Source organism: Mixophyes fleayi, chromosome 7 (genome assembly GCF_038048845.1).
Source record: "Mixophyes fleayi isolate aMixFle1 chromosome 7, aMixFle1.hap1, whole genome shotgun sequence".
Lineage (NCBI taxonomy): Eukaryota > Metazoa > Chordata > Amphibia > Anura > Limnodynastidae > Mixophyes > Mixophyes fleayi.
In genome coordinates, this window is record NC_134408.1 from 5,911,220 (window position 1) to 6,055,398 (window position 144,179).

General features: G+C 38.4%; 3 protein-coding genes across 3 annotated transcripts; 1 reads left to right on the forward strand and 2 right to left on the reverse strand.

Annotated features, from left to right (window-relative positions):
* Nucleotides 1-2,536: 2,536 nt before the first annotated feature.
* Nucleotides 2,537-32,251, reverse strand: LOC142098424 (transmembrane protease serine 9-like). Its single transcript, XM_075181271.1, has 9 exons — nucleotides 32,040-32,251; nucleotides 26,522-26,726; nucleotides 22,969-23,240; nucleotides 21,264-21,433; nucleotides 20,296-20,605; nucleotides 9,291-9,495; nucleotides 7,599-7,870; nucleotides 6,027-6,196; nucleotides 2,537-2,809 (listed from the first exon to the last, which is right to left on the reverse strand). Exons 1-9 carry the CDS (start codon nucleotides 32,074-32,076, stop codon nucleotides 2,537-2,539), a joined length of 1,914 nt encoding a protein of 637 aa, XP_075037372.1. The 5' UTR covers nucleotides 32,077-32,251.
* A 7,049-nt stretch (nucleotides 32,252-39,300) lies between these two features.
* On the reverse strand, nucleotides 39,301-91,547 carry LOC142098425 (transmembrane protease serine 9-like). Its single transcript, XM_075181273.1, has 9 exons — nucleotides 91,430-91,547; nucleotides 77,353-77,563; nucleotides 75,268-75,539; nucleotides 72,592-72,761; nucleotides 70,944-71,175; nucleotides 50,371-50,557; nucleotides 46,403-46,674; nucleotides 42,352-42,521; nucleotides 39,301-39,625 (listed from the first exon to the last, which is right to left on the reverse strand). Exons 1-9 carry the CDS (start codon nucleotides 91,473-91,475, stop codon nucleotides 39,392-39,394), a joined length of 1,794 nt encoding a protein of 597 aa, XP_075037374.1. The 5' UTR covers nucleotides 91,476-91,547; the 3' UTR covers nucleotides 39,301-39,391.
* A 28,310-nt stretch (nucleotides 91,548-119,857) lies between these two features.
* On the forward strand, nucleotides 119,858-136,505 carry LOC142097185 (serine protease 27-like). Its single transcript, XM_075178823.1, has 5 exons — nucleotides 119,858-120,001; nucleotides 128,616-128,826; nucleotides 131,678-131,949; nucleotides 133,938-134,107; nucleotides 134,901-136,505. Exons 1-5 carry the CDS (start codon nucleotides 119,956-119,958, stop codon nucleotides 135,132-135,134), a joined length of 933 nt encoding a protein of 310 aa, XP_075034924.1. The 5' UTR covers nucleotides 119,858-119,955; the 3' UTR covers nucleotides 135,135-136,505.
* The last annotated feature ends 7,674 nt before the right edge of the window (nucleotides 136,506-144,179 follow it).

The window sequence follows — 144,179 nt, forward strand, 5'->3', positions numbered from 1 at the left end:
AATAAATAAAGTAGCACCATCCAAATGACAAGTCCTTGGTTTCTACATTTACATAAAGTCCTATTGTTGAAATTTCTACCAAATAGAATTGTACCAATAAAAATATTTTATTAAATATGAGCTAATCAGACCGGGGTCACCGTCTTCTGGGGTAGACGGCAGCACTTTGATTTTGTGCCCCTTTTCTCCACATTTTGTGCATTCAGTTAACAAAATGATTTGTGAATCCACAAAATGAATGGAGTCACCTGTAAAAATAATTTTTTTTCATACAGTTGATTTTGTGTAGTTGACAACAGTTTAAAGCATATTCCAGAGACACATTACTGCTGAGCTGGGGCATCTCTGCAGGTGACACATGATGCTGTCTTGGCGGACCTTGGAACAGAGCAGCCATCATGTCATGTTTGCTGAAATGTCCCTGAACCAACAAATATTATATTTTAAACCCAGACAATAAGAATTGCAACTATCTTGCAGAATGGGGGCAATTTTATGGCACACTCGATCAATACTAAAACACAGGAACATTTTCTGGAACAAACCTTTAAAACCTGGGACTATAACTGAAAATTAGTCACAGTTTGCAAATATATTGTTCTGCAGCTTTTCACCACTAGAGGGAGCCCAGAACTCACACTTAGGGGTATATTTACTAAACTGCGGGTTTGAAATAGTGGAGATGTTGCCTATAGCAACAAATCAGATTCTAGCTGTTATTTTGTAGAATGCACTAAATAAATAAAAGCTAGAATCTGATTGGTTGCTATAGGCAACATCTCTACTTTTTCAATCCCGCAGTTTAGTAAATATACCCCTTAGAAGCACTATGGATTGGCAGCATGTTGGTCACCCACACTGGTAGTCAAGAGGACAAGAGGCAGCTTGTCCTGGAGAGTTCTAGTATTGAGATCTGACCATCTCTGCTGTATCTTTTTGTCACCTAAGGAGCAATAATCATATTCTCATTAACTCAGGTATAGCTTGCAGCAGTCCTGATCTTCAGTAGTCAGAGAAACATGGAAGGTTATGTCCTCTCAGGTAGAGTCTGTGGCAGGTCAGCTGGGGTTTAGGGCGTGGTGTCATTTGCCTTTATAATCCAACAAGTCATGCTCGTACTCGCACTAACAGATCCGCCTGCAAGTCCCTGGTTCCAGACAATTACACAGCAATCCAGGAACTCCCTGTAACTAACTTCAGCTTTCCAGTTACAATAAGACATTTGCAAATGTTCAAAATTTCCACACGTCACCATGAGAGGAACCACTGAGGACCGTCCAAGTTCTACTTATTGTGCATTAGTCCTCCCGACACGTACTGTAATAAGCCTTACAGCAACTGACCAGGAGACAGCTTCTCATTATAGCATTGTCCAAATTGTTCACAACCAAACAAGTCCTTCTTCATATATTTCTATGGAAGAAGACTGTTGTACACCGTGATGTTAGAAAGACTCTGGTCATCAAACATAAGTAGTTATCAGTCATCAAAACACCCACCAACCTCACCCTTAGTAGATAAGGGGCCTGATACATTAAGGCACACAGTAAATGTAAAGGGCGGTTGTTTTAAAACACACGTAAATCGGTTACACATATGACCGACTTCAACAAGGAGCGGATGTGAAGATACATGCGGTGATGGATTCGGGTGTAGGTCTGCTGTACTCTACTATACAAGACAGTGCAGGATATGTCCTATACCTATGTGGGATATAAATTCTCAAAAGAACGCACATTAAAAAAACTATTCAACTAATGTCACCTGTTAATATAATAGGCATTAATGACCACAAAAATGTTCTCACATAAAATATATTAGAATGTTATTAATGTCTTCAAATATATCTGAGAATTGCAGTATCCCACTGTGAGTTGTACATGTGGATCAGGACAGGGCTGACAAACTTTATCCCCGGGGAGGGCAGACTCGACTCAGCTGCCTATTAGGAATATTTTAAAGGGAAAAAAAATGCAGGTGGCCCAGTGACTCAGGCCAAGGTAGTCCAGCATGGAACAGGCCCGGTGGACATATTCCCCCCTGCCCCCCTGCCTAGCCGGCCCCCGATGTGGCTTGTTATTCTTGTAGGTCATACAATGCTATTGAGGTCTGAGGGATTGTACTCACAGTCATTGCTCAGGTGTAAGCAGCTGGCTCCCTCTTGTGCCCCTGCAATCAGTTTTTCCACGCTGACTTCATAGATTCACGGTTGGCTTAGTGGTTAGCACTTTTCCATCCCAGCACTGGGGTCATGAATTCAATTCCCAACCAAGGCTTATCTGTGTGAAGTTTGTATGTTCTCCCCGTGTTTGCGTGGATTTCCTCCAGGTGCTCCGGTTTCCTCCCATACTCCAAAAACATACTGGTTGGTTAATTGGCTGCTAATAAATTGACCTTAGTCTCTCTCAGTCTCTGAGTGTGTATGTTAGGGAATTTAGACTGTAAGCTCCAATGAGGCAGGGACTGATGTGAGTGAGTTCTCTGTACAGCGCTGCGGAATTAGTGGGGCTATATAAATAAATGGTGTTGATGATAATTAGCAGCAAGAGGCAGAGAACACAGACATAGGTCTGTCCATGAGTGTGCTGTACAGAGCCAAACAGGCCACAAGGAACAGCACTGAGGCAGAGAGACTGGGGGAGGAGGAGCCAAGACTCGTTCTGTAATAGTTGATAAACGCAACATAGGCAGGAACATAGGTATAAACTCCAGGCCGGTTCGGAAGGGCGCAGTCTTCACCCCAGCTCACAATGCCAACTTGGTACCAGAATCCATTCATTTTACACACAAGAGGCCCCCCAGAGTCTCCCTGCAAGACACAGAAACTTCCAATCAGTGTGCAAAGTACAAATACATACAGTCAGTAAGATCAGTGGCCGATCCTCCACACTCTCCTCAGTTACAGGCATATTAAGGTTTTTAAGAAAAAAAATAAAATCTACAATCAGATGTTGTCTTTTTCCAGGTGTTGTGGAACTACAAGTTACAGCATAGAGGCCGGTTGGCTATTTTAATTCCATAACATCTGAAAAGACACCATTTACCGCTATCTAAAGTATGCTGGGACTTGTAGTGTTTGTCGTCACTGTGGGCCTCAATTAGAGTTATGGGCAAAGAAAACAACGCGGCAGGTTTGCACCTTGACCTGTGGCATTGCAGGGGGGTCAAATGTAAAATGTGCCGACAGCATTATAATTTGGAGGAGGATGTGTCCTATCTCAACCTTAAATCACAGTGTGAAAGTAAAGCTGTCCTGTGTTTGTGTGCGTCATGCGAAAGCAGCCAGCATTGTGTTATTGCATGAAAAGAGCATGCAACTTGTTAGCAGTTCCACACGTATGTAGATCCCGGCGTATCAGAAGATGCCTAAAGAGTACCTGACGTTCGTAGACACACATATCGGACTGCAGTATATGCGCATTGCAGTACAATAACTTCCCATCAGAACACATAAGAAATGTTTATTTGATCATGAAATAAAATTAAAAATGTTAACAGTATATTAAATATTTTTTTTTCAAATATAATCCATTTTTTGTACATTATTTACATAAATAAAGATCTCTTCAATGCGAGCAGTGCATACAAGGCATTTTCATAGTATATCTTAGTTGCATACGGCTGTTCTGTGCCAACTACGGGCTTATTTTTAAATCAAAGACAACGATTTGTTGGTCATCACTGTCACCCTTCGTTTACACCTGCCCTGTAGCGGGTGTAGAGATACAGCTGAAAACAAGGGCACTTACGAGAAACACAGGACTTGGATTGGCTGCATCTGCGTCAAAACGCTCTATGCACATGGCCTACGTTAGTTCCCACCTACCCTCCCCTGTTCCTCCTCGCAAGTCGCGGGGAGTTGCGTCACTTGCGTGCGTATATGAACTACCTGCAATTGCGCTGATTGGCGTAAGTTTGGTTTCATGCGCAGTGTGGTATCACACAGGATACGCTACGCAAATAGACGGATGTGCAAACATTAATCACGCGCACAAAGGATGTATTTATCAAGGGTGGTCAGCGGTAAGATTTACTCTGGCTATAGCTTTCCCATGCAAAGCTCCGCTGGCTCTGTGAGATTTTATCAATAAATTGCGGTAATAAGAGATTTTAAAAAAGTTAAAAAAATCTTCATAATCATCGCTTGTTAATGAATAGGTCTTATCCATTCCACCATCTTTGATTGGATTAAAAAATGGTGGAATGGATAATATCTTGGTTGCAGGATAGAAAACAGAGTTATAATAAATGGAGTGCATTCACAGGAGGGAAAGGTTACCAGTGGAGTACCCCAAAGATCTGTACTTGGACCAGTGCTTTTCAATATCTTTATTGGATACATTGCAAATAGTATTGAAGGGAAGTATGCCTTTTTGCAGATGAAACAAAGATATGCAACAGGATAGACACACCAGGAGGGGTAAAACAAATGATCGATGATCTAGTTAGACTAGAGGAATGGTCAAGAGAGTGGCAACTACAGTTTAATGCCAAAAAATGCAAAATCATGCACTTGGGTCTCAAAAACCCTAAGGCTAAATATAGTATTAATGGCATTATAATGGAAACTACTGAGGAGGAAAGGGATTTAGGAGTCACTATTTCAGGTAACTTAAAGGCAGGTAAGCAATGCAAAAAAGCAAAGAGGAAGGCAAGTCAGATGCTTGGTTGTATAGGGAGAGGAATCAGTAGCAGAAAGAAGTAATAATACCACTGTATAGGTCATTGGTACGGCCTCATCTAGAATACTGTGTTCAGTTCTGGAGGCCATATCTCCAGAAGGATATAAATACATTAGAGACTGTACAAAGAAGGGCAACTAAAATGGTGCATGGCCTACAGCACAAAACTTACCTGGAAACAGGGCCATCTTAACAACATTATGAGCCCCGGGCAAAGCAGTGCACCGGGGCCCCTATACATATATATATATATATATATATATATATATATATATAGATATAGATATAGATGTATAGAGATACAGATATAAATATATAGAGATAGAGATAGATGTACTTGCTCAGTGACCCTTGAAGGTTTTTTTTTGCAGGTTTTTTCTTTTGCAGGATTATTTATTCTCAGAGCCCTGCCTATGGGGCCCCCTTGCCCGTGGGGCCCCCAGGCACCTGCCCATCGTGCCCAATGGAAAAGATGGCCCTGCCTGGAAAGACTAAAAGATCTTAATATGTATAGTTTTGAGCAGAGAAGGGAACGGGGGGATATGATAGAAAGTATCATATATATCAAGGGTTATAACAAGGTACAGGAGGGAAATATTCTACAAAGGAAGAGAAGTATTAGAACACGGGGACATGTACTGACACTGGAGGGAAGTAGGTTCAGAGGAAATTTGAGGAAAAACTACTTCACAGAAAGGGTAGTGGATACGTGGAATAGCCTCCCATCAGAGGTGGTAGAGGATAATACAGTAGAGCAGTTTGTAAATGCTTGGGATATACATAAGAATATCCTTATAAAGAGTGGATCAAATAAGGTTTAAGGTTGCCATAGGTTAATAAAACAATGGGCAGACTAGATGGGCCAAGCGGTTCTTATCTGAAGTCAAATTCTATGTTTCTTTGTTTCTATGTTTAATAGGTCCCTAAGGCTGTGTAGGGTATATATCTTTGAAATAATCTCACCACATTACATTGGTCACAATGAGAAAAAATGGGTGTCTCCTGCAATTATGTTCACTTGTGAATGTAAAAACATTTTAATGTGTCAACTCAACGGCTGCACGATGGTTTAAACACGTCGCAGTGATCAGCAAGTTTCAACATAGTAAAACACAGCAGCCACTGCCTTGTTCTGTTGTAGGGAGAGATCAGACTACTTTAAACGGATTTAATAGAACTAAATTTAATATGAACTTATTTTCCGACCAGAACGCAACTGTAAGCCATTTCATCATTATTTGGGGCACAAGGATATATATTTAGCCAAAATAAAAAATAAAATAAAAAATATACATAGTATTTAAAAACATATAAGTCCTCTGTAGGGCAAACCTCTGTACGCACCTGGCAAGCATCTTTTCTTCCGTCTTGATACCCGGCACATATTTGGCCCTTCTGGATAATGGGTACAGAGGCGCCGACGTCTGACCCTACGTGGAACATCTGGTCACATGCCTCCCTGCTGATAAGTGGCAGCATCAGTTGCTGAAGGGTCCTGGGGTACGATAAACTCTCTACAGAGACACAAGTGAGATCAGTGACCGTAGGAACACACAGAACGGCAGCACACGGCTCAACAACCAATATCAACAACCAATATTAAAATGTGCCCCAAGTAAATAAAAGCTTTGTTTCAAAAGGATAAAATATAAAAAAAAATGATATTTCAGAGAGCACTTTGTACCACTGTAATAGGAAGTCAAACCGTCTCATAGACAAGAGCACACACTGGCTATGAATGGAGTCTGGCAGGCACTGGCCTCATGCCCAGCACATGTCCTTTGGGATTGTGCTATTTGATTAATGTCATAGTTTAACATGCATTTAAGCACAATGTAAATACAGATAATACGGGATTAAAGCAAATTCAGTGTGTAAATATTTAAGGTGCTTTAATGAAATGATTACTGTGCGCAGAATATTTCAGATCTAGACAATACACCGTAACAGCATCTGGTTCATGTCTAATTGTAGCTGGAAATTAAAATTCCAGTTATTCTGCAGAGTATACAGTGATTCGCAGATACTTCAGTTATAGGGGAGAATATATTCTTTACTGTATATTATAATAATATTAGGAGTCATCTTAGCGTTCTATGACCATGTAAAGGAACACGCCATTTATAATTATAGAAATGATGGAACTCCAAGTTATTCTTATAATAATTAGTAGGGGTTCATTGTTTCTCTTTGGGAGAAATCTCATTAAGTGGTACGACAGTCACCCAGTTATTTAGATATACCCATCAAACCTGCCCTATAACAATTATAGTCTTTCTCTTCTAAAATCCTCCCACTCACACCTCCAAGACTTCTCCAGAGGTGCGTCTCATTTATGGAGCTCTCAAATTCACTCGATAACTCTTTACCAACTTTCCACCCTTTAGATGTTCCATTAAAACCCACCTACTCCCCCATATCAGTATTATTCTCAACCTCACCCCACTACTTATCTTACACCTCATCTGTGGGACCACTTGAGGGTGGGCCATCTTTGGAAAAGTAGAAGTCACTAGTCCTACATATTTCTCTCAGGCTCTCTTCCTTCTAGAGTGCAAGATCTTACAACTAGGACCTTCTCAGCTATTGTCAGGTTGTACAGTCATAATGGAGAGATAAAGCCAGCTCTATCTGTGTAGCAGTTGTACGGTACTAGAGAATATGTCAGACTACTTATAACTAAGCAAGTAAACTTCAATAAGACCACAAGTATGTGATGCACTCTGCAGAAAGATTACTTACAGTTCACCAATTATATCAATCAGACTAGGAATTTTTTCCAGCAGACATAAGTCGATGGGTTGAACATGATCATATTAATATGCAATGAAACATGAAAAGTCCATGGGCTAATACTTATGGATTGAGTGTTCAAGCATAGAAAAATAAAGAACTGCCTCCGGATTAGAATTTTACCTCCATATTGCGTATATCCCCATCCAGTAATCCAGCAACTCATGCCTGGTGGGAAGACCATCGATGCTGGTGGGATGCACACAGGGAGAATGAACTGGCTGTAGGTGACAGGACGTGAGAGTCGTATCAGAGCGATGTCTTCACCGGTTCCGGGACTAGTGTACTGCGGGCTAATGACTATTTTGTCCACTCTTGCTGTAACCTCACTAGAACTAGACATATCCAGCTGGTACGCCCCCAGTTTAATGATGTACGATTTGGGTAATGTTGAGCTGAAAGATGAACACACACCATAAAACTTGTAACACATACTCGATAGGACTAATAAACAGACCCTTTTGGAAAAAAAATAATTTACCAACAATTCTAGAGCTTTTATTCTAGTCCCACTAAGCAGGAATGTCTTTCTTTAGGGAAGAAAATGACAACTGGACTGTTACCCAGACAGAACACCAACTTCACCCTCAGGAACCCTGTCAGCCCAGACTCATTCATTTATCTATTGTTAGAGTTATCTTTACACTAATGTGCTTGGCTGTCATGGGAAAGTACATGTATGCACTGCAAATAATACCGTATCCTCCACATAATAAATCTAGAAATAAAATGTGTTTATCTGTCCGTAGCCATGGAGCGGTCCTTCTGGGTGGTGGTCTCCGTTGCACAGGTGCAGGGGTCCGACTATGGTTGTTGAGGGGAGAATATAGCCTGGAGAGATGGAAGATAGGTTGTTCCAGGCCTGAGCTGCTCTGGGGCGCGAGAAAGGATGGCGCAAGTTGTGTGATACACAGTTGTGGAGCAGTAATAATCCTCTTGCGCATTCCTTTCTTGCACACCCAGTAACTGTTCAACAGCCTATTCCATCCCCGTTCTCCCATCCTCCATCTACAGATCCAGGTTGTCTGTCCTCATTAACCATTGACATTCCCATTAAACCAAAGCCACCACCCATACCATGCGCTCCTTGGCTACAGACAGCTATGTATCATCTATGGATCGCATTTTCCTGTATCGGGATCTCAACATTTCCAATTGCAGCCTCTGTTATATTTTACAGGGGAAGTAAAATCATAAACTCCCCAACTGGTAATAAGCTTAATTGCAAGTTTTTGTTATATTATTATAATAAGTGACTTCAGCTGACAACTGTCCTATTGCAGCCTTTATTGAAATGACGACGCTGCGGTGCTCTGCGGAACGGTTACCACCAAGAGCAGCAGAGAAAATGATACATTGTACAAAAATTGATACCATGTTTCCAAATCAGCTTTCTGTCTATTAAGGGAACAATGCATCAGTATATATTTAATATCCCTTATTACTGCTCCAGTGAGACAGGGACAAGAAAACATTGTAACAACTTCAGTTACAGGTAACATTTCTCCTTGTGTGCTTATGGTGTGGGCAGGATTAGGGTTTATTGACCTGAAAAGTAAATCTGAAATAGATGAAACTGTAACCAGAAATTGGGCATTGTAGTAATGTATGTTTCCTATGACACCCACAGTGCCAGAAATAATCTAACTATGCTCCCTCTCCAATCATTATTATTTTATTACACTTTAATCTGAGATAGCTCTTGTATATAGACACTATAGATATTCTACATCGGATCTCCAGATTACATGACACACGTCCACCACCATCTACATCTACTACTGATTGGCCTAGAGAGCCGGAGAAAACACTCACTATTCAAAGCAATGTGCAGCGCTCAACACCCACTGGTTGGAGATCAGAGACCCTCCACACGAATGTCGTCCATTGTACCATATGCTGACCTGCCAGGGCCATACTCCTTCCGCTGCATTTGTACCCCCCACTATCCGGGTGGAGACCGACGGTGAGCCACAAGCTGGGGGTTCCGGCTGGTCAGGGATTACTGCTGGTGGGTAAACTGGGAACAAGACAACAGATAAATGTGCTATTGTGTAACATCCCCACATTATCATGTTACGCATGGCACGCCTGGAAGACTGGCACAGATTAGGCACCATATATTGTGCACATTGTTCATAGGATGCACCAGGGATGTTAGTGATCACAGATGTTCATCACCATATAGATCAAGCCTGGCCAACCTGTGGGTCTCCAGGTTTTGCGAAAGTCCCAGCATAACCTGCCAGTTATCGGCTGGTGGTCTACTGGCAAAGCATGCTGGGGCTTGTAGTTTCACAGAATCTGGAGACCCACAGGTTGGCCAGGCCTCATATAGATATAGGAGGCTACAGATAAAGTGCTTTTTATGTTAATATCCTTATAATGTATCAGGGTAGTAGGCAGATTCCATTGCAACAAACATGTCATTCACTCTTGCAGAAGAACCACAGTGATGCAGGCTATAGGCCTTATAGAGGTAATCTGTAGCGGTATGGATAAGAAAAATATAGGGATTCTAATATAAATAAAATATGTAAAAATGTCTCTCTAATTTCCCTCTAATACTTTCCAATATTGTCCTTATAAAAGCACAAGTTTTTGTTAATGCCACATACGTCTGCCCTGCAGGCTGATTCAGTGTTTAGCATTTTCTTATCTTCAAAACTCCTACGCTGAGATTTTCCTCTAATCTCCCATGTATTAAGCTTAATGTTCCCAGGTTTCTCCCTAGCCCCCAGCTGCTTTCCCCCAGGTACCACATGTATGTCAGTCCCTTCATGTCTACTCATGTATATTGTTTGAGTATCTGTGAAAATCCCTTTACACAGCTTCACTCTGTTGCTCTCACCGATACTAACACTGCTAATGCGTATGTATGGTTTATCCTGTAGATTGTAAGCTCTGTGGGCAAGCACAGTTGCGAAACTCAGTTTTATCCTTTTTTTCCAGTGCTGTAGATATTGTTGCTATCGGAGGTTATTGTGTATTTTCCAAGCCACAACTTTTTATCTTATGATCCTTCCACTAAGTGATGGGCAGGGAATTTTTCACACCACAGACCTGCAGAGCTTACAATCTAATTTCAATGGGTGAAAGACAGTAACTGTGAGTTGAGGAAGACTTTGTAAAAATAGTCTAGTTGTGAAATGAGTATGAGATTGAATTAGGATTCAGCTCTGTCTCATGAATTGCAGAGAGATTTCCTTGGAGGAACTAAACTGTAGTTTAAATGTAGGTAATTGCCAATGGGACTTGTAGTTCTACAGTGGAAGGTGACACTCAGGTTGTCCAAATCTGCTATAGTCAAGAGACACAAACGCATGAATGTGCCTTAAAGCATCTCACAAAAGTTGACATTTTGTCTATGATGGAAGTCCTGAGACCATCAGTCACTTACCAGACAGGAGTAGAATAAGCAGAAGACAACCCATGATCCTCATTACTTCTTGTTACTGGTTACTTTGTAGTAGCAGCTCTGTGTGTGCGGAGAATAAAATCCTGAGTGCTTCTGGCTTCACTGTCTCAGCTGAAATAGTTTTGTCAGTGATTTGGTTGACACATTGACCGAGCGGAGGTCTTGCATCCAGGAATGTGGATGGACCTGTTCTTGGATCCTTGAGGGATGGAAGTTTTGTCTGTTTCATCTTCTACACATTACAAGCAGATATTTACAAACAATAGCCAAGCACGTGGCCACAGACAGAATAGGAAAGGTGCTAAGTATTACCCTGGAAAACATCACATAAACATCAGCGGAGAACTCCCTCCATTGTTCTACTTCTCAGTGGACAGCATTAGTCATTTGGAAGGAAAATGACGAGAGACGTAGAAATGGCAGAGGATTCGCTCCTAACTACTTAATTATAAAATCTCTGATAGATCATAACTGTAATTATCCAGCACTTAGTCTGTGCTTTCCCATAATAATTATATGTTCACCAAAGAAAACTGTCATTTCTTGCCAATATACTCACAGAAATCTAAAATACAATGTTCCTGATAAGAAACATTCCAGCTACGTGAATGAACACACACACACATACATTATATATATTCAACCACAACATTAAAACCACTGACAAGTGATGTGAATAACATTGATTATCTCATAACATTTGCACCTGTCAACGGGTGGGATATATTAGGCATCAAGTGAACAGTCAGTTATTGATGTTGATGTGTTTGAAGCTGGAAAGGTGGACAACTATATGAGCGACTTTGACAAGGGCCAAATTGTGATGACTATACGACTTGGTCAGAGCAGTTCTGGAGCTCACATGCCCATTGTTGGTGCTTTAAGCAGTGCTAGCCGGGCTAGCTTTGGCCCCCCACACGCATCAATGAACCTTGGGCAGCCATGCACCTGTTGCTGGTTCACCGGTTGTCCTTCCAGTATCACCCCACAATAATGTGGGGTGTTACTGGTATGCAGTTATAAGTACCTAACAAAAGTGGTCTAAGGAAGGACAACCAGTGAACCAGCAACAGGTTCATGGGTGCCCAAGACTCGTTGATGCTTGTGGAAAGCCAAGGCTAGCTCGTCTGGTCCAATCCCACAGAAGAGCTACTGTAGCACAATTTGCTGAAGGAGTTAATGCTGTCTATGATAGATAGGTGTCAGAACACACAGTGCATCACAGATGGTTGCGTATGGGGCTGACCACTGCCTAAAGCACCAACAATGGGCACATGAGCTCCAGAACTGGACCATGGTTGAATGGAAGAAGGAGGCCTGGTCTGATAAATCATGTTTTCTTTTACATCATGTGGACAGCTGGGTGTGTGTGTGCCTCATTTACCTGTGGAAGAGACCAGGATGCACTATAGGAAGAAGGCAAGCTGGCAGAGGCAGTGTGATGCTCTGGACTATGTTCTGCTTGTAAACTTTGAGTCCTGGCATTCATGCAGATTATACTTTGACACGTACCACCTACCTTAACATTATTGTAGACCATATACACCCCTTCATGGTAACGGTATTCCCTGATGGCAGTGGTCTCTTTCTGCAGGAATGGTTTGAGGAACATGACAAAGAGTTCAAGGTGTTGACTTGGCCTCCAAATTCGCCAGATCTCAATCCGATCGAGCATCTGTGGGATGTGCTGGAACAAGTCTGAGCCATGGAGGAAATAATTACTGCTACTTGGTAATAATGTCATACATTCAGACATGTCAAAATATAGCTAGATCTTTGGTTTAAATCCCTTTCATCTCCAACTTGAGACAGTGCTGCTTTTAAACAGTCGGCTTTTCCATGCTGTCCACTTTAAAGTGCCCCATTTCTCTGTGTAAGGCTATGAGACTAGTAAAATGTGTGCACACTTCTTATACCTCTCATCAGGACACTATAAAATAGCTTAGATAAGAGCGCAATTGGTTTCATGGTTTGGGGCCTTACATAGTGAAGAAATACTCTGTGAGGAGTGCTGGTACACAAGGTAATGAGAAGAGGAATGTCATACACAGAGACATGATCACTGAGTGCTCCTTACTGCAGTCACTGTGAGGAGCGCTGCTACACAAGGTAATGAAGGGAATGCTATACATACAGACATGATCACCAAGTGCTACCTCCTACAGTCACTGCGAGGAGCACTGCTACAATAAGATGTACACCTTTCATCCCCCGGATTTACTCTGGTAGGGGTCTGGTGAGGTGGAGTTTTAGATAGAAGTAACAATATAGGAGCAAGGAAGAGAGTATGTTCAGTTCTTACTGTATGCACAGAACCTCAATGTAGGGATTGCAGCATTCATGCCCAGAAACCAATAACATACTATGTTTTTCCCTCTCTCTGCTTCACTGTAACCTGGGACCTAATGTATGTTGTATTACTTATAGCTGCTGAATATATCAACCTAAAACCTCAACCAGGAAGAACTGTTGATATGGAGCCATATGTTCTGTTTCCTGTCTTGGTAGTGGTGTCCCCTGTGATCTAGTGAAGACAGGAAGTGGGGGTAGTCTCCAGCTGTCTACATCGCTCTGCTGAACATGCACAAACAGGAAGTTCGGCTCTCAGCGGGTTCTTCCAGTGATAGTTGAACTGTAAAGACGCATATAACTGGAGCTGCATGTGTATATGTATCATGTGTTACAACAAGTTCTGAAAAAAATACTACAAATTGGTTAAGTCTAAAAGATTCTTGTGGATTATCATCTACCACCAACGCCGCTGACAAATATTACATATAACAGAACAAGTGCCCTGAGATTAGGCTTCTGCCAATAACAAAATAATTGTTTCTCTATTCTAGAGCACTCTCTACATATTTTCTAAACCAATTAATTTGCAGTTCACAAGAGATCTATCTAGAATTTACTAGAGCTACTCTAGAATTATGCAGTTTATTGCTCTGGTCACCCCACCCCCTATCAGATACATAGTCTCATCCATGTGTCTGTCTGTCTTCCCCTCCCTTTAGATTGTTCGCTCCTTTGAGCAGGGCTCTCCTACCTCCTGTTTCCATCACTGTTAACTGCGCTCTCCAGCTACTCAGCTCACCTCCTCTCAGTCCCTCTGCCCTCTGTCTCCTCTCTCTTCTCTCCGCTCCCCTCAGTGACTCTCAACCTGTCATCCGTGCCCACCCTCTTGGGCTATAGTTACCTGCCTATACTCACTTTTCCCCTCCCTCCCTCTCTTTCATGCTGTGCCTGAGCCCCCAGAGTTATAGTGCTTACTGTTACTTGTACTGTGCTGTTTCACCTTGTACTGTGCCATTGTTTGTCCTTGTATGGCGCTACGGATACTTTGTGGCACCCTATAAATAAAAATAAAAATAATAATAATAATAAATATCAGCTGAAAAGATGGTGACTCTGTACACGACATAGAGATCTATGGACGCTGCTGGTCCTGAGTGCATACACACTGCAGGGTTGGAACAACACTGTTCCTTTGTTGAATGAGATTTTTAGTTCAGTTTAAAAATCAAATGAAATGATAACATGTGCTTTGGAACGATAATTGTCCATCGCTGGAGTGTGCACACTGATGCAATATCGGGGGTGAACGCTCTTTTATCGTGTGATTGACCCAATAATCGCCTGAAAACCCTGTAATGTGTACCTAGCCTAACAGTAAAATTCAACTAATCCCCTTCCCAGTATAACACATCAATATAACACGATATGTATACAGGGCCGGATTAACCCGAGGTCTAACTGGGCTATAGCCCAGGGGCCTCGGGCATCCAGGGGGCCCTTCAAACTCCTCAGCAGCATTATTGATCGGTCGGGGGCGGGGGCGCCCCCGGCCCGATCGATGCTGCTGAGTACGGTCAGTGCAGTCCTCCGTCCCGGCGCGCTGTAGTCTGCTTACTGAGGATATCTCGCGAGAGTTCATGAACTCTCGCGAGATCTCCTCAGTAAGGAGCTTACAGCGCGCCGGGACGGAGGACTGCACTGACAGGTAAGTGCTTGGGGGGGTCCTCGCGGGGGGTGGGGGGCGGCGGACGGCTCACATTGGGGGCCTCGCGGGGAATGGAGGGCCCCTTAGCCCAGGGGCCTCCATTCCCTTAATCCGGCCCTGTATGTATATAACATACATTAATACACAACCCTTATCTATGAAACTCCTATTTTCCTATAGATTGTAAGCTTCTGAGTTACGCCATCTTACCTGTCTGTTTATACCCAGTCATGTTTTATTACTGTGTATGGTTCCAACATTAAAACAGTGCAAAGTATGCTGGCACTATATAAAATATTATTATTATTAATAATAATAATAATAATAATAATAATAAATAGTAATGATGAACAGTATTTCTTCTTTTTTCTCACATATATAATAAAGTCATGCAACAATTGTAATATTATAGTATCAATTAATGTTACTCAAGTAATTTAATTAACTGAAATTACAGATGAGGCTAATTACCCCATTGAGCAAACCTTGTTTTTAAATAACTGGATCAAAGAACAATACATATTAAACAATGGATATAGTAGGACATCGTTCCATGGTTCAGTGACTAACATAGGAATTGTGTTGTCACATGTGGAACCAGTGCAGGAATCACATTCTCTGCTGCATCTTTCATGGAAAGGGCTAAAAACACAAACACCAATATACACAGGAGTAAATACCTGTCCTGTACTCACCTGAGGGATGTCACATAGGAGTAAATACCTGTCCTGTACTCACCTGAGGGATGTCACATAGGAGAAAATACCTGTCCTGCACTCACCTGAGGGATGTCACATAGGAGAAAATACCTGTCCTGCACTCACCTGAGGGATGTCACACAGGGGTAAATACCTGTCCTGCACTCATCTGGGGGATATCACACAGTTGTTAATACATGTCCTGCAGTCACCTGGGTGATGTCACACAGGGGTAAATATCTGTCCTGCACTCACCTGAGGGATGTCACAAAGGGGTAAATATCTGTCCTGCACTCACCTAGGTGATGTCACATGGGGAAAATACCTGTCTACTTTCACTTTGGAAATATCCCACAGGAGGTGGGATGATGGGAGGCCAGAGAGAGCAGGCTTCAGTAGTTCAGATAAGAGATGACAAGTGAGTGGATGAGGGTCTTGGTTTCGTCCATGGTACAAAAGGGTCTGATCCTGGAGACATTTTAAAGGTGGAAGCGACATGATTGGCAGAAGAATTGAATGTGGGGATTGAAAGAGAGGAAGAAATCAAGGATAACTCTGAGACAGCAGACTTGTGAAACAGATGAAAAAGTAATGTCAACGGATATAGAGATGGGGGAGGTGAGGAGACTCTGGAGGGAGGGAACACAATGAGTTCAATTTTAGACATATTAAGTTTAAGGAGGTAACAGGGACATTCAGTAAGAAAGAGCAGGAAGACAGATGGAGATGTGAGAGAGGAGGAGAGGTAGATCTGGGTGCTATCAGCATAGAGATGGTATTGGAGGCCGGAAGAACTGATGAGATCGCTAAAGGAGGAAGTGGACATATAGAAGAGGACCTTGGGGGGGGGGGGTGCTGACAGATAGAGGAAGTGGAAAGGGAAGTGCAATCAAAGGTTAGAGACAGAGAAGGAGCAGTAAAAATGTAGGAGGACAGCCAGCAGAGATGAGTATTTTGCAGACTAATGGAGTGTAGTTTTTTTTTAAAAGGAAAGGTGGTCCACAGAGTTAAAGGCAGGGGTAATGACCAGGAGGATGAGTAAAGAGAAATGACCATTAGAATTGGCAGTGAGAAGGTAATTAGTGATGCTGGTGAAGGCAGTTTCTATGCGGTTGAGGTGATTGCCTTTGGTCAAGGAGGGAGTTGGAGGACAGAAAGGTGATGAAGCATTATATACAATCCGCTCAAGAGGAGGAGAGAGATAAGTTGGCAGTTTATGAGATAGTCAGGCTCTAGGGTGGGTTTTTTGAGGATGTGAGAGATGGGGGCACGCTTGAGCAAAGAGGGAAGGTGTCTGATGAGAGGGACAGGTTAAAGATTTAGGAAAGAAGGAACCTGGTATTAGAAGAGAGTGAAGGAATCAGGAGATTATAGGGTTAAGGGGGCAGGATAAGGCAAGTAGAAAAGAAAAATTATCTGACGTCATCCCTAAAGACTGGGGAGAAGGAGGACAGGGTGGGCAAGCATGGAGAGTGAGGAAGGGGGGGAACTGGAGGGGAACGATGGGGTAGAGTGAGAGAAGTTTGATTGGAATGTCCTGATGGATGGAATAAATTTTTGGTGTAAAGTGGATTGTGAGATCTATGGCAGAGCTCAGAGAAGGGAATTGAAGGTAGTGAAGAGATGATGGGGTTTAAAGGAGTGTAAGGAAATGAGAGATGTGAAATAATATTGTTTGGAGTGAGATAATTCAGAGCTACAGAAAGAGAGAATGTCCATGTGAGAGTGCGATTTCCTTCACTGCCATTCAGTGGTATGAGAGCATTTTTGGCGTTATCTGATGTGTTTGTAATGCCAGAGTTGTGATGTCGACCTACGAAGGCTAGTTGTGACAGCTGAGGTGACAGTCCAGGGCAGACTTGAGAGTGTTGTTGTACCGGGAGACAGCCAGGTTAGGACAGGAAATTATGGAAATTGGGGAGATAATTACATGAAATATATAGAAAAATAGGAATTTAGGGATAGAGATATGCTAAAAAATAGGGACATTCCCAGAGATGACTCCTTCAAAATCTGTCACTGTCCCTTGGACAGATGATGGATTATGTCACTACTGACACATATTGCAGGAGTCCAGAATATAATACTCTACCCTTTACTGTACTTTTTACTTTGAACTAATAGTAGAGGTTAGGCCATGAAGCTTTGCTCATTTCTCTGGCGGGATTTGGCCTTAAGGGTTCTGCGCAGAATGTTCCCAATCACTTTTGTTATGCACATATTTTTAACGAACTTTCAGTATAGCTTTGGTCATCTCTAAGTAGATCTCATCCAGTTAATACATTACATTCTTCATTGAGCAATTGATAGGCTGCATGCTCATGGATACTGGCTCAGCCCACAAAATCACTGCCTCCACACTGTGTAGGGCACAGGTACACTTTAAGGCACAGCTGTGCTATTTTACAATCAGTCGCATATAGTGTTATTCATCACGTGTCCTAAATAAATGCACATAGTGTCACAAGTAAATATCTACTCTTGTTATTCTAAATTCTTTATTTGAAATTCCATAATTACACCTCACTGGCATCAACACAATGGGAATAAAATATATGGATATAGTCATAATCTAATTAAATATATGAAACAATAGATAGCGGGTGGAGCTGCTCACATTGCTGCAAACCCATTGTCTGTGTGTATCAATATAAAATATTTGTCAGCTGAAATTATTATATGAAACATAAATTAAAATTAAGCAAGTATTTAGGTTACAAAAAAAAGAAGTAAAGTAAAGAAATGGATGGGCATACCCGCCAACATAGAGCGTGCCCTAATCTACTGAAACCATATTCTTATCCATCCAAACCACGCACCCATTGGGGCACACTCTCACAACATTAGGGTGCAGAAAACCTGAGACTATCCTGGAAAAAAACGGTTAGAGAGCAACTTTTGCCCTTAATAAATGGCCCCTGTTGACTTTATTAGTATGTGTGCCTCTATGATAATCAGCTTTGTCATGGGGTAAAATGAAGTCAGATGTTTTAATTATAAAGTTTGGAGCCATGTGGGAATTTGAGGGACCCTTCAGTAAGAACCCGTCAATGAAGCAACTAACAGGTAGCGAAACGCGCTAGATTGTTTTACACTGTGGAATACCACTGCAATAGTTATAGCTACTTTATTTATTTAACTATTTTATTACTTCTTTATATTTTCTCTCTTTCTATGTTGCATTGATATCTATTTCTCACTTACAAAATTCACCTACAGTTTACTTAAACTATCTTACCACAATTTACATTTTAACATTAATATATTTGATTATTTTCTATGTATTCATTTGTATATCTCCCCTGTTTTTCCTCAATTACTATTTAGCACTAATTCTACTTATCTACATGGTTGGATAGCAATAATATAGAACAGAGCCAATTTAATTAAGTGATTAAATTAGTTTAAATGATTTTATTAATATGATATATTTTATTTTGTCATTTTCATTATTCTCATTTACCATGTTTACTTCCATTACTTTAATGTTTACTATTACCTCTTAAGCGACTTGGCTGAAAGCGGCAATGGACGGACCCGCCTGTCATTTATGTAATGTAATTACTGTTTTAGGGATTAGGGGTGTTAGGGATATTAGGGTTAGAAGTTAGGTTTAACCCTAATCCTAAGCCTAACCCTAACCCTAACCCCTAAAATAATACTTACATTACATAAATGACAGACGGGTCCATCCAACGCCGCTTTAAGGCAAGTCGCGGTTGCTGATTACGTCATTTTATCCAGCCGGCAAGACAGGGAGTCACCATCATCATCATTTATATATATAGCACCACTGATTCCGCAGCGCTGTACAGAGAACTCATTCACATCAGTACCTGCCTTATTGGAGCTTACAGTCTAAATTCCCTAATATACAGACAGAGAGAGAGAAAGAGAGAAAGATGTGAAGTCATCTGCATTCCAGTGAGTAGGTTTTTTCACAGGTCGGTGTACTATTCATTCGGAATCCTCGTGTCATTCTGTTCTGTGCCGGGGTAGTCAGTACCGTGAAACTGACTACCACCGTTCCCTTCTCTGCTCCAAACTATACATATTAAGATCTTTTAGTCTTTCCGGGTAAGTTTTATGCTGTAGGCCATGCACCATTTTAGTTGCCCTTCTTTGTACAATTTCTAATACATTTATATCCTTCTGGAGATATGACCTCTAGTACTGAACACAGTATTCTAGATGAGGCCATACCAATGACCTATACAGTGGCATTATTACTTCTTTCTTTCTGCTACTGATTCCTCTCCCTATACAACCAAGCATCTGACTTGCATTGGTGCTGATTGAGAATTAGGTGCAAGTTTGCTCCAGATACAGAATTGCAGCAAAGCAAAACCTGTTGCACTACAATAATACCAACTTTTCCTTGCATGCAAGACAAATAGTGAACGCTCTTACATGCTGCACATACATACTGGACAGTTCTGTCTTAACTCTGCATTTCAGATTTCTGTTAGGCCGCATTCCCCTCACATTTTATCATCCGCCCGTGATGTACAAAATGTTTTTCCAGGTGCAAACTTTGCACCAGTAGCTGGTACTTGCTCCTAACTCTTCATCAGCTGTATAGTGATAATAGAGATAACTACATATGTTTTAGAAGGATTTGCTTTAAAAATTAACTGTCACCAACTAGGACAGTACTGTTCTAGGCCTTTCTTCTGGCTGAGATGACATTTATGAATTATAAAATACTCAGTAAAAAAGTGGCTAAAACCAGAGTCCACTGATGACATGAAACGTTGATATTTCCACTATTCTCAGAGGTTCTTGTAGTACTGAAGTCATTACTGAGGTCACCTCCACATTTCTGAGTTGGTTGAGGAATATTTGTCACATCGAGGAACGTCACTTCCACAAACTTGCTGATCCACGAATCATAGGCTGTCACCAGGGTGTACACCCCAGGGCGGTAAGGAACAGCACACCCATATCCCCAGCTCACAATGCCAGCTTGGTACCAGACATCCTGCACTTTACATACCAGCGGTCCCCCGGAGTCTCCCTAAAAGTAGCAAAACATTGTCCATTATATTTATTTATCTATCTATCTATCTATCTATCTAATATCTATCTATCTATCTATTATGACTGCGTGAGGAAAACAGGTTCCATATTCTGGGGTAGATTATAGTGAACAGCAGCAATGCAATCACAAAAGTCCATTGTTTTCGGTACAACTGGCCTCAGCCAGTTTTATTAAATAGAAAAGCGAAGAATATTTCAAAAATAAACACCTTGCCTGTCCGGCACTAATAAAACATTCAGGCAAGTCCTCTCTCCTGTGCAGGACCTTGTGTCCCACACACATACAAGGCATAGAGGTAATTGCTCACCACTAGCAGAGTCCTCAGGAGACATCCAACCTCCTCCCCAGGTCTGAGAGAGACTGACTGAGCTGCCTTGTAGAATTTTACCTGCACCACTCAGGTGCAGCTCCTGATTTCCAGCTTTCAATCAGGCCTCCAGCCCTCCAAGAAGCAGCATACACAAATACACTTCGGGTTTCAATTCACACAAGGCAGAAAGCCTAGGATATATTCCTCTGCCATTCAGAATAAATCCAGTTACTCACTATCTATCTATCTATCTATCTATCTATCTATCTCCTATCTGTCTGTCTATCTATCTATCTATCTCTTTATAAGAAATGTGACACCCACCTGGCAGGAATCCTTTTGTCCATTTCTGTAACCAGAACATATCTTATCCTCTTGGACAATGACCCCGCTAGCACTTTCTGCAGACTGAACATGATACATCTGGTCACATGTTTTATTGTCAATTAGTGGGGTCATCACCTTCTGTAGGGTCCCGTCATTAGGCAGTGTTCCTGGTGGTAAATAAAGACAACTAGAAGAATCAAGTGAGGTCTCACAGTTTGACCTTTATTCCATTTTTGCATACCCCTTTCCTCCCTCCAACATGGTGCTACCATATGACAATGAGATGACTGGACGCTACTAAAGTCTAATGTCTCCAAGGTTCTTTATGACACAAACATCATCAGCTTGCAATGTATTGTCTTACTTTACAAGTCTAATTTTTTAAAAAACATGATGTGTTGCCATGGAAATTAATTTTCTCTCACTGTATCATTTATTGGGTGGGAAACTTTTTTTGGCTACAATAATGTCGACAACACTTGGAGAATGTTGTATGTCTATTATATAGTAGGTCTCTATTTCCTCCCTGTCGCTTTGTAAGTGTTGTCAGCATTATTGTTGTCTAAATACCTACTAGTACGGCATTTATTGACCAAGACACAATTACGACTGAACACATGACTATCATTTGTTTTAATATACCGGGTGGTCCATAAGTGTGGAAACACCCTTTTAACATGAAAATGAGTAAGCAAATATTTATCCAGTGTCTACACATATGATCTGGGTATGATGGAAAAACTTTTTAGGGTATGTGGCCACTATGGCGGCCATCTTGAAGTCTGACTTCTTGATTAATATTTCCTTCCTCATTTCCATATTAAAAGGGTGTTTCCACACTTATGGACCCCCCTAAACATTAATTATTTTTTTTTACTCTTATTTACATTTGTGTTTTGACATTTTCTCCACATAAAACAATATTGGTCATCTCTCTATTGCATGATAATCTGTCTAGTGTGTGTAAATAAGACCATTTTTTTTATTATTCATTTTGTATTGATGTCGTTGCAGAGCGTTCTAGAATGATAGTGTATGCTGGAAGTAGTAGTTCCACAATAGCCGAGCAACCACAGGCTGCACAAGCCAAGGGGCGCTTATGAAGGATGGCAAATAATTAACAACAAAATGTTACAAACAAGAGGGGAGTCAAATAATGATAGACAATAGGGGGTTAAGAGTTAGGCAAAGACTGGGTGATTGACAAAATGGAGACAAACAAAAGGTGGACATAAAACAGAACCTAAAGTACAGGAAGAGGTGCTGAGAAGAGATGATAAGGAACTAAGAACAAGGGCAGACAAGACACAAGGTGGCAGGTGAGTATTATTAAGGGCAGGAAGGTGGCTGTGGTGAAAAATGAGGTGGCCCCAGCCTAAATTTGGCACCCGGCCCATTGACTTTGTTACACTGCTGACTACTGGAATTTCTTCTCATTCTGACTCCTCCCTCTGATTTGCATATAATGTTATTGGAACTATATACGGGCAACCAATATAAAAGAAAGGCCAGACAGAATTAAATATTTTTCTAAATAATTATAGGTGCTTCTATCTACAATAATGAAATATATTGGTTAATATATTTTTGAAACTGACTATAATCACATGTGTCCTGGGGCGGATGTGTGAACATTATTTTGCTAGGAATCTTAAGCATAAGCAAAGGTCAGCCAGAGATAAAAGTAAACTGACAGACTTACCCTGGTAGGACGTCTTACCCCAGCCGGTAACCCAGCATTCCATGCCACAGGGGAAGGTGACCGAGGTTGATAGCAGACAGATTGGCAGGATGTATTGTGTGTAAGTGACAGGACTGGAGAGTTTCACCAGGGCAATGTCTCCTATGCTTCCTGTCCCCACAAACTCCTGGTTAATTACGAGAGTTTGTACGTCAACGACAATTCTGTGAGGATTCATCACGTTCAGCTGATATAAACCCAGACAAACTTTGTAATCCTCTTCTACGACTGACCTGCGGAATGGAAACACCACAAGTTATTAATAAAACAACATCTGTTGGTATAGACAGCGCACCATAAACATTGTCAGTACACACAACTAACAGTGGGTCAACAGTTGGTAATTAAAGAACTTCTTACCTTATAAGAGTCACAATTTTTTAGTATAATACCAATTTTCAGTGACTGAAAAGGTGCCTTCTACTTTAAAGTGGTGCAGTGTAGCCTTGCCCAAAATGATCATGGTTATGGGTGCATCAGGGTGGGATTAGGATTGATCGGGGGCATGGGTTGAATTGTTTCAGTAACCTAATAATCACCCTTTCTGGAAAAGATAGCATCAATTAGTTGTAGCAAAGCTTTTGCTTTCTCAAGCCCCTAAGAAGTCCACTCATTGTCCGCCCGATGTCTTCATGTTGGACTAGAGTCTCCATTTCCCCAGCAGGCATGAACCTTAATATCACCAATAAAGTGGGAAAAACCTGCGTCTATTTCAGCTGTTGGAAATAAACTTTGATTTATGCATAGTCTATGCCAAGAACACATCAGTGTCTAAAGATAAATATGTTTGTTTAATGCTTCTTAAATACAATGTGTGTTTGCTTCAAAATATGAGGATATATCGTTGGCACAACTTCTGAATCAGTAAAAAGGCTTTAATATGCTCAGGTATTACTAAATGCATCCATCTACATACGGATTAGTGTTAGACATGACATCTGCATTTAGGTAATGTATTTCAGTGTGGTAATTATGTCTATTAGATTGCAACAGATTTCAGCTGAAGTGAGTAAGGAGGTTAATTCACACATTGCAGTCTTTACCAGAACATTGGTTTATTGAACACAGGATACAAGTTTGTATTTGCAGTAAATGGTATTGAGAAACATGATAAATGAGATAAGTAATCTCGTCCGTGCAGTACCGCAGCACTTATACGCAGCAAGGAAGAAGCACATACACAATATACACTATAGGCAGACCGCATCGCGCATGCGCATGCGGATGGAGCAGAGCAAATGGAGACAGCACAAGGCGTTATCTGTATTTCTCCACAGTAATTACTATCGGCAATGGTGCATAGCTGCCAAGATGTAAATGCCCAACGACGGATGCTTAATATAGCCAATAAAAAAGTCACAATGTTTTATGTTTTCATAAATATGCACAAATCCTTCCCAAACTCTGGATTCAAATGAGCATAAATCACAGATTACTATATATTTCTACATCACAAACTGATGTGTTATTGGCACCATAATAGATGTGGCATCTGCCCACTCTTATGGTTCATCTGAAGCAGCCTTGGAGATATGGTGGAAGGTTCCCAGTTGTAGTTGCTACTGAAATGGAATTGATATCCTGACCTCTTTGAGGTTTATTAAACATAGAGTATAGTAATATAATTTTTAATATTGAGGGGAATCAACACATGATAGGTCGCCAGAGAGTCTTTATTAGTCCATACTATGTGCAATTTATTCCCAACTATCTCCAGAACACTGCACACAATTGCTTGTTCCCTCAATCAGCGATAGCATCCACCACTTACGAGTCAACTGTCGCAAGAGAGGTGTTACAATTTGTAACCACTACAAAGACATTAGCTCCAATTATTTGTGTCTGCACCGGCCTATTTATGTGATGTTAATTTATTGTACAGAACACAATGTAGCGATCTCCTATGACAGTTTCATCAAGCATGTTCATTGTGCACTCTGATTATACACTGGCCCCACCTATCTCTAGTTTAGTAACTTGGATTGTAATTTGTATCATAGGTGAGACTGAATAAGTCGTGTGACTGTAATAGACTCACTATTGTTTATAATAAAGAAACACTATGTAATCTGTTAAATGGGGGCAATGATAATTAAAATAGTTAACTCAGATGTTCTTCAAATCCTCTGTGTCACAGTAATAATAATACTACAGTAACTGATGATCAGAGGTAATGTGTTTGTAATACAGGTACCTGTATGAGATTGTGAAAATATGTAAATAGTATTTTCCAGTGTTAAGTATTGTTTTTTGGTGAGTACACCAAGGATCAAATGAATGTGTTTATAGTTTAGGCTTTTGTAGTATGGGATGGAGATACTGAGGAATGAAGCAAAGTATATAAAGTTCAGACTGTGTCAGAATGGTAAAGATGGATTCCCAATTGTAAAGTGCTATGGAATTTGCTGGCGCTATATAAATAAATGTTGATGATGATGATGATGATTCTTTGTTATAATGGTGAGTGGTATTTTGGAATGGAAAATACTGAGGTGACTTTGTGGTTAGCACTTCTGTCTCACAGCACTGGCGTTATCAGTTTGATTCTAGACCATGGCCTTATCTATGTGGAGTTTGTACATTCTCCCCGTGTTTGCGTGGATTTGATCCAGGTGCTCCGATTTCCTCCCTGTGTGTTAGGGAATTTAGACTGTAAGCTCTGTGAAAGACAAATATTCTCTGTACAGCGCTGTGGAATTGGTGGCACTATATAAATAAATGATGATGATGACAGATACACCTATAACAAATTAGTATATACAATATGTATTTAGTGCGTTGTAGTGTTGCTTGATTTTGATGTCATAATTAAAGAAGAATTCCACCCAAAATAAAGAAGTATTTTCGGGTGAAATTCAGCTAGTTAACATTAATATTTACTGATCTTTAGCCTGATGTTGCGCTGATATGATGGATGCCTGACAGGGTCTCCCTAAAGCTCCAGTCCAGTTCTGCAGTCTTCTCTCCAAGTCAAACAAGCATTGTTGTTATTGATTCTCCTCTTGCGTGAACGTCCAATGAATATCAATGTCAAAATCATGGCAGAGGGGCAATGACAAAAAGGTCTGTACCAGTAGGAGAGAAAATCATAGCACTGGATCTTTAGTGCAAGATAATACCAGATTACATTAATGATGGGGTTCTGGGCAAGTCTGCCCAGATCTAACAGATAGGAAAGTGACAGTGCGGCCAATAGAATCTGATTGGTCTGCATGGTCACTTCCCTCCTAGGCTTCACATGCAGCCTAGTGAAGGCCTCAAGATGCAGTTTTGCCAGGGCTCAAGATTATTCTTAGTGGCCCCACATGTCATAAAACCACAGCACTTACTTTACATGTGAACATCTAAAAGTTTATTATCATGATCATTTTATAATAAAAGGGCAAGTTGAGCTAGAGGGTGAAGATTCAGAGTCTAGAGGGCGAAGATTCAGTATAAAAACCAGTGAAGATATTACAAACAGAACAGCTCGTTCATTGTAACCTTTGTCCTGAGAGAGAGAAGATTTACTCACTTTTCAAAGCAGTGTGCTGCGCTCAATACCCATTGTGGGGAGATCAGGGACCCCCCACAAATATGGGAACCCTGATACTGCAGACTGACCTGCCAGGGCCATTCCCCGTCTACAGCATCGGTACCCCCAACTATCCTGTTGGAGGCGGTCGGGGAGCCGCAGATTGGAGCCTCTGCCTTGGGGACGATGGACAGAATACGATGAACTGCAGGAAAGTGAGAAAAGAATATTAAATTGATAGTTTAATCCTCCATAAAGAAATGCTTAATAATAACATACAATATGCGGAATTTGATGGCGCTATATAAATAAATGTTGATGATGATGATGATGAATATGTGTGTCAATCATGACATCTCTAATTACTCTACATAATCATGACATTTCTAATTACTCTCCATAATCATGACATCTCTAATTAAATTAATATCAATTATTATGTAGGACCAAGCATGAATTAGTAATTGAGATTGTTGTGATAGTTTGGTAGTGTGTGGTGTGGAAAATGTACCAGACAATGTAACAATGTTCTACATACTAACTTCTTGCCTGGTCAACAAGTGATTCATTAACTGAATTTACATCATTGTTACTCTTCCACCCTCAATTGTACACACAGAGGTCACAGGTCACTAACAGATGACTCTAAAGGGATATAGGTGAGGAAGGCAAGAGAAAAGGTGGAGACAACAAAGATTGTGTGACTTATCATCACCTGTGTCTTACAGGACAAGCAAAACCATATATTTATAGGTAAAGGTAAATGATCTATCTCGCCACAATAAGGAAATGGAGGGGCTGGAGGTAAGAGGGGCAATCAGCGGGGGTAGTGGAGATGAGTGGAGCAGACATAGGGACTGTGTTACAGTTAAATATACATATGCATTGTTTCCGTTTAAGTGAAGATACATCTGCACCATTGCGTATTCAAATCCTTATTTTAACATTAACATCAAATCTAAAACTTGCACCCGGTTTATGTAGGTGGAAAATTGATATCTCGTGGATAATGTATTTCAACAGCCGTATAACTCGAAATAAGATGCATATGGAAGGTACATGTTCAACATGTGTCTGTATGCCCTGACTGCACATTAACGCTCCTGATCATCCTCTTCAAGCGTAAGGGCAACACATGTATGGACGGAGACAGCGATCCACAGCAGCCTCATCATTCATCATCAGATTCATCATCATCTCATCTCAAGCAGCTTTATTAACGGTGAGAGGGTATATGAGATAGTATATGAGGGAGCCTGCACCCCTACACCCCTTTCCCTGCCCTTATATTCTTCAAGGGTCTTATGCTGGTATTATATCAGCTCATGTGTAGCTGGGGGTGGCTGCTAGTGAGTGTTTCATTGCTCATTATTCCCCATTGTTCTAACATGCAGGCCTAGAATGTGCCCTATAAGCAGTTTATGTACAGTCTCCAGGAGTGGGCACAGAGAAGATAAATGTATATGTGTTGACATAATAACAAACAATAAACTTTGTGGCTTTCACTTGAAGAACACCCTGTCCCCTGTAAGTTGGTCCCTTTTTTGGTTTGGGCTTGTTTTTCACTTACCGGTTGCTTATTTTTCATTTCAGATTTGGCAACACTGTGAGCTTCACTTCCCTTGTTACATGAGATTCTCATGTAACAAGGGAAGTGAAGCTCACTTGCTGGCTGTTTGTCTACCTGGGAGAACACACATGGCCGAGCTGCTGAAATGGGATGGCGGTGTGTATAAAGGGCCTGGAGAGGCCATTTATATTAGAACCTGGCTAGCAGAAAAAATAAATGGAAGATGGTTGCTGTGTGGTTCTGTGTCTGTGTGGTTCTGGGTTGGTTTAATGTTGTAATGGAGTTTTGTTAGATTATTTGAATGGAATTGTCTTAGTTCAGATAAAATGGAGTTAGTGAAGTTTTGGTCATGTAAGCATTTGTGTTTGTTGCAAAGGTTAGTTGGAATAGATGTCTTTTGTGTAAAATAGATATTTGTGGTGGAATTACAAGCATATCACTAGAGGTTCAAGAACTGGACTATGTTCATTGGTAGTCAATTAGGCTATTACAAGCACGTGTTTTACATGTGCTTGTAACTTCTAAAAAAGCAAGTCGGCCATTTTAAATATTGTGAGCTATTTCAGTTCTTGGAAAAGGCTAATGGAAATTGCAAATGCTGTGTAATAGAAGTGTATGGAAATAGTTTGTTTAATGCAGTTTAGTGTAAATTTATAGTAAGTGTATGGAAATGGTTGTACATTGTTTGTTCGATAGAATGGTTGTGTTGGAAAAGTATTTAATGGTAAAGTGAAGAAACTGTGTAGATGGTATTGGAAAGTCTGCTATGCTGCTGTGGAAAAGTATGGCGGAAATTAGGATTTAGATGCATAGTTAGTGATTGGATTGTTCAGGAAGTGGTCAGATTGTTCAATAAAACGTTTGTTAGACTGTTGGTTTAAAGGGTAGTTTGTAACTCTGAAACTCTGAAATAATGTGGTTTATTGCTGGAAATGTTGATTTTGTTAATATGGCAGCAAGGTGAAATACCATGTGTTTAGAGCATGCTGAGTTCAGATATTAGAAGAAATGGATCTAGAAGCTCCATGCTTGTAAAATGGCTGCCATCTAGAAACTCTCATGTGAAAGGAATGTGGATAGTGAATAATGGCTGTTGGGCTTTGACTAAGATAATGGAAATGAAGTGATAGAGGGATAAATGTGGTAGAGTATGTGAGAACATTTGGAAGGTTATAATGTATGCTTGAGTATGTGTCTCTCTGTTCCCCACAAGTCCCCCCTTTCCTCCCCCTACACACACACAATGCATTCACACACTGGGAACAATAGGCAAAGCTTGACTCACACACATACACTTACACGGACACAATGACTTGTATATTTATATAACAGGCAGTAAATGTAATGTATTGCACCAAAATCTATACTTTGTGTAAAATATTGTTATGCTGTTTACTGTTTTATAATATATACATAAGGTTTACAATTAGAAGGTTAATAATACAACACATTTTAAATGAAACTATATTACGTGCGTAGTTTTACTTGAAGATATGAGCATAAGCTATTATATGAATATTGGTCCTGTGGATTTTAGGGGAAATAATAATTATATTCATCAGGTTAAATCAGAAGTACCTTTGCCAGGAGTTGGTTGCATAATTAAAGGTATTAAATGGTCATCCATACATTTGCCAGATTATTAAGGAGATGAAAACCCCATAATCACCCTAGAAATCCTTTTACATAAATACAGGGCAAGTAGTCCACATGCTCAGTATGTGAATTATACATCAGGATGCTTCTTTACATCACACAAATTCACTTATGTGCGAATCTAAGTCAGGTCCAATGGGTCTATCCACTAATGATTTAAGCAGTTAGGTGGAGAAGATGGGATATGCTACCTTCATGTATTAAACTCCTGCTTTACTGTAGTATGCCAACTTATGAGCTTTTTACCTTTTTGTTTGCTTTGTTGTTTTACTGTATTTGATCCCAGTTGCTTATGCTGTGTAGTATGCTGGTGCCATGTAAATAAATGTTAATAAATAGATAATAAATAACATGGAAAGGAGAAAAAATTATACCTAAAATCACCACCCAAACAAATTGCTAAAGCATTGGGCATACTATTAATCTGTATAGCATATAATATATAATATAATATTATTTGGGGACTTATATCGCCACCTCCTGGCTAAAATCTAAAAATCTGCTACAGTGAATCTCCCATTTGTCTCTCATTTAACTCTTTTCTCCCTGGAGTTTGCAACAAAGTTAAGTCTGAGACTTATTATCCCTGCCCCACTCCCTCCTTACAGGCAAACTGCTTCAGATGACAAAATGGCTGCCTCTGTTGTGAGTAGGTGATGGTCCACTTTAATGAGACTATATGCCCTGTGGATCATGCGCCTATTTCCCAGAAACTGTGCATGGCAGTGATAAAATGCCGTTCATTGCAGTTCAGGCTAATTCACTTTGAGACGACAGACAGAATTTGGTGATGGGAAGTGTTTGTTACAGCATCTGAATAGCGCAGTTCTCTCTGCAGTCATTTGGATGAAACAGGTTTTTACTTTGCCGGAGAAGAAAGTTAAATAATCAGTCAGCGCTGGAAGTTGTGCTCCTGTGTTCTCAGGGTCCTCAGGGCATTTCAGCTGCACAATAGGACATGAAACGTGACCTTGTACGTGTCAGAAATCACTACTGTCCCTGGAGCTATGTTTCTTGCTTGGCTTAGTGGTGTACACAGTGCAATACAAAGCGTTGCTGAGACAGCTAAAGATAAATATTTGCCGCTTGAAATAAAGGCCCCATACTGCTAGGTGTTATATAAAACATATCAAACAAACAGCACAAGGGAGACAAACAATTCTAATCTGACAACAGTGAGTCAGTGCGGTAATATGCTGGGGCGTAGAAGTGACATTGGGGTCTATTTACTAACGGGCCATAAGCCGTATCTCCGGAGAAATGGCCACATTTTATTTTCTAGGGTTAACGCTGGTGAAAGCACTGATTGATAAATAGACCCGATTGTGCGCTATGAAAAGCCACCTTCAATCTGAAATGATTGTGGTGTCTACCTATATAAATACGCATGAAATTGTCTATATATAAATATTCTGGAACATGTAAGTCCAGCTCTTTGTATATGTTAAAAGCCACAGACAACATGTATGGTGGACCTGCCCTCGTATAGTTCCTTTCTGGCTCCTCATCATTATCATCATCATTTATTTATATAGCGCCAACATATTCCGTAGCACTTTACAATTGGGGACAAACATAGTAAACTAATAAACAAACTGAGTAAAACAGACAAAGAGGTGAGAAGGCTGCTCGCAAGCTTACAATCTATGGGACTCATGGTCCTTGTACTTATAAATTCCATGGCAGAACAACAGGTTGATATGGACCCTTGATCATTTCTTCTCTCTCACCCCATACCTTCTGAATCCCTAATAGTCAAACATTGGAAAGACCCTAAACCTCCCTCAGGAATTACAGAATTACATTGGGCATGTCGCAATCATGGAGAGTATTACATACTATCTTCATGACAAACCCCATCAATTCAACAAGGTCTGGGCCCCATGGCTCTTGCAAGCAAGCCGTAGCTGCCTATCCATTTCAGTTCCCCCTTCCGCAATTGGAACATAGTGTTTGGGCCGCCCCCGGGCTGCGTGCGGTGCATGGTGAGTAAGAATCTTGTCTTTGCTAATGTTTAATTTTTAATTATATGGGACATTCTGTCCCCAGACATGTTACACATATTGTTCTTAGCAATATTCCTGATTCTGTTATTGTCTTTCCACCCCCCCCACCCCTCATCTCCGATCCTTTACCCCTTCCCGGCTTCCCATTGATATAATACATAAAACTTAGAGGAAATACCTTGTACATTCATATTTCTTATTGAGTACTATGCAATCTGTATTTTTTCTGTTTCCTCTTTAAATAAAGATTTTTTTTTTTTTAAAAACCCACAGACATTGTACTTACCGGCATCCAGTATGATCAGTACAGCTACTAGCCCCATTCCCGAGGGTATTATTACTTGCACTGGTTCTCTGCTCTGTATCTCTGTATATCTTATTTCTGTTCTGCTCCTTCCTTCCTCAGAATAATGTGTTTGATTCTCAGCTTCAGGCTTCTCTCCTTATCATTTCTATAGGAGATCAGCCCGCCCTAAAATGCCTGAACACCTGACCCAATTCTGTGTATTTTCAGCAACACAATGGTGGTAGAAGACCAAAATAGCCTTTAACCCTTTAAACATTCTGCAAATTTCTATCATAAAATAGGTTTGCTTACGAGTTTTATAGCTGGCCCTCGTAATACGAGGTTGTGGGGGTTGATCTAAGTCACTTATTACATGTCTCTGTTACTTGTATATATTCAGTCTGTGTAGGTTGTATGCCAAGTGTTTGTGTGTGTTTCTTCTAAGTGCGTGTTTGTAATAAGTGTGTAGAGTTTAGTATTGTTATAGTTAAACATCAGGGGAGGAGGAGGCAGTGGTGAGATATACTGCCATAGGATCAAAAATCCAACCCTGTTCTGTCAGTTCCTCTTACCTTCTACCTAGTGCACCTGTAGCTTTGTGTATAGCTTGGACACTCCCTACTGAACAATGTGCTATCCATGCTTCCTAACAATGCTTTATCACAATGTTCTTACGTTTCATTTTTATAAGTCGAAAAAACCTAAATGGCACTAAAGTGCTTCAGGCTCAAGAGGAGCACCTTTCACCCTTGCAAAATTACAATACGATTATCAAATTAATCCCAAAAGAGGAGACACCATGTTGCAGCTTCCAATATCAGACGTGGGAATCCCCATCGTATAACAAATAAACAATAACAATAGTAAGAACAAACTCTAATGACCTCGTAGTTGATTCAAGCAAAATAACTCACTGTCACGGAGGAAAAAGCACAATAATAATCACCTTAAAAGTATGTTAATAAAATAATAATATATTAAAATAATATAACATAGACCATTGGATACAGAACACTCTGATACGGCAAATATTTAGTGTTCTCAGAATCCGTGTTGAAAAGGAGCACTCCTCTTACTAGCTCAGAGTTTCACAATTATGAAGAACATTAACATTGCACTATTCAAATATAAACTTCTATATGCAATACGTTTACATCCAACACAACAACATTAGGAACATAACATAAAGGTCTCAGATTTAATACAAGATCTTATTTAAGTTGTCAATGGATAGATATCTGTATATCCGGAGTAGGACAGCACTCACGGTATGTAATAGAAGTCTGTTGTCCTGGATAAAATAAATATCAAAAGTCTTTAGCCACACAAAGATGGTAATATTATATGGATTTTTTCCAAGAAGTAACCGGATCCACATATTAGAGTCCCTATATGCAATAGCGTTAGCAGCTGATAAGGTAAAAAAGCTTCCAGACACGAGTGTAAATCAGTCCACCTCAAACAAATATTAAATTCAGGAGCAGTCTTGGCTGGGGGGTAGGGGAGCATCTGCCCCCGGGCTGGTCCCATAGTGGACTAGCTTGGGCTGAGTCACTGGGGAACCTGCATTTTTAATCTTCTAAAATAGGCTACTTAATCGAATCTTCTCCTCCGGGGCCAAAATTTCCCAGCCCTCCCCTGATTACCATAATTTAGGTACTGGACTATAAATGTTACATTCTCATGGGCAACATCCAAAACACAGATTAGACCTTACAGAATTATTATGTGATTATACTGTACTGCGTAGAGGGCTCCTGGATCCTCCATCCTGGTCTATCTCAAACAGAAGTTATTCCATTCATTGGAGTTATTCTCATCTCCTTCACATCCCATTCCTGGGTGGGGGAGGAAAATAACCAAAATATTCTGAAAATTACTATCGTAAAAATGGTTTATGAATTTTATTGCTGGTCCTTTGTAATATGAGGATGTGGAGGCTGATCCAAGTCACTTATCACATGTCCTTTGTGCGTTCACCTGGTGTGGTGACAGCTACAAGTAGCTCCAACATCAAGTAGCATTACTCCTCTTGCCACCCATGGATCAGTCTACAGATCAGGAGCATCCCAGAACCAGTACTGGCAGTAGTAGTAGATTTTTTAACCTCTATTAGTAAAAAACGATCTTGCAGTAAAAAAGTGTAATAAAGCATGCTCACAATCCTAATACTGTTTGTAAATCTCAAAGAAAACATCAGCTCTTGATTAGTGGAAGATAATTAAGGGAAAAGTTCCTGATGAATGTGGTGATTTGTCAAAAAAATAAAAATAGCTAACATTCCATATACCACCCCCAGTGGCAAGACAAGGCTCAGATCATGTCCACTTTTTGCTTGTAGGGATCCTGTTGCTGCTGTTACACATGCTAGAAATCTATTGCAAAAGTGAGTGCCCAACCTAGTCATGTATCTCACTTAAGTTCCCATACATCATCTTCTCCTTCAGAGAGTAGGTCTGTCACCTCCAAGACAGCCCCATCAGTGCATGAAAACAACACTGAGGCTGAAGAACAAACTAGGCACTCACAGAATCCTGAGGAGAGTCTAAGAGTATCCGTGAGTGCTATATGTGAGTCTGACATTTCAGAATCTGACACTGTAGTCATAGAAACTTTTCAAATTTTTTAACCATTTGGAAATGTGAAGATGAGTAGCAGTAATGATGATGATTTAGACATAGAAATTTAGGACGCTACTTTGGAACTTGCTAATGTGCAGGAATTGTCATGTCAGGGACAAAGACTAAGAAAAGCACCTCTTGTGTTTGGATTTTTTTTTTCCCAATGAAGAAAAAATTTGTTAAGGTATCTGTCTCCTTTGTGATGCTACAATTAGATGTTGATCAACTGGGCTCCTCCTACCTGTCACGTCATTTGCAGTGAATTCAAGCAGTTTATCAAAAGGTGGAAAATTGGGTATAGTAACAAGCAGTCCAGCATCAGCTATCAGCAGAATTAATAAACACCTCATACAGTCTTCACCGTCAAGACCTTCATCATCATCCTCCTAATTATTAGCATGTAGTCCAGCATCCATTTTCATATTCCAACTGACTCCCCTAATACAATCCATGATTCCCAAGAGGCATCCTTACATGCTACAACTGCTGATACTGCTGCTGGGCAAGATACTTCTATACAGACGAGGACCAAGATGAGAAAGCATAGTCTTAAACAACAATTGTCTGTGAAGCAAGCGTTTGCAATAGGAACCTAGGATAACAGCCAGTATCCTGTTGAACCACGGATCATTAAGTCCATGACTGCTATGTTAGCATTGGATGGGTGTCCAATTTCTGCCATCAATGCAGCAGGTTTTAGCAAATTAGTTGAGGTCATGTGTCCACGCACCCAAATTCCAACTTTATTCCTTTTCTCCCAAACAGTAATTCACCAACTGTACCAGGAGGTTAAACAAAAAGAAATTTAGTCCATTGTAACCACTTAACTACAGATATGTGGACAAGCGATACTGATCAAACAAAAAGCTACATGACCATAACAGCCCACTGGGTAGGTGTATCCCCATCTGCAGAAGTGAACCGGTAGTGTTATTATCATCCTCCGAAGTCGAAGTCGTATAATTGGATGAACGAAAGTATATTGGTTAATATTGTTTTGCCGTGCGATTGCGATCAGTATGCCACGTAAAACGTGGCATAGCGCGATCACGCTGTAAAATACGCACGCACACACTCGCACTCTAACATTTAGTTATTTATATATTTCATATTCATATTGGTTTCGTTCTACAGAGATTTATGAGCAGATAGTATTTAGTTTATTATTAGTTTATATATTATGATTATATGTACACTTTAGTGTTATTTGAGCTTCAGGTTACATGAACTGTGTCATGTTTAGTATCATTTTAATCCCCTATTCATCAGCCGTTGTCCGATTCATTCGCCGAAGAGATCGCACATTGCATACTCTAGTTATTGATGTTAGGGAATTAATGATCAGAGTGATACCAACTGTAAAATGTTAATAGACTAGTTGAAACTGGAGTCTTGGCGGAAAGTCAGAGCACAACCCCTGGAGAGATGACCCCCACCTTTGGATATTTTGGTTTGGACTGGCCTATGGCCTGCAGCACACTGGATCTTCCTGATACCTGGACCAATAGAAGCAAGCCACACCATCTGCATTGTTTTCACTGTCACACTGGGTGTATATAATACAGCTCTAGCTGGTATTAGCCCAGTCTTCTCTTACCACAGTATTCTGGAGTGAAGTACTGTAAGCTGGTACCAGTGGAGCGCAGCTTAGTGAGCGCATGCGGGTGCGGTATGTATGTAACTTTTTGGTATTGGCTGTACTGTATTATAATTATGTATTGAACTGCTAAATTTTGCATCTGCTAAAATAAATTACTTTGTGCTTTGGAAACACAACAAAATCGCTTAGACAATGCTTTTTTGAAAACGATAGAATTACTTTATAATCGTCTTTTCAGCCAAGTTGTGCTTGCACACAATTCCAGGTCATTCACAGGAAAGCTATTCTCTGTATCACTGGTTTCACGGAGAAACAAACCGGAGTCAACCTATTGGGAAAACTCAGAAATGTCATAGCAAAATTGCTCACCCCGCTAGGACTCTGCTCAACATTCCTCATTGCCGATAATAGAGCAAACATCGTGTGTGCATTATGACTGGTGAATTTCAACAAATACCATACTTTGCACACAAAATAATTTTGGTGGGCAGTATTTCTTAAAAATGAGAGGTCAGTGCTGGAGATGCTATCTATGGTCCATAAAATTTCTGGGCATTTTCGACATTCAGCGACTGTATGTAGAACATTGCAGTGGCTGCAACGGCTGTCATCTGCCATGACACCAACTGAAGCAAGAGGTAGTAACAAGATGGAATTCCACACTTTATATGCTTCAGTGACTACAGAAACAGCAACAAGACATCAAGACCTACACATCTAACCATGAGATAGGGAGAGGGGGAACATATTGCCTTACTACAGCACATTGGAGAATCCTTACTGATTTATGCAAGCTACTCAATGCATTTGAAATTGTAACAAATGAAGTGAGTTCAAACTGAAGTTAATCAAACTACTGGAAAATAAACTGGAGAAGCTGAATGATAAGATGAAAATAAGCGATTCTGCTAAGTAGGTCTTGTAGATCAAGTTCTTTATTCGATTCACCGGGACCCAAGGGTTTCAGCATCTTGAAATTGGATTACTACAGTTTGACAACCATGCGTGATCCTAGGTTTAAAACATATGTAATGTCTTTCTTTCCAACTGGCACAAGTCTTCAGAGATGCAAACAACTCCTTGTGAGGAAGCTGTCAGCTGAAGTAGCACATGACACATCTGCTCCTCCAATAAAAAACTTACCTATTCTAAGAGTCACACTGATTATGAGTCAACTCAGCACACCAATGTGAAAGGTTATTATGACATCTACTCAGCCTTAAAAGAAATGTCAAAATATATTGCCACCTCTACCCTGTCTCAATCTGATACACCTTGTAATAGTAGAATGTGGAGAATTGCTTTAATGATAATGTTGAAATTAGCATATCAGACAGTCCCAGTGAATTCTGAGAGGAAAAAAAATTACTATTTGGAGCCCAGTGTACAAACTTGCTATGGTGTACTTAATGTGCCCAACATCCAGTGTGTACTCGGAAAGAGGGTTTAGCAAAGATGGGAACATTGTGAGTGATTGTTGGAGGAGACTACTTTCCAAAAATGTAGAAAAACAGGGTTTAATAAAAATTTACTTTAAATCATATGAAGAATACCATTGTTGCCACCAATTACAAACATAATCAGTAACGCTAGAATCCACTGGAGATGAACTAATATTGCATGATGATGATCTTGATATCAGTGATGAGGATGATGATGAGTGTGATGACATTATCAATAAAGAGGATGATGACCGTTGTTAGCCTAATGCCCAGTAGTAAATTGTTAAAATCCCTATCTATTCTTCAGTTCACCAACCAACAACCAAAATATTCTCTTGCGTGGGGACCCAAACAAATCAAGCACTTCAGCCATAAAAGTGGCAGTCCCTGTCACTGAAGTGCTTGGTATGTTAAACTATGGTCTATCATCTTGTGTAAAAGGTCTTCTGAGCTCTGATTACTGCTTCTTTATTTTTCAATGAGGCATGCTGTCTAACGTTAAAAATATTGTGTCTGTGGTTTTTCTCCCACCATTTTTCTTCAGGGTACAACCCACCTTTGTCTATCTACTTGTCTAAATGTCTACTGAGCCCCTGCCAGTCTGCTGAGCTTTGATTATTGACACTTTACTTTCAATAAGGCATGCTGTCTAACGTTAAAAATATTGTGTCCATAGTCTTCATTTTACCATATTTCTTCTAGATGTAGTCCATTTTCATCTATCTACTTGTCTAAATGTTTTACAACGCTGCTGTCTATCTAATGAGCTTTGATTACTGACTCTTTACTTTCCATGAGGCATGCTGTCCGTGGTCTTTATCTCACCATATTTCCTCTGGATGCAGTCCACCTTCATCTGTCTGCTTGGCTAAATGTCTTACGATGTTACTGTCGTCTAAGGAGCTTTGATTACTGCCTCTTTACTCCCCATAACACATGCTGTCTAATGTTGAAAATATTGTGTCCATGATCTTTCTCCCACAAGTTCACTTTTGGGTCAGGTGCACCTTTGTCTATTTTCTTTTCTACAATGACCATCCTATCGGTCATTGCTCTGCCACTATTTTCCACACAAAACTTGGTTGTTCAGAATTTCTTAAAAGATGAGAGGCCGGTGCAGGAGATGATGTCAGTGGCACATAAAATAACTATCATTACTAATATTACAGTAGCTGAAAAATAACTGACCTGACACGCCACCAACTGAGGCAAGACGTGGTAACGAGGTTGAACTCCAGTTTTATGCTTCAGTGATGTTCTCAAACCATTTCGGTTGTGGAGCGAGCCTACTCTGGGATATTCTCTCTTCTAAAATGATCATCCTATCAGCCAGTGCTCTTTTACTTTGTTCTTTGTCTTGGTCCTTTACTTTATTAAACTGCCATCCTGTCCGCCACTGCTCTACCACTATGTTTCCTAGGAATTGTATCTTATATGTATTTTTGCTGCTGTGTTGCCACTAAGTTTAGCCAGCTCGCTGAAGCCTTGGGCCAAAATTGGTGACAATTTTGACAGCTGTTAAAAGATCGTTACAAAATATAAATGACTGTAGATTAATGTTAATGCCATAAATACTAACAAAAACAGCTGAAATCATATGATTTAAACCTTTTTTTCACAACTTTTAATAAAATCCAGATCCAAAACCAAAAACAAAGCCAAAACATGAAGATGGATCCTCATCATGGATCAACTGTGCAGTAGTAAACAGGTCACCAGGAGCAGCACTGATGCAGTGGAAACAGATACTAGGGACTCAACATTATTCGATGCTCCATAGGAGCTGATCCAGTCAATGTAATCGGGAACATCGGTATAAACTCCGGGCCGGTTAACCAAGGCGCAGTCATGACCCCAGCTCACAATGCCAGCTTGATACCAGACATCCTGAATTTTACAGACCAGGGGGCCTCCAGAGTCTCCCTGCAAATACAATGAAAATCACCAGCTATTTACATGTTCTGAGGAACAGACTTAGAAATGATCTCACAATTCTAAATTTGTTGGCATTACTGTCTTTAAAACACATATAACAGCCATGAAAAGTTACTTGCAATCATCAAAGAAGTTGTTTTGGACTTGCTGAATAGAGAAATGACCTCAAAACCTCAAGGTCTGGAAACATCCTGATGTATTCATCAATGTTTGATACTGAAACATTTATAGATGAGATAACGCAGCACCTTACTGTAAATGGTAAGGATATTACAGGTCACTGAGGAGTCCTCTGACTATATAAAGCCATTGACCAAGTGTTTTTGTACAGGTCTAAGAAATCAAAGTTGACTTCTAACATTCATATTATTTTACAGGCTGGAGAAATAAAGGACACTAATTAAAGAGCAGATTGTTACTGGTCATCTGCTAGCTGTATGAAAGGAAAGGACGGCTGGGACAGATTATCCAAAATGCAGAGGTAACGGAGCTGAACAGACTCAAAACTTGATACACACCGAAATGTGTGGACTAAAGAGTACTGAGAACCCTGGAAGGAAGAAGTATTTTCTCACATTCACCGATAATCAATATACACTGTTTTCTACCTGCTTCACAACAAGAATGAAGTACTAGAGAAACTCAAAGAAAAACTTGCTTAAGTAACCAACAAATTTGGCAGAATGCCAAAGATTCTACTTACAGGTAGTGGGCCTGAATACACAAAATATCACAAGAAGTTCAGTCTGAGAAGCAAGGTCAATCAGTACAGCACGTTGTATAAAATGCAGATATAAGTTATCAAAAAAGGAAGTAATTTCACTCATACATTAGAAGAGCCAGAAGATGGAAGAAGAACATTCCAGCCAAATGGCTCGAACATCACCACAATTAAAGCCGGGCGAGGAGATACAAGGAATGCCTATCCATAAATAGCAAAAATGGGATAAGGCTGCTAACATAGAGAGAGAATTTAACAATTCGCTCCAGAACCAGCAACTCACCAAGTTGCCACCAAGGAAGTGTGGGATTGGATTCAAATGGGTTATTAAGACCAAGGCCTAGATTTACTAAGCTGCGTGTTTGAAAAAGTGGGGATGTTGCCTATAGCAACCAATCAGATTCTAGCTTTCATTTATTTAGTGCTGTCTACAAAATGACAGCTAGAATCTGATTGGTTGCTATAGGCAACATCCCCTCTTTTTCAAACCCGCAGCTTGGTAAATCTAGCCCTGAGTGTGTCTCTGAAGGCAAAGTTCAAAGACTTAAGGCAATGGTGAAGGTTATGATGCCATTTTGCTCCAGCAGCTTTATAAAAAAAAATACATTCAGGCTCTGATGGTCAGGAGAACGGTGAGGCACATGAAAATGTGACCTCATGACATAAAAACATCATCTTTAAAACACATAGGGGCAGATGCATCCTTACTACTATGCCAGATGGCATAGAGTATCTTGTGGGAAATCACTCTGCTCATGAAATTGAGAGCGTGCACCCATGATGATATGTCTGGTTAGGCCACTTACGCCAGCCCGCGCCTGGTGAGGTGGGATGGGGTAGGATGGGGGCATTCTAATGTGCAGTCACTGCAATAAACCATTTTTAATGGATGCAGATCATGATAAAGAGACGAATACGCCTGAAAGAGTCGTATTATTTGTTGGTGGTTCTGTGCAGGTGCAAATTGTTACTGATGATGAGGGCACAAGCAAACCGCTTGTGATTGGCTGCTTGTGTTTTCACGGTTGATGCTTATTGTTGCTTCCTTCATTGCTTGGGCATTTATTATAATTTTGGGTGCATGTTTAAGGAAATTGTTTTGTTTTAGTACACAAGACCAGGAGTTGTTACTGCTCTATCAGAGAGGTTTTCTAAAGTTCTGTTGATGCCTAATAGCATGTGAGCTTGGTGCACATAAGACAAACATGGCAACAAGTGGGATGTAAGTGTCTGTGACGTACGCTTGGTGTAAACCATGTGCCTATGCTTCTGGCTCCGGCCGGCACAGATCTTAAGATGTGTACAGCTCAACATATGGGAGCAAAGATGCTATTTTTACATGCTGCTCTTATGAACGTAGATTATGGTAAATTTGCAACTCTGAACCAGACCCATAAGACTGTGTCATCTATGATGACGTTTTCTGTGAACCTTCACATAGTATAAAAGTATATTTTATATTTATAAACATCCTAACATTGACCTATATTACAAGCTGACTATTTATCCTACACACCTTTGAAATCCAATTTGTAGTAAAATATATTTGGGAATTATTTGAAAACTGGTGAATGGGAACGAAATGCTGAGACTCATAGAAACCAGATTTCATTGTTTTCATATCAGTGTTTAGAGAATGAACTGAATTTGTTCCTATAGGTTATCACATATTTTCCCTGTACGGCTGTTCTCATAGACATCCATGCTGTAATTCTGTTTTACTCTACGTAGATCATGTTCAGCTCACTGACAGAGTAGTAGGTGCCTGGAAGTACAGACCAGCAGATGCTGTAGGGAAACCAACAGTTATACTGTGGAATGACCAGAGGATTAGTCATTAGTGTGTACATGGGCAGCTGCTATTTATCTGGAGGCAACATTCTATGTTTCGGTGACATGGCCACTGTTGTGGTTCCCGGCCATACTGCACTCCTCTGATTAGTGAGTGTATTATCAGGGACAGGTCTTATCAGTGTAGATATGATTGATGTACCTGGCAGGAGTCCTGCTGTCCAGCCTGGTACCCGGCACAGATCTGGTCACTAGGGATGATTTCAACACTGGACTCAATGTCGGAGTCGATGTGGTACATCTCGTCACATTCTGCTGTGCTGATAATAGGCACAATCACCTGCTGCAGGGTCCCCGGGGGCGGTAGACTCACTGCGGGAAGACAGTCATAAATAGACTAAACCATAGGTCAACATTGGGACGCTCCCATAAACAAAACATATAATAAAATATAGTAATATTACCAGAGTCATGCCAAGTGAGGGTCTTTTCTTACATAAACCCAGAAATACCATTAACATACCAATATTTTTCATTTCTCTACCACTTTCTACTATCACATTTTCATATAGATATCATATATATGTATAATATAGCGCTACTGAATATGCTGGCACTATGGAAATAAATATTGTTAATAACAAAAATAAAATATATATAACATAGTCCAGAGGTTCCCAAACTGTGCGCTCCCTGGGGTGCCGCGGCGCTGTCACAGGGATGCCGCGATCACCCTAGCAAGAAAAAGAAGAGAAAAAAAAAACACAAAAAAAAAATTACCAATCATCCAGCGCCGGATCCTTCTCCTCACTAATTGCCGGGTGTAACGTCATCATGTCCGTCAGCCTCAGTGAGGGCAGCAGCAGAGAGGACGTTAAGAAAGAAGGTAAGTAAAGGAGACTGAAGGGGGACAGAGAGAGACGCTGAAGGAGGGGGACAGAGAGAGACGGCGAAGAATGGGACACAGAGTGTGAGATGGCGAAGAAGGGGACAGAGTAATATGGTGAAGGGGCGCAGGGATATGATGAAGGGGCACAATGTGATGGTGAAGGGGCCTAAATACATCTTACTTCATTTTGACCCAACTACCTAAAAAACGGGACTACCCGGTAATTATTTTGGCTTAGGGGTGCCTTGGAAAGATTATGGTGACCCTAAGGGTGCCTCAAACTGAGAAAGTTTGGGAACCACTGACATAGTCTATAGATTTTCTTGTTAGTCAAAATACACAGTCATTAACCCACATAAACTGGGACAATGGATACTAACTAATTCACACTTTTCCTGCATTTTTCAAGCACTTTCAATGTATTGTAAACTATTGCACTGGTATTGCACATTAATGCAAAATAAATAGGACACATTCTAAAACTTTAAACACTGCAATAAAACTTTAGAACACAATAGGGTCTATTTGCTATGCGACGGTTCCGCAGAACCACCGGTTTCCGGCGCTTTGAAGTCATTTTTTTTAAACGACAATTTATTAACATCAAAACCTGATGGGCTTTGTCTTTAATAAAAGTGGCATTTTAAAAAATTACATCAAAGCACCTGGAATTGGCGGTTCTATGGAAACATCACATAGTAAATATGATTAATGATTCAAGTCCAAAAGCAACTAGCCTGCTAAAAAAGAAGATGGAACTTGAGCATAGTTCAATAAAAAGTCACATTTCATTAAAGAAACAATTTTAACATAAATCCTAGAAACAACTCATAATAATATAATATAATGAGTTATAGAAATTAGACTTGACTCAGCTGCAATGCACTGGAACACCCTCACTGTACATTGCTTATGTTAGTCTGTCCTTTCCGTCCCCCGTTTTGACACTAAAGGTTGTAGGCAGTTGTAGACAGTCGTAATTGTACTTTGCATTTCGGACATTAATTGCATGAAATTGCATTGATTGGTGTTATTTCACGGAAGGTAAGCTATACAAATGGATCTACGTCTGAACATGAATCAGGCCCAATGGTGGGAATTAGCCCTTAAGAAAATTATTTACCCTAGTTACTTAGTAGCTAAAAAGCACCGGTAGTAATCTATATCCCAACGCTTGGTATACTGACACCGACTATACATGCAAAAAAAACAAACAAACATTTAAATAACAACATAATTAAAATGTACACTTTTCTTTACACCGACAGCGGACATTACCGAAACCATTGCTAGGCGACTGCTGTTAAATGCGAAGATGCCGGAGCTTCATTCTGACGTCACCGAAAACGGCAACATCTACATTCAAAGCTTTATGTAAATTTTAGGGGTTAGGGGTTAGGGGTTAGGGCTTAGGGGTCGGGATTTAGGGGTTAGGACTAGGGTTAGGGTGCGCCGAACTTACGCAACTTAAGTGATGTCAGAATGAATCGCCGGCATCCACCATCTTCGCATTTAACAACAGTCGCATAGCAGTAGTTTCGGTAATGCCCACCGTCAGTGTAAAGGTAAGTGTACATTTTAATTATGTCGTTATTTAACTGTCCGTTTTTTGTTGTTGGTGTACTGGGTGTCGGTATCCCAAGCCTCAGGATATCGCACCCAACCCAAAAGCACATTAAAAGTGGATAGATGTGAACAAGCCCTAAATTTAATGATTTCACCATTATCACTTGTTTTTTTTATTGCTTTGTTATTTCACTAATTACTAGTAATTCAGTGCACAATTAAATACCCCCTTAATATGCTACCACCTGCCAATATGCAAATATGTCTGGAGCTCCATTGCATAGTCGCAAATATGTCTGATAGAGGAAGAAATCTCTTGTCCTGTAATGGACAGTTGTTAATGACCAATGCAGTGGAAATCTTTTGTCATCTAACGGACAACTGTTGATGCACAATACAGATATCTCTTGTCATGTAATGGACAGTTGTTATGAACAATTCAGCGGCTTGAGGATATAAAAGGATCTAGGTCTCTAACCCCTCCTATATACCTTGACAAAGGCTCCAAGAAAGCCGAAACGCTTTGGTTGACGGGAGGGATTATACTTCGGATACTGACGTCAGACGCCGATAGCTGGGATTCCTTTTAAGCCCTTTTCTCTCCTACGGAGCGGGCTTTGCTGGAGTGCTACCCGGGACACGTCTTGCTATTGTATTACATCTACCAGGCTCGTTTTAGAGAGAAGGACGGTAAGGGTCCAGCCATTCCTGGCGTAACCGGATTCTTATGTTTGGAGTTATTTCTACGCTATTTGCTGTTTTATGTGGGAATAAATTGTGTTAAAGATTTTACACTATGGAGTCTTTCTCCTTTTTCTCTTTTTATCGCGGTGGAGTGAATTTCCTGTTGGATTGAGGATTCAATATAAAGAGCTTACTACATGTTTTGATCTGTATTTTCTCTAGTAAGTACACACCCCTGTGGGGTAAGAGAATTATCCACGAGGTGTTTGTTGTATTCTTAACCAGTGCACGGGCATCATAAAGGGATATTATCCTTCATCATATTGATTCTACAGATCGCAATATGTTTGTTTGTTTTCTGTTTTCTTCTATGTACATCCATGGGCCATTTGTGAATGGAGAGGCTACACCATAGAAGATCCTGTTTATAATTTTGGAATTCAGAATTTTGGAATTCAGGATTTTGGACGGAACTTTTGTGTGGACTTTAATGGGACTATATTTAATCTACCATTAATGTTTTCTTGGTAACATTAATGTTTTCTTGGTGCTTGAATTAGTGATTAGACCTTTGCTGTATTTATTTTTGTTTTTGTTTTTGTTTTATATAGGGATTCATATTTGAGGTATTTTTTATTTATTGTTTATTTTTTCTTTTTCTTTTCCTTTTTCCCTACATATATTGGCGCTTGTCAGCAAATTTTCGATGTTGTTTTTTGATTAAGATTAGTAGGTACAGGTATGACCTATTTTAATTTGCCATAAGCTGCCTTTGATCACTGTTGCGCCAGTGACTTTAGTATTATTATAGTTTGTCTTTAGTAATTCTGTTTTATTGGTATTTGATGAGGCGCTGCTTTATAGTAAGAGGCCATTGAAAGCTTCATTGAAATTTCATGTGAATTGTATTTAACAGTATAACACGTGTTTTGCAGAGCTGAGGAGTTCCAGCAATAGAACCTTCCAGCTCTACTTTGGTGCCACATACCTCGGCCAAATGCAGAATGAGGAGATTCTGAGGAACAGTACTACACAAATTTGCTCACCTCCACTAAATTGCCACTGAAGTACATGCATGGAAGGTAAATCTCACTGCTAATATGTGTATTCTTACCTCCATTTCCAGTATTTCCCCATCCAGTTACCCAACAAATCATCCCAGATGGGAAGGTCGTAGATGCTGGAGGCAGACACACGGGTAGAATGAACTCAGTATAGGTGATCGGGTTGGATAGTTGTACCAGAGCGATGTCCCCGCTGGATCCCTCATTGATGTACAGGGAGTTCACTATTATACTCTGCACGCTGGACATATTCTGGTTAGAACTAGTGATCTGCAGCTGATACTCGCCCAGAACAATGATGTAGTCTGACGGATTTGTAGACCTAAATGACAAAGCCAAATAATTTTTTTAAAAGTTCAGGATGCATTTACTCAAAGCTCTGTGGTGAGTTATTTCTAAAAAAAAAGTGAAAAATCAGAGCTTGCAAAATGTTATCAGTAAATCAGAAAACATTCATAAAATACATCACAAGATCTCTCTTTTGGTCGTAAACTAAGGAATGTTTTTATTTTAAGCATAAGAAGAGTGTTGTCACAAGTCATACATCTTAGCAGTATTGTCATGACACAATTATTATTATTTAAAAAAAAATATATATATATATATATTTATATATATATATATAAATAATAATAATAATAATAATCTATAATATAAATGTCTAGTGGCGTGTGTTAGTCTGTCTGTGTGTGTGTGGAAAAAATAAAACCAAGCTGCAGCGCCACCTGCTGGGCGGAGTTATACACTGACCTACTAAATTCTTAGTGTGTGTGGAAAAAAAAATTCAGAAATGGCTGAAATTTGGTATACTAAGATGTTTTTAATTTGTTAATTTAATTTGTTAATTGTTAAAAGTGTTTATAAAGATTTAAAAAAAATATATATATATTTCTTGAAGGAGAAGTGACAGTTGGGAGTGGTTGGTGGTTGCCGGGGGTGACAGTGGGGAGTGATTGGTGGTTGCCGGGGGTGACAGTGGGGAGTGGTTGGTGGTTGCCGGGGGTGACAGTGGGGAGTGGTTGGTGGTTGCCGGGGGTGACAGTGGGGAGTGGTTGGTGGTTGAGGCCTGGGCTATATCCCAAATGCATGACAAGAACCTTTTTAACACCTTAAGTAGCTTGATTTGACTAGAATGCATGAGTATAATGCACGGGTTAACTGACCTACTAAATTCTTGGGGGCATATTCAATTAGCTTTTGGATTTGTGGTAACGCGCGTTGCCGCGAAAAGTGCGCGTTCTTGCGGGTATTACGGTACCGCATTAATGCGGATTTTCGTTTGCAACCCTATGGGCTGCGAATGAAAATCCACGTTATTGTGGTACCGTGTATTACGTTTCGCGGCTGTTCCGGCGCGTTACCGCAAATCCAAAAGCTAATTGAATATGCCCCAAAGTGTGTATGGGAAAAAAAACCTCAAAAAGGGCTGAAATTTGGTATACTGACATTATTGACGAGTTGAGGGGTCAAACTCATTTTCGTGAGGTAATTTTACCTCATGAACACACATGTGTACAGTGGCGGATCCAGGGGGGTGCGATCGGGGCAATCCCCCCCCCCCCCTTAGCAGGGGTTTGCTGCCGACGGCTGCACAGTATGTGCAGGTCCGTTTGGCAGTGACAGTGTGCTGCTGTGTTTTAAACACAATCAGAGCAGCCAGGCAGCACAATGTCCCTGCCTGTCACTGCCGAGCGGACCTGCACATACTGTGCAGCCCCCGGCAGCCTCAGAAGTCGGAAAGGGGGCGGGGCCTAAATTGCCCCGCCCTAACATCCCCCCGGGGAACAAACATTTTCTAGAATGCATGAGTATCATGCACGGTTAACTTGTGGTGGTAAGCAAGGCATGGGAGTATTTGGTAATTATTTTGGCTTTAGGGGTGCCTTCAAAAAATTATGGAGATTCTAAGGGTGCCTCGAACAGAGAAAGTTTGGGATCCACTGCTCTAAGCCACCACAGTGCACCGATTACTTGCTTACTATCTGTGTAGATATTTACTCTTTCACCTTGCGACAGCTCACACGTTTTCTGAGTGCTTCGAACACAGCTCAGTGACTGCGTAGATTTATTTACTCTTTATTTTTATTTTTTTAGCATCTCAACACTTATTAATACAACACTCATACATATGTACTCTAATAAGAGGTTTACAAGTAGCTTCCCTTGAATCAGGCAAATACCATTTAATTGCCTACACTCCATTACTGAGCACGCTAGAGCTATTTAAGGCACGATACGGCACACAACTGGATGTACAGTTTTGTGTGAGATATGTGCACAGTCTAGAAAAGTTTGTTAGTTATGTGTAACAGGATTTTGATACAGAACGGATGTGGGGACAAAGGTCTGTTCAAAGTCAAAGATGACACCTAGGCAGAGAGCTTGATGACTGGGGTGTATTACTATGTTGTCAAGAGAAATAGAGATGTCAGGAAGAAGCTTCTGTTGACTGATAGAAGGATAATTAGCTCAGTTTTTGAAAAATTGAATTTGAGTTGACAAAAGGACATCCAAGACGAAATTTCAGAACGACTATAAATAATGTGGGCCAATACAGATGGTGAAAGATCCGGTAAAGATAGATAATGTTGAGCATTATCCTCTTAGAGGTGATACTGGCATTCAGCAGCGTTTATGACAATCCATACATACATCACAATTCATAGCCACTCCCTTATGATGACATCATACACATGTGTTGCCTCACGTTACATTTTGTTATCATATTATGTAAATGTGACTGTATAGCCACACCCCCTGTGACATCACCATTGTCCTCAATACATTGATATCCCATTCTATCAGATTAGCAGCAATTACTTAACGAATCTCAGCGCTATGTTTCACTAAGCTTTCTCTCCTGCAATTTCCTTATATTTCTGTCTGTGTACTAATAAAGACCATTTCTAACAATTCTCATATAATGCAGGAAAACAATCATAAATCTTCAATGGTTTAATAAATATACAGCTGCTTTCTCCGTAGCTGCATTCCACAGACGCATCTACGCAGATGGTCCAAAATGCATTTGAAATTTATTTTCGACACTTTTTAAAACTTTCCTACTGTATCTTCACCTTGTTATACATTTAGCTGTGGAATTTACACTTTTTGTTGCTTTATTATACCCCAACCACACCATCATCAGAGCACTTGGTGTTTGAGGCATAAACGGTAGGACCTGCACACAATGAGGTACCATTGACACTGGGATGCAGGGTTAAATGTTTTGATCAACATATGATCCAATACCTTATATTTTAATTTTGCTAGATACACACAGATATGCAGTGGTAAGGAGAGGCAATGACAAAAAAATGTCTTCTTGTTTTTTTACACAGCTCTATTTCTTATCTATAAGTTCCATAAAATGCAAAACCACATCCATGAAATGACAAAATAAAGTGGAACTTGAAGATTGTATCATTGGAACTTCTGTTTAACCAGTTGTATCTCAATTTATGTAAAATTTATTTGACATTATTATATCTTTAGCTATGGACAGTGTCTTGGCAATAGGTGTTCCAGAGATTACACTTCTGACTAGGACCAGAGTGTGACCTCTATATGTACCAGGACCTACTGGACCTAAAGCACTAGGTACATGTATGGTCCAGGTGCCAGGGACACAGCCAACATCAGCAGGAACCATAGGTTTGTCTCATTCATGGTACTCTATTAGGACATATATATAACCAGTAGGAATGTCTCTATGTGTAGAAAGAGTCATTTATATTGAATATATAATGTTGTATTTTCCACAACTGGGTATTATTAAATATATCTAGATGTCACTGATTCCTATCCATCAGTGACAGTGTATATATAATAAATTGTGTTATTTTTCACATAGGCACCTACTGTACCTAATAATGATAGTGTAATGTCCAATGTACACTGTATATAGTACAATATAGTATAGCACAGCTTGGGGATTGGCTCTGAGGGTGCATTAGTATCAATCAGAAATCAATGTTTCTGGTCATGGATCCCTGTACACACCCAGAGAGCAACTTACATTCCAAAGCAGTGAGCAGCTGTCAGTATCCATTGGTCAGAGATCAGGGACCCACCACAAATATGGGAACCTTGGTACTGCAGACTGGCCTGCCATGGCCATGCTCCGTCAGTAGCATCCGTCCCGCCAACTATCCGACTGGTGATCACTGGAGTTCCACAGACTGGTTGGGCCGCAGTTGGATATACTGAAAAAGATTAAAGGAACTCAATTATTGAAATGGAGGAGGCCATGGGATCGAATTTGACCCGGGCACTATCTGTGTGGATTCTGAAGGGAATTTTTTTCTGGGTGTTCCGGGTACCAACAACATACTGGCAGATAAACTGTCTGCTAACAAAGTGGACCTTAGAATGTGGTTTTGTGCTAGAGAATTTAAACTGTAAGCCCTATGCAAATAAATAATCATAATAATAATAATTATAATAATAATATTAATGTCACTTACTAATTCTATCTCTTCATATTTCTTGTCTTGGTCTAACAGTACACAGGTAAATATTGAAATAAAGACAAATATTGAAAATGATATATTAATTATGCCAAGTTTATGTTTGGTGCATCTGTATACTACATTTTTTGGATTTCATATGATTTTACTATGCAGGATGCACAAGGGAGTAAATGTATCAAACTTCTAAAAAGATAAAGTGGAGGCGTTGCCCATGACAACCAAACAGATTGTAGCTATCATTTCTATAATATACTAGACAAATGATAGCTTGAACCTGATTGGTTGCTATGATACATTTAACTCAATATTTATTTTATGGAGCACACTGGATGGAGTAGTGGCGCAGTGTAGAAAGTCACGTCAAAGTGGAATCTCCAACCATTTACAACAACTCCTTTCATTAAATCAAAAATCTTATGCTTTCCTATTAAAATACTGTTCAGTTTAGCATCATTTATTGCTTATATGAATCGTGAGAGTGAGGGGATATCTGGACCCTCTTATTTACAGGTAACTCTTTTGCGTGTATGAAGCTTATTTAACATTGGGAAAAGTGCACCTAGAACAACTGCATCTCCAATGAAGCATCCCTCCCATTAACATTATTGGATGATGCCTGACTCCCACCATCTTATAACTGGTGCAAATAAAACCCCACTCCACTCTACAATAGGCACTGCTACATACTCAAAGTCATGTCTATATACCAAAGGGGCAACTAATGTGACGTAAATATAATAGTTCCCTTTCAAGATCATTTTAAGAGTCAAGCAGACTCGATGATACAGAGTTTTATAGAGTTAGTCTATCCAGTGGATCTTTTGAAAAAAGCTGTTAGGGAAGTTGATCTAAGGGATAGGTTGGAATTACCAGCAAGGATAAACAACAAAAGATAACCTCCTTTTCTGGCACATCAGATACAATTCTCCAAAATTAATATGTGTTAACATAATTTTAAAAATATCAGAAAAAATATTGAATTCTAGTGCAAGATACCGTTCTAAAGACTGTACTACCACAGAAACCTTTTGGAAAAATAGGAACGTGAAAAAATTTGGTTGCACCAAGTTTCTTTGGTACCAAAAAGAATGATGTTATGTTACAAAAATACAACAAGAGGGTAAAGATGTAAATTGGTTTCCGGTGAGGTACGTTTGTTGCTATAAATGTGGCAAGCACCCATGTTTGATATGCAAATATATTAAAAATCGAATAACTAAAGTGAAAAAAAAAAATATGTTAAGAGCTTTATAAATTGTGATACTGGTTATGCAATATATATGCTGTCATGTGGATGCAATAAACAATATATGTGCAGGACAATGAGACCACTAAAAAGAAGATTCACAGAACATAGGAGGAATATTCTCAATAAATCGCAAACTCATAGTGTTCCTAAACATTTGAGCCCTTTCATAATAGTGACCTTAGCACTTTGATTATTGTGGAATAAAACAAGTTAAACAAACTTCAAGAGGGGGTTATAGATATAAAAGATTATGTATTCAGGAAGCCTTTAGATTTATCAAATGAGCACTCTTTATCCCGATGAGCTGAAAGAAAACATAGATCTAAACAGTATATTATGACAACTGGAATAGATATAAGTGTGGACGAGGTTCACAATGTGATTTCATTTATAACTGATAATATAATTTTTATTTGTTCTTTATTCCCCGGATTTCCCATTCCTTATATCCGCATACATATTTATACATTTATGTCATTGGTTGCATGGAGCTCGTTCAGAAAGACGCACGTGAATGTGTATATGTGGACGCATAGTTCTCCAATTATATTTATGTTTATTATTATTACTGGATTTTAGATTGACAGTGTATATGGAGAGCAAATATCATCAACAAAATTTGGAGGAAGACTTAGTTTTCACTAGTAAGCGACTGTCAAATGGAACTTCCTTTGTTTGGACTGGATTGAGTATTATAGTAACATCAGATATGTTATCGGGGTCTTAGAGTTGGCCAGTTGGAAGGAGGTCCTGTCATCCTTCTGCCTCCATCGGATATCTGCAGAGTCGTTCTGAAGGTAAGTCTGTCAATATTCATGTCGTTTTTTACATTAAACCGTTGCTTTCTTGCAGTTGTTGTCGCTTTTGGATTTTTCGTAGCCGCGGAAGCGATTACCACCGCATGCACCAAAGCTAATTTCCACACTCTGATATTCATAAATAGGTCCACTGATTTGTACTGTACTGCCTATCATAAATGGCCCTGTCCAGCTAAGCTTGCAATTAAATATGTAAAAGGATGTAAGAGAGCTTCAGTGATTTGGCCAAAACAATATGGATAATAGTAAAATCCCCATGAAGCCCTTTAGAGTGTGAATGGTCATTTGAAATGTTGGGGCCACTGAGAAAAAATTAACTATAGGGGCCCAGTGTATTCCCATAGTTAATCCAGCATATTACAATTTTATGGATGACAGTCCCTATTGTAAATACAGAATGGACTTAATATCCGAAGTGCCAAGTTGTCAGTCAGTGCAGCTGCACCTCCTGCATTTCACCTCTCTCATACAAGGCATCATTGTTTTACAACAAGTGTATTTAACCTCTGAGCCACTTCCTTCTCACATTGATTGTAACCAAACCCATTTCAAACAGTGATACTTTTACCTATATTTCATATTATAAATATATATACATTTTTCAAATAACAGCTGTCATAATTCTAGCATAATCAGGAATATTAGGAAAGTGCTATATTAATGTGGTCATGATTACGAGTATGAAATTAATTGGCTTAGATAACATGGCTTCCAGAAAATCACTGAGTGTCAGCAAACAAGTGGTTAATGTATTGTGACATCTGCTTCAGAAACTTGTTCTCTGTCAGCTGGGTTTGACTATTTATTTGTGTCACCGATGTCCCGTCATCCCCATGGGAACAATATGTGTCTGTAGCTCAGTATAAAGTTGGGCCACTGAGAAAATAAATATACTAGGCATATACTATGGTGCGTGGTTGTTCTATATAGACACAGGGAAATGGTTGAGAAGACTGGATATTTGGGGGAAAATCATGGCAATCCTCTCGTTCATGCCAACTGGGTCTTTTCAGACAGGTAGCCAGTGGCAGCCAAGAAAAGCCATCCCAATAGTGTTGGGTGCTCACAAGATGTTGTGGGACCATTTAATCCCCATAAAGAAAACATTTGGATGACTTACAACTGCTGGTATTTCACCCAAAACTGCTGTTTAAAATGATGCAATACATGATTATTTTTGCATATGTCTTGATAGATATTGAATGTTATTTACAATGCTAGAAACATTTTTGTGATATTATATACCCATTTCACTCTAACACCAATTGTACAGAACGGAGAGTTTATGGTGCCTAAGGGGTGTAAAGTTACCTCCTTATTATGGGAGGAACTGGGCGGATCAGGATGTCGTTTGCTGAATGCAGGTCTACAGGCAAAATATGTTTTATGTTGAGAGATAGATACTTAATTTCAAGGGGAGGAAAATGTGCATTTAGGATGTGTGGCTGGTACAACTTTCCTCAGATGAAAGTGGGACTTATTGCATAAATGTATTTATATTATTGGCATAGTGTGTCTATTGTATATCATTATAAATGCAGAAAACATATTACGTTACTGATATTTCTGAGACAGGATACATACAGAGTGTTTGTATAACTTTGTGCCTTAAGATATTGCTTGTTAATGAGGTATGTGGTCTGAGTCCAAGGATACATCACCTGGACAACAATTTGATTGAATACTAACCAAAGAGTCTTCCTGTATGTGTGTTATAGTTAGTAGTGGAAACTGACCCAATGATGAACCATCAGTCATTTGGGAATCACAGATTACTGTAAATTGTGTTTAAATTCTAATTTTAGATTTTAGCCCATTATTCTCTGAGTCGAGAGCTATTTTCTGATGCTAAGCATTAACATGTAATATTACAGCGTTAAAAACTCTTCTGTTTGCAAGAGGATAGGTCTGTCCTCGTGACTAGCCAGGGGAGAAATTAATTGCACAGGAGGAGAAAGTTCAAAGACACACATAAAATACCTCCCCCATTCACTCCTGTGGAAACATAAGAAAGTGTGCAAGTCTTTCATATATTGAAAATATCTGATCCCATTGTGGGAAAAATTCATATTTTCCCAGTCTTTCCTGAGCACCACTACAAATCTAAGTACACTGGTAAAAGTTTATAAAAATAGAAAGGCAAAATGTCTGTGGGGATGATGATTTATGTAAAACCCAGATGGATGTCTCTTCCTTTTTAGAAACACCAGGGGCCTGATTCATTAGTGATCCTATCTTCTGTTTTTTGCTTATCTCAAGCAAATCCACTCTGTGCATGCTCAGGAAAGGGAGATAAGAAGCAAAATCCACTGCGTAAGTGAAAAAAATTTTCAGTTAAGATGAAAATCCATCTTAACTTCACTCTTATCTCACCATTTCTTCTTAAAAATAAGCATCTTAACTTTTGCACAAGATAAGATCACTAATGAATCAGGCCCCAGAAGTGTTTTTATGCTCCCACGTTCCGCTCATGTTCCACGTATGTTCTTAGAAAACCAAAACAAAAGAGTTTATACACAGGTTTTTTAAGTGAACGTTGGAACCATTTCCCCACTAATTAAACAATAGTCTGGGTGTAGCCTTAGTTTGTAAAATTTGAGCATCATAATGTAATATTGTTATTAGGAAACATCTCTGAAACTATTTAAACATTCCCATCCAGTGAGTCCTTACAGCCTGGAAATCTAATGATCACATTCAACATAATTCATATTTCACAGAAGTCTAGAAAACAATATATATATCATTTTTATTATTATTTTTTTATTTTTTTTTAAACAGGGCATTTTTGCAGTACTTTTTTTTTTTTTTTGGAGTTTGTTTGTTACTTTAATTAACATGAATTCCATGTCACTCAATTATATATGAGAGGGTACTGCTGGGATCATTGCTAGACTCATACTACTAGTTGGGGGAAAAACTGTTGAAAGTGCGGTAAAGGTTCTGTATAAGGCAAATGTAGAACATAACGGTGGAGATGTTATAAAGAGTGTGACATATAATGAAATTAAGACATTTTAATAAATTTCTGGAGCAGTTAGTTCACCAGGTGATAAGTAACACAGACATTGTATACAGCTAGTAGTGTATGACATAAAGAACACACATTGCCAGGTTCCTCCTATGTACAATATATAAACCACTTACCAGACACCAGTAGAAAGCTCAGGAAATAACAAACGTCCTTCATCATTTCTCAGATTATTCCTGACACTGAGCTCTCACTTCTGCCTTGTTATAAGGAGTAATCCCTTTGGTGTGTGACTCAGGTCTCTCAGTAACGTGATGTATGTGTCCTGTCACTCATTGACTTACTGCTGTGTTTTACCCAACACTCCACAATCTCATCATAAAATGTGGTCAAACCTGTCTTGGGCTCAGGGGAGTATTCTTGTTCTTATTAATCCCATAGGAAGACTTACATATAATAGACAGTCACATGGTCACATACAGGTCCCACCTCATGACGTTATTCAGAAACTAGTGATAAGAAGAATTTTATACAACTTTCTGTTTATAGTTCTTGAAATGCATAAATAACATCTACCTTGTATCTTTGTTCTGTAACCGTGACATAGTGCAAAGAATACAGTAAAATGATTTAATCACTTCAAGACTGCAGAAGTTTGATAGACTCAATTTGCTATTTTCCATGGGTCCACACAAGTGGGGCAGCACGGTGGCAGCACGGTAGCACTTCTGCCACACAGCACTGGGGTCATGAGTTCAATTCCCGACCATGGCCTTATCTGTGTGGAGTTTGTATGTTTTCCCCGTGTTTGCATGGGTTTCCTCCAGGTGCTCCAGTTTCCTCCCACACTCCAAAAACATACTAGTAGGTTAATTGGCTGCTATCAAATTGACCCTACTCTCTCTCTCTATGTCTGTCTGTCTGTGTCTGTTAGCTCCAGTGGGGCAGGGACTGATGTACAGCGCTGCGGAATAAGTGGCGCTATATAAATAAATGGTGATGATGATTATCATGTTTTTTCACAGGACAGAACTAGCTTCCTGTTGGTGGCACATTAAAATAAACCTAGATATTTAGTCTCTTTCTATAGTTAGTTTAAAATCATTATTATTATTAACTAGCCCTGTCAGATATTCCAAACATATTACACAAAATCTATCACATTTATAAGGCCTGCGATCTGTGTATATTGTCTATATAAGTGTATATTTTAGTTCTCCCCCATTCTGATTTGATATGTCACCTCTGGTTACACCCACGTGCTCAGATTCTTAGTTTGTGATAACGGTGATGTGCCCTCGGGATTAGGAAGACAAAATTGCAGACTAGCATAATTTGGGGTCCTGTCATTTCTCAAGATGTGTTCACCATCCCAACACATGATCTTAATAGACTAATTCTTACTCCAGAAGTGTCACAGCTGCTGGAATTGGCAGGGGGATAAGTTCAGATCAGCATCCCTGACACTATACCAATTAAACACAACATAGATATATCAGTCAGTGAGGCCGCCATGATGAAGTCCAAACTGGTAATATAGCAGAGGTAGATTAGCACAAATTTCCACGGAGTTAGAAATTGGCATCCTTGCCGTGATGTAGACTTGAATTAAAAAAACTAGCAATATGACACTTTACATATAAGCAAACAGAGGACAAACATAGACTATGTTTATTATCCCCTAGAAGATGAAGCATGTTACCCCAGACTAGAGGACAATTCTGATATATTTCAAGCACCTTCTATGAGCCTATAAATTGATTGAGCAACTTCCACCTCTGTATTTGACTGAGAGGTGTGTTGGTGTCAGTAGCTGATCAGGAGTGCTGGTGCTGTATTGCCATTTGGAGGCTTCTAGGGTACTTCTTGGTAAGTAAGCTCTCAATTTAAAAACACATATATGCATAGCCCAAATATGTGGGACTCTCACTGTTTAGAGTTAGGACCACTCTATTAGCAAAAGCGCCGTAGAGTAGCGGGTGGCTTAACATACATTTGCAAATGTGTGCAACTGAGACTTTTGCATTTTTATGTACAAGTAGAAATGGCAGCTTCATTGCTGGCTATAGCAGTGTGCTGGGGGATTTTACTTTGTGTTTGTTTCTTTCAGGATAATCCCACCTTCCATGCACCTGCTATGAGCCTATAAATTGATTGAGCAACTTCCACTTCTGTAATGTATTTCTGATATCTTGGAAACTAACTATCCACAAATGTAGTAGTCCATTCATGGGTAAGGATTATGAAGCTGACTTTACCCCGGTTATCCAGATAAAATAACTGTTTTGTTATTATTATATACATGTATTTCTTATTGACTTATAAATATCATTTCATTTTACTACACAATATTGCCCTTTACACCTTCAGCTATCGTTCTGGCTGCTGACCTTTAAGGGGCTCTGTATGGATTATATTCATACAAAGAGAAGGATGTCAAGAATTACAGATTAATCTATAGTTACGGCTAGCAGCTACTGTCATAAGCTTGCAGAACTAGTGATAGAGGTCTTCGCCTATAGCAGCTGCCTTTCCCGTAGAGCTTGTCGCGCTCATAGGCATTCAGATGCCCCCAGGTCTTAACTCTAGCATAGTGTATGCTTATGGGCAATACGGTACCTAGGAAATATGAGGCGGGAGTAAGGATGGCAGTGGATAGTCAAAGGCAGGCGAGGTCAGGGGTCTGTAGCAAATAGAGTTGTCAAAAAACAGGCAAAGGGTCAGGGCTGGCAGCAAGCAAAAGTAACCAAATAGCAAGCCAGCAGTCAGGGAACTCAGGTTACAATCATAATCCAGCACAAGCCAAGGGTCAGTAACAGGAAATCAATTAGGAGCCAGCAGACAATACAAAGCAGGTCAAAAATGCTATTACCGGCAGGAAGGCTAAGCCCTTCCTGCTTTATATACTGCACAGGACCAATCAGAGAAGGGCAACCTATGAAGGTGTAATCAGTCTCAATAGAACAAAGACTGTGTATGGAAAGCTCTCAGACTGCCGGGTGCGACTTGAGAGCAGAGAGATCGTCCCAGCATATGTCTAGGTGACCGGGGTGATCTGACCGGAAGTGAAGTCCCAGCTGTCAAACAGCTGGATCCGATCAGAGAGAGAAGCCGAGCAGTCGCGAATAGCGTAGCTGTTCGTGACATCTATTTACATTTCTATCTGCTGCGCAACCACTTACTACAATGAAGAACCTTTCCGTCACATTCTGACCTTTTACATTACAGAACTATTTCTGCTGCATTGTTTTTTAAACATATGAATCAGGCAAAGAGTAAAATGTAACTACTACCGTTAATTCATCATGAAACCTGATATAATTCTATGGCTCCCTATTTAACTTATGATCAAGGATGATGAAAGTTATAAATATCTCAGAGACCACTGCACTCTCTTTATAAAATGGCAATAAGGTTTAAGAGATCAACTGATTTGTCTGGAATCTCATGAGACATAAAATAAAACAAGTCCATACTCTTAAAGAAAAATTAATCTCTTTTGAGGGATAGAAGCCAACAGCAAAGGCTGATTAAACCTTTATAAGAAGAGTGTTTAGAGACATAGGTGGATAATATTTAAAGATTACACGATTATGGTTTCGTCTAAATGATGAAACTGTTAGTTTGTACAACTTTTAACCAACATGTTTGTCTTTCTGGTCATGAATTCGGACAGCTCTGCATGGATTGGGATGAAACCAACGCAAGGTGGTCCAGTTGGATCCTGCCCAAGTTTTAGGAGGTTTTGTTTCCCAGTCGGAACTCCCATTGGTGTATGCTGTGAAGAACTTTGACCTGGGGAGCCTGTTCTGGACCTTCCACTGGATGGATTTAAACAAAAGCTTCACAGACTGGTAATATTGGATCTAAGAAGACATACCAGGAGGGTTCTGGTCCCAATTGGAACTCCTGTTGGTGAACGCTGGGAGCCTATTATGAGCCTTCCACTGGATGGTTTTTGGTTTGTTTGTCTGTCCGGTTAAGCATTTGGACACCGCTGCACCGATTGGGATGAAAACAACGCAAGGTGGTCGAGTTTTATACTGGCCAGGTTTTAGGAGGTTTTGGGTCCCAGTCAGATCTCCCGTTGGTGTAAGCTGGGAAGAACTTTAACCTGTGGAGCCTGTTCTGAGCCTTCCATTGGATGAATTTGGATGAAAACTTCACAGACTGGTAACATTGGATCCCAGAAGACATACTTGGAGGATGTGGTCCCGGTCAGATTTCCCATTGGTGTACGCTGGCCAGAACTTTGACCCAGTGAGCCTGTTCTGGGCCTTCCTGTGGATGGATTTGGATAACATTTAATATAAAAAAACCGAAAATGACAGTGGGCAACCACCTCATGGGTGTTTTTACAATATGGGAATTTCAGATAATTTGATGAAGAACTGGGTCAAGTTTATTAGCTCTCGTGTACATGGAGCAAAAAGTGTAATCATATCAGAAGGTAATGATAATACATTTGCAAACTGTCCCAAAAAAAATCATAGTAGCAATGTAACAGGAAAGGAGATATGTCACTCAGTATGGAAAATAAAAAAATAATGTATGAAGTTAAAATCGCAAGAAATAAAGTATCACAAAAAGTGGTAAATTGAATTAGTGTTATGCACTTTATCTAATAAAAGCAGAAAATGCAAAATTGCTATTGAAATGGAGGACATAAACATTTCTTAATGAAGTTGTACACATTTAGAAAAATGGAACGGAATAAAGAATAAAATAACATGTAAAACAGAGTATATCACTAGAGCACACTCCACCTGCGTAACGGCTTTTCCTCATAAAGATAAAAGTGTAGACAGTTCTCTTAGGTGAAGAATTAATAAATTGATGAGAGTCAGCTTAGAATTAAACATTAATCTTTGACCATGCAAATAGAATTGGAAAATAAAAATGAAAATAAAAATAGCATCCACAAATTTGTCTAGAAAAACATTATCCAAATGACTGTAGCAATAAATGTAGCGAAAGAAGGGAATGGAAAAAGCAGCACTAACCCCGCTTATACTCTTTGGGACTGAGTCATTAAGGAGAGCAAAGCATAAAAAAGGAATAACTTTGCACGTGTGCAAAACCATGTTGCATTGGAAGGGAGGTAAATTTAAAATGTGGGGACAGATTTATAGTTGGGGTAGGGCACGTCCTAGATCAACTTTAAATTTCAGTGTAGAAATAAAGCTATCAAGTATGTGTGTGCTAGATGAAAAAGCAGCCAGCATTTAACTTATGTGCAAAATAATAAACTAATTTGCACCCCTTGCATTGTAACATGGTTTGCCCCAGGGGAACATTTACTCCTTTGTTTGCCTTACTTTCCTTAATGACTCAGGCCCTTTGTGTATACAATCCACGTGGAGTGCACCCCATATCCCCAATGGTTATGGTGTTGCTGGCGCCAAGATTCTGGAGCTAGTCTAGTCCTTGGTGAGGTGCAACTACTGTAGTAGCACCGTTATTCTGAGCAGCAAGCGTTTGCGATGTGGTGTCAGCTGTAAACTTGTCCCTATGTGTGAGAATAGCGGTGAATATCCATCGGTTCTGCATGGTAAGTGGGTGATAATTCTGTGAGATTAATGCCTTTAGAATATTGATACCTACATGTTTCACCTTTCCTAATTGTGGCTTCTTCAGCCTTAAGGGAATGATTGGATAATGGAAACAGCTGGTGGATAAGCAAGTAGTACTTAGTGATCTTTAATTACACCTGTGAGTAAAGGTGTGAACAGATGCTAGTGATTCAAAGAGTCTTTAGTGCTTTAGAAGACCTAAGAAATACAAAAATCCTAAAGTTAAAGTTTACCTGAGATAATGTAACAAACAATATAAAAGCAAAATAAAATGAAACAAATAGTTTTATTTTTCATTTTATTTTTAAGTAAAACTATAGAAAAGTGATGAAAATAAAGATAACTCTATACCAAATTAAATGAAAAACAGTGCAAAATATACAGGAAAGGCAAACAAAACCTAAAATAAATAAAGGAAAAAGAAAAGAAAATTTAAACAAATAAGTATAAAGTAGAAAGTAATGAAAGTGAAAAATAAATCAGAATAGAACAATTGGGAGGGAGAATACAGATAAGGATAATTTGATGCTTATAGGTTATAATGAGAAATGAAACACTGATAAAATAATATTAAGGATAGTAGGAACAATATATATGGAGAGTCACTAAATAAAGGAAAACAAAAAGGAGTTATCATGTTGGTTCTTAATATTATGTGGATGTTCTGCTAGTCTTATACTAAGGTTTCTCACTGTTTGTCCGCAATATTGATGCCCACATGGGCACTCGAAGAAATAGATCACCCACCAGCAGTGTCTCAAGAGATTCTTTCATTCATATTGCAGATCTTCCTGTATTATTGGATTTGTAGTTTGTAATCGGTTTGGTCATGGTTTGCTTTTATATACACCTGTTGCAGAAGTAAAAGCCCTTTGTACCTTCCCCTATCTAGGTATCCTTACTCTCTGTTAAAAACGATAGATCTTGCGATCTTGTGTAAAATAAATGCTAAACCTCATCAAAAATACAGATATAACAAAAGATAGAGATACCAGAGGGCGCTATAAATAATAATATGATCAATACAGAACACACCAAAAACGGAAAAAAATAATGCTTATAGCAACTTTTGCAGATTATGTGGATCAGCAGACAAACACAGCTGGGTTCACATGGACGCAGTTCGTACCCTAGATAACCCTATGCTCCTGCTGTTTCCGTCCTTCCCGCTGTTCTTTTTCCAATACTCCGCTTGGTCAATCTGTGCTCCGTCAAAGAGAACCCAAGTTCCGTCTGTTTCCAGACGGAACTTGGGTTCTCCTTCTCTATTTTTTTGTCCTTTTAAGTTTATTTAGTATCTAGTTATCTTTATTTTCATGACATTTCTATAAATATCATTTTTTTTGTTTTATTTTATTTCATTTTGTTTTTCATTTCATTTCTATTCTTTTTGCTTCATTTTTTTCTTTTTCCTTTGTTTCTTTATCTCACTTGAAACTTTCAGCTTAGGACATGTATATTTGAAAGGTCTTCTATAGTGCTAATCATGTTATGAATCCCTAACCTCTCTTTACACCTTTACTCACAGGTGTAATTAAAGATCACTAAGTATTAATTGCCTAATGACCATTGTCCACCAGGTGTTTCCATTATCTAATCATTACCTAAAGGCTATTCAGCTATTTAAAGAGCTTTTCTGGGATAAATATCTATACACTGAACCTTTCCTCGAAGAAGCCCTAAAGCACACAATTAGGACAGGTGAAATGCGTTTACAGCTGACACTGCAGAGCAAACGCGGTGCTATTACATTAGTTGCACCTCACCAAGGACTAGACCAGCGGTGGAATCATGGTGCCACCAACACCATAGCCACTGGGGATACGGAGCGCACTTCACGTGGATTGGGTACACAAAGAGTATATTCTGGGTGAGAGCGACTTTTCCCTTTTCTTTTTCTCACTACATTTATAGACACAGACATTTGGATAATGCTTTTCTGGAAAAAAATGTGGATACTATTTTTACTTTCACTTTTATTTTCTAATTCTTTTCTTCTGCACAAATTTTCTTTGCTATTTACAAGGTCCAATATTATTGTTTTCTTCTAGACAGATTCTCATCAACTTATTAATTCTTCACCTAAAGGAATTGTCTACATTTGTTAGGACTTTTGCATATGGAACACATTGAACTTTATTAGAACTATATTGAGTTAGGAGACTAAGATATCAGTGAGATTATCTTTATGAGAAAAGTCTTTGCCAGGTGGCGTGTATCCCTGCTATTAATATACTCTGCTTTACATGTCATTTTGCTCTGTTCTCGGTTCTGATTGTATAATTTGAGTACAACTTTATTAAGAAATGTTTATGAAGTCCATTTGAAGAGCAATTCTATGTTTTCTGTTTTTTGCTACATAAAATGTATGACTTTAATACAATGTATCAGTTTTTGAGATACATTTCTTGGGATGTTACCTTAATACACTTATTTTCTTTACATACTGAGTGACATCTCTTTTTTCCTGTTACTTTGCGCCTTTGGTTATTTTTGGACAGTTTGCATGTTACTGGGATGAATTTGGGAACTCTCCCTCCACTTACCATATTGGCAGCATCTTTCCTCTTCTTTAGCAGGGCAGCGCAGTTAGTTAGTATCTCTTTTACTTTGGATAATACATTTGCACATATGTTTTATAAGGAATAATCTTGGCACCCTTATGCAGAGCGGTGTTTAACTTGACATTTACTCTGATTGGATAGCTATTAATTATGAGAACTTCTATTCAAAGAATGAGCCGCCTTAACCATAAAATGTTACAATCAGGTCCTATCTCTGAGGATTAGAGAGACACTAATTCTCTTATAAATGTTTTTAAATAATCACTAGTACATGACAGTACAGCCTTACATAAGCACATTCCAAGGAGCATGAAAAAAAATAAACAATTTCAGCTTTTGCAAAACCTACTTCATAAAAAACAGAATAATACTTGTACATTAATGGCTGCTGGACTCCATTTTGCAATGCAGATTGATTATGCAAACAATTCTCTTACTGGCTGTTCTGATCCTGTTCAAAAACAAATTCCTTATAATTATAGACTCAGAGTCAGAAATGTGATGCAAACATTAATCTGTTTATTAAGGTGAAAACACAGTAAAGATAGTAAAATAAAGAGAGACCAGCTCAGGCTTGATAAATCAATGGACTTCCGGGTATAACAAAATAGCAGGCAAATGATAATGAAAATACCACAGGTAATTTAGCTGAAGCCAGATGATAATAATATCCAGGAGTCCTCAGGAATTATAAGTTAGTGTGTGTCCAGGCATGAGACAGACATCAGCTAGGTGTCCAAGAGATAAGGTACAGGTGAGTAGCAGGAACTGGCTAAAATAAGGATTTCTATGGAAACAACAAATATCAAGGCAGGTAGTCCAGGGACAAACAAACATTAGCAGGATCAGGAACATCAGTGACCAGCAGGGAAGACTGGGAGAAGCAGGCATATATGTGAGGCCATCAGGTATGGGCAATTAACTAGCTGTGCCAGTTAACCTCTGTTAGTGGGAAAAGACAAAACAGCGGCACCTCTGTTGTTCCACAGGTACTGCAGGGTAACCTAACAGAGTCCAAAATAATCCCAGAGGCAGATCACTAACACTGGCTATGACTTATAATTCTGTATTAATTTCAGGCTGTAACAGTACAAATGCTGAGAAGTCTCAGTCAGGGGAATGTTTTGTCAGAGAGCGAACATCTGTCCCAAAAGTGTTCTCAAAAATAGACTAGAGATAATTGCCTTTTTAGAAATCAAGTCACATTCCACTGCTTGCAGCTTACTTTGTGCTGCCCATTCTTTAGCGGTTTGTATGCTCATTTGTGCTAATTAAGTCATGTGTTTGCTTGGAGAAAGTTATTCTAATCTCTCTACTGTGATACCATAACCAGCCACCAGATCATGACTAAGTCAATACCAAGACTAAAATAAATGTTATAACGTTGTTGCTTTTTTCTTGGATAAAAAGACTTTTCTTTCATAGTCTATTGGAATAACTATCTTTTATTTACAAGTCCATTATATGGGAACAAATAGGGAAAATTGGGTTATAAAATACATATTTCAAAGATTTAGATCAGAGGTGTCCAAACTCAGTCCTCGTGGGCTACCAACAGGTCATGTTTTCAGGATTTCTGTCTGTAGAAACAGGTGAGATAATTACTGACCCAGGCAAATAGGTTAACTCATCTGTGTATCAGTAAAGAGATCTTGAAAACATGAACTGCTGATAGCCAATGAGGAGTGAGTTTGGACACCTCCGATTTAGATGTTATTTTTAATTATTTCTATCATTTATCTAGTACATTTTATAGACTGTACTAGATAAATGATGGCTAGAATCTGGTTACTATGAGCAGCGCCTCAACTTTTCCTTTTTAGAGGTTTTTGCAACTCTAAACCGCATGGTTTATAACACAAAATTTCCCTAATCCTATATTGATGTGCTCATAGCAATCCTTTCTGGTCCAAACATTGAGTTTTGTTTTATTTCACAGGCACATAGATCAGTATTTGGACATCGCTGTGTGTTTAGCGAATAAATGAGATGCATATGGTATAGATTGGAAGTGTTCTGTATAAAAGTAAGACTACTGGGGCATTGTTATTGAAATAACCATTTTATTCCCATCTGAATAAAAACTTCCACTGCTTAACAAATTCTTAGCTGGGAACATTATAAATGCATTATGGCTTTAATAATCTAAACTAACTTGACCCCAAGATCTTGAACATTGCCGTGAAGAACATGAAATCTACATAGCAACTTGACTCATCATCGCCAACAAGTGGAACATAAGTAAATTACAGTGTTCGACAGTGTTGCCTGTTACCAGAGACTAATTCATTGGAAAGAAATGGTAGCTATAGTCAGAAAATAAGTTTCTATATATGGGTGTTGTTAATTACTAGATGTGACCTCATTCCACACAATTAAGTAAATTAGGCTATCAGAACTTCTAACTACATTTTGACCAGTTCATTGTATGGATTTTTCCCCAAGCTTTCAACTCTCTTTTACTATTATATGTATTTTTATGCTATTTTCTTTATCTTCTTTTTTAATTTTATATATAGTTTTTATATTACAGTTACATATTATAAAATTATGTCCAAAGTGAAGCATTACTTTACACACCATTTTCCCTGAGCCTCTACCCCACACACACCCCTAACCAAAAAGATCACCTCGACCCATGCAGACACCGGATCAACACACCACACATTCACATACATGCATTAGCTGATGAGTAATGAATCATTAAACTAACCATAGTTATTATTAGTCTCCACCATGACTCCCCACGTACCCTTCTGTCCGGCCACCATTTCTAAACGTCAGTTTCCATCCCGACTTACCCAGTCACTCATTGCAAGCTGTACACAGACACCCCACTTCCCCACTACATTTTTTGCAAATATATAGGGGCGTCCCCTATAGAGGTAGTCTACATTCCCTATTGAGGTATCCTAGGCAGTAAGGACATGCTTTCACAGATATATTTCTAGGATCTAGGAATATGAAATTCAGTAATATACACTCTCTCTTCCACTCTCATCACATCCTCCCACTCTCGGTTACAGGACATTTTTTGGGCTGCACCCACTTTGTAGAATTCCCACCCTCGCACAGTAAGACTTTCCTCTAGTCTTCAAGCGTTCACTGAAAACCCACCTCTTCAGACAAGGTTATGATATTCCTCAACCACCATCTTAATTTCCCTAGATTACCCTATTACCACCCTCTACACAGCTAACACAAGAAAACAACCCTCTGACCAACATTGCTGTGTGACTGATCACACAGCACACTCAATGCTATTACCTTTGCGTTCTAGCTGGTCCTTTGTGCAATATGATGTAGCACATGCCCTTGTGTTTCTAACTCCCATTGTCCTATAGATTGTAAGCTTGCGAGCAGGGTTCTCTTACCTCTCTGTCTGTATGTATTACCCAGTATTGTCTTATCAATGTTTGTTCCCAATTGTAAAGCGCTACGGAATTTGCTGGCGCTATATAAATAAATGATGATGACGATGATATTGTAGTGATAATATCTCCATTGGCAGACAGATTCTTATTATTAGGAAATAATTTATGTATGTATTTATTTATTACCAGCACTTTTTGTAGAGCTTTACAATTGGACACAGATAACCCCATGGGCAGCCATATGTTACACAGTGATAATCACCATTGCTTATAGACAAATCCCATTGCAATCATATGTTGTCTAAAGATACATCCCATTTCCAGTCCTATAGTGCACATAGATGAATCCTAACTGCTATAGTAGCGAGAGTTACAACTTGGGGAAGGGAGGGGTGGTGATTGCCTCCTCTATCAACAGGAAAAGTTAGAGGCAGAGCTAAACTATACATAAAAATGTAACATTTGCATCAAATCAGTTATACACACACGCGCACACATGTGCAGACACGCACAGACACGCAGAAACACACACACACACAGATAAACACACACACATACACACACACTTCTCTTCTGCCTCACAGCGCTGTGATCATGAGTTCGATTCCCGACCATGGCCTTATCTGTGTGGAGTTTGTATGTTCTCACCGTGTTTGCGTGGGTTTCCTCCAAGTGCTCTGGTTTCTTCCCACACTCCAAAAACATACTAGTAGGTTAATTGGCTGCTATCAAATTGACCCTAGTCTCTCTCTCTCTCTCTCTGTATGTTAGGGAATTTAGACTGTAAGCTACAATTGGGCAGAGACTGATGTGAGTGAGTTCTCTGTACGGTGCTTCGGAATTAGTGGCGCTATATATATGATGATGATGATACTAACTTGTTGCTATATATCTGATACTGGGCAGATTGTATTGCTTACATAGTACTGAGATGAAGGGTGACAGCATTCCATATTTGATTGTGGATCGGTTTAAACATTTAAAATATGACTGTAATTAAGGAAAGCTATTGCCTTGCACTTTTTACCCACATTTTATGTTTATATAGAACTTTTATTTGATCAGCAAAGACAAATGTTTCTAGTCTAACAGGTTCCCTGTAATGGATTTCCTGGTGTTTCGGTGCATTGTGAGACATAGTTACAAGTCATGCTAAGACTACATGTTTCAGTAGATTACATGTGCTCATAGCAATCCTTTCTGGTCCGAACATTGCGTTTTGTTTTATATCACACGCACATAGATCAGTATATAAAAAAAGGGGCTTAAGTAAGGTAAATTTGATATCAAAGCACTTGCAGGATGGAGCACAAATCACAGTGAGATGTTAGAGTCCAGTTATACATACTAGTAAATGAATAGTGTTTGAAATTCCCCAGTGCCCTATAGCCAAATGCAGCTTAATTTCCCCTTGAACAACTATACACCAGTTGTGAGAAAAACATATAACAAAAAAAAAGTGATTTAAGCACTTCTGGTGACTCCCCCGACACCAGTGTAGTAGCACCTTATTAAAAAATAAACACTTAATTTATCAATCTTGATGTGTCTTATTTCTTCTTATTTTATTATTTCACATTTAAAAATCAGTGAAGACATGTAAAAAATTATGCATTGAAATAGTGTAATACCATCTTGGAAAAAAATATATTCATATGTGTAATAAATAAATCAATAAAATAAAGTCCATATGTAAATGATCTTCAACTTTATACTCCAGAAAGTGAGATATGGCTCCGCAATGGTATCCGCCTCACCAGAAGCAGAATGTAATCAGGCCTTACTCATAGATCTTAAGTCTATTTGATGTAAAGAACTTCATATGGAACACAACTTTTTTATACGTATTCATAAGGAAAAAAGTGGAAAGAAAAAGAATCTGGTGTATTATGTTCTTAAAAGGGGAATTTTATTATTCATACTAATATATAGTGTGTGTATATATATATATATATATATATATATTATATATAGTTATATTAATATAACGCACTCACAATAAACAGCATACGCGAACATGTCAAAAATCTAATAACAGTTGTTTAGAATACTTATACCAGAGTATGGAAATAATCAAGTGGCAAACAAAGGTTCTTGCATCATCGCTGGGGTGAATGGATGCTAGATGATTACACCAAATCCAAGATGTAAATTCTGGTCAGAGTAGTGACACCTCTTTCATTTCTGACGCGTTTCAACATAGAAAGTCTTTTTCAAGGTGGATGAATTGTGGTGTCTGTGACTCTATTTTATAGTTCCGTCAGTCACCTGTTGATACGTGTATTCATTTCTAGCGATCCGTTCTCTTGGTGAGATTTTGATCTGTGCAAATCACTGAATGAGAGACCTGTGGCGCCGTATGTGGAAGGCTTGACAATTTAAGTATTTATTTTTTAATAAGACGCTACTGCAGTGGTTTCAGGGCTCACCGGACAAGTAGACAATACCAAATTGTGATTACTGCTGACTATGCACTTTCTCAAAATCTAAAAACAAGTTACTTTTATCCCCTCTTTCAGAAATACATCCATTTATTCATAATACATTTTTTATTGAAGGTTATCTCCCAAATGGTCAAAAAGTTAATGTACAAGAGAGAAAATCATAGTATGAAGTGAAGGAAGCTCCCTGAGTTATTAAGGTCAAGTGATCCGATGGCCTGTTCTAGGGATTCCAGAGATTGTCAGTTTAAGGTTATTATAAGGCTGTTTCATAATATTTGGGAACAGTCCATGACTTTCAAATGTCCCTGATGAGTCCCAATACTGGGTCTGATATGGGTGGTTTAGATCAAGCTGAAGGTTATACATGTTACAGTTAGAGGTAGACTTGTTTAGTAACTTAAGAACATAATTTTCTCTGGACTGTTGGGTACAACTTCCGTGCCAGGTGCCTGAGCAGGACAATTGAGATCTTTAATACTTCAGACCATGGATGTGATCATGACATGGCACCAATCATTAAGATCCCAGCAGAATAATCTCTGTATTCTATGAGTTTAACCTTTATCAGTGCTCTATCCACTCATCAGACAGATTAAAATCAAAGAATTACACTGTCTAAGTCTTTGGCCACCTTCACTTTTTCTATCAGTTGAAATGCCATCATTATTAATTTATCATCATCTTTTCTCTATATAGTGCCAGCAAATTCAATAGTGCTTTACAATTGGGAAAAAGTGCAGTAATAAAACAATACTGGGTAATACATACAGCTGGAGAGGTAAGAAAACCCTGCCCGCAAGCTTACAATCTATTGGACAAGGCTAATTCTGGGTTATTTGCTATTCATTATCTATATTCCTCTTCAATTCCCAACCTTCGGAGTTTTTCATCCTGTCTATGCAGATGAACCCACTGGTATTATCTACAAATCTCTCACCATCTATGTTGGTCCATGTTAAAGGCCCATATGACCTTGGATGTCCTCTTCCCACTTCAAACCCAATTTTTCAAAATATGAGCTATTAACCTTTCCAACAACAATAATTGTTTTATTTCTGTGTTTGCTGCCAATGATAAAGTGTCATTAATATGTTAATGGTAATAATAATAATAATCATCATGGATCAGCTGTGCAGTAGTAAACATGTCACTAGGAGAATCACTGATGCAGTGAAAACAGATACTGAGGACGGAACACTCCTCATTGCTCCATAGGAGCCGATCCAGTTATAGTAATCGGGAACATCTGTATAAACTCCGGGCCGGTTGGCCAAGGCGCAGTCATCACCCCAGCTCACAATGCCAGCTTGATACCAGACGTCCTGAATATTACAGACCAGGGGGCCTCCAGAGTCTCCCTGCAAGATACAATGATAATCACCAGCTATTTACATGTTCTGAGGAACAGACATAATAATTATCTTGCAATGCTAAATTAATTGACTTTACTGTGTTTAAAAACATATTACAGCCATTCATCAAAGAAGTTGTTACAATTTGCTGAATAGAGAGATTATCTCAGAACCTCAAGGTTTGCACACATCCTGAAGAATTCATCAATGTTTGATACTGAAACATTAATAGATGAGATAATGCAGCACCTTACTGTATATTATAAGAAAATTAGATGAAATTGTAACATCATGACATAAAAACATTGGGCTTGATTCCTTATGGAAAGTAAAGCAATAAAAGGATTACATTTTATCCAGGACAATCCATGTTACAATGCAAGGGCTGCAAAATAGTTTATTTTTTTGCACATAAGTTAAATACTGGTTATTTTTCATGTACCACATAAATACTTGAAAGCTAAAATGTAATGTTGATCTAGGACATGTCTTACACCAACTATAAATCTTCCATCACATTATAAATTTACCTCCCCCCAATGCAAAGCTGCAAGTTTCTCCTTTACATTTGCTTTACTTTCCATAATGAATAAGGCCCATCATCTTCAAAACACATAGAGTCAGATGCATTGTTATTACTATGACAGTTTTCATACCGTATCTATGCTAATGCCCAGAAATTGAGCTACATGAAAAAACAGTCAGTACTTAACTTATGTGCAAAATAAAAATTAATTTGCACCCCTTGCATTGTAACATGGTTTTGTCCAGGAGACTACTTACTCAATTCTTTTACTTAACTTTCCTTAATGAATCAGGCCCAGTGTCATTTACTTATAAGTTCACAACACAACTCTAGATAACCTTCACATTCTATAAAAGTACATTTTATATTTATACACATCATCACAGTGACCTATATTACAAATTAGCCTTATATTCTACACACCTTTGAAGTCCAAATTTTAGTAAAATAAATTTGGGAAGTATTTGAAAATTTATGAACGGGAATGAAAGGCCGAGACTCATAGAATCCAGATATGATTCTTTTTGTATTAGCGTTTAGAAAATGCACTGAATTTGTTCCTATACTTTATAACATATTTTCCCTGTACGGCTTTTTTTATAAACATTCATGCTGTAATTCTGTTTTACTCTATGTAGATCGTGCTCAGCTCACTGACAGAGTAGTAGGTGCCTGGAAGTACAGACCAGAAGATGCTGTAGGGAAACCAACAGTTATACTGTGGAATGACCAGAGGATTAGTCATTAGTGTGTACATGGGCAGCTGCTATTTATCTGGAGGCAACATTCTACATTTCGGTGACATGGCCACTGTTGTGGTTCCCGGCCATACTGTACTCCTCTGATTAGTGAGTGTTTTACCAGGGATTTTACCTGGGTAGATATAAATGACGTACCTGGCAGGAGTCCTTCTTTCCAGCCTGGTACCCGGCACAGATCTGGTCACTAGGGATGATTGTATCACTGGCTTTAATGGGGGAGTTGACGTGGTACATCTTGTCACAGTCTGTTGTGCTGATAATTGGCACCATCACCTGCTGCAGGGTCCCCGGGGGCCGCAGACTAACTGCGGGAAGACAGTCATAAAAGGACTAAACTGCAGGTCAACATTGGGACACTCCCATAAACAAAACATATCATAAGACAGGGCCATCTTAACAACATTATGGGCCCCCGGGCAAAGCAGTGCACCGGGGCCCCTAGATATAGATATAGATATATAGATGTATACAGATACAGATATAGATATAGATAGATAGAGATAGATAGATGTACTTGCTCAGTGACCCTTGAAGGTTTTTTTTGCAGGTTTTTTTCTTTTGCAGGATTATTTATTCTCATTAAGAGCCGGGCCTATGGGGCCCCCTTGCCCGTGGGGCCCCCGGGCAGCTGCCCATCAAGCCCAATGGAAAAGATGGCCCTGTCATAAGATACAGTAATATTACAATAGTCTATTATCAGTGTCACGCCAAGTGGGGGTCTTTTCTCACATAGACCCAGAACTCCCGATCCCATACCAATATTTTTCAGTTTCCTACCACTTTACACCCCACATTTTCATATAGAAATCATATATATGTATAATATAGTGCTAGAGTGTTTGCTAGTTCAATATAAAAAAATGATAAAATTAATAATAATAATAATAATAAAGTATGATATGTAAAAATCATGTCCTAACATAAGTCTAGAGACTTCTTTGTAGAATACACAGTTCAAGGGGTCGTTCACCCACATGTACTGGGACAATGGATACAAATGTATTTTCCAAGCACTTTTAACGTGTACTTGTAAACTATTATACTGGTAGGGTGCATTAATGCAGAATAAATAGTCCACATTATAAAACTTTAAAATTTTAGAATACAATGGGCGTGATTCAAGTCCAAACGCACCTTGTGTGCTAAAATAAACCATGGAACTTGTGTGTAGCTCCGATTGTATTCAATTCAAATGAATCTCAAGCTGTGTTTTGATTTGAATCTGGGTGTAAGTACACTCTGGCTAAACAGTACTTGCTGTATGTAGACACACACAACAGACTACAGTATACATTCATATGTATACTAAAAGGTAACATCGCATTAAAGAAAATATTGTAATATAAAATATAATAACAACTCTAAACAATGTATTCATTTCTAGAAACCCAGGACTTAAATAGGCTGTATCTGCATCGGGGCACCATTGGAACGTACTCACTATACATTGCCTACACCCATAAGTGTCATTTGCGTTCAGACTTGAATTGCATTCAGTTGCTTTCATTGAGCACGCTCAGAGTTATTTCATGCAAGGTCCACTGAGCAAATGGACCTACGTCTGAACGTGAATAGGCCCAATGGTGGGATTTAGTCCCTAAGAAAATTATTCACCCTAGTTACTTAGTGACTAAAAAGCACATTAATAGTGGATAGATGTGAACGAGCCCTAAATAGAAGGGGTTCCACACCTGGTGGCCACAAATAATAATGTCACTTTTTTATGTTTTTTTTTATATTGTTTATATTTTTTTATTGTTTATATTGTTTTGAGTTTTCACTTTATCTTTTCAGCATCTTTTGGACACTATAGACTAGTACCTCAGTGCACAATTAATGTGCTACCACCTGCCACTATGAATTAACATAGTCAGATCAAATTGTATATTATATATCTGCATATCAGGCTCGCAAATTGATTACTAAGAAATGTTTACTTCCTTATTTAGTTTTTTGATCTGTTTTTCTGCTACTTCTGTATAATGTTGTAGCTTGTAAAGGAAAGAGAGGACATTCAGCAGATATCCAGAACCATGAATAGAGGGTAGACCTCAGTTTTTGTATATTACCCTACTTGTACACACTATAATATTATAGTCATACCATATACGCAAGAGAGAATAGTTTTTTTTTACATTGCTATTAACAAATATGAAATTCCTGTTCTCCCTTTTCAAATGTAAGGAATCTCAATTCAATAATACACAAAAAACTATATCCACATATTTTTGGTACTCATGAGCAGTACAGAAATGTGTTTCTTCTGTATCCTTCTGTGCCGGAGACCATTATTATGTTAGATATTATGTTCACAGCTAAATTTGGACAGTTGGAAGCTAGTTACCATACATACAATATGCCCCTTACTGGTATAGTATATTAAATACAATTTTATATAATAAACTATCCTACTTCCATGGATGTACATCAAAACTGGGTATCATAACTTAGTAACCTTAGGTGGACATAGAAAACTATATTGGTACTAATGCTATAAGATATCACCTGTCACTAGTTTAAGTATGTAGAAAACTCTTTAGTTATTCTATTTTATTGGTATTTGATGAGGCGCTGCTTTATAGTAAGAGGCCATTGAAAGCTTCATTGAAATTTCATGTGAATTGTATTTAACAGTATAACACGCGTTTCGCTGAGGTGAAGATTTCCAGAAATAGAACCTTCCAACTCTACTTTTGTGCCACATACCTTGGTCAAATGCAGAATGAGAAGATTTTGAGGAACAGTACTACAAAAATCTGCTCATGCATGGAAGATAAATCACACTGTAAACCTTAATATATGTATTCTTACCTCCATTTCCAGTATTTCCCCATCCAGTTACCCAGCAATTCATCCCAGATGAGAAGGTCATAGATGCTGGAGGTACACACACGGGCAGAATGAACTCCGTATAGGTGATCGGGTTGGATAGTTGTACCAGAGCGATGTCTCCACTGGATCCCGCACCGCTGTACAGGGAGTTCAATATTATACTCTGCACTCCGGACGTAATCTGGTGAGAACTAGTGATCTGCAGCTGATACTCGCCCAGAACAATGGTGTAGTCTGACGGATTTTTAGAGCTAAAAGACAAAGCCAAAACATTTTTAAAAACTTCAGGATGTATTTGTTTAAAGGCCTTGTTTTCTTTCTGAAAACAAGTGAAAAATCAGAGCTTAAAAAAATAAATAAATGAATATATATATAATATTAGTATCATTTATCTATTTGTAGCACCAGCTTACTTAGCAGCAGCCTATGGCTGAGAACTATATGAAATAATTGCACAGCATTAAACAAACAAAATGGTAGGAGGGCCCTGCTCTCAAGCTTGCAATATATAGGAAAATCAGAGTTTAATAGACTTAGTTAGGTTAATGTTGCATAATGGCCGGACTACAATGGAGCTAAAGTGCTTAATAAATTAACCAGTCAAACCCCAAAAAAAGTAAACGGGAGTGGGAGCAAGTAACGAATGTGGGTGTGAAGTGCAGATCTTGGGCAGAGCGGAGGGTTCAAGGTGGATGATATTTATATTAATAACTCTGTCACTGTTTATTACCACTCCCTTCTGATGACATCACGTACATGTGTTGCCTCATGTTATATATTGTAATTACATTATTTAAATGTGACTGTTAAAGCAATATTTATAACCACATACCTAGTGACATCACCATAGTCCTAATCTATCAGAAACATGAGTAGCGGCAACTACTTGACAAGTCACATTGTTACGCTTTACGGAGCTTTTTCTCGTGCAATTTCTTTAGAATATTTTTGTCTGTGTTCTAATAAAGACATCAATAACAATTCTCATATAATGCAGGAGAACAATCATAAATCCTCAATGGTTTACTAAATACAGAATTTCTCACATTATAGAACTCAGACACAGCTGCTTTCTCCATAGCTGTTCAGATGGGCGATGGTGTCAGATGCATCTGAAATTCATTTTCATCATTCTGAGCAGAGATTTAGGATATTTTTAAAACTGTCCTGCTGTTTCTTCACCTAATTATTCATGTAGCTGCGGAATTTAACACTTTTTTGCTCCTTTATTATACCTTAACCAAACCATCGTGTAGGGTCATCATCAGATCTCTTGATGTTTGAGACATAAAGTGTAGGACCTGCATACGATGAGGTACCCTTGACACTGGGATTCAGGGTTACATGTTTTGATCAGCATATGATCCAATACCCCATGTTTCCATTTTGCTAGATACACACAGATATGCAGTGGTAAGGACAAGCAATGACAACAACTGTCTTCTTGTTTTTTACACAGCTCTATTTCTTCTCTATAAGTTCCACAAAATGCAAACCCACATCCACGGAATGGCGAAATAAAGTGGAACTTCTGCTAAACCAGTTCCACCATGTTTCTCAATTTACATAAAATTTGTTTGTGACTTTTCTCATCTTTAGCTCTGGACCATGTCTTACAATAGGTGTCCAGAGTGTGACCTCTATATGTACTGTGATCTACCTCGAACTAAACCACTAGATACAGGTAGGGTCCAGGTTCCAGGGAAACAGCACCGTTCCGTTGGAATCGCTGGATTATCGCATGCATGGTACTGTTTGAGGACATATATTTACTTACTTATAACCAGAATTAATCTCTCTATGTGTCGATAAAGTCATTTAAATTAAATATGAAATATTGTCTTTTCTACAACTGGGTCTTAGATTTATCAGGATGTCACTGATTCCTGTCCATCAATGACAGTGTATATATAATTTAACTAGTGATAGTATAATATCCAATATATACTGTATAAAGTGCAATATAATATAGCATGGGTATTGGCTCTAAGGGTGCACTAGTATTACATCAGGAATCAATGTCATTGGCCATGGATCCCTGTACACAGTCAGAGAGCAACTTACTATACAAAGCAGTGAGCAGCTGTCAGTATCCACTCGTTAGAGATCAGGGACCCACCACAAATGTGGGAACCTTGGTACTGCAGACTGGCCTGCCATGGCCATGCTCCGTCAGTAGCGTCCGTACCCCCCACTATCCGACTGGTGATCACTGGATTTCCACAGACTGGTTGGGCCGGAGTGGTGAAGTTGGAGAGTACAGCAGTTGGATAGACTGAAAAAGAATAAAGGAACTCAGTTAGTGAAATAAATGAGGCCATGGGATCGATTCTGACCCAGGCACTATCTGTGTGGAGTTTGAATAGATTTTTTCTTGGTGTTACAGGTACCAACAACATACTGATAGATTATTAGGCTGCTAAAAAATTGACCATTTTGTGGTAGAGAATTTAAACTATTAGCTCTATACAAATAAAATAATAATAATAATAATATTAATAATAATAACAACAATGTCATATACTATTTCTATCTCTTTCATATTTCTTGACTTGGCCCAGAAGTACACAGCCAAATAAATATTGAAATTGATATATTATTATGCCAAGGTTTGGTTAGGCAGCATCTGTATATTACATTACTTGGATATCAGAGAATTCTTAGAATGGCCGACAAATCAAAATCTTGATTCCCATGTAATTTTACAATGCATGATGCACAGGGGGGTAAATGTATCAAACCTTCCAAAGAGGAAAAGTGGAGGCGTCGTCCGTGACAACCAGATTGTAGCTGTCATTCCTAGAATGTGCTATATAAATGGTATCTAGAATCTGATTGGTTGCTTTATGTAACATCTCCACTTTTCCTTTAATAGAAGGTTTATTAGATTTACCCTAATATTTATTTTATGGAGCCCACTGGATGGATAGTGCAAGCCATTTTAGTTTTGCACCAGTAGCCCTAGATGTGCGTATCAAGGTCTAAGCTTACTTTCTCCTCTCAGGAGATGTCTCAGCGGACTAGAACTGCGCCGATGATGTTGGGCTCACACCGGCTTGGATCTGGTGCAAAAGTAAAGTAAGTTTGTATGGTGAAAATTTAAGCATTGCCATGAAAAATGAGTCCTTCCCATCACTTTACCTGACTTCAACAATCTCGCTGCAAAACGAATGGTTATTTTTGCTCTGCTCTATAAAACTAAGCACAACCGAGGCTCACTCAGCAAGGCGGGCTTCCATACCACTCCACTCTACAATAGGTGTGGCTACACAATCAAAGGCATATCTGGTGGTTTTGTAGTGCTAGAACTCCTCCATCCCTCTCTATCTTCACCTAAAAACACCCTGAAATTTCTATACACACCAGAGGCACCAACCTCCAGTGTATGCAACACCCGCTCATCATGGTGAGTAAGGACATACCTTCCATCGTCCCACAAATCGAGGGCTGACTGTGGGATGGTGGGACAGTCCCCTCAAATCAGAACTGTTCCTCCAAAAGTAGGACAACTGTGAGGCTTATGCTTTCACTTCACCCAACTCCTCCAATCAGTTGGTGCAGACTTCTGCCCCCTGCAAGCACCATCCTTATGCTCCCTAAACTTAGACTAATTTGGTGGTAGTCACTTCAGCGACTCCACAAAATCCGACAGCAGTTTCCCTAATAGGAGAACTCCGATTTTCATGCTTCCTACCTTGACATAGACAGCTTGCTATGCCTCCTGCAAAGAATTGCAGCCAATGAACATGTCGGCGTGTAAACATAATTGTTTATGTTTATGATTTTTTACATCCACTATGTTAGCTGAAGATGCAGATAAAGTGGAAGAAGGCGGACATGGCAAAGGTGACCCGTGATGAGGAAGAGCCTCAGATGGAAGAGGAAGCAGGGACCAGTGGGCAGTTTGCCCACAACATTTTTAAATTAAAAACTTAAAACTTTAATCAAGTCCTAGAAAGCACCACCCAAGATATCAGCACAACAATACTCCTAATCCATCACACTCTCCAACATATTGACACTGCCGTGACCGGTCTCACTGTGTGGCACAATATGTCACCACCAACCCTCCTGCTCCAATGCCACATGATTTACCTCCTTCACATATGGCACATTCCTCACTCCTGCTCCTCTGCCAAATTTCTATCCCCAGGCACCTATGTCCCAAGTTTTCCCTCCTTATCCTCCCCAACTTTACCCTTCTCATCCTTCCCTGGTTTACCCTCAATATTCTCCCCAAGTTTACCCCATAACCCCACTGCCCTCTGCTGCCCCACTGCCCTCTGCTGCCCCACTGCTTCTGTTGTATCTTCACCTTCTGTTACACCTAAATCCTCGGCTACCCCACTGTGCTCTGCTTCTTCCCCACTGTTACTGACATCACGGCGAACGAGAAGTCAAGTCAAACCCCAAACCACCTCTAAAGTCAGCCCAGGGACAAGCGGGCCCAGAAAAATAATACCCACATTTTATTTTTGGATTTGCACATGTGATTTGGCTTTTCAAATTTTGTTGTTTGCACTATTACACAATTTTGAATAAAAAAATAGTTTCCTTGTGTTTTTTTCCATGTACTTTAAGCATTATGTTTAAAGCAAAGGTCAAAAGGTATTTACAAGCATGATGAAATCCCGTATTCTTTATAGCCGGAATGTACTACATAAGCATACACTGTAGACGACATAGGCAAGATACTGAAATCTTTTAAAGCACACAACCACAACACACTTGTATGCAAGCATGTAGGAACTCGCACAAAAACAGAGAAGCATTGGAAATATCCAGACTCATGTTAAAAATGTAAAAAATGTATGGGCAAAAAAAATCAGTGACAATTTCAACATTCACACAAGTATGCAGCGCTTGTAAAATGTTAAATAATTTACTTACCTCTTGGTATATAACAATGCTGTAATCCTCAGCAAACACAACTATAAACAATTCTTTAAGGAAATAGCACCATTGTCATCTCTCTCTGGAAGTCTGGTTGTAAAGCGAGATGAGTGTGTGATGGTGAATAGTCCATTCTCCCATAAGATGGTGAGGCTGTGTTTGGTCATCACTATCATATGTGAGTTAGACATGACCCGAGCAGGGGCAAAACTTACTACTGAAAAACAGCGCACTTCTTCATGCGCTGGAGTTTGGATCGACCATATCTGCGGGGAACGCATTTACTGTACATCTCCTATGTGCATCCACCCCTTACCCACAATGTCCCCTCCCCAAAATTGTAAGCTGACGAAAGTGTCCTTTGCACTCGCAGGTGAATCTGCCGCTTCTGTGTTCTGTGGGGTATTGTCCGGTTCTGGTGATATAACGAGGGCTGGCACTTGGGAGCACAATGCTGAGACAATGACTATTTCACATTCAGATAAATTAGTGTATGCTATATTTATCTATTTAAGTGTGTATATGCCACAGCATGAATGCACACTCTTATTTGTGTGGATTTTGAAATATAGGAAACAAGAACTACAGGGACAGAGTGGATTGCTGACAAGAGAAATCCCACCATCAATCTGGAGTCCTTTAAAAATTTCCTCATTTTATCAACAGGAAATACTTAATCTCCAGAGCCCCCAGTTGTCAGATCTGTGCAGCGGTAACTCCGACATGCCCCTCCCCCAAACACAGAGCCATTGTGTCAACCTCTGAGCCACTTCCTTCTCACGCTAATTTGTAACCAAACCCAATTCAAACAGTGATGATGTTATATATACTTAATATGATAATTTGTTTGCTGTCCATTCACTCTGCTCAGAATGTTCATGTGCTCAGGTCACAATGTCCCTTTGTAGCTACATTCTGGATTCTGCCATCACTCTGGTGCCATCCAATGTACAAACCCTGCTTACAGTGACAGGAGGATGTGTCAGAGACTTTACTTGCTAGACAGGCTGCACATCAATAAAATGGTTGGTATTAATTTATCTGGAGGTCATCTTCTTTCTCTCTGTGCCTATATAAACCTGGGAGCATGGCCTGCTAATGCCTGGTTATAGTTTGTGTTCTATAGTTCCTGAGTGCAACACTGTTGACTCTAGTTACCAATCCAGTTTTACAAACTGACTACGTCATCCTGTCTGACTTCAGCTATAGCTTAATCTATTCAATTTGGCGATGAAGATCTGCAGAATGTGTGTTCTGACCTGTCTCCAATAAAGACCTCCTGAAACCCAAAAGTTCTCTACCAGCCCCTGTTTCCCAGCAGAATCCAGTGCTCTGCTGGAGCTGTGGTTAAAAGTGGTTCACAATAATGTTCAATTTTGCTGGTGTTCACATCCCCAAAAAGGACCACAGTCCTGCAAATGGTCAACACAAGCGTTTACACAGAGGAACTTCCCCAAACTGAAAATTAGGTGTAAACCTTGTTATGTGCTCAGCTTTCATATAGTCTGATTTGCTCAAAGTTAAACGTGCTGTGCCTCAGGATATGGTGCAGTTAGTAAATACCCTTATTTACAAAATATTTCCACAAGTGAATATGAAACTTGTACAAACGCATCACAGATATTTTGATCAGCTGTGTTTTAGGCTGACACAATACAATTCCTTTTGTTTCAATCTATTTGAACAGTTTTTAAATTTATTTGAATCAGCATCTGTACCTCAATTACACTCCAAAGAAGCACTTAAAATACCTCCCCATTCATTCCAGATGGACATCTGGGCTTGGGGGTATATTTACTAAACTGCGGGTTTGAAAAAGTGGAGACGTTGCCTATAGCAACCAATCATATTCTAGTTATCATTTATTTAGCACATTCTGCAGAATGACAGCTAGAATCTGATTGGTTACTATAGGCATCATCTCCACTTTTTCAAACCCGCAGTTTAGTAAATATACCCCTTGAAGTGTTTTTATATCCTCCTGTGACCTGAAAGAGCCTCAAAATGAGATAGTCATCTTCTTCCAATTGTGTCCCAGGTATGCTCTTAGAAACAATACAGGGATAGACCAGCCTTTTATCACGCTCCTAACCCTGGGGTGTACAGTTTGAGCCTCTGCTAATTGTATGGTGATACTGTTTATATGAAACATCTCAGGAAATGATTATTCTCCTCCCCTCCCCACTGAGTCCTTACCACCCAGTATAAGGTTACAATGTGCTTATATTAAAAGCCTCACATTTGAATTTCCACAATCCTTTAGTTTAGTATTCACATTTGTACGATCAATCAGAGGAAAACAAATTAACTTAATTTGTTTTTACTGAGCTCTGTACATCATGATACCTATTGTAAATATGTTTTTACTTCTATCGAATCCTGAAGCCTAAATTGGGAGTAGTTACATAGTATTGTTATACTGATCATAAAAGTAACACATTTTGTACATTTGTTTAAATATAGCAAAAAATAAAAACACTTCAACATCAAATCTTAATTGGCAGCAATGTTAATCTGTAAAAAAAATAATGTTTTAGGAAAATAAACTACCACAAAAATATCAGTGCGATAACACTTAGTTGATTTGGCATTATTCATTCTCATTCATTCATTCCTTTTGAAACCTCAGTTAGAAATACTGATAGTTTCTATACAGTCATTTCAAAACATTTTGAAAGCACATTATGGTTTCTGGAATATGTGGCTTTCTTGAGGAGTTCTTTTAATTTAATTACCATAATTTTTGCCCGCTCCTCCCGATTTGTTGCAAATGTATTTATGGGGAGAGTATTGCAGAGGACAATGCTGGAGTCACTTATCATATTAGAAGTACAGTAAAGGTTCTGAAGGAAGCAATAAAAAAAATAAAAGACTCAGACAAAATGTGACCGTTACTGTAGCTGCTGAAATCACCGTCCACAACTGCCTACAGTGAGGATGGTGTTATAAAAACGGTGACATATAATGGAATAAAACATCTTAATATATTTCCTCTGCAGAGATTACACCTGGTGAAAAGTGAAGGTAAAAATATAAACAGGAATCATTGTATGTAACTAGTAGCGCATGACATAAAGAACAGACACTGCCAGGTTTCTCCTGTCATCATCATCATCATCAGCTATTTATACCACTAATTCCGCTGTACAGAGAACTCACTCACATCAGTCCCTGCCCCATTGGAGTTTAAAGCCAAAATTCCCTAAATTTAATAGGAGCCAATTATCTTATGTACAATATATAATCCACTTACCAGACACCAGTAGAAAGCTCAGGAAATAACAAACATCCTTCATTATTTCACAGCTTATTCCTGACTTGCGGCTCTCATTAATGTCTTGTGATAAGAAATAATCCCACTGGTCTGTGACTCAGGTCTCTCAGTAACGTGATGTATGTGTCCTCTCACACATTGACCTACTGCAGTGCTGTAGCCATCAGTCAACAAGCTCATCAGAAAATGTGGTCAAACCTGTCTTGGGCTCTGGGGAGTATTGTTGCTTGTGACATGATCATACAAGTTTCACTGTGTGACGTTAGGCAGGAACTAGTAATTAGGACATTTTCTTACAACTTTCCATTTATAGTTTTTCAAAAAATGCAAAAACACATTTATATCAATTAGCAATACAGGAGACTATTGGCACCGGTTATATTTGTAGTACATTTTGCAAATATTAATTATTGCAAAATTCGCACCTTGTGACTATGTACTGTAAAGTTGAGATAGTGTGTACCCAATAATCACCAATTTATTGTATCTAATGGAAAAGTATCACTTCAAGACGGCAAAGGTTTGACCAATGAAAATATGGCATTTTACCATGCGTCAATTCAAATGGGCACAACCTGTTTTATTTACCAGCGCCCCTGGCACTATATCGATTAAACAAACATGAGAGGAAGCCATTAAAATGAAAAGTAACAACTTCTCTTAATGTCCTCATTAAACAACATTTCATTACCTGGGCTTCCCTATTCATTTCACATTTGGAGAACATGATAGTTAGAAAACTAATGATCTTTAACCTCGGTCTTAATAGAAAGGTCTGTCAGAGACCTCTGCACTCTCTTTGTGGAAGGACCGTAAAGCAAAAAAACCCCAGCTTACTGGAAACTGGTAGATTATAAGAAAATCTTGTCTCTTTGGGGGGACAGAATCCAACAAAAGTAAAAAGCTGATTAAAGTGATGATTTATCAATGAGCTAAAATCCATTTTGCTGTAAAAATAACTGTTTCCTTCGACAGTAGGGAATTGCAGAAATGAGTGATGCTTACAAAAAAATCAGATGGAGAAATGATAGAGTGAGAGAAAGAAAAATAGAGAGGGTGAAAGAGAGAGGGTGAAAGAGAGAGGGGGAAAGAACCAATGAAAGAGGAAGTGAATAAGAGGGACAGAAAAAGATAAAGAGAGAGAGAGGAAGAGAAAGGGGGAGAAAGAGAGACAGAGATAGAGAGATAGTGAGAGAGAAAGAGACAGGGAGGGAGTAAATATGAGGGACAGATAGAGAGAGAGGGAGGAAGTCAATAAGAGGACAGAAAGAGAGAGAGAGGAAGAGCAAGAGAGAGTGGTAAAAAGAGAGAGGAGAGAAAGGGAGAGAGGATGGAAGAGACAAAGAAAGAGAAGGAAGTGAAGAGGGTGAATAAGACATACTGAAATACATAGATAGCAAGAGAAAGAGGGGAAAGAGAGAGAGGGAGAAAGGGGGAGCGAGAAGGGGAGAGAAAAAGATCATCATCATCATCAACAATTATTTATATAGCGCCAGCAAATTCCGTAATACTTTACAATTGGGAACACAGATTAATAAAACAATATTGGGTAATACATACAGACAGAGAGGTAAGAGGGCCCTGCTCACAAGCTTACAATCTATGGGACAATGGAAGTTCGATACACAAGGGCATGTGCTACATCATATTGCACATTGGTCCAACTAGAATACAAAAGTAAAATTATTAAGTGGGCTGTCTAATCAGTCCCACAGCAATGTTGGCCAGAGGGCTGTTGTCTTGTGTTAGCTGTGTAGAGGGTGGTAATAGGGTAACCTAGGCAGATTAAGATTGTGGTTGAGGAATATTATAAACTTGTCTGAAGAGGTGGGTTTTCAGAGAACACTTGAAGGTTTGAAAACTAAAGGAAAGACTTATTGTGCGAGGGAGTGAATTCCACAAAGTGGGTGCAGCCCGAAAAAAGTCCTGTAACCTGAAATGGGAGGATGTGAGAATGGAAGAGAGATGCAGATCTTGTGCAGAACAGATGTGTTGATTTCAGAGATATTTTGAGACAAGGGAGGAGATGTATGTCCGTACAATTTTGTTGATGGCCTTATATGTTAGTAGAAAATTTTTATATTGGATTCATTGAAATACAGGCAACCAATGTAGAGACTGACAGATTGACTCAGCAGAGGAAGAACGGTTTGCAAGGAAAATCAATCTAGCCGCTGTGTGCAAAATAGATTGTAGGAGTTTGAGTTTGATTTTGGGAAGACCAGTAAGGAGGGAATTGCAATTGTTGATGCTGGAGATGATGAGTGCATGAATTAAGATTTTTTGTAGTGTCTTGTGTGAGATATGTCCGTAATCTGGAAATGTTTTTTAGATGTCTGTAACATGATTTAGATAAAGAGTCGATGTGGGGACCAAAGGATAGTTGTGAGTCAAGGTTTAACACCTATTCAGCGAGCTTGCGGGATGGGATTATTGGTCACATTATTAACAGAAATAAAAATGTCAGACAGGAAGCTTCTGTTTTTGGGTGGGAATATTGTTTTACATTCCTTCATTCATAGTATAGCAAATATTAGATTCATATGGCAAGAGACACAGGGCCTGAGTCCTTAAGGAGAGCAAAGGATAAAAAAAGGAGTACATTTGCACCTGGGCAAAACCATGTTACATTGGAGGGGGAGATAAATTTAAAAAGTGGGGACAGATTTATAGTTGGGGTAGGGCATGTCTTAGATCAACTCTAAATTTTATTGAAAAAATAAAGCTATCAAGTATTTGTGTGCTAGATGAAAAAACAGCCAGTATTTAACTTATGTGCAAAATAATAAACTAATTTGCACCCCTTGCATTGTAACATGGTTTATCCAGGAGTAAACTTACTCCTTTATTTGCTTTGCTCTCCTAAATGACTCGGGCTCACTATATTTTTCTGTGATTTGTTATCTCTATTTTTTGTGCCTTATTATCACTTTCTTTCTATTTCGATTCAATGTAAAAATTCTAAGACATTTCAGTTTCCTACACGTTACTGGTTGGAAAAGTTTGGAGATGTTGCCTATAACAACCAATCAGCTTCTAGCTTTCATTTATTTAGTGCATTCTACAAAATGACAGCTGGAATCTGATTGGTTGCTATAGGCAATATCTCCACTTTTTCAAACCCGCAGATTAGTAAATATACCCCTTAGACTTTGAGCTTGGTTTATTGTCAAGTTGTTCACTGATGTAGAGATATTAGACAGCTTCTGTTGGCTGGTACGAATATTAGTAGCTCAGTTTTGAAGGATTATAAGGTGGTCAGAGGACATCCAAGATCAAATGTCATAGTCACATTCAGTAACGCTTGCCAACATTGATGGTACAATTTCCGGAGAAGATAGATCAATTTAATTTAGTAGCATTATACAAATAATAATAATAATAATAATAATAATAATAATAATAATAATAATAATAATAGTAATAATCCATATCTGAGGACTGCCCCAATAGCAGCATTGATATTTGCTGAATTTGTCTTGTCGTTAAGCTGTGAGACACATTACCTGCATATGAATGGTTTTATTTTTGCAGATACTGGAATGTTGCCTATTTGCAAATCTGGGATAAACGCTGCATAGTCCCATGAAAAGTATTGTGTGTACAATTTTTACTGTGTCATAGCAGGAAGAGATACATTAATACCTGAGGATCACACACTATGATAGTGATGGACACAGAAGCAGACTGATAAAATGAGAGCGCACATCGATCTCTAGAACACTTCAGTGACAAGCAGCCAGTTTAGAGACTGTTCTGACTTTTAAACTACAAGCAGCCCGTCCCCGTGGCCTTAAAGGTGTCAGAACAGACCTTTAGATTTCATATGAGTTTTGCTGGCTGTGAGCTATTGTTCTGTATTATTTTCAGATTGACTGTAATAATAAAATGCTGATTCTGGCCCTAGGCACCAGCCTGGTGTGACTAGTGCTGAATTTGGCCGGTCTGATCCAGTCTCTTCTTCCTTTTACTTCCAAGTAACAATAAAATGAGCTTCAAATAGTTACTAGTCATTAGAAGATAATGGTGATATAATGAGGGCTGACACAAGGTAACACAATGCGGAGAGGAAACATTGTCACATTCAGATAAATCATTGCGCACTATATTTAGCTATATAAGTGTACACACGGCAAAACAAATATACACACTCTGATATAATACAAAGGTGCACTGATTTGTACTGTGCTACTTATCATAAATCGCCATCAACGTTCCCGTCCAGCTGAACTAACACAAAAATATGTAAAAGGTGGAAAGAGATTGTAAGTAATTTGGCAAAAGCAATAGGTATTGTAGCAAAAACCCCATAAATCCCATTAGAATGAGAGTGATTGTTTGAAATATTAGAGCTCACTGACAAGCAAGAACTGTAGAGAAGAGAATGAAATGGTAACATCAATCCATAGTCCAATATAATTTTCTGAAAGACGACCCCCATTATACATACAGGGCAGACATATTATTCAGAGAGCCCGGTTGTCCGGATCTGTGCAGCAACACCTCCTGCATTCCGCCTACCCGATGCACAGATCCTTTGTTTGACAACCAGGATATTTAACCTCTGAGTCACTTCCTTCTCACATTGACTTGTAACCAGGCCCAGTTCACACAGTGTTAATATTATCTATACTTTATATTATATGCATATATTTCAAATAACAGCTGTCATGATTATAGCTTAATTAGTATAATTAGGAAAATAATACATTAATATGCTCAAGGTCACACCTAAAAAATAAAGTTGCTTTAGATAATGAGGTATAAAGACAATCACTGTGTAAGCAAACAAGGGGTTAATGCAGTGGATCCCAAACCTTCTCAGTTCGAGGCACCCTTAGGGTCTCCATAATTTTTTCAAGGCACTTCTAAGCCAAAATAATAACCTACTAGTCCACCGCCTTGCTTACTCCCGACATTGGCCGCGGCACCCCTGTGAGATCGTCGGGGCACCCCTGTGAGATCACCGCAGCACGCCTGTGAGTTCGCCGCGGAACCCCAATGAGCCCCAGTGTACAGTTTGGGACCAGCTTGGTTAATGTTTTGTGATATCTACTTCAGAAACCTGTTTTCTGTCACCTGGAATGGATCCCTTGTGTAACAGACGTCCCGTCATCCCTGTGTTTATTGCACAGTCCATAGATGATAAAAAAATTAGGGCATTTCTAGAACCATTTAAACCTCATGAATAAACCATTGAATAAGGTACAATTTCAGCTGTCACTGCATATGAATACAAACGTACTGGTTCTGTGAGCCTGATACTACAGTAAGACCCCAGGTTGCTCATGGCTGCCCTGGGTTGGCTGTTGATCATGGGGCTGCCTGTGCTGTACAAGAGCAAATACCTTCTCCACAACAAGAAGAGGATGGAGGAATGGTAAATATAACTGGTATCGGACAGTTATGCTGGACAGCAGGTGACTCTACCATAGCTGGTTCTAGTTACCTGTCTCCACCTTCCGCTGTCCCTCCTGGCTCCACCCATTATGCACCACAGGTAGCAGCTCAAAAATGTCATCCACCAAGGACTGCTTTATTATTGGTGGTTGTTTTTGCTGCCGTCTTGTAATAACAACACACACTTTCCAGCTTATGCCTTAAATTAAATATTTTAAAAATACACACTTTGTAATTCCTTTAGTTTCTATTTTAGCATTTTTTTTATTTTATTTAAATCCTCCTCTGTATCTCAGTAACAACCAAACAAAGCACTTAAAATACCTCCCCTGTCACTCCTGTGAAAACATAGGAAAGTGTGCGAGTCTTTCTTATATCGAAAATATCTGATCCCGTTGTGGAAAAAAGTATAATTTTCCATAGTTCACTGAGCACCGCTACAATTATAAATATGTATGGCAGCGATTTTAGAAACAGAAAAACTAAATGTCTGTGTATTATCTGTGTATTTACAGAAAGTCCAGGGAGATGTTTTTCCGCTTTTAGAAACACCTGAAGTGTTGTTATTCTCTCGCTACCAACAAAGCATTTAAATGAGGTAATAGTCATGTCCCAGCCATGTCCCAGGTATGAGAGAAACTTAGAAAACCAAAACAAAAGAGTTTATAAACAGGTTTTTTAAGTAAACATTGGAACCTTTTCCCCACTGATTAAACAATAGTCTGGGTGTAGCCTTAGTTTGCAAAATTTGAGCTTCGGACCATTATATGGTAATATTGTTATTATGAAACAACTCTGAAGCTATTTAAACTTTCCCACCCAGAGAGTCTGTACAGCCTGATAATGTAATATTCATATTCACCATAATTAATTTCTTTCTGTAATCTACACAACTAGACATGTCTTGTAATATATTTTTATTGTATTTCATCCTCCAGCCTGAATTGGGAGCAGCTCAAAATATTGTTAACTATTAAAAATGACAATTATTTTACAACCATTTTTCTATTAAAAAAAAGAAAACCCATAAAAACCATAAATCTAATGTTAATGACAATAATATTCATGTGTAAAAATGAACATTTAAGGAAAATAAACTAACACAAAAACCTTAGTCTGCTTATGCTTAGCTGAATTGACATTATACATCTATTTTATTCACTATTTAATAATATTGATGTTTTTTCTGTTTAGAAGAATGTTTTGCTTTTTAATTCATAGTTTCCTCAAATTTGTTTGTTGCTTAACATCATTTTTGAATCACTTCATGTCTAAAGATTATTTATGGGAGCGAATCTCTGGAGCCCTTCCTGGGGATAGGTTTTACTAAGAAATGAGTTTGGTGGCGGTTTGAAACCGCCGCCCATTGCCAACGGTTTGGACCACTAACTACTATAGGGCAGTTTGAAGCTTCAATTTAAAATGACCGGCGATGTGTGGCGGATTGAAAAAGCTAAACCGCCATCCAAAACACAGGAAAGGACAGTTTTAAATACTGCTTCCGAATGGCTTGATACCTTAAACATGCTATTTGCGCTATTTTTCCATTCAGAACATAAGATAAAGCACCATTAACATTTAAATTATTTGGGCAATCATTATTTATTGATTAAGGGGCAAAATGAATTAAATATTAACTTATGAGGGGAAAAACAATTTTCATTATATTAAGGACAAAAAAATATTTAATTATTATATTATTCAGACAATATGTTATGATAAATTGTTCAACATAAATAATTATATTCACCATTAACAATCAGTTAATAAAATTATACATTCACATTTCCCACATAATATAATGCTAGAATAGTGTCCCCTTAAAAAAATATATAAAGAAAATATCCCTCATAAATTAATATTAAATTCATTTTGTCCCATAATCAATAAATAAGGATTTCCCAAATATTTAAAATGTGAGGAACGCTTTCTCTTATGTTCTGTATGGCAAAATAGCTCAAACAGCAGCTGTTTGCTCAAATCTCGCCATTCACAACCACCTCTTTCATGTTGGCCGTCTGGGTGGCTGTTTTGCGGCGGTTTTGAAAACCCAGCTTAGTAAATCTGGTGGTTTGTATATTCATCATTGTTAAAATCGCCATAGTGGTTTGTAAAGTGGTGGTTTTGGAAAAAGTCATTTCTGGCCATTTGAACGGCGGTTTGGACTTTTGTGAATCCGGCAGTTTCAAAACCGAAGGAAAAATAGCCGAAAAGCGTCGGTTTGTACAAACCGCCCTTTAGTAGATCTAGCTCCTAGTCTTCTTTGGCAGAATTTATTAATTGCTAAATCTATTGTTAAATTGGATTTAATAATAAATGAAGTAGAGGTTAACTTCAACTTACTGTACATGCTTAGAACACCATCCAAAACTGGCATTACAGCGAGGTGGCATTATAAAGACAGTGACATATAATGGAATTAATACATCATAATATATTTCTTGTGCTGATAATACACCTGGTGATAAGCGATGCTGGCTGTATAAACACAGACATTGTATATAGCTAGTTGTGTATGACATAAAGAACACACATTGCCAGGTTCCTCCTATGTACAATATATAAACCACCTACCAGACACCAGTAGAAAGCTCAGGAAATAGCAAACGTCCTTCATCATTTCTCAGCTTATTCCTGGCACTGAGCTCTCACTTCTGTCTTGTTATGAGGAGTAATCCCTCTGGTCTGTGACTTAGGTCTCTCAGTAACGTGGTGTATGTGTCCTGTCACTCATTGACCTACTGCAGCGAATAAATCATCACTCCACAATCTCATCATAAAATGTGGTCAATCCTGTCTTAGACCCAGGAGACTATTTTTGTTCTTATTAATTACATAGAAACATTTCCATATGATAGATAGTCACATGGTCACATGCCGATCTCACTGCATGACGTTATTCAGTAACTAGTGATAATGCAGGTTCATTACCTGTTAAACTGGTTTCCTATACTTCTCCATGGCAGAATACACTATGCGGTTAATCCCTCCTTGCACGCGAATCAGGTCAGTAAAAAAGACACACCTGGGGGGTATGTAGGGCCACACCTCCCTCCTCTCTGTGTCTTATGGTTTTCCCGGCAGAAAAATATCTTAACACCATATTAGAAACAGTGACAAAAACTTAGGGCAGGCAGCATGCTGCCATGGAGGAGTAATGGAAACCAGTTTAACATACACTATGGGGTGATGCCAAAGCTGCATTTTGCCTATGGCAGGCCCTATCATATAAATTAATTGAAGCCTTATGTGTTCAACTTGCACATATAATATCTATATTAGAGATGAGCAGTTTGGAGACATCCAACAGATCCGATTTTTCGGGTTTCCGAGTAGAACCAAAACATGACTCGGTGTCTTGTGCCAAAATTAGATCTGATAACGAGGCAAAATGTAATTTCTGGGGAAAAATAACAATATGTTTCAGATATATCCATCCCTCGTATTATCATCTGCCATTTTAGAAGACAGAGTGTGGGGAGGAGGCTGGCTGCAAGGCTGTGCTCCGAAAATGGCATTTAGTCTAGAGACCACAGAGCTAGACTAGGTAAAAGTGGGAATTTACATAGAATACAATACAAAAGCTGTGTTTTTTTTTAATGCAGTTTATTTCTGTAGTGATTAGTCAGCTTGAATAATTTTCTGATCAATTGGGTGTCAGAGAGTTTAGAGTAGTAGCTACTGGCTGTTATTACATTAAATATATGCTGATGAGCCACAACTTTAAAACCACTGACAAGTAAAGTGAATAACATTGTTTATCTCATTACAATGGCACCTGTTGAGGAGTGCGATATATTAAGCAGCAAGTGAACAGTCAGTTCTTGAAGTAGATATGTTGGAAGAAAGAAAATTGGGCAAATGTTAGAATCTGACCTGCTTTGACAAGGGCCAAATTGTGATCGCTAGACGACTGGATCAGAGCATCTCCAAAACGGCAGGTCTTGTAGGTGTTCCCGGTATACAGTGGTTAGTACCTATCAAAAGTGGTCCAAGGGTGGACAACCAGGGAACCGGCGACAGGGTCATGTTAGCCCAAGGTTCATTGATGCGTGTAGGGAGCCAAGTCTAGCCTTTCAGGTCCAATGCCACATAAGGGCTACTGTAATGCAATTTGCTGAAAAAGGTTAATGCTGGTTATGATAGAAAGGTGTCAGAACACACAGTGTATCACAGTTTGCTGTTTATGGGCTACGTAGCTACAGACTGGTCATCATTTCCATGTTAAGCCCTATCCACCACTGAAAGTACCTACAATGGGCACAAGAGCCCAAGAAATGGACCGTGAAGCAATGGAAGGCAGTGGCCTGGTCTGATGAATCACAATTTCTTTTGCATCATGTAAATGGTCTGGAGTGTGTTGTTTTCCTGGGGAAGAGATGGCACCAGATGCACTATGGGAAAAAGGCAAGCAAGCAGAGGCAATGTGATGCTCTGGGCAATGTTCTGCTGGGAAACATTGTGTCCTGGCATTCATGTGGAAGTTACTTTGACAATTACCAAAGAATGAAAGAATGGAAAAAAACATAACCCTAACCCTATACATCGAGATAATTAATAATCCCGATATAAAATATGGGCTTCCACTAAACAGAACCTCCTCAAATTCGGACGTCATTATAAATCTTCCGCTGATCATCATAGAAGAGTTGTGCCGGCTCTCCAGATGGGGGACAAAGTGTGGCTGTCCACCCGGAATCTGAAATTACGGGTTCACTCCATGAAACTGGCATCTCACTTTATTGGACCTTTCTCAGTGACTCAAGTAATTAATCCAGTTACTGTTAGACTCCAATTCCCTCCTGGGATTAAGATCCATAACACCTTCCATATTTCTCTCCTTAAACCGCTGGTCCTCAACAAATTTGTTCATACCTTATACTGTTCCTCAAGCCATTCCAACTACTATGGGCAATGAATATGAGGTTAGTCAACTCCTTGCTGAACGCAAATTTCGAGGTCGATTACAGTATCTAGTACACTGGAAGGGCTTCGGCCTGGAAGAGAGATCTTGGGTCTTTAAAGAAGATTTGCATGCCCCTAGACTATTGGCCGCCTTCCTTAAACGTCGCTCAGTTCCTGGTATTTCCCCCAATTGTAAGGAGAGGGGTACTGTCAGACGCCGTCCCTGCGCTTCCTCGTTAGGCAGGGACGGACGTCTGTCTCTTCCTGAGCGCCCCGTTGCTAAGCAACGGGGACGCGTCTTCCGGCGGCGAGGGTGCGCAGCTGCGCCTGTCGACATAGCAACGGGACGCGCTTCTGGACTTCCTGTCGGCGGTCAGAGCAGCTGACCGCCGCTCCGCTGCCACCGATGAGGATTGACCACTTCCTATTTATACCCTGCTCTGACACCATTAGGGTGCCAGAGCAACTAGTTTATCTAGCCTCCAGCGTTCCTGTTACTTATCCTGTATCCTGCTTGTTTGACTTCTGTTACTGACCCGGCTTCCTGACCTCGCCTTTGGATTCTCCTTTGTCTTGTCCTGCTACTCTGGTTTGACCTCGGCCTGCTGACTATTCTCTGCCTCCTGATTTGGTACCTTCTCTGCCCGTTTGGATTTGACCCTGCCTGTACGACTACAGATTTCCCTGTTACCTCGCAAGTAGCTACCTGGGAGGGCCGCGACCTGCACGTCGCTCGCCGCGAAGTCCAAACTCCCTTGCGGGGGTCCCTGGTGAATACCGGCGGCGTGTTAGACTCCGCGCCTCCTTGTGTAGTAGTGCCAATACTTGCAGGTACTGAAGTCACCACTGTGACAATTACAATGACAGGAGATTGTGTCATAGATTTTCCCTGCTAGGCTGCCCATCAATATGGTTGGGTACCTTAATCCTATTCAAAGAAATCTGACACTGCACACTCAGACAGGAACACACCGATGGTGTGTCCCCCGACAGGCTCTTGACAGCGACTACTTGTAATACACACATGAAAGGATTCCAATTAATGAACATGACGCCCACCTACAATGACTTCTATTTCAAGAGCGACTGTATTAATGTTGGTGTTAATGTTTAATTTAAGGTGGCGCCTGCTCGACAATGTACAAGCGTTTGTACAGTACAAATCATTTAGTTTTTTTTTTATTCATTAGAATCATCTTCTGTACTTCAGAAATACCCCTAAAGACACTTAAACTATCTCTACATTCACTCCTGTGGAAACATAAGAAAGTGTACAAATCGTTCTGATCCCGTTGTGATAAAAAAGAATAATTTTCTATACTTTCCTGAGCGCCGCAACAGTTATAAATATACTGGTAGACAGACGTTTAAAAATAAAGACAAAAAATGTCTGTGGGGATATAAATTTGTATGAATCACAGATGGATGCTTATCCCCTTTTAGAAACATCAGAATTGTATTTTATCCTCCTGCCCCAAACAAAAGCATCAAAATAATAATAATAATAATAATAATAATAATAGTCAAGCTACACTCATCTCCCAGGTATGTTCTTAGAAAACTAAAACAAAGGAGTTTATACACAAGATTTTTTAAGTAAACAAAGGAACCTTTTCCCCACTGATTAAACAGCCTGGAAATGTAATGATCACATTTAACATAATACATATTGTACAGAAGTCTACACAACAAGATATGTATTATAAATATGTTATTATTGTATATCATCCTCAAGTTCAATATATTATTATTTTGCTTTCAAAAGTAACACATATTTTTCTAAAAGCAACAAGCAAATAAACAAAACAGACATACCATATATATTATGTAAATTAACAACAATGTTTAGCTGTAAAGATGAATACTTAAGGAAATTAAAATACCACATAAAAAATTCTGAAAAATAAAATAAACTTGATAAATATAAAAATAAAAGCATCCCTTTCTATATAGTAGTTAATAATAATGATAATTTCACACTTGATATATTTCTTCAACAGCAGAACATTTTAAAGGACATATTTTTTTTTTTTTTAGAATGCTGGGCTTTCTTCTGATTTGGTTGTTACTTTATTTAACATAATTTCCATGTCACACATTATATATGGGAGCGTACTTCTGGGGACATTGCTAGACTTATAATACTCATTGTGGGCTGAACTGTTAGAAGTGCGGTACAGGTTCTGTGTAAGGCAAATGTAAAACATGAAATGGAATTAATACATCTTAATATAGATTTTAATATATTTCTGGTGCAGATAATACACCAGTAGAAAGCTCAGGAAACAGCAAACGTCCTTTATCATTTCTCAGCTGATTCCTGACACTGAGCTCTCACTACTGTCTTGTTATAAGGAGTAATCCCACTGATCTGTGACTCAGGTCTCTCAGTAACGTGATGTATGTGTCCTGTCACCCATTGACTTAGTGCAGTGTTGTAGCCATCAGTCCACAATCACATCAGAAAATGTGGTCAAACCTGTCTCAGACCCAGGGGAGTATTCTTGTTCTTATTAATTCCAAATAAATATTTACATACGGTAGACAGTCACATACAGGTCTCTCCACATGACGTTATTCAGGAACTAGTGATAAGAATATTTTCTTACAACTTTCTGTTTATAGTTGATATTGAAATGTACATCTACCTTGTGCCTATGTTCTGTAGCCATGACATACTGCGTACCACACAATCACTGGAGAAGTAGAGTACAAAGAATACAGTAAAATGATTTAATCACTTCAAGATTACAGAGGATTAAACACATTTTTCCGAACTGAATTGTATATTGTTTTTCACAGGCCCGACACTTTTTTTTTTAAATAAACATATTTTTTAAGTTTTGCATTATTCTTTCTATAGTTAGTTTTAAATAATGACAAAACCCCTAGATATCTATTATAAGCTATAATTGACTAGCCCTCTCAGATATACCAAGTATGTTTATTTTATACACACAATTATAAGGTCTGAGATCTGTAGTATATATTTTTGTCCCCCCTCCCTCATTATATTATACCACCTTTGGTTGTTTCCATGTCGACAAATTCTTACTTTGGGAGAAAGGTGATCTGGGCTCAGGATCATGAAAACAATATTGAAGACAGGTATAATTTGTGGGGTTGTCATATTGTGTAAGATTTATTCATTATTCTAAAGTATAATCTTAATAGACTAGTTCTTACTCCAGAAGTGTCGCGTCTACTGGAATTGGCAGAGGAATAAGTTCAGAACAGCGTCCCTGGCACTTTACCAATTAACAAAACATATGACTCATTCCACATAAAGTGAGAATTAGGGCAGTAGATATATCAGTCAGTGAGGCCGCGATGATGAAGTCCAAACTGGAAATATAGCAGAGATAGATTAGCACAAATTTCCAAGGAATTTAAAAGTTAAAAATTGGCAGCCTTGCAGTGATGTAGACTTGAATACCATAAACTAGCAATATGACATTTTACATACAAGCAAACTGAGGACAAATATATACTATGTTTATTATCCCATAAAGATGAAACGCGTTAGCCCAGACAAAAGGGCAACTCTGATATCCATTCATGGATAAGGATCATGAAGCTAGAATTTACACCGGTTATACAGGTAAGCTAACTCTGTTTATTTTAATTATATACATGTATTTATTATTGTTCATTAAAGTTCATTTATGTTTACTACACTATATTGTGTTTGACATCCATCTGGCTGCTGACCTGATAGAGGATCTGTATTGATCTGTATTGATTCTATTTACACAAAGAAAAGGATGTCAAGAATTACAGATAAATCTATTTACAGTTATATCTGCTACGCTGCCACTTACAACAGCGAAGAACCTGTTTGTCACATACTGACCTTTTACACTACAGAAGCGCTTTCTGTTGTATTGATTTTTAAACTTTTGACTCAGGTAAAGATTAAGTAATTATTTATTAATTTCAGCATCTACTACTACCAACGGTAATACATCATGACACATGACATAGTTTTATAGCCCCCTGTTTGTCTCATGATGGGGAGAATTACAGTTATTACAGGGCCATCTTTTCCATTGGGCACGATGGGCAGGTGCCCGGGGGCCCCACGGGTAAGGGGGCCCCATAGGCAGGGCTCTTAATTAGAATAAATAATCCTGCAAAAGAAAAAACCTGCAAAAAAACCCTTCAAGGGTCACTGAGCAAGTACATCTATCTCTATCTCTATATATCTATATCTGTAACTCTATACATCTATATATAAGGGGCCCATAATGTTGTTAAGATGGCCCTGAGTTATTACCGAGATGATCCTAACACTTTGTCTACTTAGAGATCTCTGAGCCCTCTGCACTCTCTTTATAGAAGGGCAGTAAAATTTAAGACTGATTTGTCTGAATTGTCTCGAGAAGAAAAACAAGTCCATAGTCTTAAAGGAAAACCGGTCTCTTTTGAGGGATTGAATCCAACGACAGAAAGAGCTGATTAAACCTTTATAAGACACTGTTTAGAGATATAGGTAGATCATCTTTAAAGATTATGAAATGATGGTTTTGTATGAATGATGATATTCTTTGTACAACTGTTAAACAAAATGTTGCATCTTTGTCTATTAATGTGGAGTATAAATGTCTGTATATGTAGAAACTCTGAGACCTTATTTCATCACAGTTTCAGAAACTATCTAAAAAAACTGTTTTTTTTCTTATAAAAGTCCCTCTATGCCGACGCATAGTATAACAAGTATTGAAAGCATCTGGAAAGTGATACTGTGACTTTATTTTTGGTTGTACCTCATTATCACATTCTTTCTATTTTGATTGCATTTGGAAATTCTACAAAATTTCAGTAAAAATGTACAGCTGACATTATGTCCCCAAAGAGTCAGAATAAAACATTACAGACCTGTTTCCTGCATGATGCAGCCTCCCTAGTGCAGAATCTGGATGTGTCTTTCTTCACCTGTCAGGAGGTCATGAATTGTGAGTGTTTACTGAGATATCAGATCTCCCCACGTGTACACAGGTTTTGTTAAAAGTTAATCCAGTGCAACTACGTAACTAATTGCAGTGACTAAAGGTAACTGCTACATTGCGTAAAGCATTTTAATTGCAGATTAATCTGACAATGCTGGTTAAAAAAATCGCACAAAGAGTCGTCCTTTAAGAAGATTAAACAAAAAACAAGTCCTGTTAACCTATCAGACATGTAATAACATCCTAACATGTCAGCATAGCGTAAAACAATGCAAGATAAAAAAACATGGCATCTTTCTATCTATCAATCTATCTCATATCTATATATCTATCTATGTTTCCCCATTAGTAACTTTGGTATATTCGATAATGGACTGGTTATTAAGGTGCAAAACACCCATCCTGCATCTGAATGGTTTAACATTGGGAGATACTGGAATGCTGCCTATTTGCAGACTGGGAGCAGCCACAGAAAGAATTAACACAATGTTGATCACCTGGGGCCTGATTCATTAAGGATCTTAACTTGAGAAACTTCTTATTTCAGTCTCCTGGACAAAACCAAGTTACAATGCAAGGGGTGCAAATTAGTATTCTGTTTTGCACATAAGTTAAATACTGACTGTTTTTTCTCTGGTTTTGTTTTAAAATATTGCCTTTTTGTCATAGCAGCTGTCCATTAAGCCTATTTAAGGCACGTTTGGGTGTAGCTCACAAGCCAGCCTTTGTTAGATGTAAACCCCTATACTTGGGAGGTGAGTGCATCTGATTTTAACTGCATTTTAATAGTGTTTAAAGTATATAGGTCAGTGTAGGACCTGCATATAATGAGGTACCCTTGATGTTGGGATGCAGGCTGAAATCTTTTGATCAATATATGAACTAATAGCTCATATTTTCATTTTGCTAGACACACACACATATGCAGTTTAAAGGATAAGCGCTGACAACTGTCTTTTTTGTTTTGTATACATATATGGACATTTATATTGCCACGCAGCTGGTACCACATACAATATGGGATTTACAGAGCGCGGGCTTATTGCCAAGCAGTTGGTACCATATATAATGTGGAATATACCAAGCGCGGGCTTCTTTTTCTCTGGTTTTGTTTTAAAATCAATACATGTCATTCTCAAAACTTTTGGCCATGACTGTACAACCATAAACAGGCTCAGAAACATTAATGACCAGCAAGGAATGCTGGGAGAAGCAGGCATATATATGAGACACTCAGGTGTAGATGATTAGCTATCTGTGCTAGTTAACCCCTGGTAGTGGAAAAGACAGAATAGCGACACCTCTTGTGTTTCACAGGTACTGCAGGGTAATATAAAAATTGTTATAAAAAAAAGTCCAAAATTGTGCAAGGGGCAGATCATAACAATATGGGAACAAAATGGGTAAAAATGGGTAAGGGGGATACAGATTTCAAAGATTTAGATTTTAGTTTTATTTTTTCTATCATTTATCTAGTACATTTTTTAGACTGTTATAGATAAATGATAGCTTGAATCTTTAGACTAACCCATGGGTACTATGGGCATTGCCTCCACTTTTCCTTTTTAGAAGTTTTAGCAACTCTACACCTAAGAATTTATAACAGAAAAAGTCAATTTGTTTCAGTAAAAAAAGCCACAATAGTTGTTTATAAAGGATAGAAATGACACAATCGCAGATGTATTTTTGCAGGTTTCATACCCAAATTGGGCATATATTTTCAGGGAGATTAAATAATTTCCTTAATCAAAAAACACCAATTCCTAAAGGATTGTAATTAGGCACTTAGCTAATTAAAATGAGAATATCAATCTTCTCTATAGATTACCGTATATAGATTATTATCAATTCAGATCTTAAAAGGATAGGTATAGAAAAATTAACTGTGAAATAATAAGGTCTAAAAGATAATCGTTGCCTTCAATTAAGGATTAGTTGCGCACTAATCCCATAGTTTATGCTTAAAGACAAACAAATAAGGAAATAAAGAGGCTCTTGTCGTCTAGCCAACAGACCTTAAAGACACCATCCAAATACCAACACACAGGATAACATAATTAAAATGTATCAATACAAAAACCCTCACAAAATATTATTACACCTATTTAGATAATTAGCATGCAAAAAAACACCAACAATTATAAAAAAATAAAAAATAAAATGTATATTAACAAAATACAGAAATCACCATAACAATGACAGCTAATCAAACTCTATTAAGCCAGAATTAACAACTCAGAAACTGACAAGTTTCAGACAGTCATTTGTTTAAATCAGCTAAAGTATGGAAGGAACTAACATCAATTTAGTGAACTGCAGAAGTGACTGAATAAATCACAGCCCCCACAGTGATGGAAACTGGAACTTGCATTACACAGTCCCTTTATACCGAGGTCTATGCTATTAATGTCCTTGCTATCCAATAGCAGGAGTAACGATCCAGGTGACCTAATAAGCTCTATGGTGCATCGTGCACACCTCCGCCTAAGCGGTCAAAATCCAATCATTTTTCTATGTAGCTTCCTAAACTGCGATACAGTAAAAAAATATAATAAATATTTATTTTACCTTCCACTTGACAATGTTAGTGCGCCCACTCCTATTTCAGCTAGGCCCGGCTCTGTGACTCAGTAGAAGATTAATTGATTAATATCATCATACTGAATTCCTTCAGTGATTCATTGTGATACAAAAATGCTTAACTTACGCGTTTCTCCGCATCATATTTCAGCTGTTTTATCAGGAGTCAAGAAGCCATTTTAAGATCTTCCATATTGAAATAAGAAACATCCAATCAAAACAACCTCATTTTAAATCAACACAAGTGTAATAATAAATCTACAAATTAAAGAAAAACTCACATTAACACAGAGAAACATGTTTATATCTGGATGGCATCATATAACATTTGCAATACAATAGCTTCTAAAAAGTTAAATAGAAATGCTCAACTTTAAACCCCAGATGATGGAATGATCACTCACTAATGTTTAGTTAATAAATCCCATTCATTTTTAATGGGGCTTCGGTTTCATATTGACTCCTACTTATAATATTTTTACCTAGTTCTATGTAGCAATCTATATGTCATATAGATCATAACCCTAATCAAACAAAACTGTCATTAAAAATGCAAGATACTAATTCAAATTAGACAATAAATATATTAATCTAACAACAACAACCTTATCATGTACAAGGGAGGAGTTGAAATGACAACCTCAGGAATGTGTCATAACCAGTGAAGCCGCAGTCTGTTCTAACATTAGATATGGTTCAGGTAATACCTAGAAAAAAAATATTCTCAAACTGTATTAAGCTCAATAAACTTATTCAAACCTTGCAGAAATAGAGACCGCAATGAGAAAATCCAAAATGCCTCTTTCTTACATAGAATACCAATTCAATGATTTTTTTTTGTTATTTGTTCAATTGCAGTTATTGTAACCATTTTGTCACTGGCCTGCGTCACGGTTCTGCAGCAGGAATGGTAATGAACGGGAACCAGCCAGAGACTAAATACAACTCCCAGTAAGGCGCAGAGTCTAACAAGGAGGAGGTAATCACCAGGGACCAGCCGCAAGGCAGTTTGGACTTAGCTGCACCTCCTTGCAGGTCGCGACCCTTACTGGAAGCGACCAGTCGAGATATTAGGGAGACAAGCCACAAGAGTAAGCAGCCAAGAGGAGAGTGTCAGCTCTGTGGATGACTGATTACCACACGGATGGTGGCAGGAATACAGTTCAGTAGTCAGCAGGTTATTCACGAATAGCGGTGATATGTTGCAGGGTGTGGCCAGCAGGTTACACAGGAACAAAGAAGAAGCGCTGTAGAGTGTCAGCTCTGCGGACGACTGATTACCACTAGGATGGCGGCAGGAATACAGTTCAGTAGTCAGCAGGTTCCCTGGAATAGAGGAGAGGCGATACAGTGAGTAGAATGTCAGCTCTACGGACGAGGAAGAGTACAGGAGCCAGAAACCCATGGAAGGTAACATGAAGATCAGGCACTGAGAACAGGGAGGAGTTGCCTTTTAAACTTTGGAGCCAAAACTCCAACCAATAGGGAGAGGGATAGGTCGGGTTTGCGCATGCGCAGACCCAGAAAGATGGCGGCGTCCAGCTCGGACCAAGCAGACAGCAGGAGCAGGTAAGTATGCCAGGGATCGGGTATATGGCTCGATCGCCCGGCGTGTGATACATTTTAAATCTCCCTCATGTTTCTGTATAATTTGTCTCAACAGACTTTGTAATCCATTTCTTTTAAATACATTCCTTCTATGTTCCAAAACATATATATTCAGAGTTCTCGTGCTTATACCAACATATTAAATACCGCATCTAAGATCAATGACATAAATCACAAATGAAGATTGACAATTTCCTTAATCTTATAATGATATGTTCATTGCAATCCGTTCTAGCCTGAAGATTGAGTTTTGTTTTATTTCACAGGCACAAAGATCAGTATTTGGATGTTGTTGTGTGTTTAGTGAATAAATGAGAAGCACATTGTATATATTGTAAGTTATGTTCTGTATAAAAATAAGACACAACTACTGGGGCATTGTTATTAAAAATAAACATTTTATTCCCTTGTGAAAAAAACTTTCACAACATTCGTAGCTGGGGGCATTATAAATGCAGAATGGTTTTAATCATCTGAATTAACTTTGCCAAAAGATCCTGAACATTGCCGTGAAGAACATGAAATTTTACCATAGCAACTTGATTCGACATCGCCAACAGGTGGAACATAAGTAAATTACAGTGTTCGAAAATGGTGACTGTTACCAGAGACTAATGGATTGGAAAGAAATGATCGCTATAGACAAAGAAGTTTCTATCTATTCTAATATGTGGGTGTTGCTAATTATTAGATGTGACTTCACTCCACACAATTAAGTAAATTAAAATATCAGAACTTCTAACCACCCCTTGACCATTTCTTCATATGGATTCTTTGACCAAGCTATTCCCCCCTCTGACACTGTGGTCATATAACTGGAATATATGTATCTGAATGTATAACCCGCCCTACTGGTATTACCAGCCTGATATGTCCTTTTATGGCCATTTCTTTTCATTCATGTTCTTGTTGTTTCTTCTTCTTATTTGTTTATTATTAATTATTACCCCAATGTAACCAACCACTACAACCCAGTTAAGACAGCTGTTTTTTCTTCAGATTATTTCATCCTTGTCTAGTTTTACTGAGTCTCATTATTATTGTTATTTTTTTGTTTAAATCTTACTATTATTTTCTATCTTTATGCTATTTTATTTCTTCTTTTACAACTATTTATATATAGTTTTTAGGTTATAGTTGCACATTATTGAGTCTTAATGGATGCATTAATTTACATACCTTTTTCCTGAAAGAAGTTGTTTAAGGGTGTGTGGAGTATAGAACCCCACACACCCCTAAACACAAAGATCACCTCAACACGTACCGACACCGATCCAACACACCCCACATTCACATACATGCATTAGCTGCTGGGCAATAAATCATTACCTATCTGCAGTAAACTAACCATAATTATTATTAGTCGCTAACATGTCCCCACGTACCCTCCTGTCAGACACCCTTTCTGAACTCCAGTTTCCATTCCAATTTACCCACTTACTCATTGCCAACTGTGCAACAGACACCCCCCTTCCCTGCTACACTTTTTGTACAGATATTGGGGCACCCGCTATAGAGGTATCCTATATTCCCTAGATAGGTATCCTAGGCAGCGGTCGCCCCCACCCCCTTCTGTCCCAGCTAATTCATTCACAATGTACACAGCAAAACCAAAGCTGTGGTGTGTCCAGTATTACATAATATATATATATATATATATATATATAAAATATATAGCTGGATGCGTGTGTTGGTCAATACTTGCAGTATGCAATGAGTAAGTAACAGATGTGTTGTGATAATAAGGATACACTTTTAAAGGAATATTTGTTATTTAGGAATATAAAATGATATAATATACAAACATTGCTTTGAGAAAATTACCATTTCCAGACAGATTATTATTATTAATTAATTCATTGGTTTATTTATATAGTACCAGCACTTTTTGTAGAGCTTTACAATTGGACACAGATAAACCCCATTGGCAGCCATATGTTACACAGTGATAATCACCATCGGCATCATATATTGCTTAGAAATACATCCCATTGCAATAATATATTGATGGAGATACATCCCATTTCCAGTCCTACAGTGCACATAGATAAATCCTAACTGGCATAATAACAAGGGTTACAACTGCTGTCAGCACTGCTAGACCTGTCAGAGGCAGAGCTAAACTATATATAAAAGGTAACATCTGTAGCAAATCAGTTACACACACACACCCACACCCACATGCACACACAGACACACACACGCACACACACACACACATGAACACACACATGAACACACAGACAAGCACACACACTTCACCATGTAAGTCTAGGAATGTGAAAAATCAGAATATTCTCTACCACAACCACAAGATGTCACTAAACACACCTGTAGTGTACAGTTAAAACTGATAAAGAGAATGTTTGATGAAGACATAAGCTCTGGACCTTGTCTCAGCAGTTATAATATACTGACTTTTAATGCACCTCAGTGGTGCAGAATTTATCATTTTGATATCATATGGGTCAGTCTGCAATAAACACCGTCCTAGTCCTATTCTTACATTTTCCACCACTGTAGACCAGCCGTGTGCTCCCTGCACATCATGTCAGAGAGGAGTCGTCTTTACATTTTACCTGTCTCATACTTGTTAACTCTCCCGGAATATCCGGGAGACTCGCGAAATCTGGGTCAGTCTCCCGGACTCCCGGGAGAGAGGGCAACTCTCCCGATTCCCGAACGGCTGTGGAAAAGTAAATGGAGGCCCCTAGTTTTATTCGTCGAAAAGGGTGGTGACAGCATTGGGGTTAGGGCCTGATTCTTCGAGCCCAGCCCCCACACCCCCACCTGCCCCCCGGACCTCCCAGGACACAAGCTGCCAATGTTGGCAAGTATGACCTGACTGCACTCCTGAAAATTCAGATATGTACCCCCTTACCCCCAACATCCCATTATTTCGGTGCCACCATCCTTCATACTGTTGGTGCCCTCCCAAACACAATCCACTCGTGCTCTGTCACCTTTGTTAGGGGGATCTAGCTGCCTATATGCTATAATATACTGTAGCTGCAGGTGTATCTAAACATGTCCTGTGGGCACAGTATATACAGTGCATAAACCAGATAGAAAGACTTCCTAGCTTTGTAATTGATTCTAATATGCTTTTATTCCACAAGAAGTAATCATCCCTTCCTTAAGTACTTTCTCCCCATATGTTACGTGGAGCCTCTCTCTGAAATATGCGCAGTGTTTGGAGTTGGGAAGGATCTACAGATCTCTCCAGTTACTGTATTTTCAGCCCTACAACAGGGTTTCCTAGTTTCGCTTTCACTATCTAGATGGACTGTCATATACAACAACCTCAATCATGATAATGTTTATTGAAGTTGGTTAGAACGTAATTTTTTTGCATTGTAAATACTTCTTTAAATACATAATAACTTATAGAGTTCATATAATAAAAATGATAGTAACAATTACATTCCATATAGAAAATGAAAAATACTATATATTATAATATAATAATATTAAAAATAGAAAATCTCTAGGAATACAGTTTTGAAAATTGGAACAGGAGCCAGTATGCTAAGTTCCTGATGTCTTTCTCAGTATGGTTGTTGATAAAGGAGAATTACTTAAGCTATAATCATCTGATAGGTATGTGGAGCTAGTGAGTTCCCCTGATACAATTGTCAATTGTCTAACCTGAGCAAGATATATCTTACAGCAACATCTAACACTGTACTAGCAATGCAAACAAATCAACCACATATATCTAAATATTCCAACGTACCCATGTTCTGAAAAAGCATAGGAGTTAAAATGCCTGGTGCCATATAGTACATTTCCTTGTGTGAGTTGTCTTGCGCCATAGAAAAGTGGACCAGATTCTGCAGGATTCTGATGTTTGAGTGGTTGACACCTCTGTAGCTAAGGACATAAGATAGAAACAACCAATTAATAAAATGATTGTCAGATCCAGTTTCTTAAAGGGAAATAAACAATAAATGGCACCTGTTTTTCAGAATATATGAAGGTTAAGCCCACTATTATTGCGATTGCGCCACAGGGACCACAACAAAACCTTGAGAAATTCTTTTTTGAAATGTATATGCTGTTTGGAACTGTTCTGCCACAAACCAGTAGCACCTTTAAAGTGTAATACTATTTTATTCACTTGTCATATTCTGCAATGTTTGTACTGTTTTTCCTGCAATAAAACTGTTGCATGAACACTGTGTGGTTTATTCTGGATATTTTACAAATATTAGTTAATAAAGGTTAATATGACTTTATAAGTTTAATAGTTTATAAAGGTATAAGTATATAAAGGGTAAATATGAATAGATTCCCAACATAGATGCAAAGGGTGATAACACACGTGCTTTATACAAGTGTTATGATCTGCAGCCAGACAGGTGCAATATACATGTATACAAAACACAAGTCAGTGATGTGCGGATACCGCACCACGTGAGACTGGTACAGGCATCACAAATTTACATACACACGCCCCCCAGGTCGAGGACGTATCGGAGGATTGTCGTGGATCGGACGTAAGTTTATACACACTACACAGCGGAAAGGAGATTGAAACGAAAATATTGAACGGTACGACCAACCAAATGAGGCGACATTTGTCCATTTGGGCAGACTTTCGACCATCGTGTCACTGCACACACTGACCCGACTTTCAAACGAGCGGTCGTATGTCAGCTGGTTGAGCCGATTATTGGTCAAACACCCTGTAGTGTGTACCCAGCTTAAGCCCTACAGGCCATCATCAAAATTAAGGTCCAAACAGACTCCTTCCCTAATCACTTCTTTTATCTGACACAAAAAGGTTAATTCAGTCTCCTTCTATCAACATTTGAAAGCAAACAACACTCACTATAATTATATTGTCACATATATCAATGATGGAACACTAACTTTACTTAATCTGTCTAGAGCAGACATATATATTTTCATTTTTATTTTTATTTTGCCCCATGAACCTGTCATTAAAACCTTAATAATCATGTATTCACCTATATGTTACTTCAAAGTTACATTATACTTTATCACATGTTCCTTTTAAGTGGGACTATTCACATCCACCCTTTAATTAGTTACCTCTACTGAGTTCTCTGTTCCATTAGAATATATCTACAACCTCTTACTTCTAACCACTGATATTTTAAAATATCCAACATTCTACAGCTTGAAAACAATAGCAAATCTCTTTAAATATGAATCAAAACATATGTGCTGAGAACCAGCTTATAATAATATGAGCTCATACAATATTTTGAGTAATCAATTGCTTTGTTTTGAAGAAGTTATTAATATATTGTTTGTGAGTTTTCATATCTTCACTTTATTCTAAATTTACACTGTAGTTTAACACTGTATCCAGGAGTTATTAGAGTTAAATAAATCTTATTTAATATAAAAATGTGCATTTCATTTTGTACATACCTGATGGATCTTACATATCCATTATGCACCAACCAATTATGCTTTTCTGTAGACTGAGCAAAACTTTCATACCTGATACTCACTAGATATTATGTCTTGTCACAATTATCATATCTTTTGTTTATCGATTCCAAATCTATGAGTAAACTAAGGAGATTGACCAAGCTTGTTAAAATGTTTACAGAACTCTCAGGATCAATTTCAGGATTATCTGTTAAGTGTCTTGAGCTATAAGGGAATTATAAACATGCTGAAATATATAAAGATTAAATAAAGAGAAAATAGCCAGGACTTGGCTTGGCTTGATAGTCCTTCATTATTCTTTTCTCCTTGGCTTGGTCCATCTTCAATCTCCTTGACCAAATTCTGGAGCTTTGAAAGTAACTCTTCTTGCTTAGAGTCTTCTTCCCTCCTTTAGTTGCACTGTGTAAAATGTAGAGATGTGCGCAGAGCCCTGTGTTTTAGTTTTGTGGGCTGTTTGCTACTAAATGCAGTTTTCCACCTTTTGAAAAATGACTTGAATGAACTTGCTGCAAATGACGTGACAGGGGAGAGGTGCCTAGATGATCAACACTCCTTCCTCTTCTTATTGTGGCATCACAAAGGCTACAGATGCCTTGACAAATGTTGTCTGGTTTGGGATAAAAATGTTTCCAAACATAAGAGGTGCTTTTATTGGTCTTCTGCCCTGGCATTATAATGCGCTTATCATGGACATGAGGTGGTATCAGTGATTGCTGCCTTAGTTCAAGACAATCAACATCATCCTCCTCATTATCTTGTTTAAATATAACACATTCCACACATTTTCAGATCCACAATTATCCCCCTTATACTCTTGCATATTTGCAGGTTCCAAAGTAGCATCCTCAATATGAATGTGTAAATCATCATTATTACTCATCCTCACTTTTCCAAATGGCTGAGAAATATTGGAAGGAGGCTGCTCTATAATTTCAGACTCACATAAAGTACTCATGGACACACTTAGACTCCCCTTGGGATTCTGAGAGTGTACAATTTGTTCTTCAGCCTCAGTGTTCTTTTCATGTACTGAAGTGGCTGTTCTGGAGGTGACAGATCTACAATTTGAGCGAGAAGGTGGTGCAAGGAAGGTGCATGATTGTGTTGGGCACTCTCTTTTGCAATTTACATTCTAGTACGTAATAGCAGGCCCCCTACTATCAAAAGTGCCCATGGTCTGAGCCTTTTCTTGCCACTGCCAGTGGTGAATAGAATCTTATATATTTTCATATGTTTTAAAAACCACCACATTTCTCAGAAACTTTTCCCTTAATCCTTACATCAAAAGCTTATGGTTTTTTTTTCAGATTGACAAACAGAATTTTGAGCACGGTTTGTTACACTTTCATCCTGCATGACCTTTTGTAGAGGTTGAAAACTTACTAATACTGCCAGTACTGGGATGCTCCTGATCTGTGGACTGATCCATGGTTGACAAGAGGAGTAATGCTCCGTGAAGTTGTAGCCTCTTATAGCTGCCAACATAAGATGAACGCCCAATGAGGTAGGGAATTAAGGAATTCAATTCCTTACAGGAACCTTATTATTCTTCTGACACTGCTCAACAATGTTACTCAGACTGATCTGTAAATAAAATCTTAAACTCTTAAGATTTGTGCAGTACAATCACAGCTATTTCAATATAAATTGCTTCTTTCACCCTTTCCAACCCTCTACAAATGATTTTCTGAGAACCGAATTGCAGAAAACGTCCTATCCTTATGCTATCATTTCTAAAATGAGTTGAGAACAGGGGGGGAGATCTGAACATATTGAGTGAAGATATTCACCCAAAACTTGCGAGATCCTTCATTTTATCGGAAATTACTTGTTGTCACGATTTGTGATCTGAATTTGGTGTGAGAAACCAAGTCATGATCGGTTCAACTCGGTACCGCAATCTTTGGATCTGATAGATTTCTTCATATCCATACCACTCATCTCTAATTATATCTGTCTGTGAAAAACAATATAGAATTCATTTGTGTCGATGCATGAAAAAATGTCAAATTGTGCCTGATCAAACGTCTGCATTCTTGAAGAGATTAAATCATTTTACTATATTCATTGTACCTTACTTTTCCACAAAATGTGATCAATTTGGGATTATGTTTTACATACTATGTCAGGGTTACAGAACATAGACACAAGGTAGATGTTTTTGAAGTCATGGTAGTCGTCTGAACTACTATGTCTTTTGTTTGAGAAGTACTGCTTGTCCACATATCCGTACTATAAAGTTGTAAACTATAAATAGAAAGTTGTAAGAAAATATTCTTATCACTAGTTCCTAAATTACATCATGTGGAGAAACCTGTATGTGACTGTCTCTCATATGTAAATATTTCTTTTTAGTTAATAAGAACAAGTATACTCCCCTGGGTCTGAGACAGGTTTGACCACATTTTTTGATGAGATTGTGGACTGATGGCTACAACACTGTAAGTCAATGAGTGACAGGACACATACATCACGTTACTGAGAGACCTGAGTCACAGATCAGCGGGATTACTCCTTATAACAAGACAGTAGTGAGAACTCAGTGCCAGGAATCAGCTGAGAAATGATAAAGGACGTTTGTTGTTTCCTGAGCTTTCTACTGGTGTCTGTATAGTGGTTTATATATTATACATAGGAGGAACCTGGCAATGTGTGTTCTTTATGTCATACACTACTAGCTGTATACAATGTCCCTGTTTGTACAGGCACCATCGCTTATCACCAGGTGTATTCTGTGCACCAGAAATATATTATGATGTATTAATTCCATTATATGCCACCATCTTTATAATGGAACCTTGCTGTAACGTTAGTTTTGGATGGTGTCCTAAGCAGGTACAGCAAGTGGAAGTAAACTTAACCTATACTTTATTTATTATTAAATCCAATTTAACAATAGATTTAGGAATTAACAGATTCTACCAAACGAGACTAGGAGCTAGATCTACTAAAAGGGCGATTTGCTCAAACCACGGCTTTCCGGTGATTTTCTAAAATCCAAACCATTTGCCTTATACAGAACCTTTACCACACTTCTATCAGTTCACCCCCCAATTAGTATTATAAGTGTAGCAATGTCCCCAGCAGTACAATCCCATATATAAATAAATGACATGGAAATTATGTTAAATAAGGTAACAAACAAATCAGAAGAAGGTCTGCATTGAAAAAGAAAAAAAAAATAATATACTTTATTTCTGTTTAAAAATAAAATATAACGAGTAAAATTAAAGTAATCATTAGTTTAACTACTATTTAGAAAGTGATTTGTACATTTTATTTTATTATTTATAAGATTATTATGTGGTAGTTTAAGATCCTTAAATGTTCATTTTTACAGCTAAACGTTACTGTCAATTAACATAATATGGTATGTCAGTTATTTTTATTCATTTATTTTTGTTATTTTTAGAAAAATTGCTGTACAACGTGTTATTTTTGAAAGCAATATAACAATAATTTGAGCTGCTCCTAATTCAGGCTTGAGGATGATATACAATAAAAACATGCAGAATTTACAATACATATCTTGTTTTCTAGACTTCTGTGAAATATGAATTATGTTGAATGTGAACATTAAATTTCCAGGCTGTAAGGACTCTCTGGGTGGGAAAGTTTAAATAGTTTCAGAGATTTTTCCTAATAACAATATTACCATATAATGATCAGAAGCTCAAATTTAATAAACTAAGGCTACATAATTGTTTAATCAGTGGGGAAAAGGTTCCACTTATAGTAAATTAAAAAAACAGTGTATAAACACCTTTATTTTAGTTTTGTAAGAACATACCTGAACATGAGTGGAACATGACTATTACCTCATTTTTTATGCTTTTGTTGGTGGTGGGAGGATAAAAAACACTTCTGTGTGTTTCAAAAAGGGATAAAACATCCATCTGGATTTTAAATAATTGTATGTCCCCACAGACATTTTGCTTTTCTATATTTATAGTTGTAGCAGGGCTCAGGAAAGAATGGGAAATTATGAATTTTCCCCACGGTGGGATCAGATATTTTCAATATAAGAAATATTTTTACACTTTCTTAAGTTGCCACAGTAGTGAATGGGGAGGTATTTTAAGTGCTTTTTTGGGGTATTTCTGAATTACAGAGAATGATTCAAGTAAAATTTAGAAAACAGAAGAAAAACAGGAACGTGCTCTTCATATAGAGCAAACAATTAAAATAAGCAATTGAAATACTGGACTATGGTGATGATTTCAGCAAAGTGTTGAATGTGGGAAAGGGGCAGATTTCACAGAGTCAACCAATCAGGACTAAATTTAGAGTGGGCCAATGGAAAGTAACTTTCTGCTCATGTGCAGTTAATTTCTCCCTTGGATAGTCAAGGAAACAGACCTGTCCTCTTGCAAACAGAAGAGCTTTAAACACTGCGATACTACAAGTTAATGGTTAGCACCAGAAAATAGCTCTGGGCTCAGAGAACAATGGATTAAAATCTAAAATCAGGTCTTATGCTGGGTACACACTATAAGTTTTTCAGCCGACTATTGGGTCAATCAATCAACAAACAACCATTCGGGACACTATCGCATTAATGTGTATACTTGAATGATGAACGATAGTCGTTCCAAAGTACTGATCGTCTTTTCATTTTGATTGTTCAGCAGAAATATAAATCTTGTTACAAGACAATCACCTTCCAATCATGTAGTGTGTACGCACTCACAATCAGGATCTCCAGAGTCTATGATCTTTTCCGCTGACAGTTATGACACAGCACAGATCTAAGGGTAAATCTAAGTATAGTGTGTACACATGAAACGACTGGTGATTGGGACTGGTTTTTTTTCCAGTCATTGTTACAATCATTGTAGATAACACATTGGTCAGGAAATTCTGTAGCGTGTACACAGATTTATACACAATTTACAGTAATCTGTGATTTCCAAATAACTGCATGCTTCATCTTTGGAACAGTTTCCATTGTTAGCAATAACACACATCTAGGAAGAGTGCTTGATGAACATTCAATCAAATGGATATGGTTGTCTAGGTGCTGCCTCCCTGGACTCAGGCCGGATGCTTCATTAATATGTATTTTCTTACGTCACAGTGTTACACAAACATGCTGTAGGCATCCTGCCTCAGAAGTGTCAGTACCATAATATGCTTTCTGCATTTTTAGTGATATATAACAAGGGCCCAACTCCAATAATATGGATACATTTATGCAATAAGTCCCACTTTCATGTGTGGGAAGGTTGTTTCAGCCACACATCCTAAATGCACAATTTCCTCCCCTTGAAATTAAGTAGCTAATCTCTCAACACAATACATGTCATTTGCCTGTAGACATACATTCAGCAAAAACATACTGATCAGTCCAGCTCCTCCCATAATAAGGAGGTAACTTTACAATCTTTAGGCATCACAATCTCTTGGTTCTGTACAAATTGGGGTAATAGTGAAAAACATACATAACATCAGAGAATGGCATTTTTAAAGCATTGTAAATACTCAAAAATAATCTTGTATTGCAAAATTTTAACAACAGTCTTGGGTCAAATATCAGCAGTAGTACCTCATCCAAAAAATGTGGTTGGCTTCACCTGGCTCCCACGTATATCTGGGTTGGGTACGCTTGATTGATGAGGGAATATCCGACATCGACAAGCCCTACAAATAAAATACGAATTTCTGCAAAACCGATTGGAAAATAAACAGACTTACCTTGAAGCCAATGCTGGAGACCCCCAATTGGATCACCATAATGACAGCAAGTAATTCCGATTGGAGAAGTGTTCGGCACTGCAGCTAGACGTCATCGCGACGTCTGTCAATAGAAAGCGGAAACATGGGAACCCCTAAGGTTATATGTTTTAACTCTTAACCTGACATTGGCGCTTTAAATTTCTGACATCAAGCTGCAGTGCCGAACGCTTGTCCAATCGGAATAACTTGCTGTCAGCATGGTGATCCAATCGGAGATCTCCAGCGTCGGGTTCAAGGTAAGTCAATTTATTTTCTAATCGTGTTTTCAGAAATTTGGAGTTCTTAATAGGGCTTGTCCATGTCGGATTAGTCTACCTGTCTGAAAAAGACCCTGTTGACATGAACGAGGGGATTGCCATGACTTTTGCCCGACTCTTCTGGTTTCTCTCTTGCCAACCACTTTCCTGGGTCTATCTAGAACTACCAGACACTGTAGTAAATGATAAACATATTTATTTTCTCATTTTCTTTATACTCATTACTTGTCTAATCAAAATTCAGCTAGATAGTGCTGTAGTCAGTGGATGCAAATGTTTTATTTCCAATCCAGGGGCCCTTATACTGCTGGGCTTCACTTCTGTCTGCTACGGCTCCTATTATATTATTCTCACAAATCTGTCACACAGAGGTTTGCCCACTGTACCAGCTGGTCTCCCCAGCTTCATACTGTGCTACACAGACACATATTGTTCCCATGTGCAGTTGTATTGTCCCAATGACAAGATGTGATGAAGTTCTCACCCGTAGTGTCCAAAGTATTGGTCAACTCATGAATCTCCATCTGTTGTGATACTACACATGCCGTCTTACGCTGATGTTTGTATTTTTACAACAGCTAAAGTTTAGTAGTTTATTAAACCTACTATAACATGATTGGATGTTGATTAATATTATGTGTTTTTTTGTTTTTAAATTTTAAACCAAATTAATCATAATACATTAATCACTTTGAATGATCCTCAAATATTGTTCGTTCCAGTCAAAGAAATGTCCCAATATTTTATCATCTGTGGGTTGGGCAATAAACAAAGGGATGACGGGACGTCGGTGACACAAGGGATCGCTTAATAAATAATCAAACCCAGATGACAGAGAACAGGTTTCTGAAGCAGACATCACAATACAGTAACCCTGTGTTTGCTGACACTCTGTGATTTTCTGAAAGCCATGTTATCTAAAGCCAATTAATTTAATACGTGTAGTCATGACCACATTAATGTATTATTTTACTATTTGTCTTGATTAGGCTATAATCACGACAGCTGTTATGTAAAAAAAAAATATTATATAATATAAAATATAGACAATATTATCACGGTTTGAACTGGGTTTGGTTCCAACCAATGTGAGAAGGAAGTGGCTCAGAGGTTAAATATACTAGTTGTAAAACAATGACTCCTTGCACGAGGGAGATGAAATGCAGGAGGTGCAGCTGCACTGACAGACAACTGGGCACTTTGAATATTAAGTCCGTCCTGTATCTACAATGGGGACTGTCTTCCATAAAATTATAATAGGCTGGGTTGACGATGGGATATCTCTTGTCTTCAATGCACTGGGTCCCTATAGCTCTGTTTTGTCAGTGGGCCCCAATATTTCAAAAGACTGCTCACACTCTAAAAGCCTTTATTGGGATTTTACTACTATCCGTATTACTTTGGCCAAATCACTGAAGCTCTCTTACAACCTGTTACATATTTAATTGTAAGCTTTGCTGGACAGGAATGTTGAGGGAGATTTATGATAGGCAGTACAGCACAAGTCAGATTTTCCAGTTCATTCATATCAGAGTGTGTACAGTATATTAGCTCTGGCATATGTACACTTATGTAGTTAAACACAGCGCTCAGTGATTTATCTGAATATGAAGATGTTAGATCATTGTCTCAGCACTGCTGCATTGTGTTACCATGCTCCACCCCACAGTATGTCATCATTATCTTCTTCTGATTTTTATGCATATTTGAACATGTTAAACATCTTATGGAAGTAAGAAGAGGAAGAGACTGTGCTCCATTCCTATCAGACAGGCCAAATTCAGCACTAGTCACACCATGCCGGTGCCTAGGGCCAGAATCAGCATTTTTTTTATTACAATCTATCTGAAATGAATACACAACTACAGCTCATAACTAGCAATATTCATATGAAATCTGAAAGATCTGTTCTCTATTCAGGGAACTCTTGTAGTAACTGTAAACTTTAAAGGGGAACAAAGGACACCTTTAAGGCCATGGGGCCAGGCTGATGTGTTTGTAGTCAACAGTTTCAGATCTAAGTACAGCACCAAATCCAGCAGTGAGGAGAGAACAAGTCAGAACAGTCTCTAAACTGACTGCTGGTCACAAGTGTTCTAGAGACCAATATTTGTTCTAAACATATCAGTCTGCTTCTGTCTCCACCACTATCATAGTTTGTGATCCCCAAGTATTAGTCTATGTCTTTAGTAAAAGTTATGTACATGCAAAATCTTTCTATTTGCATGTTAGAAGTTACAGGCTCCCAGCATGCAAATAGACAGCATTCCACTATTTTTAAAATGAAACCATTTATATGCAGGGGATGTGTCTCACACCGTAACGACTAGACAACTGGAGCAAGCAACAAAGCTGATAATGCGGTAGTTTATATTCTCAAGGTCTACAGAGATTATTATTATTATTATTGTTATTACTAGTAGTAGTAATAGTAATATTAGTAGTAGTAGTAGTAATAGTAATATTAATTTTAGCAGTAACAGTAATATTGGTAGTAGTAGAGTAGTAGTAATAGTGGTAGGAGTGATATTAATATTAGTAGTAATAATATTAGTAGTGGTAGTGATAGTAGTAGTGGTAGTGATATTAATATTAGTATTAGTAGTAATAGTAGCAATAGTAATTTTACTAGTAGTAGTAATAGTATTGTTATTATTATTAGTAGTAATTGTAATATCAGTAGTAGTAGTGATAGTAATATTATTATTATTATTATTATTATTATTAGTAGTAGTAGTAGTAGTAGTTGTAATATCAGTAGTAGTAGTAGTAGTGATAGTACTATTATTATTATTATCATTATTATTATTATTATTATTATTAGTAGTAGTAGTTGTAATATTAGTAGTAGTAATAGTAGCAGCAGTATTAGTAGTAGTACTAGTAGTAGTAATACTCCTAGTAGTAGTAATAGTAATATTATTATTATTATTAGTAGTAGTAGTAATATTAGTAGTAGTAGAGTAGTAGTAATAGTGGTAGGAGTGATATTAATATTAGTAGTAGTAATAATATTAGTAGTAGTAGTGGTAGTAGTAGTAGTAGTAATAGTAATATTAGTAGTATTAGTAGTAGTTACAGAGATATTATTATTATATTATTATTTTAATATTATTATTATTAGTAGGTAGTGATAGTAGTAGTAATATTAGTAGTATTAGTAGTAGTTACAGAAATATTATTATTATTTTAATATTAGTAGTAGTAGTAGTAGTAATAATAGTAATAGAATTATTATTATTATTATTATTATTATTGCTATTTGTAGTTGTTGTAGTAATATTAGTAGTAGTTGCAGCACATCATTACTAAATTGAATGTATCTATCTTTTCTGTATTTCTTTCAATATGTTTTGGCCCACGTTACTATCACTCTGCCATTGTATGTCCTCTGACCACCTCATAATCAATCTTTCATAAAATGAGATAATATTACACCCAGTCAACAAAAGCTGACTTTCTAATATCTTTATCAGTGGACAACATGACAATAACCCTAACCCCCAAGCTAGCTGCCTTGGTGTCATCCATGAATCAGATGTCCCCCATATCCAGTCTGTATCTAAATTCCTTTACAAACATCTCTCAAATTGACAATAGCAATTACCTCCTTACTGGGTTTCCCCTGACCAGAATTTCATCCCTACAATCTATTTTTTAATAAAAATGATTATACTAATTTCCCTCTCAAACGTTCTTCGGCTGCTGCCCCGCTCTACCAGTACCTAGGTTGGTTGGCTGTATTTTACCAAAGCCAAGAAAAATATTTTTACCTAGTTTAATTATAGTAGTTACACTGGATTAATTATTAACAAAACCTGCGTTCATCTAAGGACCAGTAAACACAAGTCCCTGACAGTGGAAACAGACACATTTGAGTTTCAGACTTTCAATTCAACTGAAAAAAACCTTTTAAAAATAGATAAAAATTCTTTATAAAAAATTAAAAAAGTTTTTAAATCTTTTTAACATTAAGAAAAGTTGTATTCAAAGAATAAAGTAGTTTATAATAGTTTTCATCTTTAATTGCCATACTGGGATAGTGATAAGAGAACGTTTTATTAGAGGTACAAGTGCAACCAAGATACTTAAGTAGACTTCCTCAGACAAAGGTACAGAGAAGCCATCACCAGTGAAAGCCGTCAAATCCTGCCGCTAGTGCTGCTGTTTCAGTAGGCAACTCTGTTTTGTGTAAGTGAAGCAAGAAAAAGCCCTATTGTTAGAGAAAACATTGATTTTCGATGGCAATATGACTTTTTGCCCATTGATCAATCGTTACCTTAATAAAATGTTCCTATTATCTCTCTGTCTGTCTGTATTACCCAGTATTGTTTTAGTACAGTGTTTGTTCCCAATTGAAAATTGTTATGGAATTTTGCTGGCGCTATGTAAATAAATGTTGATGATGACATTGTTGAATTCTGTCCGACCAAAGAACATCCGATTTCCAGACGTTTCACAATTAATTGACCGCTTACACTGTATGATCCTTTCATAAAGAAAGTGCAGAGGTCTCTGTGAGACCTTTGAAAATAGATAGAGGTTAAAGAGCAGTATTTTTATAACTCTCATATTCCCCGAATGGGAAATTAATAAGGTAGCCCACGTAATGAATTCATGTTTAATGCAGATATTAAGATTAGTAGTTACATATTCTGTAATGGGTGCAGATGATAACAGAGAATGATTTTGCTTCCATAACTCTTTGCCTGAGTCATAAAAGCCCTAACAATATACAATTCACTTGTGTGTTAGGCTGGGAGCACACTGCAGAATTTTCTAACCAATGTGTTATCTGCGTTACAATGATTATACCAACGACTTACATAAAAGAAAATCCCAATCAGCAGCTGATTCATATGTACACACTAAACAAGTTTTACAAGATTTACACTCAGACCTGTGCTCTTCATCTGTCATAACTGTTGGCTGTAAGCTCTCAGGAGATCCCAATCATGAGTACATACACACTGCAGGATTGGAACGACATCGTTCTATAGCTGAACGAGATTTATGATTCTGCTGAACAATCAAATGAAAGGAAGATTGGTACTTTGGAATGACTATCGTTCAATATTTATCACTCGATTTATCACTCGATTGACCCAATAGTCGGCTGAAAAACCTGTAGTGTGTACCCAGTCTTAGGAATAAAGTGTGTTTGGTCAAACCTTTGCTGTCTATGAGCCATTGAATCCTATTACTGAATTCTTTGTACTTTATTTTTCTACAAGATATAATAAATTGATAACTACACAACATTAAGGAACATAGACACAAGGTACACATTTTACAAGCTGTACTATAAATATCACTGGTGCCAATTTGATATAAATCTGTATTCTCTATTCCGAGCGAGTTTCAAAAAGACAATATAAAATATTTTTGTCACTAGTTCCTGTATAACGTCATGCGGTGATACCTGTATGGGACTGTCTATCATATGTAAATATTTCTTTGGAAGTATTACAAACAAGAATACTCCCCTGGGTCTGAGACAGGTTTGACCACATTTTCTGATGTCATTGTGTGAGAGGACACATACATCACGTTACTGAGAGACCTGAGCCACAGATCAGCAGTAATATTCCTTATAACAAGACATTAATGAGAGCACTTTGTCAGGAAAAGCTGAGAAATGATGAAAGATGTTTGTTATTTCCTGAGCTTTCTACTGGTGTCTGGTAAGTGGTTTATATATTATATATAGATGGAAGCTGGCAATGTGTGTTCTTTATGTCATACACTACTAGCTATATACAATGTCTGTGTTTATCCCGCCGCCATTGCTTATCACCAGGTGTAATCTCTGCACAAGAAATATATTAAGATGTATTAATTTCATTATATGTCACCGTTTTTATAACACCACCCTTCCTGTAATGCAGTATTGGACGGTGTTTTCAGCAGGTACATTAACAGTTACATTTCTGCTGGGTCTTTAATTTTTTTATTGCTTCATTTAGAATCTGTACTGTGCTTCTAATATAATAAATGAGTGTACCAACCGCCCCCTCAATACGCTCCCATAAATACATTTGCAACATGCAGGGGGGAGGGAGCAAAAATTCTGGTAATTACTGTAAAAAAATATCTCAAGAAAGTCCCATATACCAGAAGCCATATCGTACATTATCAATGGTTCTCTTTTAAGAAGACTGTAGAGAGAGAAAATACTAAAAATGAAGGAATGAATGAATGAATAAATGAATAAATGAATGAATGAATGAGAATGAATAATGTCAAATCAACAACGTGTTAATGCACCAAGGGGCATATTCAGTTAGCCACGATGTTCAGATGGATGCGCATTTTTTATTACCATAAAAAATGCACAGCCATCTGAACGTCGCGCAGCCATCTACCCAATAGTTTTGTGGTCGTTTATTTTCCTAAAATATTCATTTTTACAGATAAACATTGTTGCCAATTAACATAAGATTTGATGTTGATGTCTGTTTAGTGTTTGCTATATTTAAACAATTGCACAAAATATGTTACTTTTATTATCAGTATAACAATACTTTGAGCTACTTTAGGCTTGAGGATTCAATAGAAATAAAAACATATTTACTATGGGAATCTTGTAATACAGACTTCACTTTATTTTCCTCTGACTGGTCGTACACATGTGATTATTAAAATAAAGGAATGTGAAATTCAATTGTGAGGCTTCTAATATAAGCAGATGGTATCCTCATACTAAACAGTAAGGACTCACTGGGGGAGAGAGGAAACATTTCCTGAGCTGTTTCATATAAACAATATTACCATAAAATCATCAGAGGCTCAAATAATACAGCCTAAGGCTACGAGCGTGATAAAAGGCTCCTCCACCCCAGTTTTGTTTCTAAGAACTGAATTGGAACAAGACGACTATCTCATTTTGATGCTCTTGCAAGTTACGGGAGGATAAATAAAATACTTCAAGTGTTTCTAAATAAAAGGAAAAAAAATCGGTCTGGGCTTTCCATAAATCTACGTCCCCTCAGACATTATGTTTTTCTATTTTTAAAAGCACAAGTATATTTACAATTGTACCAGTCTTCAGGAAAGAATGGAAAATTATGATTTTTTTTCCCCATAACAGGATCAAATTTTTTTGATATAAGAAAGATTTAGGACTAGATTTACTAAGAATCGTGTTTGGTGGCGGTTTGAAACCGCCACCCATCGCCGGCGGTTTAGCGGTTCAAACCGCCCTATTTACTATAGGGCGGCTTGAGACTTCAATTTAAAATGACTGGCGACGTATGGCGGATTGAAAATGCAAAACCGCCGGCGGTTTGAATGAAACCGCCATCAAAACCACCATCCACAAAACAGGACAGGACAGTTTTAATACCTGCTTCAGAATGGCTGGATAGCTTAAATGTGCTGTTTGAACTATTTTGCCATTCAGAACATTAAAAAAGCACCATTATAAATCATTATTTATTAATTAAGGGGCAAAATGAATTAAATATTAACTTATGAGGGAATAATTTTTTTTTATTATATTAAGGGGATAAAATTATTTAATTATTATATTATTTGGACAATATGTCATGACAAATTGTGCAACATAAATAATTATATCCACCATTAACAATCAGTTAATAATATATATTGACATTTTCTACATAATATAATGCTATAATAGTGTCCCTCATAAGCTAATATTACATTTATTTTGTCCCTTTATCAATAAATAATGATTTTCCAAATGATTCAAATATCAATGGTGCTTTTTCTTATGTTCTGAATGGCAAAATAGCTCTAACAGCAGCTGTTTGATCAATCTCGCCGCTCACAAGCAGTTCTTTTATTTTGGTAGTTTGAATGGCGCTTTTCCGGCGGTTTGACAAACCCCTCCATAGTAAATCCGGCTGTTTGTATGTTCAACATTGTTCAAATCGTCCTGGCGATTTCTAAAGTTGTGGTTTTGGAAAAAGTAATTTCTGCCCGTTTGGACGGCGGTTTACCGTTCGTAATTCTGGCGATGGCTAAACCGCCGGCAAACTCGCCGAAAATCTGCGGTTTTTACCAACGCGCCTGTTAGTAAATCTAGCCCTTAGACTTACTTATGTTTTCATAGGAGTGAGTGGGGAGGTAATTTAAGTCCATCTTTGAAGTGTATTTGAGGAACAGAGGATGATTCAAATAAATTTAAAAAACAAATTTTCAAATAGATAGAATCTAAAGGAATTGCATTGTCAGCCTAAGACACAGTTGATCAAGACAACCGTGATACGTTTGTACTAGTGTCATCTATCACTTGTGGAAATATTTTGTAATTAAGGGTATTTACTAACTGCATCATATCCTGAGGCACAGCACGTTTAACTTTGAGCAAATGAGCCTCTATGAAAGCTGTGCACATATCAAGGTTAACACCCAATTTCCAGATTGGGGAAGTTCCTCTGTATAAATGCTTATGTTGACCATTTGCAGGACTGTGGTCCGTTTCGGGGATGTGAACACCAGCAAAAGTGAACATTATTGTGAACCACTTCTAGCCACAGCTCCAGCAGAGCACTGGATTCTGCTGGGGAAAGGGGTTGGAGAGAGTTTTTGGGCTTCAAGAGGTCTTTATTGGAGACAGGTCAGAACACACATTCCGCAGGTCTTCATCACTAGATTGAATAGATTAAGCTATAGCCAAAGTCAGGTCTGGATGATGTAGTCAGTTTGGTAACTAGAGTCATCAGTGTTGTACCCAGGATCTATAGAACAGAAACTATAATCAGACAGTTAGCAGACCACATCTGATGAGCTCTTGATAAATTAGTACCAACCATTAAATTGATCGGCAGCCTGTTTATCAGGTAAAGAATTTTATCCTACAATTTCCTCACTCCTATCTTACATAAATCCCGAGAGTGAGGGGAGACTGGATTTATACTTTTTAATGTTTTTCTACATTGATAGATTGATAGATCAACTTTCCTTTATCTCACTTGGCAAATGTTAAATGCACCCCACAAAGTAAAATCTGACCCTCAGTCTCCACCATCTCAGAAGACATATGAACATCAAATCTTTTTTGGGGGAGCTATATTGCAAACATCCTCCACTTGAAATTAGATATCTCAGTGCAACATAAAATTTTGCTAATTTTTCATGTGGGCCTCTCATTCAGTGAAAAACACAGTACCCCAATATTAGAAATAAATATATGCAATACATTATTTCTCTCTATTTTCATGTAGGGGGAAGGTGGATCCAGCCCTACCTCTTAAATTACCAATTTCCTCCCCTTTAAATTAATTCTCTCATCCCTCATCACAAAATATTTTTTTTTTCTTGAATTCGCCCACCTTCTCCCATCACAAGTAGGAAACTTGGGATTAGATTTACTAAGCTGCGAGTTTGAAAAAGTGGGGATGTTGCCTATAGCAACCAATCAGATTCTAGCTGTCATTTTGTAGAAAGTACTAAATAAGGGAAAGCTAGAATCTGATTGGTTGCTTTAGGCAACATCCCCACTTTTTGAAACCCGCAGCTTAGTAAATCTAGCCCCTGGAATTCTTTAGGCACCACAATCTCAAGTCGTTCTGTGCCATAAAATTTGGGTAACATCGGCAAATATCATTTGAAAATGGAATGTTTGTAGTTTTGTAAATAACATTTAATGTCTGTTAAGACATATTGAAAAATAATCTTATATTGCCTCATATTAACAGCTGCTTTGGGTGGGTGATCTGCACTTTTACCCAACACTAAAAGATTTCTTACTTGAGGTCCGGCATTTATTAGGCTTTGTCCCCCGATGTCTTGTGAGCACCCATACAGCTGTGTTGGCTCTTCCTGGCTCCTACTGGCTACATGTCTGATAAAGGGGTTTCCTGCCACTGCCCACGCTCCTGCCATCTCAGCAGTTTCAGAGGTCTATCTAGAACCTACCAGGTCCCAGGGAAGACCTTAGACATTTATTCTGGATCTAGGGTTCCTTATCCTGGATCTGGATGAGTTGCTAAGACTGTTGTCAGAAATATACTTGTATACAGGTCATTGTATCAAATATAACAATTAGATACTTTGTATTTTATACCAGGAACAAAGATTACCAGTCACTGGGATTGTCTGAGAACAAAGTATTATGTAGGCAATTGTTTATTGCTTGTAGGCAAGGATGTGACAAACAAATATAATATTAAGTACAAATAACACTATCACTATTTGAATTGGGTTTGGTTGCAAAACAACGTGAGGAGGAAGTGGCTCAAAGGTTATACACCCTGGGCCTGAGTCATTAAGAAAAGTAAGGCAAAAAAAATAATAAATACTCTCCGAGACAAACCATGTTACAATGCAAGGGGTGCAAATTAGTTTATTATTTTGCACATAAGTTAAATACTGGCTGTTTTGTCATGTAGCACACAAATACTTGATAGCTTTATTTTTACACAGAAATTTAAAGTTTATCTAGGACATGCCCTACCCCAACTATAAATCTGTCCCCACATTTTAAGTTTAGCTTCCCCTCCAAAGCAACATGGTTTTGCCCAGGTGCAAGGTTACTCCATTTTTATGCTTTGCTCTCCTTAATGACTCAGTCCCCCTGACTGTGAAACAATGGCTCTGTGTTTGGGGGCAGGAGCATGTCAGAGTTACTGCTGTACAAATCTGACAACTTGGGGCCCTGGAGATTAAGACCCTACTGTTTAAAAAATGTCGGCAGTGTTCCAGACAATTGTAATGGGCTCAAGATTGATGGTAGGATTTCTCTTGTCAATAGAATCCACTGGGTCTCTGTAGTTCTTGTTTCTCAGTGGGCCCCTATATTTCAAAATACACACAAATAAGAGTGTGCATTGTTACTGTGGCATATACACACTTAAATAAATACAGCGTACACTGACTTATCTGAATGTGAAATAGTCATTGTCTCAGCACTGCATCATTGTATCACCACTAGGCTTTGTAAAGTAATTAATAACCCCAGGCCGGTACCTAGGGCCAGAATAACACAGAAGCAGCTATTTTCTTGCACAGTGCACAGTTAAAATATTTTTCAATATGCAGATTTAATTTAGGGAATAAGAAATGTCAGCTTAGATTGTAGATTCCAATTATGTAACTCTGATCTAAATCGGAATATCTGGCTTTTTTATTTTGTAGTGTATAAGGCTGCAAGAGCACACAATTTAAGTGCATGTGTGTGTACACAGCATTCATTATAGAATATATTACATGTAGGTGGTTCCTGGAAACTGTAAGGACCTAATATATGAAGAGCAAAATAGCCAAAACACTAATTTATACTGATGCACACCTCTGTTTGTGCAGGTGGTCTGGATCCCCGCCAATTTCATAAGTTTATGGAGTTTAGGGTTGGTGTTTGTGGGGGAGCAGAAGTCTGTATCAGCTGATAGGAGGAGTTGGGTAGAGTGAAAGCATGAGCCTCACTGTTGTCCCAATTTTAAAGGAACGGTTTTGATTTGAGGGGACTGCCCCACCATCCCACAGTCAGCACATTTGACCCAATTTGTAGGAATACTGGAGGTATGTCCTCACTCACCATGGTGAGCGGGTGCTGCAGACACTGGAGGTAGGTGCCTCTGATGTGTACAGAAATTCCAGGGTGTTTTTAAGTAAGGAGAGAGGGTTGGAGGAGTTCCAGCACTTAAAAAGCACTAAACACTCCTTTGAGTGTGTAGCCACGCCTATTGTAGAGTGGAGTACTATAGAAGAGTGTTTTGCTAAGCGAAGCTAGGTTGTGCTTAGTTTTATAGGGCAGAGCAAAAATAGCCCTTCATTTTGCAGCAAGATTATTGAAGTGAGATAAAGTTGAACTTCGTTGGAGAGGCACATTTTTTAGGTGCACTTATCGCACATGTAAATAGGACGGTTGTCAGGATCTGTCTGCGGCTGCACTGCAGCAGCTTCCAAGGGAATGCTGCTTTGCCTCTGCAGCTCTTGTCTGCTAGACTATGTATTTGTACCAAACTTTCAGTACTTCTGTCATATGAGAGGCGCTGCTCTTTGTACCATTGTCATTTTCACCTCACTTGCAGGAGTTAACCTTCTTCCCTTGTTAATGACCACACATGTCTCACTGACTTTCCTAGGTCCTATGATGCTAAACTGGACAGTGTTTTATGAGAAAAACGTAAGATTTTTTTAATTTAATGGAAGGAGTTGTTGTAAAGTGTTTGGAGGTTGGACTTTGGCGTGGCTTTCCACTGTGCACCACTACACATTTATTTACTGTCTCATACACCTAGGCACAGTTCTAGTCTCCTGAGAGCAGAAAGTAGACTCACATCTTGACATGTGCATCTAGGGCAACTGGTGCAAAAACTAAGATGTCTCGCACTATCCATCCAGTGTGCGCCATAAAATAAATATTGAGATAAACGTATCATAGCAACCAATCAGATTCTAGCTATCATTTATCTAGTACATTCTAGAAAAAAATAGCTACAATCTGTGTGGTTGTCATGGGCAACACCTCCACTCTTTCTTTTAAGAAGTTCAATACAATTACCCCCCTGTAAGTCCGGCATAGTAAAATCACATTGAATTCAGAATTTTGATTTGATACCCAAATTATAAGTGTAACACCCCCATACTCCTGCTAAGGGGCGTACGTACATGTAATTGTCGTGTATCACTTCTTCACAAAGTCTTCTTAGTCTGGGTATGTATGGACATGATCACCAGGGATGACTTGGAGACCCTCTGTGACCACACACTGCGCACAACTCTGACACACAATTAGATTGTTCTTGTATATAAAAATATACTTTGAAAATATATATTTGAAATAGATGTGCAATTAAGGAATAAATAATAATTCAAATCACAAACATTTTTGTGAGGTTGATCGCTATAGATATATTAATAAATCTGGATGTTATAGTATTTATGTCATTCTGATATTATGCTAACTATTTCTAATAGACTACAAAATTCCCTTTATAAACTAATCCTAACTCACTGTAAAATATCATTATGTCTAACACATATATATAGATCATATCACACTAAATTACTTTATAATATTCTGAAAGTAGTACTGAATTACACTCATTACTTAGAATAGCTATTAACTAATTAATATTATAACATACTTAAACCTTAACAGTTCACAGTATTGATTTTTGTAATATCCCTCACAACCAGTCCAGGCTGTCATTGGCGCACATATAATCCCATTGGTAGCTACCTCTCAGTTATATGTACATTTTATTTTCTCCAGATATGTATTTGAATTCTATATCACTAATGAAGCAGATAATATAATAAATGTATATATAATGCAATCTCTGAACTATGTATTTCTAATGACTTAGATAATATATTGAAAGGACTTATATAACAGTCTCTGAAATAACTTTATATTGATGCAGATGATATCTTGAATGTATCTATTTCACAGTCTTCAAAATAAATATTTATACTGATGCATGTGTTAAACCTATATCTCCCTTTCACTTCAGGTTTATGTAATATAAGGATATGATTGTTTCACAGGTTTACTCACAAGAACCAGAGTTTGATTATAGCAATACTGCTTTTCTCAGTGTTTATTTTCCCAAAGGGTTGTTTATTTCAAAATGAAGTTTCTCCTCATAGACGCTTTGGTTTCATAGATAATTCTCTCTACATATATTTCTGTCGTCAGATGTTTGTTTTGTCATAAATGCAGATCTCCATTAAATACAGCCTTTTACCTATACATCTCAAAAAAGATCAATCTCATTAATATATATCTGTCTTCTCACAGATCTGTCTCCTCCTCACATAGGTCTGTCTCCTCTCTCCCTCACCCCAGTGTCCAGTAAAACTGTTATTTCTTCTCTCTCCACTGTAACTGACAGACTCCCTTCTGTCTTCTGGGGCTATTGAGCAATATCTTTCCGGTGGGGACTCTGGGATATGTAGTCCCAGCCAGCGCTGGCTTCTATATTTATTTTTAATCTCGGCCTGGTGGAAGTTGTTGCATAAGAATTCTCTGAAATCCCAAAAAAATAATATACAGACACACCCAAACCAAAGCTTGGCATAATAATATATCAATTTCAATATTTGCCTGTGTACTGCTGGACCAAGACAAGAAATATGAAAGAGATAGAAATAGTGACATTGTTTTTATTATTATCTATTTGTATAGAGCTTACAGTCTAAATTCTCTATCACAAAAACACACACTATGGTCCATTTTGTTAGTCACCAATTATCCTAACAGTATTTTGTTGGTATCCGGAACACCAAGAAAAAAAATCTATTCAAATACAGATAGTGCCCTGGCTAGAATCGATCCCATGGCCTCCTCCATTTCTCTAATTGAGTTCCTTTATTCTCTTTCAGTATATCCAACTGCTGTACTCTCCAACTTCACCACTCCGGCCCAACCAGTCTGTGGAAATCCAGTGATCACCAGTCGAATAGTGGGGGGTACAAACGCTGTTGACGGAGCATGGCCATGGCAGGCCAGTCTGCAGTACCAAGGTTCCCATATTTGTGGTGGGTCCCTGATCTCCAACCAGTGGATACTGACAGCTGCTCACTGCTTTAAAATGTAAGTTGCTCTCTGGGTGTGTACAGGGATCCATGGCCAATGATATTGGTTCCTGATGTGATACCAGTGCACCCTCAGAGCCAATACCCGTGCTATACTATATTGCAATTTATACAGTGTATATTGGATAATACACTATCACTATTTATTATATACACTGTCAATGATGGATAGGAATCAAATGACATCCTGATAAATCTAAGAGCCCGTTGTGGAAAAGACAACATTTTATATTCAATATAAATGACTATCTATACAGAGAGACATTTTTACTGGCTATAAGCAAGTAAATATATGTCCTAATACAGTACCAAGCATGAGACATTCCCGCGGGGCTGTGTCCTTGGAACCTGTACCATACCTGTATCTAGTGGCTTAGGTCCAGTAGGTCCTGGTACATATTAAGGTCACACTGGTCCTAGTCAGAAGTATAATCTCTGACACCTACTGTCAAGACACGGTCCAGAGCTAAAGATGAGAAAAATCACAAAGAAATGTTATCATCATCATCATTTATTTATATAACGCCACTGATTCCACAGCGCTGTATAGAGAACTCACTCACATCAGTCCCTGCCCCATTGGGGCTAACAGTCTGAATTTCCTAACACACACATACAGACAGACACAGACTAGGGTCAATTTGCCTGCAGCCAATTAACCTACCAGTATGTTTTTGAAGTGTGGGAGGAAACCGGAGCACCCAAAGGAAACCCACGCAAACACGGGGAAAACATACAAACTCTTCACAGATAAGGCCATGGTCGGGAATTGAACTCATGACCCCAGTGCTGTAAGGAAGAAGTGGTAACCACTTAGCCATCGTAATGCACAAGGAAATTTATGTAAATTGATGTACACAGTGGAACTGTCCCAGCGATACAAACTTCAAGCTCCACTTTTTTTCGCCATTCCGTGGACGTGGGTTTGCATTTTGTGGAACTTATAGAGAAGAAATAGAGCTGTGTAAAAAACAAGAAGACAGTTGTTGTCATTGCTTGTCCTCACTACTGCGTATCTATGTGTCTAGAAAAATTAAAACATGGGGTATTGGATTGTATGTTGATCAAAACCTTTAAGCCAGCATCAAGGGTACCTCATTGTATGCAGGTCCTACACTTTATGACTCAAACACCAAGAGCTCTGATGATGACCATATGACAGGGTGTGGTTGGGTCTAAAAATGGAGCAAAAAAGAGTGAAATTCCGCAGCTGCATGAATAAGTAGGTGAAGATACAGCAGGACAGTTATAAAAATATCCTACATCTCTGGTCAGAATGATGAAAATGACTTTCAAATGCATCTAACACCATCGCCGTCTCAGCAGCTAATGAGAAAGCAGCTGTGTCTGAGTTCTATAGTATGAGATATACTGTATTTAGTAAACCATTGAGGATTTATGATTGTTCTCCTGCATTATATGAGAATTGGTAGAAATGTCTTTATTAAAACACAAACAGAAATATTCGAAAGAAATTTTAGGAGAAAAAGCTCGGTAAAGAGTAGCAATGTGACTTGTCAAGTAATTGCCGCTACTCATGTTTCTGATACAAGGGGACATCCATGTATTGAGGACTATGGTGATGTCACAGGGGGTGTGGCTATACAGTCACATATGATGTCATCATAAGGGAGTGGCTATGACACAGCTATTGACTGTCGTAAACTCTGCTGAATGCCAGTATCACCTCTATGAAGATGAGCTACCAAATCTTTCACCATCTGTTTTAGCCCGCATTACTGAAAGTCTTTCTGAAATTTTATCTTGGATGTCCTTTTGTCTCCTCAAACTCAATCTTTCAAAATCTGAGCTAATTATCCTTCTACCAGTCAACAGAAGCTTCTTCCTGACATCTCACTTTCTCTTGACAACATAGTAATACACCCCAGTCATCAAGCTCTCTGCCTAGGTGTCATCTTCGACTTTGATCTTTCCTTTGCTCCCCACATCCATTCTGTATCAAAATCCTGTTACATAAAGCTAACAAACTTTACTAGACTGATAACTGACATGGTCAATAGTTAGAACCTGTGTATGCAAGTAGGAGCTGGGTTGCAGGTAGGGGGGGGGGGGTTCAAGGAACCCCCCTTGTGCTTGAATCATGCTGAAAAGTTGTTAGACAAGGCAGCTATTGCTCGCTGCACACATAGGGGAATTACCCAGAATAAGGAGTCACCAATCTGCTCAGCATTGCAATGTGAAACAACTACAAAAATAAAGGGTGCTTCTATTCCCATTTACTTTTGTTTGGGTTGATCCCACTATGTTGAATTCCCTCCCTCATAGAGCAAGAATTTCCACTAGTTTCCAAACCTTCAAGTATTCCATGAAATCTCATCTCTTTAGGCAAGTTTATCAAAGTTGTGAACCCTCGTCTTAGCCTACAGTAACTGATTACCGCTACTCTACACATTTCAAGTAACACTTACGTTTAATGTCTTTCTATACTTAAACAAAATAGTGTCCCTAAATCTAAAATTGCTGTGTGACTGGTTAAATTGTTAAGCACTTTATCCCCATTGTAGTCTGGCTGGACCAGTATGCAACATTAACCTGACTGAATGTATTAAACTCCTATTTTCCTATATATTGTAAGCTTGAGAGCAGAGCCCTCCGACCTCTTTGTTTGTTTAATAACTGGCAATTATTACATTACGATATATGTTCTCAGCTGTAGGCTGCTGCTGAGTATGCTGGTAAATGATAATAATATATATGTCTTTTATGAATGTTTCTTTGATTTATTGATAACATTTTTCAAGCTCTGATTTTTTCATTCGTTTTCAGAAAAAAACTCATCACAGAGCTAGAAATAAATATATAAAGATTTGTTTGGCTTCGTCATTTAGGTCTCAAAATCCATCACTCTACAACATTGTTCTGGGCAAGTATCAGCTGCAGATCACTAGTTCTCACCAGATTAAGTCCGGTGTGCAGAGTATAAAGGTGAACTCCCTGTACAGCGGTGCGGGATCCAGCGGAGACATCGCTCTGGTACAACTATCCAACCCGATCACCTATACTGAGTTCATTCTGCCCGTGTGTGTACCTCCAGCATCTATGAACTTCTCATCTGGGATGAATTGCTCAGTAACTGGATGGGGAAGTACTGGAGATGGAGGTAAGAATACACATATTAAGGTTTACAGTGTGATTTATCTTTCGTGCATGCAGTTAATTGTCAATTTAGTGGAGGTGAGCAAATTTTTTATTACTGTTCTTCAGAATAAACTCCTCATTCTGTATTTGGTTGAGGTATGTGGCACAAAAGTAGAGCTGGAAGTTTCTATTGCTGGAACTCCTCACCTCTGCAAAACGCGTGTTATACTGTGAAATCCAATTCACACAAAATTTCAATGAAGCTTTCAATGGCCTCTTACTATAAAGCAGCGCCTCATCAAATGCCAATAAAACAGAAATACTAAAGAGTTTTCTACATACTAGTGACAGCTGATATCTTATAGCATGAGTAACACTGTAGTTTTTATAGCCACCTATGGTTACTAAGTTATAATGTCCAGTTATGATGTACATCTCTGGGAGTAGAATATTATGTAATACTAAACTTGTATTTAATATACTATATCAGTAAGGGGCCTATTCTATGTATAGTAACTAGCTTCCAACTGACCAGCTTTGACTGTGAACATAATGCCAAACTTAATTATTGTCTCCGGCACAGAAAGACTCAGAAGATACACATTTTTGTAATGCGCATGAGCACCAGATTGTGTGCGCATACATCCAGATATTGTTTTTTGCATATCGTTGATTGAGATTCCTTACGTTTGAAGAGGGAGAACATGAATTTATTCACATTAATAGTAATGTCAAAAAACTATTCTCTCTTGCGTATATGATATGACTATAATATTATATTGTGTACAAGTAGGATAATTTGCCAAAAATGAGGTCCACCCTCTTTTCATGCTTCTGGACATCTGCTGAATCTCCTCTCTCTCCTTTACAACCTACAACATTATACAGAAACAGCAGAAAAGCAGACCAAAAAGATAAATAATAAGGAAAACAATTTCTTATCACTTACTGTAACCAATTGCATGCCAGATATATAGATATTGAATATGCAATTTGATATGACTGTGTTAATTCATAGTAAAAGGTGGTGGAATATTAAGGGGGTATTTAATTGTGCTCTGAATCACTAATCAATATGTCCAAAAAATGTTGAAAAGGTAAAAATCAAAAGCATGAAAAACCCAAACAAGTGACATTATTACTTATGGCCATCGGGTGTGGAACCCCTTCAATTTAGGGCTCATTCCCTATTAATGTGCTTTTTAGTCACTAAACAACTAGGTTAAATAATTTTCTTAAGGCTAATTCCCACCATTGCACCTGATTCATGTAGGTCCATTTGAATAGCATACCTTGCATCAAATGACCCCTTGAACTGTGTATTAGTTTTTTTTATTCTAAAAACAATCTATATACTATGTTAGGGAATGATTCTTAGCACACTTTACTATTATTATTATTATTATTATTGTTATTATTAAAATGTATTTCTATAGCGCTATATTATACATACATATGATTTTCATATGACAAGTGGTGTAAAGTGGTCTGTGGCCAGGGGTTCTGGGCTTATGTTAAAAGGACCTGGTCTATTATCAGTGTCACTTGGCGTGACACTGATAATAGACTATGGCAATATTTAGGATGTAAGCTCTCAGGAGCAGGGCCCTCTTTCCTTTTGTACTCCTTCTACTATTCCATCACCCTCTGTACCTCTTGGCCTGCTTCCCTAGCTCTATTTTCTTGAGCTTTGGCCTTCTTCTCGCTGATTTCTACCATCACTTTCACTTATTGTCACAGAAATAATTTGATTTGTATTACCATGTTACGTGTGTGTGTGTGTATATATTTATATATTTTTGTTCTTCAAATTTTGTTCTTTATGTATCATGTTGTGTCATGGGTCACTGTTTTCTGTATATGTCATGTACGGTGCTGCGGACCCTTTGTGGCGCCTTATAAATTAAAGATAATAATAATATTATTACTGTATCTTATTATATTATTTGTTAATGGGAGTAACCTAGTGATGACCTATGGCTTAGTCTATTTATGACTGTCTTCCCGCAGTGAGTCTTCCACCCCCGGGGACCCTGCAGCAGGTGATGGTGCCTATTATCAGCACAACAGACTGTGACAAGATGTACCACGTCAACACCTCCATTAAATCCAGTGTTATAATCATCCCTAGTGACCAGATCTGTGCCGGGTACCAGGCTGGACAGAAGGACTCCTGCCAGGTACGTCGTTCATATCTACCCAGATATGATCTGTCCCTGATAATACACTCACTAATCACAGGAGTACAGTATGGCCGGGAACCACAACAGTGGCCATGTCACCGAAATGTAGAATGTTGCCTCCAGATAAGTAGCAGCTGCCCATGTATACACTAATGACTAATCCTCTGGTCAATCTACAATATAACTTTTGGTTTCCCTACAGCATCTGCTGGTCTGTACTCCCGGCATCTACTACTCTCTCAGGTAGCCGAGCATGATCTACGTAGAGTAAAACAGAATTCTATGAGTTTCAGCATTTCATTCCCATTCATAAATTTTCAAATAATTTCCAAATTTATTTTGCTAACATGTGGACTACAAAGGTGTGTATAATATAGCTAATTTGGAAATTAAGAAAACATTTGTATTATTAGAAATAACGCAATTCTACTGTAAAATAATATGAATGTTAGAAGTCAGCTGTGATTTCTTTGACCACTATATGAACACTTGGTCAATGGCTTTATATAGTCAGAGAACTCCTCCGTGATTTGCAATATTCTTATAATATACAGTAAGGTGCTGCATTATCCCATCTATAAATGTTTCAGTATCAAACATTGATGAATTCATCAGGATGTTTTCAAACCTTCAAGTATTGAGATCATTTCTCTATTCAGCATGTCCATAACAATTTCTTTGATGAATGGCTATAATACAGTACAGTCAATTAATTTAGAATTGCTAGATAATTATTATGTCTGTTCCTCAGAACATGTAAATAGCTGGTGATTATCATTGTATCTTGCAGGGAGACTCTGGAGGCCCCCTGGTCTGTAATATTCAGGATGTCTGGTATCAAGCTGGCATTGTGAGCTGGGGTGAAAAATGCGCATTGGCTAACCGGCCCGGAGTTTATACCATTGTTCCAGATTACTTTGACTGGATCAGCTCCTATGGAGCACTGAAGAATGTTCCGTCCTCAGTATCTGTTTTCACTGCATCAGTGATTCTCCTAGTGACATGTTTACTACTGCACAGTTGATCCATGATGATTATTATTATAATTACTATTAACAAATGAAGGACACTCTACAGCACTTTCCCGCTGGCAATGAATACAGTAATAAAACAAGACTGGGTATTAACAGACATACAAAGAGGTATGAGGGGCCAGTTGGCAAGTTTACAGTCAATATAAAAATAGAAGTTTGATATATGGGGTTAAGTGTCACATAGTGGTCCAAACAGATTATAATGGGGAAAAATGCTTAGAGGGGCTATATGAAGCAGTTACTCCACAATATTGAGTGAACTGTGCAGACAGGTGATAATCTGGTGGAATAGACAAGGGAGGTCAAGGGGATATTTGGATTTTGAATCTGGAAATTGTTTGGAATTTGATAAGATTGCATAGAGAGCTTTTAGGGAATGTTTGGAGGCTGAGGAAAGTCTTGATGTATGAAGGAGGGAATTCCACAGACTACGTGAGTCTGAAATAAGTAACCCGGGAACATGAGCAAATAATGAGAGGTGTAGATTTTGGACAGAGCACCCTATGACTCCTAGCACTGATGTTGTACCTAACAGTCTTCATGCATTTTATTTATTAATTTATTAAACAAATCTACTGCTACCTGTACACCTGCTACATGTATAACCTTAATGATCTAAACTACCCATGGCAGACCCCAGTACTCATCAAGGGCATCTTAAAGCCATGGACTGTTCTCAAATATTATAAAACATAATTTTGATGACCTTAAACTGACAATCTCTGGAATCCCGGGATATCAGGCCATCGGTCACTTGTTAACTGAAGGAGAGTCCTTCACTTCACTTCATACTATGATTTTCTCTCTTGTACATGAACTTTTTGACTATTTGAGAGATGACCTTCAATAAAGGATTTCTTAGGAGTAAATGGACGTATTTCTGAAAGAGGGGATACACTAAACTTGTTTTTAGATTTTCTGCAAGTGCAATGTCAGCAGTAATCCCAGTTTGGTGTTCTCTACTTGTCCGGTGAGCTGTGAATCCTCCCTGTGAAGTCTAGTAAGCCGGACATTTGTATGGTCATCTCTTCATTCGTCGTAGGTTTATGCAAGTGAATGAACCATGGATTAAGCCTCCCTGTGTACATACAGCTGGTAGGGTACAGGTTAGCGGTGCAGAAAATTCCTCCACCGAGGACACCTCCAAGGAAAATCCGAATGTGTAAAAATCAGATTTGAATATAACCAGACTTACCTCCAAAGCAACGCTCTACATCTCCAATCACAGCAGCATGCCCCCCGCAAGTTATTCCGAGTACACAGACGTCCGGCCCAAGAGTTTGACGTCATCGCGACCTGAATAAATCTTTATTTATAGCGGCAATGGTGGGACTCCTCAGATTAAGTGTTGAAACACTAAACCTGCCATTGCCACTTTAAATGAAGACTTTTTCAGATTGCGATAGTGTCAAACTCTTGTGCCGGACAACGGTGTATTCGGTATAACTTGCGGGGAGCATGCTGCTGCAAACAGAGATTTTCCTTGGAGGTGTCCTCGGTGGCGGAATGGTGGTAATTGTGGAAACGATTACCACCGCATAGAGCATTTTTAAATGGACTCTAATATCTCACTGTGATTTGTGCTCCACCCTGCAAGTGCTTTGATACCAAATCTACCTTGATTATTTAAGCCCCTTTATCATATATGTCTACTTAGAGGCTTATATTTTTCATGAAATGACAAACCACATTATATTTATTTGTATCTTATTTATTCATTAAACTTTACTTATATAGCATAAACATATCACAAAGAGCTTTACAGAGAATATGTCATCATTTGCACCAGTCTCTGACCCATTTGAGATTACAGTTCAAATTCTTTAAAATCTTTAGCACACACACCACACACACCACACACACACACACACCACACACACCACACACACACACCACACACATGCACCACACACACACACCACACACCACACACCTACAATCTACCGGTGTGTTTATGGACTGTCGGAGGATACCGGAGCACCTGGAGGAAAACCATCAGATTTTATCAGAAGAATGCACCTTATTGTTATGAAATTGTTTAATGAAATCCTATTTATTTAGTTGGTCATAAATGTTGTATCATAAAAGCATAAGGACTATTAGATTGCTCCATTAGTAAAGTGTACTTGTCACATATGGTGGAGGCAGCCATTTTGTGAGTTGTACCGATCTTCAAGACAATTTTCCTGTGTCTATTACTGTGCACTGCAAAGTCCAGGCGGAAGTAATTGTGATTGGCTTCATCGGCATTGCGCTGGGACCGTTCGGTGCAGAGCCATAGGCCTGGTCCAGTAGAGGAGGAAGTGCTCAGAGGCCCCGTTCCGAATGGATCTCTGATGTTGAAAGTAAGGCTCACTCCAGAATCCATCCTTCCTCCATGTTCGTCTGTCTTACCCTCTGTCTGTGTCTACATCTATCTCAATTTTGCCCCTTGTGTGCCTTTGTCCTCCTCTTTTTTTGTGCATGTATCACTGACTCCTTTTTGTGTCTATCACTCTGTCTCCAATTTTGTATGTGTACCCCCGTCTCCCTGTCCTTCTCCGCGTATATATTTCTCTCCGCCACCCCTTCCCATATGCTTCTGTGTGACTGGCAGCTTCAGTTGCATCTGCCTATGCAGCTACATCATTCACCACTACCAATTTGGGTCAATTGAAGGTTTTTGACATCATCCAGTTCCCATAGGCATGGTTACACTCGACCCTTAAATCCCAGCCTAAGATGAAGACCACAAAATCTCTTCTGGTCAAGTCCTGCATCGGGGACTGGCATATTGACCTGAGCAGCCCAGGAAAGAACAGAAAGTAAACAGAAGAGACAGAGAGAATATTATATCAACTTTTATTTACATAAGTTTATTTATTATATTTATATTCTTATTATTATAAATGTATTCTTACATTTATTTTGCATTATGTATTACTGGCCATGTAGTATGAGATCTTTATTTGCATAGTTATAGAATGGGTTATATGGTGTTTCTATTATCAGGCTGTTTTCCATGTTGTCAGAGATATGCACACAGTTGCTGTTAGTGCTATATGTTATGACTGGAGCAAAGATTTATGAGCTTATTTCTATTCTGCATGTTGGTCCATGTTTTGTGTGGCTATGACTACTAGGAAATATGACATAGAACAATACAGGTATTGGTGTGGCTTTTCCACTGGCATCATTGATATAGAGAGTAGTTAACCCTGAAAAAAACAAAAAAATCATATTGCCATGCTTAGAAATGTTTCATAGCAGGGTATGAGTTCACTTTTTTGTGTCGATGTGACGATAACTCACCTGCTTTAATATGTGTTTATTTTTTCTATTTAGCATTCCCATTTTGACCAAAAAATGCATTGGAAACCGCAAATTGAATATTTTTAAAAAAAGACAAAAAGATGTGATTGTAACAGCTGAGATCAAACCCCGTCCTGCTGTCTCCCCTCTCAGATAGTAAGAACATAATAATATTGCAATTTTTAAAAATGTCTCCTCCCTCAGCATTGGGCATGGTCCACAATGGGGATAACAGGGTAAATTGTCAAAATAACGTGCGAGCTCTTTTAATACTACAAGTGCCAGCATGCACTGACAGCCCATGAGTGTTGTACTACATGTTGATATTTTTAGCCTAGTACCCAATGACCAGAAGAGGCCCAGTGCTAATCAGCATGATATTTTGCCAAATTTAAATTGGTGTCCCTGTGGTTATTTATTTAATTACAGTAATAGTAAGTCTGAACTTGCGAAGGAGGTTTGCATGCAATGAAAGGGAGATATCAACACTATGCATTTTTTTATTTTTTTAATTGAATCACAGAAAGCAAATGCAATAATGGCAAAGTTACAAAGTCCTTCATTAATTGACAGCTCGCTGCAGACAAAATTGGTAAAAATAAGCACCGTTGTGAAGGGATCATTAGAAAATTGCCGGGAAATGACTGAAAACAAATATTAATGCTATAAATAGTAATATAGGAGCAAAAACAGCTCAAATTTTAAATCCAGACCCAAACCTTTCTTGATTTTTTGCCTAAACCGGTAGCAAAGCTGAAAACGCGAATGCGGTTTAGAACAGACACCGGTTTCAAAAGCCAAAACATGAGGCTCAGCACACATCTCTAATTTAAAACATAAATTTATTCAAAACGTAACAAAAAAGTACACATTCAAGATACAAGAATAATTACCGATTCTGTATCGAAACCATGAAATGCATAAGATATTATTTGTTCATCATGTATAAACCAGATTTTCAATCAGAATTACTAACTACTTTGGAATCTTATTCATAAGATCCTCCATGATCTTGCCTCTTCCAACCTTTAGAGCCCGTAATATAAAAACAGCCAAAATTCACAGCACAATCATGTTGTTAATCCCCTTCTCCACAAAAGTCTGGGAGGTTGCATAGTCTTCCGGGAGTCCAGGAAGACTCCCCGAAACATGGGAGCCTCCCAGAAATTCCGGGAGAGTAGGCAAGTATGATTAAAAAGCTGTTGCAAAAGACTTAATTATTTTGTTAGTGATCCTACATAGAGGAACATGTGCCAGAGATGAGATTTCAAAATCTGACAAAAATCTCAGAACCGGCTGTTAGCATTAATCACTGGCAGACACATTTTTAAACTTCAACATGTGTTGGTAAATATTTCAATTGTGAACAGGATTATCTCTTGAAAACAAGCTCTGTACATTTTCAAGACCAACAAGTTTCATATCATAAATATTAAACCAACATACTTTTACAATGATAGACAATAAAAAAAAGCTCCACACAATGTACACAGTTTTAATACTAATTTCTTGCTGGATAAAGGAGGGTACAGCCCACCTTCTTCTCCGCAATGATATATAACTATCCTAGTTCTTAATAGTATATGTAGCAATATATAAAGTATATATTTTTTTAACTTAATCTTTTGCCAGCAAATAATGTATGATATTAAATTATGGACTAATACATATAATATAACTATCCAACACACACATTTCATTGTCTATTACAAAAAGTGTTGTGAAGCAATAGTTGGAAATATAAAAATGATTTATTTAATTTATCAAATGTTCCTAAGAAGGAAGAGAAAAAGAAAATTGTGAGTATTTATAAAGTAACAACATCCAATATCTGAAAAGGACGCAAAATACCTTGAAAAACAAATTAACAATGTTGTTAAAAGTAAATTTGAGAAAGTAAAATGTGCCATGAAATTTCAGTCATAGTAGTTATAAATTATAAACACTTGTATCTTTTTTGGTAATGGAAAGCCCTATGCTCTCACTCCATGATATGCCAGTTATATTCTTGTGATGGACGCGTTTTATGCCAGCTTTATATAAATTATATTTTACATTCAGTTGTATATTTTTATTATATATCATCATCATTTATTTATATAGCGCCACTAATTCCGCAGCGCTGTACATTCACATCAGTCCCTGCCCCATTGGGGCTTACAGTCTAAATTCCCTAATATACACACACACAGACAGACAGACAGACTGGGGTTAATTAACCTACCAGTATGTTTTTGGAGTGTGGGAGGAAACCAGAGCACCCGGAGGAAACCCATGCAAACATGGGGAGAACATACAAACTTCACACAGATAAGGCCATGGTCGGGAATTGAACTCATGACCCCAGTGCTGTAAGGCAGAAGTACTAACCCAATATATATATTATATACTAGTGATACAAAAGCATACCCCAAAAAATTGAGACATTAAAATATTACATGTAATAGTCTAGAATTTTTAAGATGCAATTTTAAAAATATTGTTTATTTTAAAAAAAAACCACTAACAAATTGTTAGAAAAAAAAATATCTATGCATATACATACCATAGCTGTAATGAAAGTTAGGCTATCCGTATACATCACCCATCCTTACATCTGCCAATCACTGGTTACAAATCTTCTTTATTTCCTTCTTCTCTCCATTCCATGCAGCACCCACTTCATTTCCGCATATAGCTTTACACGTCCTTCAGGTGTCTATTTTGGAAACCTAAGGAAGTAAAGACAGATATGAACTTACATACATCTTGGAATAACCACATCTAGGCATCACTTTTGAAAAGCAGGTGTCAGTGTTAAATTCCTCTCATTATGACTATTACACACTTGCCTTGACTTGAAGGGATAGAAGCTTCACACCATATTTTCAGGAAGAGTACACCAGCCGTTTGCAGCACTCATCACAGAACGCCCTCCATCACTCATCACAGAACGCCCTCCAACCCTCCTTAAGTTATAAAACTTTACTGCATTGAACTAAAGTCAATAAAGTATTATTTGTCAGTTTCTTTACTGTAATAAGAATAGGTATGGTCGTGGGATTTTAAGAGGTGATATACTATAACAATAAAGGATCATTAATACCGAACATATGGCTGACAATAAGCAGACATGACTGTATGCGTCCGTCCTATAATGAATTGAAGCTTGATATATCTTTTGGACATATTCCTATATGATGTTGAAAATGTAATCATATAATCTTGTCATTTTAAACCTTTCAGACATGTCATTTGTCAACATTTCATATGTCGACATTACAGCATTATGACCGTGTCGACATTCTCATGTGTAAACATTTTAGATGTCAAGATTTTACATGTGTAGACGTTAAGCATGTTGACATTTTAAATGTGTATGCATCAAATCAAATGATACAATGTGCTTTGGTACGATAAAACATGATTGTGGGAGCGTACACACTAATGCAATATCGGACCGAACGGTCGTTTATTGTGTGATTGGAATGATAATTGGTTGAGAAACCTGTAGTGTGTACCCAACTTTACTAGAGTAATAAGGTTACCTCCTACTGCTGCATAGGAATGATTTATGACAATTCATTGTTCTTTGCTTATTTTATGACAACCCCGTAATCAAAGGTGGTTGGGAACATTCTGTAGATGGCTCATCATTTTGTTGTCGGGTGAGAACACAGATTCTCAGGTTATACAGTTGCCTCTTCTTCCTATGTTGTTGCATCTAACCCTCTTCCCCACTTTTCTCTGCTCAAATGTGTGATCTAGTCTCTTATACTAGAGCTCCGATCATTCAAAAGATGTCACAGCATCATGCCACTCGTGGGTGTAATTCATGAGTTTGAGGAACTATGGAAGCAGAGAGGCTTCCTACCTTCAGCAGGTACGCCCATCAAATACGCAGATCTCATCATCCAGCTGCTGGATGCAGCACTGCTGCCATCTAGTGTGTCTGTGATGAAATGTCAGGCACACACTGACGGAATTCTCACCCTGTCTCAAAGGGAAACGCCTTTGCAGACAGGGCAGCTAAAACGTAATGTGTAACAGCCCTCAGGAACTATTGTGTCAAGCAAAAATAAAAAGTAAAAACGATCTGTGCAAAATTAAAAATACTTGATTTATTCAATATTAAATATACAAAAAATTGCAACCAGAACAATTGAGCTCAAATGTTAAAGATAACTGCTAATCAAACATAAATATAAACAAAAATGGTTCATATCAATCTCTGGAAACAATGTAAAAACAAAAAATACATTTGATCATAGTATAAACCGGGATGTAATATATAAGTGGTGGTTTTTAAAACTTGTTTTTGGCCAGTTTACTGGCGGTTTGGCCTTTAGTAAATGCAGTGGTTTTTAAAACAAAATCCGGAGGTTCAAGCAAATTGCCCTTTAGTAAATCTAGCCCTTAGTCTTTTACAGGAACACATGAAAGTTGTACAGGCAGAACCTGACTCTGAACCCGTTCACAATACCCAGCCTGGAGATTGGGTCCTTATGAAGACGTTTGTCCGTACCTCACCTCTACAGCTTTGCTGGGTGGAACCTTTATGTGAGCTCTTCACCAATACTACATCAGTAAAAGTACAAGGAATAGAGTCATGGGTCCATGCACCTCACACAAGGAGAGAGGAGCCACCTGCTCTGCAGACCTAAACAAATGAAATTACAAACCAGGCCAAGAAGTAGACGGTGACTGCAAGCAAGAAGCAAACAGCAAGAGCTTGGCAGCCTACGAGTTCAAGTAGGATATAGATGAAGAAGCAGACAGCAAGGGCTAGGCAGCCTACGAGTTCAAGCAGGAAAAGAATGATATAGATCCAGCAACTCCTATGCAATATGGAGACCTTGATACCAGTTTTCCACTCCCTAGTTTACTTGCCACCCACTCCATACTTTTCCAGGGGTCCTGATATTATTCCCTTCCATGTATTCCTCTTGCTGGCCACTGTCCCCTTCCTCCTGATAAGTGACGCACCAACCTTTTGCAATGCCCAAGTTATGGCTGATGAACTGACAGAAATAGGAATCTCATTTATTAATTTAATGGATAAAGGATTTTCCCCGGGAGCTCTGGTTTCCTCCCACCCCTCCAAAAATATGCTAGTAGGATAATTGGCTATTGACAAAATTAACCTTGTGTTAAACACAAACAAACTCAATCTGTGTGTGTTAAAGAATTTAAACTGTAACCTCCATTTGGGCATGGACTGATGTGAATGACAAGTGGTGCTATATATATAGATGATTATGATGATGATGATAATCTCCCCCACTGCATGGTTTAATGAGACCATATACTTATGGTTTGCAAGACCTCTTGATCCAGAGAGAAGTGTAGATGTAGGAGGGTGTAGGAAGCTGACCCTAATATTGTCAGAACTTATCAACTGCCACTCTGATTATTGCTAACCCTCCAAAAACACAATGTACTACCGTCACTTCAATCCCCCGGTCAGGCTGAGTGCCTAACTGACACTCCATATTACTAAGCTTGGAGATTGTCCTGTTTCCTGCCACTATAAAAATTTAGTATAACCTATACCCTTGGGTTACTCAATGCAAATGTTCTCAACCCTTTTCTGAATGGACTGAGGCCTTGACCACAGACTTAATGTATACTTTGCCCCATGCCCCTATGAGATTAACCAGTTCAAGTAACTCCATGTACTCCCACCATCGCAGAGACACTCTTGACAAACTTGAGTTTATATGGTAGGAACAGGAGGTGCTCCTGTAGTAGCTCAAACATGTGAG

What these genes read in the sequence shown, in the direction of transcription:
- LOC142098424 (XM_075181271.1), bottom strand. Translation starts at nt 32,076, where the DNA reads ATGGGGCTAGTAGCTGTACTGATCATACTGGATGCCG. An exon ending in ACTGATCATACTGGATGCCG is followed by an intron (nt 26,727 to 32,039) that starts GTAAGTACAATG and finishes ACTTTCCTGCAG; the next exon opens with TTCATCGTATTCTGTCCATC. An exon ending in TTTAGCCACTTTTTTACTGA is followed by an intron (nt 9,496 to 20,295) that starts GTATTTTATAAT and finishes TCTTGTTCCCAG; the next exon opens with TTTACCCACCAGCAGTAATC.
- LOC142098425 (XM_075181273.1), bottom strand. Translation starts at nt 91,475, where the DNA reads ATGATGAAGGACGTTTGCTATTTCCTGAGCTTTCTACTGGTGTCTG. An exon ending in GAGCTTTCTACTGGTGTCTG is followed by an intron (nt 77,564 to 91,429) that starts GTAGGTGGTTTA and finishes ATTCTTTTTCAG; the next exon opens with TCTATCCAACTGCTGTACTC. An exon ending in GGGAAATACTGGAAATGGAG is followed by an intron (nt 72,762 to 75,267) that starts GTAAGAATACAT and finishes GTCTTCCCGCAG; the next exon opens with TTAGTCTGCGGCCCCCGGGG.
- LOC142097185 (XM_075178823.1), top strand. Translation starts at nt 119,956, where the DNA reads ATGATGAAAGATGTTTGTTATTTCCTGAGCTTTCTACTGGTGTCTG. An exon ending in GAGCTTTCTACTGGTGTCTG is followed by an intron (nt 120,002 to 128,615) that starts GTAAGTGGTTTA and finishes ATTCTCTTTCAG; the next exon opens with TATATCCAACTGCTGTACTC. An exon ending in GACAGAAGGACTCCTGCCAG is followed by an intron (nt 134,108 to 134,900) that starts GTACGTCGTTCA and finishes TGTATCTTGCAG; the next exon opens with GGAGACTCTGGAGGCCCCCT.